This window comes from Pinus tabuliformis, chromosome 3_1 (assembly GCF_031772625.1).
Source record: "Pinus tabuliformis cultivar Carrire ecotype Pingquan chromosome 3_1, CPIR1, whole genome shotgun sequence".
Classification (NCBI taxonomy): domain Eukaryota; kingdom Viridiplantae; phylum Streptophyta; class Pinopsida; order Pinales; family Pinaceae; genus Pinus; species Pinus tabuliformis.
In genome coordinates this window covers 960,635,095-960,779,273 of record NC_142301.1, presented here as the reverse complement: position 1 = coordinate 960,779,273, position 144,179 = coordinate 960,635,095, and the positions used below count along the sequence as shown (strand labels likewise).

General features: G+C 36.0%; 1 long non-coding RNA gene across 4 annotated transcripts; it reads right to left on the bottom strand.

Moving 5' to 3' along the window:
- Positions 1–67,922: 67,922 nt before the first annotated feature.
- LOC149191002 (uncharacterized) lies at positions 67,923–68,697 on the bottom strand. Of its 4 annotated transcripts, none has more exons than XR_016256561.1 (3): positions 68,588–68,697; positions 68,190–68,451; positions 67,923–68,107 (listed from the first exon to the last, which is right to left on the bottom strand). It is a non-coding gene; the product is annotated as an uncharacterized LOC149191002 (long non-coding RNA). The 4 variants fall into 4 exon arrangements; XR_016256565.1 differs by having other exon boundaries at positions 68,190–68,322; positions 68,588–68,681; XR_016256564.1 differs by having other exon boundaries at positions 68,190–68,436; positions 68,588–68,641.
- Between the last annotated feature and the right edge of the window lie 75,482 nt (positions 68,698–144,179).

The window sequence follows — 144,179 nt, the reverse complement described above, 5'->3', positions numbered from 1 at the left end:
GCTACCATGATGCAATACAATGATTCACCAACATTGGGCACCAAACAAATGAATTGGACCACGGATGTTATGTATGATGACAATCATCCACGATAAACTATGATTATTAGCCACTCTGACAACCCTCATTTATGGTCACTCATTGAACATGCTCATGAAATCTGAGATCACTGGACATGGTTAACATGCTTTGGTTAACACAATCTAGTATGGTGTGAGGGTCTTGCCTACAATGCCAGCTTTCTAACACCCTTTACAACAACATTGCTTCACGAAAGGCATTTGACATTGCTTCATAATTTTGCCTTTGTATATGAGAAAGAAAATAAATGTTACTTCTCCCTTATCCAATATAATTCTCTTAATTACAAATTGAACAATGTATCATGACATTGCCTTTCTCTCTTTGTGTGAACTTGCTCAATTAGCATCTAGATACCTTGTGAGATAAAACTCAATGTATGTATTGTATTTGGTATTGTGTCAATTATTCATTTTTTATGTCTTAATATTGTGTTAATGGCCTTCCAATGCATGGTCAATCTTGAATTAAAATTTTGACATGGAAAATCCCAATTTTGCAATTTTGGCAATCAAAGGCACAGTGCAGGGACAACATGTATCCATCTTGGAGGACAGTGGGGCAACCCAAAATTTTATTAATGCACAGTTGGTGGAGTGTAGAGGCATTCATAGATTGATATATATCCTGAACAACATGGGCGAGAGAGGATGCCCATGCTTCACCTCAGTTATCTTCTTGATTGTTGGTTCGATATGTTGAGGATATGGTTGATGGGACAAATGTTGAGGATATGGTTGATGGTTTGATATTGAAGTCAAAATCGTCCATTAATCCTAAACCATAAGCAAGAAAAGGTGGAAAGTATCTAACAAATATGGTTAGAGTACACATCAAAATCCCCATCCTTGAATGAAATGGTGGTTTACAAAGGGCTCATGAGAGAATATGGGATGGAGGGTAGATTGGCATGGTCAGGAAATGAGAGAAGGGTTTTATCTACTAAAGGAATATGGGATGGAGGTTATGTCTAAGTTCAGGGAAGATTTTAGCTTTTTTGACAAGGAGGGAGCTGGATGTATCACAACAAAGGAGCTCGGGACATTAATTCATTCTTTGGGTCGAAACCCCAATGTATATTGGAAGTGGTCCAAATGTTTTATATTCAATAATCCAATCTCGAATACAATCAACCACAAAAGAGTAGTTATAATCTTCCTGTAAATGCAACATATTAAATACATGATTCCAAAATGATTTTTCTAAGGAGAATCAAAGAAATAGATGAGTCTGGCTATCCATCGCCTACATACATAGTAAGCAACAACCAGGTGCACTCTGTCCTTTACAACACATTGTCCCATGCCAAGATGAATCCAGAAAGATACATTTACTGATATTCTTAAGCAGAGAGAAAATATGAAGCCAATATATAGAGATTCTCTGAAGGATTGCTCAAACTAGAGTCAACTTGCCTCCTAGGGAGAGCCACCTCTATGCCCATGATAAAAGTTTATAGTGGATTTTCTCTATAAGTCAACTCCAATACTTAATTTCATAACAATTAGGTTGGAGCATAAATCTAAGATTTTCAAAATCTACATCCAATGTAGTGGAGATAACACCAAAAATATGATAAATCTCGAGTACCAATCCATCATCTAGGTAAGAAGAAAATATATGAGATGTATTATTATTCATAAGGAGTGCAGAGACAGATCAAAAGAGGTTAATCTACCAAATAGTAACACATCATCGACAAATATCAAAGGAGTAAGTGTGACTTGTCTACCTACAAAATTACATTTAATCCATCTACTTCCACACATGCAACCAAGATTACTGCCCTTGTGAATTTTGTGACTAATTCTTCCACAATCCAATATTTTATCCTCAATGTCTTCTTCTCGCAAAAGTTGTCATAGATACTTTAAAGTGGGGATATTGTCTACTAACAAATATTCTGTAATTTGCATCCACTATCCTTGTAGAAATTATGGTGTAGAGTTGCAACTACTTATGAAGTTTTAATCAAAATCACAAGACACAAGCCTACTCTATTGCTCTCTCGAAGTTAATTCACAATTTAGAACAAAAATTTCATACATTGCAATAAGAAATAACACACATGCACACATAATTTTTCCCGAGGAAAGAAATATGCTAAAAAACCCAATCTTTGCTTGCATTAATATGATGAATACAAATGTATTGCAATTTATTTGCTCAACTGAGCACAAACTGCAAGTGAATAACCAGTCTCTCGTCTCACTGAGAAACTATAACCCAGATTTAGTAAATTTCTACCTCTGTTTGAGCACATATTTCCTTGCGCAATTCCTTGAGAAATAAGGCCCCTATTATTTAGGAATTTTTACAAAATGGATTGTGAAATTCCCAAGGTTGATCATGTGACTACATGCAACACCTGTACACTCAAGGATAGTCTACAATTGATGTTACATTGCCTTGGAATCTCCACCATAGTTGGGTAACTCGAATTCTCCTTGCACTAGCTATTTTGGATTGATTGATCAATTAACTAGATGATCACTGAGTTTGACTAAAGTCCCACTGCACAATTGGCCTTCCACTAGTAAGGGATCTGAAATGTTCCATGATAAATGCTTATTCTTGGGGCTTGGTTTTCAAGGCAAAGTCCAACATTCACTCTAGACTAACTATGATCATCAATAACCACTTGGTGAATGCTAGTAGTCAACCAGTAAACCAACCACACAAGAATTTGAAACCGAATAGGTCAAAATGAAGATTAAGTATGTTAACGCAAGAGTTCAATAAGAACTTGAATTTTGTTACTCGTGACTACTAGGGAGATATTTGCATTAAAGGAAATCATAACACAAGAAACAACACAACAAAGTATAAGTGCTCTGAATGATGGTGTTTCCAAATATGTAAGTGAAGGACTCGGAAATTTATAGTGATCATGGGAATGATACATCTCGAACACAACATGATGATGTTTTTGGGGAGGGACATATCATTGTGGAGGGATGGATTTAGTTTCTAAAAGTGTCTCAACTCAATCTACCCATTTGGATGGATTGTTTATCTCAGATACATTGAGATTGGTTAAATTCATCTTATCAGGTTCATCAGGGTAGGAGAGGGAGGCGAAATAGAGATGGGAAGCTTAACAGTCATCCACAAGGAAAATATATGCCTGCATGTAAAGGTAAAGGGAATGCTAGGGGGGTAATTTGATTCAAAGAAAGGGTGAATTATGCTTCCCTGAATGGACATCATAAGACTATGTTTAAGATTCACCATTCTGAAGCTGCGAGAAGACTAGAGTTTAAGCACAAGAGAGAAGGTAAACATATTGTGGGTTATGAAGAGGGCCAAGAAGGCCCTTTCTGGTTCTTCCACTTTTAGATTGGAGACACAAGATTTAAGAGTGTTTATAAGGTAGCAGTAAAGATGAGATGGATTGTCAAGAATATGCTGGCAGGGGTGTTGTTGGACTGTCATAGTGGAAAAAATGATCTAATGGATAAAATGAATGTCTACTAAAAAATAAAATTTCAATGTTGAGGAGCAAATTGGGAGGGGTAGCTGATGGTTCCCTAAGCTAGTTCAAGTGCTTGCAATGGATTAAAGATCAAATTCTGCTGCAAATTCTCACGAGGAATATGATTATGCAATAACTGCACCTGGAAATTTTGAAGTCAAAGTCTAGGACTCATTACAAAGAAGCGGTTCAAACAATCACCACTAAGTTTTGAATGGGATCTAAAATTTGACTTTCTCAAAATTGAATGAAGTTGGAACCACTCTGAAACAACCTGAAACAATTAATGTTAATATTAAAAATTTAAGTAAAAGTTGACATTATCCTTATCTTTCCTTTTCAAAAAGGAAAGATAAGGAGAATGTCAACTTTTACTTTAACTTTAAAAATTAAATATTACCATTAATTACTAGGGTTAGGTTTTGTAGGGCCCTCAAGTTAAGATTTTTTTTTTCCTTTTAAGTATTTTTTATTAAAAAATTATTATTTGGTGGTCATTAGCTATGTTGCACTACATTCTTCAGAATTGGTCAGTTTATTAGAGAACTAGTGACTTTGGTGTTTTAAGGTTAGTTCAATACAAGACCAACCTTAGCCAATCTGAACCACCAAACTAGACTAGTACAACTCTAAAACCATTGGGACCAACCAATTCCACTAGTTCTAGGCTAGGTCCAATAATATTTTTCCCTTCTCATCTTCCTCTGAAGTCATTTTGTTGGATCCTTTCAGGAATGGTGATTTGGAAAGTGCCATAAATTTTCAAATTATTGTGAGCACCTAAGATCATAAGTAGTTAATCCTTGGCAAACATAAATTTCCAAGGACCTAGTACAGACATCCCAAAACATATTTAGTGAGGATGTGCATGCAAGCAACCATTACAGACCTCCCAAGATACTTAGTGAGGATGTGTATGACCAAAAACCATAAAAGAAATTATCCACCCTCAAAAACCCTACCAAAAACATTGAAGTGTGGTGAAAAACAAATTGCTGGTAGGCTATTAATGCTACCAACAATCATTCCCTCTCCAATTTCATAAGAAGCTCCTACTCAAGCTTCCTCCTCCACTATGGTTATAGCAAGTTGTTGCAACTGTGTGAGCTACAAGAAATTAAAATTGCCTTCAAATCTCCACCAATCTTAGGGAACTTGAATTTTCTTCATGCCCCAACTATTTTGGGTTGATTGATGATGTAACTAGATGATCACCGAGTTTGACTGAAGTCCCACTGCTTAAATGACCTTCCACTAGTTCCTCCAAAACTTAGAACTAGTTTAACTGACAATAACCTGAGATAATTGACCTTTATTTCTACAAATTAGCAATCACATATGCAGAATTGAACTCTAACTCCTCCAACTCAAATTTATTCATTAAACTAGGTCACACAAGCCATGTCACACAAGTTAACATCATCCAAGTTGACTGTTGATTTGGAAATTCAATTTTTTTCAATTTAATCAAGGAAAAATCAAATTGAGAATTTCTTGTTGCATTTTTCAACATATAGTTCATTGGAATGTATTACTTTCACTATGAACTTAGCATAGTTCACATGTTAAGTTGATAAGGTTTTGGGTTGATGTGGTTCTATGTGTTGTGTACATAAATAACAGGTGTCCATCTCTTGCTATTAGAAACAAGACTCCCTATGAAATGTGGTACGGGCACATTCTTTCGATGAGGCATCTCAGGGTTTTTGGTTCCTCCTATTATGCCTTCATACCTAAGGAACAGATAAAAAAACTCAGTGCAAGGAGTCACAAATATATCTTCTTTGGGTACTTATACCTCCAAAGCATACCATCTCTATGATGAAGTAATAAGAAGTTTATAATATCTAGAGATGTGATGTTTCTTGAGTCTTCCAAGATTGACAATGTCGTTGAGTGGCAGCTTAATCATTTGGATATATTCGAACATGCAAAGTATTTTCAAGAATTTGATAGTGAGATTCCACATCTCCTTCTCTTAGCTATATAATTTCTATGAAGAGCCTTGAAGAAATAAGGTTGAAGGAAATTCCTTCACCTGCTTTGTGAGGAAAGATGTAAGAGACTACTGGTAGCAGGTAGCCAAATCTGACAAGCAGTGAGGGTATATGCAAGATACAAAGCAAGGATTAATGCAAAGGAGTGTACTAACTACATACATATCATCAAACATCTTTCATCCCACCTAGGATGCCTTGCATTGTGCCTGATTAGTCATAAGATCATGTTGGTCACAACCTTTGTAGCTTAAATAAACAAGTGGCAATACTCTTCATCTTCTAAGCCATGTAATAAACAAGTGAAAGGGAGCAAGACACGTAGAGGAAACACATGGAATGACTTTCAGTTCTTGAAACTATGAATGTCATTGAAGATAGAATGATACGACAATGATAAGCAAACTTTTAAGCTACATTAAGAGGTGTATTTCAAAAGATGTGCTTTGTTTTCCATACCTAGCCTCCAAAGGGTTATGCATCAAATGGAGTCTTCATGCTGTCCAGATATTCTATCTTACCTTGGGTTTCTTGGTCTGCTTATTTTTCTCCTCATCTCCTTGAGAGTCATCTATCATGTCATCTTTCTTCGTAGCCCGTGAGAGACATAATTCTGTAATTTCAACAGGCAGTGAATTTTGCGGGATGAGGCCCTCAAAGGACACATCTATGTAATTTCAAGATGCAAGGCAGACTGAGTAGTCAAGGGACAAAACTACACAGTTTTTGGAGACAGCGAGTTCCGGCTAAGGGAAGGACACTGGAGGAAATCACTGCGCATTTTTGAATGGTAAGGGAGGTTGGGATTTCTATGCATTGCATGGTTCAAACAAGCAATGGAAAAGCTTGAGGGTTACATATGTGAAGTGCATAGTTCAGGAAAGTTGGATGAGGCTAGGTTGCTAAGGAAACTCTGAAATTTAGCTAAGTGTGGGATCAATGGAAATTATGTGAATAGTGATAAAACTTAACTATGATCACACGCTTGAAAACTTATCGATACAACATAGACCATGCAGAACATATAACACATACTTCACTTAATGAAACAACCTTTATGACAACTTACGGCAAGTGCGGCTCCAATTATATACTTTGGGAGGATAAAGGTGACACTTGTGTAAGAGTTTGTGAAATGAGTGTTAAACATGTCTATGTGGTGACAACCCATTCTCATAAATATTTCCCCTTGAAGAAAAACAAACCTCCCTTTGCATGTCAAGAGATTACCCCCATGCCCAAAGATGACACATTCTATGTAAAGATAAAAGCATGAACAACTCTTAATGTAGAAAAGGGGAGCTCGAGATCATCAACTTACCAATAAGTGACTAAGAAGTGATCGATCACAATATCCATAGTAGGCTTTGAAATTTAAGTGTAGGCCAAAATTTTGGAGGGTGTTGCAGCCTCTACAATAGAGGCTTCACCTTCTTGCTAGCTTCTTTTTCAACTAGTGTCTTGAATTCTATGAACTCAAAGGATATCTCATCTTTATTCCACGTGAATAATATCCAACACTTCCGTGAGAAGTCATCAATAAAAGTGACAAAATATTTGTGTCTGATAGTGTAGTTTGTCGAGAAAGGTCCATAAACATCATAGTGGATCCTTTCTGGGACTGCATGTGCTTTGTTGTCCTGATCATGGAATGTGGATTTTATGTACTTCTGCAATGTACATTCTTTGCATATATCCTACTGCTTAAGTGCTCCTTTAGAGAGGTGAGTGGTTATTTGTTCTATAATATTCGAGGTACCATGATACAAATGACCAAGTAATTTGTGCCAAAGTTCATCGACATCGTAACCTTCACTTTCTCCACCTTAGTGCTTAATGTAGCACAGTCTTCCACATATAGCTTATACAAGTTCTTCACACGAACCCCGATCTGCTTCACCTGCCCCATGGCTATGTGTCTCAGGAATGCTTTTCCTTTCTTGAATATCACTTCACAACCATGGTAAACCAACCACTCGGTGAAAGCTAGTAGACAGACCCCTAATCCTTTACCTTTACCTTTTTTGACTATTGCCTCATATTGAAATTTTGAAGACAAAATATTTATTTTCTCTTAAAAACTTGTCTTAAAGTCCCCCTCCATGTAGTAGTGTCGAATGCAACAATAGACAAGTTTTCTATAATCGTATCAGCATATATGAAAGGGATAGAAGAGGAATTGATGTCCGAGAAATCTTGTCAATAAAACTTGTCACATTCTTCTTAGTCGACTAACCCCAAAAAACAAACAACCCAACAAATCATTATCTTTATATAAGATAACGTGAATGGTAAGTAAAATAACAACATCGGTATAGGCGCAAGACAATAGTTGTCTACAAGCTGGTCGACTTAGGGTGCACTGTCACAGTCAATTTTATAGTTGTTAGATAATATCATCTTAAATTGATATGTTTATGTCTTAATTGTTAATTTTATTAAATAGGTTTGATCTAAAGTGGTCGTTGTCTTAAATATAAAGTTTTTTCTTAAAATATTTTTGTCTCAAAACTGATTTTGTCTTAAATATAAAGTTTTGTCTTAAAATAATTTTGTCTTAAATTATTTTTGTCTTAAATTGTTTTTGTCTTAAAATAATTTTGTCTTAAACTATTTTTGTCTTAAATATAAAGTTTTGTCTTCAAATTTTTGTCTCAAACTACGTTTGTCTTAAATATAAAGTTTTGTCTCCAAATATTTTTGTCTTAAATATAAAGTTTTGTCTTAAAATATTTTTGTCTCAAACTGCTTTTGTCTTAAAACATTTTTGTTTTAAACTGTTTTTATCTTAAATATAAAGTTTTGTCTTAAAATATTTTTGTCTCAAACTATTTTTGTCTTAAAGTTTATATTTAAGACAATTCAATTGATATTCGATTTTAATGTAAAATAACTAAAGTAAAAAATGATTTTTTAAGACAAAAGAGTTCTTTTGTCTTAAAAAAATGTCTTAAAAGTGCCCTTGGTGTAGTAGTGTGGAAAAGTACATTTTCTTCTAACATGTACTTCCTCTTCAGGAACATGAGATTCCCATCGCAAATTTGAAGCATGTGGAATGGATCTATGAGAAGGTCTTTCCAAATTTATTTTCTGCATTTCACGAACCTGAGAGGATGTACAGGTCTCTTTGTCATAAAATACTTTAAAATTTAATTTCCAACTAATTATAAATGAAAAAAAATGAAAGAGAATCAAATGCATTCAAATTTTACATTTGTGTCTTGATGTGGATCAGGGTTATGAGATGGTTTCTCTTGGCTTTTAACTTTAGTGGATGGAACATTTTGGGATGTAGTTTCTATGCCTCTATTCAAATGATTTGTTTCCTCTTTCAAAAAAAAAAAATACGTTATAAAACTAAATGTCCAACAAAGAAAGATTCAAAAATGGAAAATAAATCAAATACATTGAACATATACATTAGTTTTGCAATTTGATGTTTTTGATTCCAATTCTCCAAACTAATGAGATGAAATCATGATTTCTCCATAAAAGGTTACAAAATATAATGTCCAAGCAACTGTAATGAAAAAATGAAAAAAACATCAAATGCACTCAACATTAACATTTGTTTGGCAATGTGGATGAACGTTATGAGATGGTTCCTCTTTTCTTCTAACATCAGTAGATGGAACATCTAAGAAGTTAATTTGTATGCCTCTATTGAAATGAGTTGTGTCATGTTTGAAGAACATAAAATACACCATAAAATTCAATGTCCAACCAACTAGAAATTTAAAAAATTAAAAGCAAATAAAAAACAATGTAAATTTCCATTAGTCTTGCAATTTGATCATTGAGGAGAATGCACAGGAAGGTTATGACATGCTTCATCTTCACTTATTCGATTAGTAGATGGAACACTTTGGGAATTAATTTCTAGACCTCTATCAAAACTATTTTTATCCTATTCAAGAAAATAAAATAGCTTATAAGTTTAGTAAACAAAACTTTGTAAATAGAGGAATGTAATAAAACAACCACTATTGCAGCAAAAATCAAAATATCATTGTGTTACCTCCATTGTTCCACACGAAATGCTATCAAGGTTGACTGATTCTCTTGGTGGGACCACATTACTTTGACAAGCGAGATTGAAAGATCCGACGTTTTGAGCAACTGGCTCCAAATTATCAAACAAATGCTCAATTAAACTATCATCCAAATCATCACACAAAATGTCATCATTACCTCCTCCATGGATGTTTTGCAACCTTTAACCATAAAAACATGCAATTGGACACATAGAAGGGTTAGGGTGGACACTTGTATCCACGTTATCGATATGATGTTCTTCCCAATTGCAATATGTTTCCCAAATAGTATGAACATTTTTAGGAGAGCATCGAACAATAAGATTATGCTGACGAGGAGCATATTCTGATAATGAACTATCAACATGAAATGTTCTTTCCATTATATCATCCATAGTACGATACTTATGAGGAATTATAAAATCATTTTCAAGAGTGGCTTCACTTGTTCTTCTATGATATGTAGCTCTCCTATGCTCATTTATGGCATCCTTATTTTGTTGATACCGTAAACAACGACTTTCATTAGACCTCTCACGTGATTCTGGTGACAAATTTTGTTTTCTTGTATGCTTGCTTGTGCCTTCAAATGACATGTCTACAATGAATAATAAAATATTCATTATGGAATCATAAACATGGAACATAGCAAATATCTAATATAAACAAACACAAAAGAATGAAAAAGGCACAAGTTTTTTTTTGGAAATCGTAAAAAAACATAAAAGGTGTATATGTTATTTTTTCCAACCATATAAACTTATCAAAATGTATAAGGATTTTTCCAAATGGCTAAAAACAAAAATGAATTTTTCAAAATGGCTAAAAACAGAAATGAATTCTTCCAAATGGCTTAAACAAAAAAGTCTAAATTTCCATGTATCATATTAGAATCAAAACAAAACCCATACTATTGGGACACAATACTCTAAGAATGATATGACTTGGAAGTATATCTAAAAATTTGGAACTATATACTATCAAAATATAAATGAAAATATTAAAATGTACATAAAGATATAACATTGTTTGAGAATCAATGACAAAAACCAATACAAATAACATGTATAACATAACTCATAGCAATTATAATTATACAAACAAAGAAAAATGCATAACATCGAGACACATTTACATGTAATTAAGAAAACTTTAGGGGAAACAATATGAAATATTTTACATCATAAAGATCGATACAAGCATAATTTTAAAGTATTACCATAAAGACCCATAGTATGTATAGAGACAAAAATGGAAATATTTTCCACAACCATAGAGAGTATATAAAATGGAAATATTTATAAGAACTCCTAAGAATACTAATATCCTAAGAATCCATATCCATATCCAATGGTGGAATCTCATCAACAGAATCCATACGAGCAATTGAAAAAATTAACTCCATACTTAATAAAATCATTGCAATCCTCCAGCATTGGGTACCAAAACCTAGACATCTATTCAGTAGTTGAATTATTAATATCTATTGGAAAACAGACGCCAATCATCATGTCATATAATAGGAAAGGAACTTCACTGCAGTTGCACATAAGAATGAGACCATGGACTGTTCAAAATGGAAGATAACTAGGACATTTGTTATTTATATCTGCAGAAATTCCTTACAAAAACTTCCATTTGAAACTCCAATCATCTTCAAAGTAGTCAATTCTTCATTCAACGCACGGTTGACCAAATTGGAAATGATCTAATTCTTCAATTGACCATACAGAAGTGGATCCATCATTGACAAGGCATATCAACTGATCCATGTATATTGCTAATGACATACACCGTATGTCAGTGATTGGAACAAATGAAAAACCCCATTCATTTTTTATTACATCAAACCAGTAGATTGTATACCCATACTGAGGATAATCTTCATACTCCTTATCGAGATACATCCAAAACAATTTAATTTTATAAAACATTCCATTCTTAGGGGGTGAAGTGCCACCAAATGGAACAACAACCCTTTTCCATACCTTATCAAGACTACTGCAAACATAAAATTTAGACTGCATTCTATCATACATATGTTTTAGAACAACCCAGTCATATTTTCTATTGCTTACATTTTCCAATAATGAAAAGAATCCCCACTCTCCAATTCGTATTGGCCCTATGTTTTTAAAGGCCTTTGTAAATGGATTCATTACAAAATAGTTGAGTGTATGGGAGCATTCTGTTGGTAAGGATAAAACCACCATTGGTCCAATAGTAGACTCTACTTTGTATCTTGAATCTATGAATCACAAATGAAATTGAGATATGTGCCCATTTTGATTAAGGTATTCAGGAGAAAAATAATTGTCTTCACTATTGAGGAAAGGAACCATAAATCCAAATTCGTTCGTAGAGACATGCTTGGAACGTAACAAGAAAGAAGGGTTTTGCAAAACATTCTTCCATTTCTTACAAACAATGCTAAACTTTATCACAACTGATAAAGGCAGCTAGAGGAAGACAAGTTCAAGAATTTCGAATGGAAGACAACTCCAAATAGATGGATCCATGATCAAACAATGAAATCACCTAATAGAAGAAAAAAAACACATTTGATATCAACAAAACAATTTAATGTTGAATAAAATTAAAAGTAACATACATACATAATTTACCATTTACACATACATAAACTTCACATATACACATTGTATAAAATCAAATGAGCGACCATAACATTATTACAACACCGAACACAATTCAACAATTTTTTAAGCCTAATCTCTATAATCCAAGATTCTTAATGTTAGTAAACTTATAATTATGCTTATAGTAAGGTCTATGTTAATGTTGATGCTATAATGTTTCTACAAATATATTTATAAAATAAAATCAGAACAACTCATTAGCTAGGTTTTCATCAAGGACAACACCTAATTCACAATGCCAACAAAAAAATTCCTAGAAAACACAATTTTATCTTTTTGTTGGACTATACAATTTTCCATTGTGTTAAGGATAAAAAATGTTAAACCTAAACAAAAAAATTTAGTATAATGTATCCAGAAATATCGAATTAAAATGATATTATTAAAACAATATATTGGTAATATCATAAGATAATCCTTGTAATGGACTGCATTAACATCACAACTTAATCATTGTAATGGACTACATTAATATCTACATGATTATGATTGTGTGGTATATTGAGGTTAAATTAATAAATATTAGGAAATTTAAATAATAAAAAATGTAGTCTATTTTAAGTTTGTGAGATTTTTCAACAGAATTTTATATATTTATAATTTTTTTTAATTATTTGAATTTATTAATATGTATTAAGATAGTGTTTCTTATTTAATAATGTAATTTTTAATCATACAGTAATCATAATAATTATAATTTAAATGTTCTTAATCATTAAGAAAATGTGTTTCTAAAACAAATAAGTCTTTATGTCTTTATTGTTTTAAAAAAATAATGATATATAGGTTGATCTTAATCTTAAAATTGAATTATTATCTTTATTTTATGTATTTATAAATATTTTTAATGGGTTGTCTAAAACCTAGATGTTTTGGAATTTTTGGTTGGAATTTGACAATTTTTTGTTGACTCAATCATAATGAATCCAAAAATATCAAATTAAAATTATATTATTAAATTTCTAAAACAACACATTCTTATATATATATTTTTTTCATATTTAAAATTAATCTAAAATCATTTTACTTATTTATTAATAAAACAATAGATTGTTAATATCATAAGATAATCCTTGTAATGGACTGCATTAATATCACAACTTAATCATTGTAATGGACTACATTAATATCTACATGATTATGATTATGTGGTATATGGAGGTTAAATTAATAAATATTAGGAAATTTAAACAATAGAAAATGCAGTTTCTTTTATGTTTGTGAGATTTTTCAACATAAATTTATATATTTATATATTTTTTTAATTATTTGAATTTCTTAATATTTATTAAGATATCATTTCTTATTTAATAATGTAATTTTTAATGTTCTAACCATTAAGAAAATGTGTTTCTAAAGCAATTAAGTCTATATGTCTTCATTGTTTTAAGAAAATAATGATATATAAGTATATTTTTTTGGTTGGAATTTCACATTTTTTTGTTGATTCAATCTTAATTTTTATTGTTTAAAATGGTTTTTTGAGCTAATTGAGAAGAGTTTACAACTAAAATTTACCTGTAATTCCAAACGATCTTTGCCAAATTAAAAACAATAGAAAATCTAACAACACATGAATTTAAAGATATTTTAAGTAAGGTATTTAAAGTTTATTTAAAAAAAAAAATGAAAATAATTTTTCTATTTAATTAATCTATTCTTATACATATTTTTATTATGCAATGTTTTTTTTGTAATTATAATTTTTGCAACCATTTAAAAAAAAGGTTACACTAAGATATTTAATATAATTTTTTATAATATAATTTTATAAAATCTATATCTTAGTTTGCTAACATATTATAATATGTATGTAATATAATGAGAAAAGTTTTTTCAATATTCTGTTATATAATTATATAATTATATAATTCTATTTCTTTCAAAAAAAAAAAAAAAATGTTTAAACAATTCTCAATAACATATTAAATACATTTAATTATTTATATTAATACATTCCATGTAAACACATATACATTATCCAAACTCGTATAGTATTAATAACAACCAATTACATTTAAAACCCATATTACACATATACATTATCCAAATTCCTATTATATTAATAACAACCAATTACATTTAAAACCCATATTTGTTTATTAGTGAATGAATTTTTTATTAAGCAATACACATGTAAATATCCATAATTACACCTCACATGGTTTTATTCAATCCAACAAATTTTCCTCCCTCAGGCAACCACACACTCGTAAGATTTGACATTATGAATTAGCACCCAACTTGGATTTCCTTGTACATGTGATTATGATAATCTGGTATATGGAGGTTAAATTAATAAATATTAGGAAATTTAAGTAATAAAAAATGTAGTGTGTTTTAAGTTTGTGAAATTTTTCAACATAATTTTATATATTTATAAATGTTTTTAATTATTTGAATTTCCTAATATTTATTAAGATATTGTTTCTTATTTAATAATTATAATTTAAATGTTCTTAATCATTAAGAAAATGTGTTTCTAAAACAATTAAGTCTATATGTATTCATTGTTTTAAAAAAATAATGATATATAGGCTGATCTTAATCTTAAAACTAAATTATTATTTTTATTTTATATATTTTTAATGGATTGTCTAAAATCTAGATGTTTTGGAAGTTTTGGTGGACAATTTTTATAAATATTGAATTAAAATTATATTATTAAATTTCTAAAACAACACATTCTTATATATTAATTTTTTTCATATTTAAAATTAATCTAAAATCATTTAACTATTTATTAATAAAACAATAGATTCTTAATATCATAAGATAATCCGTATAATGTACTACCTGAATATCACAACTTATTATTAATCTATTCTTGTGTATATCATAACATAAGTTTGTTTTGATGCAATTATATTGATTTATGTTAATCTATGTTAATGTTATGAAGATACAATTTTAGCTATGATTTTGTGGAATATCTCTCTAAGCAAATTATGTATCCATAATTTTTTTTTTACTTTGGTCAGAGGTAAATTAATAATTTGAAATAACTGAATTTATATGAAATTATAACAGAACAAAATTTAGTAAAACAATCGGTTCACATTCCAAATATGTGCTACCACATAATTGTCTTGCTATTTTAATCCAAATAAAACCTAAAATTAATTAATTATGAGTTATTTGAGAACACATCACCATTTAACATCGTTATGCTACCAAACTTACAAACTTCTTAATTAATTCTCAGTTATTTGAGAACACATCGCCATTTAACGTCATTATTTGGCTAAGCGCTACCAAACTTACAACCTTATAAGGTCAAGATCAGATATCATTCATGCTATTAAGGACCAATGACTCTTACTTCAAATTCTACCTGCCAATATGATTGAATATAACATTTTACCTTATTAATTCCTACCATTCAAAGTTTTCCAACAAAAGATAACACTGTATAATTAACCGATTGGAAGTTGTATAATTACCTATAAACAAAAATGGCTTGCATTAATAATACTGAAGCGAAGATTTTTTTTTATTAGCACACAAATATTTCTTGTTCGTAGTGATCGTGATTCTGCATATCATTGTCACAGATATAATGACGTCTTCTTGTTGTGTTGGGCTCCAACCTACACTAAATTATAGAATTTAGGATTTTTTTAATTCTTTTCCGAATATTCCATGTTTTCTTATTTTTCCATGTAATGATATATGTGAGAAAAACCGAAACATAAAATGATAATGATTCATCAATCCGAACAATACTGTGGCTCAATGGAGAAACAGTAAATCTATGAATCCAAACACTGCAGGTGAGGCATAAAATACACCCCTCTCAGCTCGTCGTGGCCTAAATTCCATAGATTAGACAATCGAAAAAGCCGATGCACTTTTCCCTTGTGGAGTACATTTGAAATTCCCAACCACATATTGTTTGGAAGAGGTCAAGAAGCCCCACCACAGGAACAAATTCCTGGAAAGAAAAATGCTATTTGTGCTTTCGCTTGAGAATAAACCAATATGTCAAAAAAATAATAACCCAAATTTGGCCAGGTAAAGGATAATATTGCATTGCAGGGCACATATAGGAAGAACGGAAGCGGCAGAAGGAAGTGGAAGCAGCGTAAGACAATGGAGGGCTATACTTAATAGGTGGCCAAAGAAATGATTGAAATATTTTTTATGTCATTTTTTAAATGATTTATAAGACAAATAATATTCCCAATCTCGTCAGTTAATATTGATAAGGTCTTTACTCATTTGTATAGCTCGCTAAGCATGTTCCAATAGGTGTGTTGATGTATGCGAATTCCTTCCTTTTGTTATTATTTTTTTTTCCACGTTGATGTAATATGATATTTTATGGCTAGGGTTTAGATCTTTGTTAGGAACTAGGGTATGCGGTTATGGGAATGACCACCTGCCTTCCGACGTGGCATTCTGCTCTCATTTTCTGCTCCCATTTGCATTTTTTCGCTCAAAAGGGTGAGCTCTGCAACTAAACTGGTTGCTCACAGGTTTATTCATGGTTCCGGTTCTCTCGTTCCTACAGCTGATTTTTCATTGTAAAGGAAGAAATCGGGAAAATGATGCCTAGCTAAACACCCTAGGGCGGAGGGCAAGTCCAGGACAACAGTGATCCAACTTGCCACCAGACATGGTTAAGGGGAAAAGGATAAGAGATATTAGCAAGTAATTTTCGAACCCTTTTGCATTCACGGGATGTAAGGTTCCTCTAGACATGGTTAAGGGGAAAAGGATAAGAGATATTAACAAGTAATTTTCGACCCCTTTTACATTCACGGGATGTATGGTTCCTCTTTAATTCTTTTTTCTGTTATTTTCCATAGGTCGTTGTATTGGGTAGGTCGTCGTTGTCTAGCTCCTACGGCTGATTTTTCATTCAAGGGAAGAAACCAGGCAAACGATGCCTAGCTAAACGGCTTAGGGCGGAGGGCAAGTCCAGGACAACAGTGATCCAGCTTGCCGCCAGGCATTGTCAAGCGGGAAAGGATAAGAGATATTAACAAGTAATTTTTAACCCCTTTTCCATTCACCGGATGTAAGGTTCCTCTTTAAAAAAAAAATTGTCCTTGTATTGGGTAGGCCGCTGTCTCTCGTTCCTACGGCTGATTTTTCATTGAAGGGAAGAAACCGAGCAAATGATGCCTAGCTAAACACCTTTATGGCGGAAGGAACATCGACAACAATGATCCAATATTGTCAAGAGTGAAAGCATGAGAAAGATATTCAAGTAATTTTTTTCAAATTGAAATATTCTAATGGCTATAACAACAAAGAAAATTAATATAACAACAAAGAAAATTAATACATATATTCAAAAAAGCTCACGATAAATGAATTTTATTTCTTGCTTTTACCATTACCATTTTCTATCAAAAGGGTTCCTCGAATGCATTTTGAAGTAAACCCTAAAAAACACTAGGTAAAGAAAAAGAAGGCTATGAAAGATTGTGCACCTTTCTTAGCAAATAGAAGCTCAGAGAAGCCCCTTCAAATCTTCCAATAATCCTTCAACAATTCCAACAATCCAAACACTAAGGAATGCATGCATCCATGAAGCACTTCTTTGGTTATAATAGATGGAACGATGATGAATAAGAGGTACAATAAATATTTAATCACAATTTGAAACGCTCAAGTTGCTCCTTTACTACTCCACGTTACAATCCTAGATGGAGTGGGGGAGTTATTATTAAGAACATGAAAGGGTGAAATTGATGGACAAGTTAATGCAACTAACAACCCCTGTTTTTTGGAGTTATTATCAAGAGAAGAGTGAGATTGATAGACAAGCTAATGAAACTACCAATGGTTGTTATTTGGAATTGGCCACACCTTAAGAAACAGTTTAAAACGGATGATCATCTTATTTGGAAATACATCTTTCCACTACTATGACAAGTGTATGTGTAAGGTGTGTCATACATTTTGTAGTTTTACCATTATGGTTAATCGTGATGTCAATTAACAAATGGCATGTTGAATTTTTAATGAAGCTTTGTGAAAAAATAATTTGAACAAGCTTTAATCATGCTATTTAGATATGCAGCAAAGTTAGTGTTGTGAATCCAATCCATTGATATTGTGACGACTACGAGAATACATTGGCATCTTTAAATTTAGACCGTGCGACGAATTTTTTAATTAGTAAAATGATTAAAATACCCAATTCTAATAAAAAAACACTTAGTGTAATTAAAAATTTTAATCTATACAACTTAAAAATTATTTAAATTATTTCAATAATAAATATTATCATTTTTTATTTTTATATATAATATATAAATAAATATATTTTATAAACTATATATAATATATACATCCTTCCCATTAATTTTTTTACCTAAAATGTGGATTGAGATTTTTCCCAACAAATCCCCAATCCAAATTTTTTTACCTAAGATATGGGGTGAGATTTTGCCCAACAAATCCCCAATCCAACGTCTTCAGTAACACAACAAACTACACGCATGCTGAACGGTATGCTCTTGTTCTGCTTCCATTCGTGGAAGAAGAAAAGTAATATTGCTAACAGAAACACTTCACTTGCTTTTATGATTTCGAATATGACTTTTCTTATTCGAGGACAAATAATTTGAACAGCTTTATTGCAATAACTATCTACATACTTTTTATATTTGATATCTTTGAGCTGATATTGATTGCTGATTCTCCGAATATTCGGGAATCGCGCGATCAATTATTTAACCCCGCCCGTCTATCCAATTCCCAAATATTTTAGGAATAAAGATGCACATTTGATATACTCTAATGTTGAAACTAACTAGTAAGTAGCGGAACAATATATAAGCATTGCCAAGGTGTCAGAGTTGCCCTGCATCAAAATTGCTGAGAGAGAATCTAATGTCTGTGCACGGATCTTCCTGTAAGGAAACAAATAGTTTCATCCGATCACCTTTCTATCTTCTACTGCAATCTGCACAAACCCTGCTATGATCACTCTTTCGTTCCACAAATATATATATATGTATCGTAAATAGAAATCTACGGGATACAACATATACGGAAATTAAGTCTCCACTGTAACAAAGATTCAACAAACTGATCAAGTTGTTGATAAAGAGATTACCTCCCTTCCAATCCTCCAGAGAGTTTGATTTGCAGATCCCATGGACACTCCGTCCCACCTGCAATCAAAACGAATCCAGGCATCGCCTATGTAAGGCTTACAAGATGCACCTGAACATGTCCGGTGGGTATCCCATGGGCATATTCCGAGTAAGGTTGATGGCCACTATGCTCGAAATGTAAGAGTAAACCGGGGCAAATAAGTAATATAACGAGACCAAGAACAGATGCATCACGCATGGACAATCCCGCGACAATGTGATTAATGGCAAACATCCGCAAAGCGGTCGATTTGACTGCACAATATACTTTATAATTTTGCCGTTTAGTTTGAAAATCAAATAATACGAAATTTGTACTCATTAGTGAGGGGCAACACAGGCAGAAAATGTGTGTCACACTAGAATATTCGCATCTTAAAAGCATATTGGGCCGCCTCGATATGTCGCGCTCTATCCCCGACCCTCGTTGGTGATTGGATAATCTAGTTGTTTTTAGAATTTTGGGATGTTTATGAGATGAGTTTTTATGTTTTAATTTTTTTTAAATTAGGTAAAAATTTATTAATATCATAGGTAATTTTTTCACAATAGAAGTGCCCTACAATTTTTCACCCTGCTAAATTTATATATACAATAAAAACCCAGTTTGAATAACTCTAATCAATATTTCACTTTAAATTTTTAAGTCCTGCTCCAAAAATTTCAAAAAATCATGCTAAATACAACTCAATGGATAATCACCTCTTTGGGCAAGTGCTTTTCAACGAGCTGGCATTTCCCCAACGTGTAGGGCCCCATTTCTCCCTGACAGAGATCAGAGGCACACAGCTCTTGAACACAACACACAAACACTGAACACAAAAACATGCTTCCATTCATCGATTAACAGGTATATATACAAGCTGGAGAAGTTTCTGGAGATCAATTCAGGCGGTGGCTTCCTGGAGAAGCTTGCCTATTTTCAACGATTTCTAGAATCAGCATTTAAATCGTTGTTGAACATTGGTAGCGGGTAGTTGGAATTACTTAGTTTCTTCCAACACTCCCCCTTAATTCCAACTACATATAATAAACAAGACACTATACTCTTAATTGTCATGCCCGTTGGTCTAAGTCTCAGCTAGGCTTACAACATAATTTGGATTTTCTACAATGTACAACTTATTTCTACACATTTCAAATTTAGCCTTTCCAAGAGGCTTGGTGAATATGTCAGCCACATTTTCATTTGTATTACAATATGATAAGTCAATTTCTTTTGATTGCAATTTTTCTCTTACAAAATGATGTTGTGTCTCAATGTGTTTTGTCCTTACATGATATATAGGATTGTTTGCCAATTTGATAGTGCTTTGATTGTCACATCTGATTATTGTAGGTGCTTGATGTGTTTCTCCAACATCTTCAAGTATCCTCCTAAGCCATATTGCTTCACAGGTTGCACTGCATAATGCTTTATACTTAGCTTCAATGGATGACAATGAAACAATTGGTTGTTTCTTACTGTTCCATGATATTGGTCCTAAACCAATATTGAACACGTATACAGTAGTAGATTTCCTATCATCTGGATTTCCTGCTTAGTCGGAATCAGAATAACTTGTCAATTCAACATCAAATTCATCAGTATACATAATACCAAAATTAAGTGTTTCTTTCAAATATCGAAGGACTTTCTTTGCTGCTTTCCAATGGCTTTCACAAGGCTTAGCCATGAACTGATTGAGTATGCTGACAGCATATGCTATATCTGGCCTGGTAGTGGTGAGATAGTTCAGACTTCCCCCCAGTTGATGGTACATAGTTCCATTCACCTCTTTGGTTCCATCATCACTGCACAATTTGACATTCTGTTCTAAAGGAGTAGATGTTTCCTTGCATTCAATCATATTGAATCTTTTATGGATTTCCCTTGTATATTTTCTTTGTGTGATCAGTGTCTTACCAGGTTCCCTCCAAACTTCAAGACCTAAACAATAATGTAATTCACCAAGATCCTTCATCTCAAATACATGTGACAAGTGATTTTTAATTTTTTCAATCAACTTGCATGCATTTCCTGTTATGATTAGATCATCAACATATACAGATATTAAAGTAACATTCTTGCCTTCATCTTCCTTGATGTATAAGTTAGGATCATTCTTACTTCTCATAAAAGAAAGAATCAATTTTCACATACCATGATCTTGGTGCTTGTTTCAAGCCATATAAAGCTTTCTTTAACCTACAAACCAAATGCTCCTGTCCTTGTTTTACAAATCCTTCAGGCTGAACTAAATAATCTTCTTCTTTTAACTCACCATTCAAAAATGCAGATTTGACATCTAATTGATGCATTTTCCAATTATATTTTGCAGCTAATGCAATCATGATTCTAATTGTGTTCAACTTAGCTACATGTGCAAAAGTATCTTCATAATAAATTCCCTCCTTTTGTGAATATCCTTTTGCAACCAAGCTAGCTTTATGTTTATCAATACTTCCATCAGCATTAAATTTAGATTTATAAAGCCATTTGCATCCTATGGGAACTTTGTTTTTAGGCAGTCCTGTTAATGACCATGTGTCATTCTTCATTATAGAGTTATATTCTTCATTCATTGCATATCTCTATTCTTCATATTCTTTAGCTTCATCGTAGCTTGAAGGTTCTACAACACTCATAACCTGAGACATTAATGCATAATCTTTATACTTTACAGGTACCTGACTTTGACGTGATGACCTTCTTGGAGTTTTACTACTTTCATCTTTCTTTTTGCTTTGCAGAGTCCCCTCTCCTCTTCTTGGAGTATCATGACTGCTTGATGCTCCTTGCTCTTCAACTTGTATCTGTTCCTATGCTTGTTCCTGTTCTTGTTCAACACATGTATCTATTTTGACATAATCATCAATATAATGCCATACACTAGTATTATTTATTTTATCACCTTTATTTGCATTCTCATGAAACACCACATCCCTACTTGCAAGCAGTCTATGAGTACTGAGATCAAACAACTTGTATGCTTTCTGTTTATCACAATAACCAATAAATATGCACTTAATTGATTTTGCATCAAGTTTTCTTCTTTCATCTTTAGGAATATGAGCATATGCCTTGCAACCAAAAACTCTTAAATGACTCACTTTTGGTTTGTACCAATAAAATGCTTCAAAAGGTGTTTTAAGCTCTAAACTTTTGGTTGGACTCCTATTTTTCAAATAAACAGCAGTATTAATGGCTTCAGCCCAAAAAATATTAGAGATATTTTTTCCTTGAAGCATACTTCGTGCACATTCAACTAGTGTTCTGTTTTTCCTCTCAGCAACTCCATTTTGCTGAGGTGTATGTGGCACTGTGAATTGTTCCAGAATCCCATTGCTTTTACAATATTGATTAAATTCTCTTGATTTGAATTCTCCCCCTTGATCAGATCTTAGAATTTTGATGTAATTACCAGTTTGTTTTTCTACCATATTCTTAAATTCTTTAAACTACTCAAAAACATCACTCTTCTTTCTTATGAAATAAACGCATGTATACCTAGATCTATCATCCACAAAAATAAGAAAATACCATGCTCCACCAATAGATCTAGTTTGCATAGGTCCACATACATCAATATGGATTAATTCAAGTATTTCCCTTTGCCTTTTTTCTTTATGGATAGGAAATTCCTCCCTATGTTGCTTGCCAAGTACACATGCTTCACATTTAACATGATCATTCTTCAAGACAGGAAGCCCTTCAACCATAGTGTTCTTTTGAAGTAGCATTAAATCTTTGTGATTTAGATGTCCATACCTTTGATGCCATAAATCTACTGTTGATATTGTTGTAGATGCCAAAGCTTGATGAATTTTCCTGGTCACATCCAGCTTATACAAGCCTCCAACTCTGGTTCCCGTGGCAATAACCTTGTACTTAGCTTGAATGTCTTTCACTACACACTGTGATTTAACAAATTCCACCTTCAAATCTTGGTTAGTAATAGTAGAAACAGAAATTAAATTCTTTTTTATATTAGGAACATACATCACATTATGGATCTGTTTCTCTTGTCCATTAGGCAAATTCACACATATTACTCCATAAACTTGAACTTTAAGTGATCTGTTATCTCCTAGGCAAACATATGTTCCTTCAATATTTTCACGATATTCATCAAACCACTCCTTATTACAAGACATATGTAGTGATGCACCAGAATCAATGAACCAAGCATTCTTATCATCAGTTTCCACAAACAATGCAGCATCAGAAACAAACAATTTAAGATTTTTAAATCCATCACTGATTGAAGTATCTTTGTACACAAAATTTCCATTATGCCTTCTGTTTCTTTTCCTAGAATCATTATATTTCCTTTTATAACAATCTTTAGAATGATGCCCAAGTTTGCCACAATAATAACACTCAACATTTCTCTTTGGAAATTTAGACTGTGTCATACCTTTTTGTTTTTCTTGAAACTTGCCTCCTTTGTTCTTGTCCCATGGCTTGCCTTTGTATGGATATTTTTTCTTGGCCACCAATGCCAATTATGAACTGCTAGAGCCCAAATTAAAGCTCTTCATCCTCTCCTCCTCTTATAGAAGAATTCTTGTCAATTCATCAAATGAAGGGGGTTTCTCTCTAGCTGCAAGACTTGAAACAAAAATTTGATAATCTTGTACTAAGCCATTTAATATGATGGTGACTAAGTCAGTATTAGACACCTTTTCACTAATATCTCCTAACATATCACTTAAATCTTTGACACAAGATATAAATTTCTTATACTTTCATTTGCTTCTATTTTTAGAGATAAAAGCTTAGTCTTCAAAAATAAGATTCGGTTTGTATTTGTTGTTTCATACAAACCCTTCAATGTATCCCATGTTTCTTTTGATGTCTTGCAATCTCTGATGTGGGGAATAATGTTGTCCTTTATGGACATACGCAACAACACCTTTGCTTTTGTCTCCCTTCCCTCCCAATCTGGAATAGAACCTGCAACAGTGGGTTTGGGCTCATCCCCACTCACAATGGACCACAAACTATTTCCTTCTAAAATAGTCATTAACTTGAACTTCCAATTCACATAATTTTCTCCATCTAGTTTGGTAGATTCATTCATATAAGTATCAAGCAATAAATTTTCCATAATAGAAAAAAAACTTTATCCAATCACCAAAATGCCACCAAATCCAAATGCACCAAATTTCACTAAATCTTAGAAAACTTTTCACCACATTACTAAATACCTTATTACTCCATTATAATCTTCTCATTAAAAATAAGCATCCCCTTTCTAAATTTAGTCTCAACTCTTGAAATAAAGCAAATCAATTTTCCCATTTGAACCCCTTTAAAAATATCATAATATTTTCTAAATTGTGTCTTTTATATTCAATGCAGAATTGAGTGAAGAAGAGGTTTCAATATTTGGATAGGTCTTCTCCTTCATACCTTCGAAGGTTTCTTTTCTACACACAACTTACCATGGATCTGCAACCACACGAACTCAGCAACACTGGTCTGACTCTTCCACACGGGTCTTCAAACCTTTTAGCAATAATCATTCACAGCACCACAGACAGTGTCTCCACACAAACATATGCCAAGCTCGGCCTCCTTATGCGCATAGCTTTCCACCTCTGGTTGTGACTGCCACTCGTACATTAAGATGTACACCTCATGAACTTCGGGAGAGTCCAACAAACACAAGAAGCTTTCAGCATCTTCCCCTGAAAATTACCACTTCCAAACCCCTGCATTCAAAACAAGTCTGGCTGCAGGCACTCGTACATTACAATATTTATTTCTTGCTCAAATATTTGCATAGTAGTCGACGGCAAAAAAAACAGGAACAAGAAATCCCTCAAAAGAATCCACAGAAGGCCTTACTAAAAATGAAACGTTTAGCGGATAAACAGCTCACAGTACGCAGCTCACTGCTCTTCTGCAACACACAGCAATATCTCACCTCCTTATACACACCACCGAGCCTCACACAGCTCTCGACCTCACACCCGCTCTGATACCATGACAGAGATCAGAGGCACACAGCTCTTGAACACAACACACAAACACTGAACACCAAAACATGCTTCCATTCATCGATTAACAGGTATATATACATGCTGGAGAAGTTTCTGGAGATCAATTCAGGCACTGGCTTCCTGGAGAAGCTTACCTATTTTCAACAATTTCTAGAATCAACATTTACATCACTATTGAACATTGGTAGCGAGTAGTTGGAATTACTTAGTTTCTTCCAACACTGTCGGCTCTCGATCGAGTGGGTTCTTCCTAGGCAGGTAGGTTGCCGACCCACGCTTCTTTAATCCATTCCCACCCGCCGATCCCTTCGACCCCGCGTCGCCGCTGATTTAATAATGATAATGCGATTCGAAAAGTAATCTTTCCAGTTTTGTGTGAATAATGATAATGCAAGTCTAAAAGTAAATTATCATTTTTATTTAATTTTTATTAATCTCAGCAAATTCTGGAAAGATTACCATCTAAACATAAATTTCAACAAATCTCACGTGAATAATATGATTTGAGTGTTGAGTTGTTGGCTTGATTCGCTCACTCTTTTCGAGTGGTTGTCGTTCTCCTGCGGCGACTATCACTTACCAGCTATAGCACTACTCCACTCTAATCCACATTCATAATTGTAGTGTTGAAATAACTGGCGGGTGGTAGAACGATTTGTATAAAGTAGGTTGACAATTAGAGGGGTAGAACAATTGGTAAAAAGAAGGTCAAAGGACATCTCTCACCAATTGAACTTAAAAAAACAACTGAAAACATTTCATTGGTATGCAGGGGTCCAATATTGCAGATGGGTTCCCACTATCATATTCCTCGTATTGGACTGTACTCGCGGACATAAAAAAAAACAACTGAAAACACTTCGTTGGTATGCAGGGGTCCAATATTACAGATGGACTCCACTATCACATTCCTTGTACTGGACTAGGACTCACAGCCATTGAAAAAGAACAAGTGAAAACACTTCGTTGGTATGCAGGGGTCCAATATTGCAGATGGGCTCCCACTGTCATATTCCTCATACTCGACTAGGACTACGGCCATAAAAATAAATAAAAAGGCTGAAAACACCTCGTTGGTATGCAGGGGTTCAATATTGCAGATGGGCTCCCACTGTCATATTCCTCGTACTCGACTAGGACTCGCGGCCATTTGTCAACAACTGAGACAGAGAAATAGACAACACAACCAGAATCCCTAGACTACGACTCACGACTATTTGTGAGCAACTGAGACAGAGAAATGGACAACACAACTGGAATCAAAATCAAAGTGGGAGGACGTTCGTCCATGCATAACCTGGAAAACGACACCCATCCAATACACACCAATTTCGATAGAAATATAGACAATGAAGACAGAATGGCCGTGACAGGTTGACCGTTAACCACAACATCTTTAGCCAAGAGGCGCCCCTATTTCAGAAGAGGGGTTAAAAAAGTTACACTACAATATTAAATGGAGGGCTGGAAGATATACCATTCTCTAAAAGGTGGATTGGAATATAGAATATTATTTTGTAATAAGTTGATGAGATTAACTTGAATCCTAAGTTCTGACGTAATGTTTTTCTTCGTCATTTTGTGTATGGACTTATCAGAAGGTGTCACGATTTTCCGTTTATAATGACACTATATTTTGTCTGCCCACCCCTTCCACTCCGTGAGACTACGTTACACTTTTTTATTTCAGTTTCATATTTATTTGCCCCTATTCAGTCGAAGTTCAAATGATTTATTTTCCATGTTCAAATGAATCGTCACAGCTTCAATGAAAATTTCCTGCAGGGTGGTATAGAACAAAGAGAGAATGAATCCCATGCGAGGTGGTGAAAACTTGTATTTCAAGAAAGGGAATTTTAACCTATATAGGGGAGGGTTGCCATTACCTGTGCACCCTCCCCGCCACGTCGAAAAACCACGTGACAATGTGCATGGAGCCGGTACGACACCTGTCCACCATGGAGCTCCGCGTGTTGGGCATCATGTCACACCATAAAACTTTCACTCCGTGCCATTTCCTCCGTTTGTTTGGGGTCATTGTTGCGATGTTCCAGTTTCCCTTTGTCTTTCTACTTGGGGCCAGTTGTTGGGTGAAGCCCCCTGCCGAAGATGGTGTGGGTCGGCCCCAAAACCTGTGCGCTTCATCCTGTATTCATGTGTTGTTGCAAGAATTTTTTCGATTGATAGGATTTGTGGACCTGAGCGCTTCGTCTGGTATGCAGGTGCTGGTGCAAATGTTTGTTGGAGGTTTAGGGTTTGTGGTTGGAACATCGCTTCTGCTTTCCTTGTGGTTTTCCACCTGGATTTCTTGGTCGTTCTAGACTGTCGGTTGTTTAGGGTTTCTCTCGTGGTGGTCATATTCGGTCATTTTGTTGTTTGGGGAGGAGTCGGTTACAGTTTTACTGAGCTCGAGGTAACTTGAGAATTTGTTGTTAATTCGTTGTTTTGTGCGGGTGTTTTTGGTGGTTTTCTATTGTCTAATGGCTTTTTCTTCTCATTACAGGTGTGGAAAAGGTCATTGCAGGTGTGGAGAAGGTCTGGCGAGCTTCGGGAAAGGTGGGGAAGGTCGGCAACCATCCATGGCCTGTATCCGGTAGGATTTTAATCCTACCAGTAATTTCTCTGTGTTTTTCAACACAAGCAACTCTATTTGGATATTTTGTAAACTTTCTATGGCATTTTTTTGAGGGTTTAGGGTTTTTGTGGATATTTTTATGCTATTTGTTGTTGAGGGTTTAGGGTTTTTGTGGAAATTTCACTGTTTTGTTGTTACTTTCGTTGTCCCATGATATCGTCGATCGTCCCGTGCCATCCTCGGCAAAGGGCTTCACCCAACAACTGGCCCCGAGCAGAAAGACAAAGGGAAAATGGAACATCGCAGCAATGACCCCAAACAAACCCTCGAAACCCTCTTGTCTTTTGGTATGACTTAATTTCTGATATGTCTGATAGATTCCTTGTTTTTGTTGTTATTTTCACCTCGTGCCATCCTTGGTCGTCCTGTGCCATCCTCGGTGGAGGGCTTCGCCCAAAAACTAGCCAGGACAACAATTCCCTCTCCTCTTGGCCCGCAATTCTGCTCTCCTCTTGGCATCAAGGAGAGAGCACAAGCTTATATGAATTAAGAGTGTTAATTACTGTGTAAATGGTCAACAAGTTGATTTACGCTCCTAGGCCATGATGAGATATCCTCTCTGCATCTCAAATTCCTTAATTTTACTTAATTGTTCCCCAGTGTTTCTCCGTATTTCTAGAACAATGCATCCATTACTTCTCTGAAATGGTGTTTAAGTAGACTCTTTGTCACTGCTCTCAATTGACTTGCATAACGTTTCCCTTAGACTTCCCTTTTAAAAGTTGATCCTCTCATGGCATCCATCACCTGCCTTCACCTCGTCCGTGAAAGCTTTTGTCAGGAACTTCACTCTTTGTATTTGAAATGAGGCCTCTCTCGCTATTTCACTGCTCACCTATCCAATAGTTTCATCTTGCAATTTTCTTAAATTCAATTTAAAAATAATTTTCAGGTTCCAACCACTCTGAATGACCGCAATCCACTTCTCTTTAAAGTTTGAGATCAATGGATTTCATTATTAAGCCATTGCACTTTTGTCGAAAGTCGTTAGATTGACTAATTTGAGTATATTTACAGTTAAGCAAATTTGGGGTTATTTTGGTTGGGCTGAAAATAACAAATTCTTTAATGGCCATATGTATGGGGCTGTATAAGTCTACCATTGCAGTTATTTAACTATGAGCATATATAGCTTCCCTGCATTTATATCTATGAACAAATTAGTTATTTGTTGTTAACCCTTAATTATCGAAAGTGGCAATTACTTTGAAAGGGGAGGCAGTTGAATGACTTGGACATTATTTAGACTGGCAAGCATATTTTATGTTCTTATTTGTTGATGCTTGTCTGGCCTGTTGAAACTGCAAGTTAAGCCTTGCATGTATGTTATGCTGATGGACATGATTATTTTTCCAAAATTTATGATTCATTAGAAGCTGGAAATTACTGCTTAGTTCTGTGAGAAAGAAGCTTATGATGGATATTGTCTCATACTTGTCTTAAATGGGAAGAGATGGGAAAATTAAAGCAGAAATACCAATATTTATTTTATTTTCAATACTCATTCTTGTACCATAAGCACAGATGTTCATGGAAAGGGATCTTGAGGACGATGATAAATTATTTTGGCTTGGCACCATTCAGTTCTTTCACAGATGGGTGAAATTTCATTTGCCCCACCCATGAATGGTTGCGGTTGTGTTTGCTTGCGAATGAAGGATATCCATAGTCCTTTTCTGCTGACGTTTGACTTGCATTAGAGTACTTTGGTAATTGAGTACGAGCTTCCACAGGTGTGGTTGCTCATTGTCAAGGCCTCATTGACCAACTTTATAAAATTTTACTTGGAAAACACTCAATTGTTATTAGTACATTATTTGTTATTTTTAGTTAAGTTTTCTCTATTCTAGTGCTATGTACCTTCAGAAGTATATGGGAATGGAGTGTCGAATATGTTATTTTATTGTAAGAATGAGATGTTGGAACTATCTTTCTAATGGCTTGTTATGTGTTACATTTAATAAGGTTGTGTCCATGTAACAGCAGTTGCGAGTTATGCTTGTTGACTCATGAATCAACTCTAACTCAGACCAACATCAAAGCAATTTTCTTTTTTTGAAGGAATGCTGCAGATATAGTTGGTCATTGTCAAGGCCTCATTGACCACCTTTATCAGATTTTACTTGGAAAATGGTCATAAATGTTATTGGTACATTATTCGTTATTTTGAGTAAAGTTTTCTCTTTTCTAGTGGTGTATATCTTTAGAAGTATATGGGAATGGTGTATTGAATCTATTATTTTATTGTTATGGCATGTTATGTGTTGCATTTCATAAGGTTGTGTCCATGACTCCATCTAACAGGAATTGTGAGTGAATCATGAATCAACTCTGATTCAGATCAACATTAAAGCAATTTTCTTTTTTGGAGTGAATGTTGCATATGCAACGCTGTCAAAATTGACCAACAACTTATTTTCCAGTGCTCTATTCCTGCTCTAATTCAAACCTCGATTATTAACATGGAAATTCCCTGTCTCAACACTTTAAGCCTTAGATCGAATATCCTAAGCACTGCATCCACCTAGGATTAAGAATAATTTTGAAAGGGAAGGCAGTTGACTCACTTGGACATTATTTGGACTCGCAAGCATAGTTTTTTGTTCTTATTTGTTGATGCTTGTCTGGCCTGTTGAAACTGCAAGTTAAGCCTTGCATGTATGTTATGCTGATAGACATGATTATTTTTTCAAAATTTATGATTCATTAGAAGCTGGAAATTACTGCTTAGTTCTGTGAGAAAGAAGCTTATGATGGATATTGTCTCATACTTGTCTTAAATGGGAAGAGATGGGAAAATTAAAGCAGAAATACCAATATTTATTTTATGTTTTCAATACTCATTCTTGTACCGTAAGCACAGATGTTCATGGAAAGGGATCTTGAGGACGATGATAAATTATTTTGGCTTCGCACCATTCAGTTCTTTCACAAATGGGTGAAATTTCATTTGCCCCACCCATGAATGGTTGTGGTTGTGTTTGCTTGCGAATGAAGGATATCCATAGTCCTTTTCTGCTGACGTTTGACTTGCATTAGAGTATTTTGGTAATTGAGTACGAGCTTCCACAGGTGTGGTTGCTCATTGTCAAGGCCTCATTGACCAACTTTATAAAATTTTACTTGGAAAACACTCAATTGTTATTAGTACATTATTTGTTATTTTTAGTTAAGTTTTCTCTATTCTAGTGCTATGTACCTTCAGAAGTATATGGGAATGGAGTGTTAAATCTGTTATTTTATTGTAAGAATGAGATGTTGGAACTATCTCTCTAATGGCTTGTTATGTGTTACATTTAATAAGGTTGTGTCCATGTAATAGCAGTTGCGAGTTATGCTTGCTGAGTCATGAATCAACTCTAACTCAGATCAACATCAAAGCAATTTTCTTTTTTTGAAGGAATGTTTCAGATATAGTTGGTCATTGCCAAGGCCTCAATGACCACCTTTATAAGATTTTACTTGGAAAGCGGTCATAAATGTTATTGGTACATTATTCGTTATTTTGAGTAAAGTTTGCTCTTTTCTAGTGATGTATATCTTTAGAAGTATATGGGAATGGTGTATTGAATCTGTTATTTTATTGTTATGGCCTGTTATGTGTTGCATTTCATAAGTTTGTGTCCATGACTCCATCTAACAGGAATTGTGAGTGAATCATGAATCAACTCTGATTCAGATCAACATCAAAGCAATTTTCTTTTTTGGATTGAATGTTGCATATGAAACGCTGTCAAAATTGACCAACAACTTATTTTCTAGTGCTCTATTCCTGCTCTCATTCAAACCTCGATTATTAACATTGAAATTCCCTGTCTCAACACTTTAAGCCTTAGATTGAATATCCCAAGGACTGCATCCACCTAGGATTAAGAATAATTTAGAAACTCTAGGCCACAATGACCCAGGATTAAGAATAATTTAGAAACATCGCAGCAATGACCCCAAACAAATGGAGGAAATGGCACGGACACAAAATTTTATGTGATTACATGATGCCCAACACGTGGACCTCCACGGTAGACAGGTGTCGTACCAGATTCATGCGCTTTGACACACAGAATAACTTATAGAAATAGTTTTATCATAATTAATATTTTAGAGAAAGACATATTCCATTGAAAAATTCTTTTCAACACACAGTTAGGTTGCCACAAGAAATCACTACTAGGTTGTAAGCCAAAAATTTTCTGTGACAAGAAAAAGATACAATCGAGTGTTGTAAGCCAAAATGTTTTTGTGACAAGAAAAAGATACAATCTAGTGTTGTAAGCCAAAATGTTTTTGTGACAAGAAAAAGATACAATCTAGTGTTGTAAGCCAAAATGTTTCTATGCCAAGAAAAAGATACAATCCATCCAAAATCCACATCATAATGTGGTTAGAACCAAAAACATATGACACCCCTATTCTTTATGGCCTTGAGAATCTTGAGTGCCAAAACTCCTCGAGTTACCTTCTTGAGCCAGGTAGATTGGCCTACCAGTCAAGGGCTGATTAGGAAATGGTTGATTGCTGCCATATGATTGATTCCAATTTGTAGCTTCCAACCATGGAGGTACTGAGTACCCATACCTCACATTTGCACTACTTAGCCCTGCATTAAGTGGAGGTGTGTAATGAGCATACAGAGAATTGACACCAACTCTGGTAGGAACAAGGCAAGTGGGTAAACCCTCAGTTTGATAGTGGGGCACTTGAATGTTTATGAGATCTTAGAATAATGGTGTATTATCTGCAATGGAGTCCAATGAGTTTGAAATAATCCTAGTTTCATCAGCTATTCTTGTATCGTTGATCATCCCTTGTTCCTTTTCAAGCATTTTTTGTGCCTTTAGTTTTTCCTTTTCCTGTCTTTCCATTTGCTTTTGTTGGTCCTTAACTTGCCTTGCTTTATCTCTTTCAATCCTTTCATCTACTCGACATTGTGCTGCAACAATCCTTGCTTCCTTCTTCTCCTTGACTAGATCATTCTTTTTCTATTTTAATTCTTGCATTTCAGATTTCTTTTTTTCAGACTCAACTAACAGGTTTATATAGTCCTCTGAGGTGAGTAACTGTGAGCTTCGGCCCAGACGAAGACTACCCGGTGCACCTTGCTTTTCTTTTATTGATACTCTCTCTACTGGTAGCTTTAGGAACCGTCCAAGTGTCTTTTCCACCCCTCCCACCTGCATGTCATTACTTGGTACTTCCATTTCAGTATCTGTTGGAACTGATTGAAGTATATCATTATCTTCATTTGATGTCTCATTATGTGCTTCATCTTCTTCCATTGATCTATTGTCCACAAAAAAATGAACAATTTCACTGTTCAATTCTACTGGTTGTGAGGGAATGTTCATGCTTTGTTCATTGGTTGCTAAGACACTATGTGCATTCATATTAATCATTGCTTTTGCTAGCCATGAAGGTGGGGTTACTTGGCTTGGCAATGTCAATTGGCCATTGTCAACTGCATGTTCAACAATGTCATTAACAATATTAGCAACAAGAACTTCATGTTCTTGACTTGGTGGAACAATCTCCATGTTACTGTGAATTTGTTCATCTTATATTGTGTTTCACATACAGTTTCATCATCTTTAGTTAGGCCCCTATACTACTAGTGTAACCCCTTATTGTTATTAGTACAACCCACTTATTATATTGATGTACCCATGTAGTGCCCATATTGTTACTTTTGTGCCCCATAGAAGCCCACTATTGTTATTATTGTTCCCTTACATTATTATTGTTATGTCGGCTCTGATTATGTTATGACCCCTTAGACTCCTATATATAGAAAGGAGGTATTTTCATTTGTATCATCCAAGAATTGTTCATTTATGTAATGTAAAGGAGGTTGCCCCCTCGAAGAGGCTGAATTCTAAGGCGTTGATCTATCTTTTCTTGAGCTGGTTTCATAACATTTGGTATCAGAGCTTTGGATTTTAGGGTTTCGCTGCTCCAAACAGGTCATCGTGGCATTTTCGCTATAACTTTTTTCTGTGACGTTTCAGAAGTCGCAAAAAAAAACCCATTTGGGAAAAACTCACGCTGAATCTTGGGTCCAAATTTTAGAGCTTTTCGCGCGATATTTGCGGAGATATGATCTGAGGAAGTTGGTCCTTTTGCAGACTCCTGAATTACATTCAAAACAGGTGACCTGGGGAAAATCGTCATAACTTTCTCTCTGGGGATCGGATTGAAATTTTATAAGAAGGTATAGAAAGAGGACGGACTGTAGTTTCTTCTGTGTGTGTTTCATATTCAAAGGTTGAAACAGTGACTCGTGGCATGTCGTACAAGTTCGCTCTACTGAACCAGTCTAAAAGCAAGTCACTGTGGGAGATTTCACATAACTCTTCCTTGGAGAATCCAATTTGGATCAGACTGGTGGCATTGGAAAAAGGACACAGAGGGCTACTACAGGTAGTAATTTCAGAACTTAAATATCTGAAAGTACAGAGTTATAATCGTTTCAAGATCGAGGTCCTAAAATCAAGAAAAAGCAAGATGAGGAAGTTTGATGGCAAGGATCCGGTAAATTGGATATTTCAAATGGAGCAATATTTTGATCTACATGGTGTACCACTGTTACAAAAGGTATGTATTGCATCTTCATATTTAGAACCGGATCAATTTTTATGGTATAAAGGGCTTTTTTCTCGTAAACAACTTGTTACGTGGTCAATTCTCACAGAGGAAATGATAGCACATTATGAGGATACAAAGAGCAACACCTTCTTTAGAGCAACACCACAACAATTGGAAAGAGTAAAAAGGCTTTGTGACATATTTGAAAGTAAAATTATGGCAACAAGGAAGTCTACCCCTCACAACTATAAATATGGACGTGTTGTTTCTCCTAGCCTTCCACAACCTACAAGGGTTACACCACAACAATTGGAAGAAAAAAGAGAAAAAGGGCTTTGTTACAATTGTGATAGCAAATGCACTAAAGGTCATAAGTGTGCTGAGAAGAAATTATTTTACATAGAGTATGAAGAGGAGGAAGAAAAGGATCAAGAAACATCAAAAGAAGAGGATATATGCTAGGACCCGACCCCAGAGAAAGAAGAAATGTATCAGAACATATCTTGTAAACTAGTGGCAAGAATGACCACTCCTCAAACTCTCAAGATAGAAGGACATATCAAGAAGGAAAAGGTGCAAGAAGTGAAAGATCACATCAAGAAAGAAGAAATGAATCCAACCATATCTTGTAATTCACTGGTCAGAATTACCACTCCTCAAACTATCAAGATAGAAGGACATATCAAGAAGAAAAATGTTCAAGAAGTGAAAGATCACATCGAGCGTCAAGAAATGAATCCGACCATATCTTGTAAAGGATTGGAAGAAATTACCACGCCTCAAACTCTAAAGATAGAAGGACATATCAAGAAGAAAAAGGTTCAAGCAGTGAAAGATCACATCAAGCATCAACAACAAGTTCTCCAACTTTTAAAGGATAACGCCACTTCGGTGCAAAATCAAATGAAACAACAGGTAGATCAACATCATAGTAAAAAATGTTTTGATGTAGGCGATTGGGTATTTTTACTGCTACATCTAAAGCAAGCTATTTATGCGAAGGAAATGTTGGCAATACTACATGCACTTAAAAAATGGCGACCTTACCGAATGGGAAGACTCTTCAAGGATGAGGATGTGGAAGCATTGTTTTGTGCTATTTCTATTATCCAACCAGATTGGATAAACGAAGCAAGGGATGAATGGAAGAAGGACAAAGAAGTATGGCCACTTATTCAAAAGTTGCAAAAGATCCCAATTCAAACAATATTGCCAAAAATTGAAGAGGAAGGAAAAAACATATTGGAACCTGGAGTAGTCACAAAAACAAGAACCCGACAGCTACGAAATCAATCAATTTCAGAGTATCTCATCAAGTGGAAGAACCTACCTGCTGAAGATTCCACATGGGAGGACAAGAATTTTATACATAAGCATCAAGAACTACTCAAGCGTTGAGGACAACGCTTTTTGAAGAAGAGGGGCATGTTAGGCCCCTATACTACTAGTGTAACCCCTTATTGTTATTAGTACAACCCACTTATTATATTGATGTACCCATGTAGTGACCATATTGTTACTCTTGTGCCCCATAGAAGCCCACTATTGTTATTATTGTGCCCTTACATTATTATTGTTATGTCGGCTCTGATTATGTTATGACCCCTTAGACTCCTATATATAGAAAGGAGGTATTTTCATTTGTATCATCCAAGAATTGTTCATTTATGTAATGTAAATGAGGTTGCCCCCTCGAAGAGGCTGAATTCTAAGGCGTTGATCTATCTTTTCTATCTTTTCTTGAGCTGGTTTCATAACATCTTCAGCATATAAGTGTTCTTGAGACAGGGAAATCATATTACCAGCGGCAACAACATCATCTTGGTCTTCTACTTCTTGCACTTCAACACATGTTTGGGCATTCCCTTCTTCCTGACCATCTACATGAAGTGCTTGGCTACAACCAGTATCATGCATAAGAGCATCATAGTTCAGTGGCCAGATTCCTATCCTCCTAAAGCCAGCCTTGATATTTGATGGTATCAAAGCCCTTTTAAAAGCTTTACTTGCAAGCTCTGCTAGCTCAAACCTTTTCACCTCAACCCTTGGATTCTTTGCCATCCATGCAGCACGCTCCGACCTGAAATAGTTCTTGAAAGGGCCAAACACACTAACATCAAGGGGTTGCAGTTTGTGAGTGGTATGAGCTGGCAATGTCAATAGGTTGATGCCTAAATTGTTTTCTTCCTCAATTGTTTGTACAACCATGTGGCTCCCATGGCCATCTAATATCAAAAGGTGTCTATTATTAGGTGAGACGCCACCTAGTACCAATGCAGCAAAGTGAAAAAGCCAACTTAGAAATAGTTCTTTAGTCATCCATGCATGAGGATGTGTAGCCATGCATGGGGATTTGCAGCCATGCATGCACCTGGTTCACAGTTCTGTATATAGTTTTCCAGTTGATTTTTACCTTTGAATAGATAAAATCCTGGGATTGAAGTACCAATTGCATTGACACAACATAAAATAGTTATCCACTCCCTGCTCTTGGAAAAAATATTTGGCACATTTCGGATCCCTCTCTTGGCAATTACCCGCATGCCACAATTCCTCCCTACTTGTAAACCTGTTTCATCACAGTTCCATATATGGTTTGCTCCATAAGGATGTTTATCATAAGCACTAGAAAGTGTGCCATATAACTTTTGCACAACTGTAAGGTGCAAATTTAATGCTCTATCTCTGTCAAGGCCCTCAGCAGTATGCAATACAAGTTCTGGATGCCTTTTTTTAAACCCAAACCACCATGATTTACCAGGAAACCCATCTTTGAATGGGTTTAGCCTCCCTTGACAGATTTGAGAAATTGTTGATTTGAGTTTTATCAACTCTAGCCCATGTCCCAGTTAGGCAATCTTTTTACACCACTCAACCACCTCGACCTCCTCCTCCTCAGTCATAACTGTAAGAGGCCCTCTATGTTTTGTATGAGTCTATCCATTTATCCAATAATGTATTGATGAGGGAGGAATACCATGTTTTTTTGCGAATGCCCGAACTGAGTATCCATTAAACTCTATGCCGTCAATTGCAACTAACATTTGTTCTTTTGTCCATCCTCTTATAGCACTGATCTTTTTAGTTGAGCTTGCCCCTTGGACTGTTGTTGATGGTGGTTCTGTGGCTGATGGTGTGTTAACATTAGCTGCTGTCGCATGGTGGTCCTCAACAATGCTCCCTGGTGCATTGTTGGCATTGACATCAGCTGGCCTGTCATCATCAGACGATGTGCATCACAGTTGTGCACCCCTTCTCACTCTCCTACCACTTCTCCTTGTACGAGCAGAGTAACTTCCTTTTTCCATAGATGCAACAACGTGTAAAATTATTGCATGCATTTAGACATTAGAATATTTGTAAATTATACTTTATTACTTCTGCAAGAATACTTTTCCTTTATTACAGGAAATTATCAACATGTATGTTATAGGAAATCGAATTGCATTATTTCGTAGTCTCTCATTAAAAATTACTTCGTAGTCTCTCAATTGCCTGCCTGTTCATCGGTTTAGCAACTTTAATATGGATTCAAGTAGGATTCTATGACAGTTGTTTCAAATACCATTTTCCATTTTTTTTGTTGTTTGGCATTGCCAAAAATGTCTCAGTACTACAACTTCTCCATTGCAGTCCATGGCCACCATTTCAAGCATAATTCTATGTTGGGAACAACTTGCAGCTGTGATTAGCCTTGTGGTATCTCAATTGCCTGCCTATTCATTAGTTAGCAACTTTTATATGGATTGAAGTACGATTCTATGATAGTTGTTTCAAATATCATTTTCCAATTTTTTTGCTTTTTGGCATTGCCAAAAATGTCTCAGTACTGCAACTTCTCCATTGCAGTCCATGGCCACCATTCCAGGCATAAATTCTATGTTGGGAACAACTTGCAGCTGTGATCAGCCTTGTGGTCTCTCAATTGCCTGCCTGTTCATCAATTTAGCAACTTTTATATGACCAATCACACAACTATGAAATTATACATCCAATTTCAAAAGATTCTCTTTCTCAAGTTGTTGCAGTTTGGATATGGGAGCACCAAAAGTGATAAATCATATTAATATTCCACATCAATATGAATTCACATTTTCTTGCCTTCGATTTAATGAAAATCCTCTTTCCGCATGGAACTTATCGAACATTTCAATATTCTGGAGTTACTCTGAATATTTAGTTTTTTTTCGTTCACACTGGATTTTTCCATGTATTCATCCATTTTCATAATGAGAATAAATGTTTAACTTTCATAGGGAAATGTCAAAAATTTTCAAATGTCATTCCAAGTAAATCCATAATTCATCAATTTAGCAACTTTTATATGGATTCAAGTAAGATTCTATGATAGTTGTTTCAAAATCCATAGTTCATCAATTTAGCAACTTTTATATGGATTCAAGTAGGATTCTATGATAGTTGTTTCAAATATCATTTTCCATTTTTTTTGCTATTTGGCATTGTAAAAAATGTCTCAATACTACAACTTCTCATGGATTTTCAAAATTTTTCTTCGTTTTCCTGAAATAAGCAGTCAAAATTCACCTCCTAGGGCCACCTGCAAAAATTAGTTTTCACATTGATGGATTTACATTTTAATATTTTCTCTAGGTTTTGGATAACACTCACAACCTCAAATGTCTAATATTAGTTATCTCACCAAGATGGGAGAATATTCCCACAAAAAATGAAGGATGTAAGAATGGAATACCATATCAAGGTGTCCATGAAATACATGAATAACCAGGACCCATGATCACACCACAGAAATTTTGTTACTTTGATTAAGTAAAACATGCCACTTGCATGGAATATTTTTAATCTTCAATTTTGTGTTCATTGGAGAGACCATAGGTTTGATTTGGAAATAGTATTTGAAGAGGAAATTTGCAAGCAACAATCTCAAGGAAGAATAAAAAGAAGCAATGCCAAAATCTCAAAAGGGATGAAAACCAGGATAACTGTCAAGTAGTTTATCAATGTTTTGTTTTCCTCCTTTGACCATCTCAAAGCATGATTCCTTTGAGCCCATATCTCACTATAAAACACAACAAAGATAATGGTCCATGCCAATACCACAATGATTTTTGATACCATAATCATTCAAGTTAGTGAAGTCTCTTTTGACGCTAAACTGTATTATATTCCAGCATCAAGCAATGACTACCAAAAACATAGGCTTACCTATGTAATGAAGGCACTAAAGAGCCCTGTTGATGTGTATCTAGTTTATGATAAATTATAATCAAGATTGTTTTCTCTTGTTCTCACCATTCTTGCCGCATGGTCATTAAATAAAATTTTGAATTTATTTTTGCTACAGTAGCATGGAACTCTTTTGAACCGCGTCCCTATTATCTTCAATAAAACCAAGAAAAACCTCCCTCGAAATATTTAGTTACTCTGAATATTTAGTATGGCCAAACAGATCATGTAAGAACTCTGATAAATGAAAACAATGAAAACAGAAATGTAAGAACAATGACTTTCAATGGCGCTTTGTGAAACCATCCATGTATCCTTCTAGCAGTTATAACCAGACAGATCATGTAAGAAATATGATAAATGAAAACAATGAAAACAGAATTGTAAGAAGAATGAGTTGTAATTCATATAACTAACCTGGGTATATTGGCAACTGTTTTGTGATGTTGTCTTCAAGTTTGATTAATGGTTTGAAAGCATAAGATGCAACTTCAACAGTGGGTGGACTTCTTTTATAGTTTTGGGAACTTGAATTTAATTAGTGGACATGGATGCACATGGATTGCAATGGCTTCATTTTGAGTGTGTGGTCTGGATTTAATTTGATGTGATCTAATGGTTGGGAATTGGTTATTTCTTGATCCATGTGCTTTGATCTATTTTAATGAGAAATAGAGTGAGTTGGGTGTCATTTATTGCAATTATTGGGTCTAGGTGTCACTTATTGCACAAAGTGGGTTTAAATGTTATTGGGTTGGGTGTCATTTATTGAACATAGGGTGTTTAGTTGTTGAACAACATAGCATTTATGGCTTACATACATTCCCTTTTGTTATGTGCAGGTAGGCATATTTATTTGGGATGTAAAGCTACAGTTCTGATGATTGGGGGTTGAAGTGACTGCTGCTTTCTACTTCTGGAATAGACCATTTTGGAAGCCCTTATGGTTTTAGCTGTTTTCTAGTTGGGTCAATATGGTTTGCATTCTTAACTAGTAAAATACTATTTATGGACAATTGTGGGCCCAGTCAATGTATGGGGAAATTTTGGACATAAATTAATACCTATTTATACTTACTGTTATTTATTTTTGTTTAAATATTGGTTTCAAAAGTCTCAATTTATGGTAGTTTGGTGGGACCAGTTCTATATCAATTATTGGTCCCTGCACAACATTAGGAATCTCTCCCCTAAGGTTAAAGATATTTTATGGGACAGACTACTTCATCATCTAATTTCTGCATTCAGTTCTTTACAATTAAATTAGTATCTTTACTGTACCCAACAAGAGTTGATCTTTGAGTGGATACACACACCAACATAAGGGTACACACATTCCTTCTTCATAACATAGTTCTTGAATTTCATCTCTTCAAAGACAGTAAATGGATCACCTCCAAATGCATTTCAAGCACCCTCATTATCACACTAGGGATGTAATTCTATTTTAGGATCACAAAACACCTAGAAAAGTGGTGGTGTCTAAGAATTTCATTGTTAGATCTCACTAGTCAGGAGCACAAGTGGAGTCTTTGGGGCTTTAAATAAGCTATATTCCACATGAATACCATGGGAAAAACTATGGGTTCTCATAAATGTACAGCGCGAATATTGTTCGTAACTTGACCAAGCCAAGTTTATACGAACCACGCTAATAATCACCCCCTTAAATTTGGTTTGGAGAGATTAACGTGGTCCAAATCATTCATCAACCATCACACCTAAGATACTACATTCGCCCACTCAAGCTAGGATACTAGCACACCTACCACCCTGGGATGTATCTAGCCACAAATTGATAAGTACATGTGTCACTATGCTACATGTCTTCATGACTTCTTGTGCCACTGCCCTAATCAAAGACTTAAAGCCTTACAACAATCATGTGCTCCTATGCAACATGTATGCCTTAATAACACGTCTTACAACTAACTGGGGAAATACACCCGCCTTGGACCAAAACCCTTAGGGTGTTCACACACCACTGGTGTTATCACACCACTGTGGCTCTCATCACATGTTAGCTCCGTCACTATCCTCAATCACCATTGACTCTATCTCTATTTTTGGCTCTCATCACATGTTGGCTCCTTCACTATCATCAAACACCATTGAATCCATCTCCATTTTCTCATCCATTTGACCACTCTCTCGCTACATCTCTAGCTTTGCTAATCCATACATTAACTTGACCTTTCTTATTAGGCTAGCTGAGCTTTGATATTCACCACACTATGATAACAATTGTTAGGATAATGAAACTGAGAGAAGTGATTGTGTCAAAAGACACCGTCATCTGGATCTCATCGGTCACCAAAATTAACCTGGAATATTTCAACATTTAAAGAGGCTATATTCCACATAAATACCATGGGTTCTCATAAAGATGGAGCCAAAAAAACATTGGAAATTTGATCGATTCGAGTTTCCCCAAACTACCCTAACACTCCATTTATCTAATTTCACTCATCATTTCATTGTTTACCAACCTAGATCCATCTTAAATATGGATCTACTAATCATCGAGAGAGATCAAGTCCAAAGTAAAAATGGGTCTAAGATGGTACTCTTGCATTCCATAATGTACTTCCTCAAGCCTTTAAATAGGCTTCATCATAACAAATACCATGGGAAAAAACATGGGTTGTTAAAACCTCCACCCAACAACCACCAACAGTAAATTATTTATTTTATTTTATTTTTATTTGACTAATTCAAAATGTTTATGTTTACATTAAAACATCTCTTCCATACCTGAATGGAGAGTGTTTGTCAACACAATCACATTTCATAATTAATATTTAATTGGTAATCATCATATATTGACCAACAATAAGTTTCACGAACAAAGAGAAATTGAGGATTTTGTGGGTTGTGGTTACTAGTCTATGGTAGCATCAAACATGTGTTCTAGTCTCAGATGATGCTCAAAGGCTATGGTAGCATCAGGCATGTGTTCTAGTCTCAAACTATGCTAAGAGGCTAAGGAGCACTGAATCTCCAAAACCTAGAAAATGATTCACAAAATAAGCTTGAGAAGCACCTTAATTAAATTAATTTTTCATAATTAATTTATTTCCCAAGTCTAATGTAGGAAAAGTGGTAAATTAAAGTTAATTAATTAAGGATGTTCAAGGTTTATCTATATACTTCTATTGATGAAGTCTAATTGATCTTAGCCATTGATGGATATTAAATCATGGTCGTTGAGACTCCCACAACAGATCATAAAAGCAATTTGAAGGGCTTGGAGATAACATAAATGTGATTGAGTTGTGAGAGGCACATTGAGCTACCCAGTTTGTAGTCTTCAACAAGGGTGTAGTTCGAGCTAGAGGGAGAGCATCAGAGAGAGAGAGAGAGAGTAGCAAAAATTCTGGGAGTAGGATTCGATAGATTTTCCTAGTGATTTTGGAGTGTCGTAGTGGCAGAAAAAGGCTGGTCAAATACATATGCAGAGGAGGTCATACAATTAGTGTGAATTACCATAAATCCCAGTGCGAGTTGCCAGAAGAGCCACAAATCAGTAGCTGGAGGCTGAATCTATTTCTGAAAGGCGAGCGAGTGGTTTCCACTAAGAGAGATATGCATCAAGATTCACTTTGAGCGAATTTCTAAGCAATGTGAGTTATCCAGAGCAAGCAAATCAAGTTCTAGGTTGCAATGCGAGTAGCTAGTGTGGGGTTCGAGCGGGCCATAGGAGGTCGAGTTTATTAGCATAGGATATATCAGATCTCCATATTATTTTTCCAGTATATTTTCCATAGGATAGCTAGCTAAGCATCTAGTTGTAATAGTTTTCCCTTTGATGTTTTCTCGGGACATTTAGTCCAAAATTTTTGGTGTCCACTTTTATTGTACATGCATCTATTTATCATTTCCTGCTTTTATATTCTAAAATGTATTTTTATTGTGAAGAATGCAATAGTGATTTATTTATCATTTACTGTAAATAAATAAATTGTTAATAAGTTACAAAAATAAACTCCACTTAATGCATTGAAGGAAATTTCACATGGTACCAGAGCATTAAAGATCATATCAGAAGCTTAAAAGTGAAATAAAGTGAGATTGTGGAGTTTCCAAGGGATATCTAAAGGACTTTCTCTAGATATCTGTAGGCCAACCAGCTATTTTGAATTGTTGGATAGGAAAATCGATTTCCAGAACTAGAGAGGAGTAAAACTTTGATTTTTCCGTAGCAGTAATAGCAGGTAATGGATTTTCCAGAAAGAGGGTTCTGGTGAGTAGAACTGTTGATTCGCTCAGTAGATCTAGAAGCAATGGTTTGTAGCAAGGGTTTTCAGTTGTGATTTTGGGCAGTGTAGGAAGAGAAAAGCATAGAGAAGCATGATTCCCAGTTTATTTCTCAGAGGGTCTCCAATTTTCCAGTGTAGGAAGGAGGTCATGATTTCTAATAGTAGAAGGTCATAGAAAACTTGTTAGTCCAGCCAGTATGAGATTTAGGATTAGCAGTATGTGTGCCAAATTCTGGAGAAGGGCTTCTAAAAGGTAGAGCGACTTACCTAGTGAAGTAGCAAGAAGTGCAAATTCTGGAAAGGACATCAGAGGAAAGTGTAAGAGTAGATGTGTGCATCTCTAGAGGAAGTGCGAGTAAAAGAGAGAAGGTTGAGTTTTCAGAAGGAGAAGGATATTTCCAACATACAATTCTCTAATTTATTTGAGTTTCATAGAGAAGGCCACAATAGGACTCATAGATCAGGACAGACTTGACGTAGCCTGTAATTTTGGCATCTAGAAAGCTAGAATGCAAGCATGGCTTGCAGGAGTCTGTGATAAATGTCATGGTAGAACGAGAAGATCCACAATATTTCATAACCTTTAAGAAAGATATGGTCATTACTAAGAGGATGGTCTTATATAGGGTTTGAGATCACAGTTTCCCACATATTACAGATAAGAATACAACAAAGGACATATGGGATGTTGTCATAAAGTTGTACAAAAATCCATCCGAGAATTGGAAAATGATTCTCAAGGAGAATTTGAGGACAGTTAAAATGCATAAGGGTAAGCATGTTATGTTCTACCTGCTCAGGATGCAAGGAATCAAGGACAAACTTGCAGCTATAGGAGAGAAACTAGCAAACATTGAGCTAGTGTGCACGACTCTCAATGGGTTCTCCAAGGAATGGCATACTTTCGTGCAAGTCATTTATGGGTGACACACACTTCCAAGTTGGGAGCGCCTATGGAATGAATTCACTCAAGATTAGCTAAAGATTAGTTTAATAGAAGGTACTATTAGCAGAAGTAGTAAGGGACGAAAGGATGGAAAATGGAGAGGAGAACACAACCCTTGTAGGTAAAGGGAAGGCGAAGAAGGTTCCCACTTAGGGACAAAACTCAAAAGGAGGAGAGAAAAATAAGGACTTCTTGAAGGTTAAATTCCTCTGATGTGGTGAATTTGGTCTCTAGGTCAGTCAGTGTCCCAAAAAGAAGGAAAAGAAGGGGCAAAAATGGATAAGAACTTCAGCAAAGATCGATGAGTTGACCTCTATATTGGAGGAATTCACATTGATAGCAGCAATACCTTAAGATGGAGGAGGAACATGATGCTTCAGATGGCTAGTAGGGGCAAGGTCCACAGGTGAGTAGCAGGAAGTATAGATCAAATCTAGCTGTTTTTCACATGGATTAGTACCTTTTCTACGGGGTCCCATAGTACAAGGTTGGAAGAGGGTCGAAATGTCATCAAGCCACATTCATATATTGAGGGGAAATTGTAGAGCTAGTTGTAGTGAGATGCATGAGCAAGAGTAGCAGAGCTAGTTGGGCCCATTCAGTTTCTTAGTAGATAATGAAAATCTAGTTGTAGTCATAGGTTTCAAGGGACCGTTGTAGTGATACACTAAAATGAGATTGATTAAGCTACAGTTAGTAACAGGGGGATCAGAGTATGCATAGTGGTTGATGGACAATCCTCACAAGTTCACCTCTTCACAGTGATTTCCAATGACAGGGAGTTAAATCAGTTAAGACGTGAATAAAGGAGGTATAACAGAAGTTAGACATCAACATCATTTAGCAGTCCATCTACAACATGTTCCCACAAAGCAACAGGTTGCATATATACTCACAAAAGCTCAAGGGAGAGATAAGTTCATCTACTTCAGAGAACATATGGGTGTAGTAAAGAACACCTTCCTTGCTAAGAGGGAGAGTTAGTTAATGGTAGCATTAGACATGTGTTCTACTATAAAATGATGCTAAGAGGCTAAGGAACAATGGATCTCCAAAACACCGAAAAGGTTCTATGAGATAAGCTTCAAAAACACCTTAATTAAACGAATTTTCCATAATTAAATTATTTCATCAGTTTAACATAGGAAAAGCGGTAAATCAATGTTAATTAGTTAAGGATGTTTGCAATTTCTCTAAAGACTTTTATTGATGAATTCTAATTGATCTTAGCCATTGATGGAGATTAAATCATGGTCGTTGAGACTCCAAAGAGATATTATAAGAGTAGGCCAAAGGGCTTGGAGATAACATCAGTGTGATCGAGTTGTGAAAGGCAGATCGAGCTACCTAATTTGCAATATTCAATAAGGGCATAGTTCAAGCTAGAGGGAGAGCATTTAAGAGAGGGGGAAGCAAATAATTTGGAAGCAAGATTCCAAAGAGTTTCCTAGAGATTTTCCAGTGTCAAGAGTGGCTAGGAAAAGGGAGACCAAATACATATGCAAAGGAGGTCGTACAAGTAGTGCAAATTACTAGAAACCCCAGCGTGAGTTACAAAAGAACCATAAATCAATAGCTAGAGGTTTTGAACCAGTTTCCAGGTATTGTGAGTTATACAAAGCCAACAGTGTGAGTTCCAGGTTGCAGTGCGAGTAGACAGTGTGTGGTTCAAGCAAGCCGGTGGAGGCTGAACTTATTGGAGTGTATTTTCCATAGTATAGCTAGTTAGGCATCTAGTTGCAATAATTTCGAAAATGCTACATAGTAAAATAAATTCTCATTTGTTGCATTGGTTTTCCCTTACAGGTTTTTTTGGGGACGTTTAGTTCAAAAATTTTGGTGTCTACTTTTATTATGTGTGTATCTATTTCTCACTTATTAATTTTATATTCCACAAAGTGTTTTTATTCTAAAGAATGCTTCAGTGATTTATTCATTATTTTCCATAGACAAATAAACTGGTAATAATTTAGAATACTAAAATCTAGTTGATGCATTCAAGGAAATTTCATAGTGTTTTGCGATCTACGAAAAGATGCCCTTATTGGAGCCATGAAGGAGGTGGTGGATGAGAATGTCGTAGGTTATCTATTAGAATTTTTGGAGGGTTTTCTCGTCATCGTTGGAATCACAAGTTTGAGTTGTGAACTCTCCTACAATATAGGTTCCACGAGGGTTTTTCATCGTATTCAATTCATATATGTAGTAAAAATCCTAGTTTAAATTAAAAAATGAAGATTTGACCAAAAAAATCACGAGATTCCATCAAAAATATCCAAAAAAACTCATAATTAGATAACGCTCGAAGCCTTCCACTGTTTTCGACCAACACCTTGCAATGAGAACAACAATCATAAGTTGCTAAAAAAATCCCAAGCCTAGGCAGAGGCCTAGGGAGGCCAGATATTCGACCAATCTAGTTGAATCTCTAATTTGATGTTCAACAAGGATGTTATTTTCAACGTTCATACATTGCTTTTTGTTAGTGGGTTATTTAAACACGGTTTATGTTTACAATCAGTTGATGTAATTAGTTAGTTCTAGATTGGAGGTATAAGGATGTTTATGTAGAAATTTTCTTGTACTCCTATCTTTTCATGCCACTTAACAAAATAAGGCCTCCCCACTATTGATCAGGGCCTGGAGATGTAGTACAAATTGGACGAACTCCATAATAAAATCTTTGTGTCATGATATTTTGTGATGATGTCTCTTTGTCTTCATTTTTCATGCTTATGATTTTATGGTTTTTAAGCACTGTAACTCACATCAACTCCAATGCATTTATAAGCGAAAAAATCTTGGATCATTCCATCAAACCAACCAACCAAAGATTTTTAACTTAAATGGCATGTTCCAAGACCAAATATGTCATAACCAACATCGTTATGTATGAGGTTGGATAGAAAAAATGGTGTAGGACTACATCTCATATACAGATATCTGGCCCATGTGGAGGCTGCGATTCCAGGAAAGTGAATCATTTCGCAACCCAATAGATAATATACCTTCTAATTTTAATTTGAGAATGTATTCCTTCCAAATCTCAGCATAGTTATATCCATGTAGAGTATAATTGGACAATATCCATATTGCTTTGGATTTGGGATATGTAATATACACCCCTTCAGTGAAGATGTTGAATTATCACATTTGGAAGAATATTGACATCCATAACGCCATAAATTGGGTCGATCCTGATTTTTATAAACTTAACTAGGCCAGTCATGCAACCGAAATTTTCAAAGATCCACCTCTTCATCTTCAAAAAAACCCTCCAAATATATGATCATGTCAATTTACCTCCATGACTCGCTTTTAGCCATTCATGTAGAGATAAGTTTTTGAAGTATTTACCATATACAAACTTCTGCCATATGCCATCTTCTGTAATGGCATGCCAACAAATTTTTTCAAGTGTCTAGCCAAAAATATCCGTGTTTTTTAGGCCCAATCCACCCCACACCTTCTGCCTTAAGATTTCATCCAATCACACCAAATTATACTTATGACCCTCCTTTGCACCAAACCATAGGAAATTTGTGATAATGATGTCTATATGATTTATGATAACCTTTGGAAGAAAATATAAATGCATCCAATAAACAAATATATAATGGAGAACTAATTGAGCAAGTATCAACCTGCCTCCCAAAGGAAATTATCTATAAGACCTGTAGATAATCTATCTTCAAACTTTTTTAATTAACCATTGTCAATCTGTGATGACATTTCTATTTGGTTTCATTCGGAATCCGAGTTATGTGAAACCATCCTCCAAAGGGGATGACTCCACCAAAAATTTATCAACAATTTCCACAATAATCCTCATCTCGGAGGATGAGTGGATGAGAAAAGACTTCAAGGAGTCATAAATAAACTAGAGGTGTCTCCAAACAATGAAATAATGTAGAAAATTTGTGCCCATTATTTTGAGGATACTTTTCCATTTTCCTTGGAAAATTCTTCAACAAATATAAGGTGAGCTATCGATACCTTTTTGGTGATTTGCAAGCCCTGGAACAATCCATCGGTCTTCACCAATGATCTATACACCTACTAAGCCCATCAATGACTAATAGAAATAACATAAGAGAGAGAGAGAGAGCATCCCTGTTGAAGACCCATGAGAGCCCAAAAAAAACCAGATGGAATGCCATTTATCAAGACCACATAATTGACCGAGGAGACACACACCATTATCCACTCAATGACCCCTATGGAAAGTCCATTCTTGTGCAAAATCACGTTCAAAAAGTATTGATCCACAGAGTCATATGCACGATGAAGGTCCATTTTTAAAAGAACAATAATATTTTCCCTTGTCTTAATATAGTGAATAGTCTCTCGTGCAATGCAAAAAACATCTTGGAACTATCGATGCTTAAGCAAACTAAATTGTTCTAGTGAAATAAAAGCAAAGAGAAATACTGGATGTATTCTAATGATGCAATGTGATGCTACTCTTCACATAAACCTTATTCTTGATACAACTTTCCATTTCGCCTTCTCAAAGCCTTTACTTCTGGAATGAATCTTCATATCCAACATCAAGTGATTAGTGCGAAGACTTTCACAATTGATTAACGATATTATGGAGTGAAAATTTCTTGTAGCTAAAAATAATGATAATGTTCATTGCTTTTTATTTAAAATTTCTTTAAATATATAAAAATAAAAATCTCAATTTCCATATATCAATTATATTTCAATTTATATTACAAACCTTATCATAATTAAATGAAAAAATATTTTTACAATTAACATCCACATATGAGAAATATATACCAAAAAAATATTCAAAATTTAAAAAAAATAATTAAACACTAATTATAAATAAAATATTTCAATTTTCATTCTAATTTATATATTATTATACATTTGAAATATTTAATTAACTTTTTACCAATATAAAATTCAAGCCTAAAATAAATAATTCTACATATATTTTAACATAAATCATTACTAAAATATCTAAAATCTAAATAATTCTAAATATAATTCAACATAATACAATTACAAGATGCTTTTACTTTTTATAACTCGGCATCAATATAAGAGAAATATGTACTAAATAGGTATTAATTATTAAATATGTATTTATTCATTTATCCACCGTCTTAAAAACATAGTAAATTTATTTAAAATCAAATTCTTTTAAAAAAAACCTTTTTTAAATCATCATAAATTTAGGTTAAAAAAGATCATCATAAATTTACTAAAAAATCAAATTCATTTTAAATTAATTCAACTTCAAAAAGTTCAATTCCTGTTCAAGCATCATAAACCTTAAATTGAAATCAAACTAAGCTATAACTCAATATAAATGATTACGCTCATAATGTACCTTTAAAGCATAGAATTGTGCCAACATGAGCAAGAACGTTACATTAAAGTAACAATTCCTTTTGAGTAGTCCTTTGTTTTTACCTCGAAAACTGAAAACATCAATTAGCAACTCCACTACGACGAAAATCACAGTTATATGGCCATTGCTTTTTCATGTTAAATTTTTTTGTTCGGATAAAAGTGTCTAATTTATATATCAATTATTTTATTTACAATAATTAGCAACTCCACTACGATGAAAATCACAGTTATATGGCCCTTGCTTTTTCATGTTAAATTTTTTTGTTCGGATAAAAGTGTCTAATTTATATGTCAATTATTTTATTTACTATTTGAAATATTGAAGAATGGATATCCAAAAATAAAAAAGGGTCTTGAAAAGACCAAGTGATTATCCTATCTTCAACCATATAAATTACTGCAAAATTTACTATCCATGATTCACGGAAACATGTCTATATCCTAAAAATTTCTTAAAGAGTTTTTTATGGCAGTTGGAAAAATAACACAATAATGAAAATAGATCAACAACATTGAAAAGTCACACTTTTCTATGGACTCAAGATAATCGTGGTTTTTCAAAGCTCGTGGCCTTTGCCACACCATATTGCAACTTCAATTCGACCTAGTTGCTCATTCATTGTCCTGAAATGCAATTTTTGTTCATTTAACACTAATAAAATTTCATTTTTTACATCGTCCTTATTCAACAACACTCATCTAAGTAAATTTTTGAGATTCTAATACAAGTCAATGGTGTGCAAGAACTTATTTTGGTGCCCTAGAATATGACTTAAATTTATCACACAACCTTACATAATCGCCCTGACTTCACAAAGATAATGGTTGTAACATTATCTTCCACCTCCTTGGACTTTTCCAAGCTAATGGGAGGTGTTACTTTTAACTAATCCAACTTCCATGGTTGATCCAAGTGGATATCGGTGGCCACCTGCATATTTCACTTGGACCCCCAACACTAGTTTTTTTTTAGTTTCCTTAATTGTAGCATAATTTACTATTTTTAGTAGTTTTTCGGGTCCTAAACTTTTAGAGCCGTTTTGAGGCCCTAAACAAGATTTTTTTGGGAAACTTGGCAAACCCATAGGCAATAAGAAGGTTCCATAGTCGAAAATTGTTGTTCTCAGAAAGATCTTCTAAAACATGAATTTTATGAATCAAACATAGATCATACGCCAAATTTACGACCCTAGGAAGTTGATGTACCAATTAACCTCAACAAGGCCCACAAACATTTGGTGATTCATCTCCTAGGGTTAGTTTTTTGGATGTTTAAGGTTTTACATTATTTCTCTATAATAAAAAGGCCTTCGAGCCTCGTTGTAACACAGTTTAGAAGGCATGTATCTTTCACATATCTTCTCATAGATAAGCTACCATGGTCTAAGCTAGTCTATTCCCATTTTCCATATAAATAGTTTGAGTGTTTATTATTAATGAATTAAATTTCATTTTTAGCTATAGCTCCATGTTTCTATTTAAGTCTGTATTTCGTTTCATTCCTTCATAAATCTGGATCAGTGGTATCAGGGACTGTTCTTTATTTGTTTTTATGTGCATGTCCCCAACGAGGTCATGGTATAAGGAGTTAATACTTGAACTGGTTAAACCCTTGCAAGGAAGACCTCACCGACCATGATGACCACCCATGACAGAAGTAAAGAAAGAAGAGGGAGCATGAGATCCTTTCAAAATATTGCTTGAAGATGCCCTCGAGTGACAAAGTAACAAGATGATGGATACATTTTCCCAAATCCTTCGGTGGTTATAAATGGATGTATTAGCGGACAAAGAATCTTCATCTGGCTGCCACCTTGCAGGTGCCACTCTCATTAAGGTACAAGTTAACTTTGACATTCCTATATTTGAAGGACAAATAGATGCATATGTCGTACATAAATGGTTAAATTTGTTGGAAGGATATTTTTCGGTTCATGTTTTTAGCAATAGGGAAAATATTTCATTTTCACTCCTCAAATTCGTACTATAAGAATGAACCCTCATTATTTTCAACCGCACCCATTTAGAATTATTTCTCAGACACTATCAGGGAACAATATTACCCTATCAAGAGATATGAAGATAAGTACATAAAATGGACCACACTATGGTAGGGAAGGGACCAAGATGTGCCAGAATTCACAAATATTTTTCATGGCCTTCACACAAAGTTGGGTAATGATTCTAAGTGGCATCTGGTACTTAAGTACTGTAGTTGTCTACACAAATACATCCAAGATGAGATGGAGTACAAGCCAAGAAAATCATGTTTACATACGGGTATGAGCCAAGAAAAGCACCTTGGAGTGGACTAGATGTGCTAAATTAGCACCCCGATTCTGCGAGCCTTTTCAGATTTTAGCTCGAATTGGGCCAGTGGCGTACCAGCTTTCTTTACCCAGTGATATTCATGTACAGAATGTCTTTCTTGTTTCTTTACTTAAGAAATACATTTATGATGCTAAACACATAATAAACTAGCAGGACATTCATTTGAGTCAGAAAGGTTGAAACCCTAAAAAATAACCTATCATATATATATATATATATATGTTGGAAATAATACTGAGAGGGGGGGGGTGAATCAGTATTATCACATCAATAAAACTTTTTCATTTCCATATTCAGATTCATATATGCTACTTCCACAACTTCTTATGATTCAGTTAGTTGATCCTTAATGAGTGCATTAGAACATTATCAACCATATTAACAGTAAACAGGTGCAGTAAAATACAACAGATCATCACACATAAGCCACACACATGAACACCATGATATAAGGTGGAAACCCAATGTGGGAGAAAACCACCTGCTGCAAGTCATCTCAATCTTCTTCTTAATAAGAAAATCCTTTTACAATGCTTTTGTACTGGTGCAGTCTTATACCAGTACGTAGGCTTCTACCTGCAGAGAGCTAGAACTCCCATAGATCTTGTACTAGCCGATCCATTTACTAGTACGCAGGCTGCTACCTGCTACAATGCTCTTGTACTAGCTAAGATACTAGTACGTAGGCGCCAGCCTACAATCTTCTTTCCTCCGGGTACCACGTTTCATACATTTTCAGACTGGATACACCTGAAGCACAATACATAATCTGAAAGGCCACGTTTCATCCAATTTTCATACTGGACCCTTTAATATCATTGAAGCACATAATCAATCAATCTTTTGAATCACCCAATCACCAGATCAATACACTTTACAAGGATAGTATGTATGTCAGCAATCAGATCTAGTCCATCAGATCATATAAGGATAAGCCATTATGAACATAACCAAATCAATCACTTCTTAGAATGCTGCAAGTGTCCGCAGCTGCACAAACTTCTTCTTGGCAAATCAAGTATAGAATTACCCAAGCATCAGATCAATATACATGACAGTTATCACCCGATCTAGTCAACAGAGGCTGATATCAAGACCCAAACAGAGGATTTACTTACTGCTGCGCACACGGAGGCTAAACATTATTACTACACAGGAAACACTTAATATTGCGCACCCAGAACCCTTTAGTAAACAGCAGAGGCAGCTAGAGCATAGTTAAGAAATGAATGCAGCTTTGTTAAAGGAAACTTCTGTCTTATGCATGTCTGCGGCTGCACAGTTTCCTTCTCGGAGAATATCTGCACTTACTGCTACGGGTTGCCCATTTCAAGCCTGCGATCCTTCGCTCTGATCTCTAATCTGCGTGCTTTCTCCTCGATTTAGATTTTGCAATCGCTCCACTCAAGAAATCCGATCTATACCTCCTTAAGATCTTCAATCCTTTTTCGATGCATTGCCAAAGGATCTCTTTTCTTCTTATATAGTCACGCTTTTGATAAAACCATGAGTCGAAAGCAGAGGATCCGAAATCCTGGGGCTCGCTTGCTTTGACCGATCTCTTAAGGAATGATTTAAGTGATAAAAATAGCGGGAAAACAATGAAAACAGTCCAAACAACAAAAGGCAGACTTTAAACTTAATGCACCCATAACAATAATATATCGGGTCCGCTCCTTATCGCTATATAACATCGTCTATTGCCGATGGCCAATCCGATGGATCGGATGCGACATGGCCATTAACCATGCTTTATATATATGTCGGGTCCGCTCCTTATCGCTATATAACATCGTCTATTGCCGATGGCCGATCCGATGGATCGGATGCGATACGGCAATTAACCTTGCTTTATAAATATATCGGGTCCGCTCCTTTCATCGCTATCGGCGATTAGATGTGGGAAGCCTTTGAAAAATGGGCAATTACCGCGGATGCGATATTAATATATGATGCCTTTAATCCCTCCATCGGGTCCGCCACCTCTTATCGCAATCGGAGGATTGGGGTGGGCGACCCTTTATGCATTGCGATATACTGCGTACACGATATTATTATAAACCACATTTGATATGCCATCGGGTCCATATGTTATCGCAATCGGAGGATTGGGGTGGGTGACCCTTTATGCATTGCGATATACTGCGGATGCGATATTATTATAAACCAAAAACAATATGCCATTGGGTCCATTGTAATCGAAGGTTTCAATGGTGTTACATACCCGAACCCCCGATGCACATATATGCCGAAATATATGTATTAACACATATAACTGTGTTTATCCGCCGAAGGGAGGAAATGCATACATGCTATTGTTTATTATATAATACATATATATATGGGTTTGATCGCCCGAGCAACTCCTGATAGAGTTAAAAGATGCATATATGGCCTCATGACTCCCGATAATGACTAAGCATGCATCCAAGGGTTATATAAGCCCGATTCCTCCCGATAAGCTCTTTATTTATGAGAATGTGCCTCTATTGCTCCGATAAGCTCCCAATGGCTCAATGGCTCCCGATAACTGCTTCTGTTCTCCTGATGGCTCTGTCTGCACTCCCGATAATTTTGTCTGTTGCTCTCGATGGCTCCCGATGGCTCCCGATGGCTCCCGATTAGCTCCCGATATGCTCTTCTGGCTTGGTAGTGTCTTCCAAAGACCTCCTTGCATATGAGAGTGCCTTTCTTACTCCGATAGGCTCCCGATAGCTGAGTATGCTCCTCTTCTTTGGCATATATATGTGACATATACATATATATGGCTCCTCTTCTCTCCTCTTGGCTCCTCTTGCTCTATCTGTGCCTCTTTGCTTATGGCTTGGCTTTCCTGATGAATCTGCTCTACATCCCATGTATTATGGCCCATCTGATATCTCTTCTATAGTTCTTCTATGAGTGGGTTGCCATCAAGTACAACACATGCATCATAATGCCAACAATCTCCCCCTTTGGACTTAATGGCAACAACAAAAAATCACTCTCCCCCTTTGACATCAAGGCCAAAGCGCGGATCAAGACATACTCTTTCGTTGATATACATTCGACTGTCCATACTCCCCCTGAGTATCTGCTGAAGTCTCTGGATGAGCTCCCCCTTTGTATGTGCCAGGGTGTACCAATCTGACCATGCTCTTTCTGAGAACATGCTGAAATCTCTGCTCTGCTGAATATGTTTGTTCATGCTCCCTCTGACTGTAGGCAAGGTCTGCAAAAAGATGTTCTTACAAGAAGAACATGACTCTATCATGAATGACCTTTCTATCACCAAGGATTCATACATACATCTATCTCCCAACCAAGTGGGGATCATCAGAAAATTACATATGACAACCAAGTTCATTACATGTTTATCCCAGGCATAGTGGGGAAACCAAGATAGGCCATTACATGACCTTGACACCATAAAAGAGATACCACAAAAGAGATACATGACATAGAGACGAAATATCTAGAACAATACTTATGAAAGTCGCAAATAACTGATAGCAGCAGCATCTGTCAAACACTTTTCAGATCAGCAACCATGATCTCGTTCTATTCTCCTTCTGCACCTGTTTTAACCAAAACAGCTTGTGTACACGAACCAACAGCTTCTAAGGTAATGCCAACAATGCATTATTAGAAGTTAATCTGCTCCCCCTGAACCTGTGTCAGATGGTCTCTGTCAGACCCATATCAGACTCTTCTCACCCAGAGTCTGGCCCACTGATTTTATTCAAACCAACATATATACGACTGTCTCTGCAAAAATCGGCGTATGTACATGGATCCTTCCTCAGGCAACTCGCGTACACCCATTTTCAGATCAGCGACCTAAAACGTCCTGTAAAGTATAAGTCATCAACCTATAACAAGGTATGTCTGCATCAATTCATCCCTTTGAACAGAATTCTGCATATGTCATATAGAGTCATTCCCATTATATCATTTGTGAAGCCACCATAACCATTTTATCAACATCAAGATCTACATGATCCTTGCATCATGATCTTTATGAATATGACGACAGCAACATATGAGAGACTCATCATCAAGTAATGAAATTCTGTATTCAAGCTTTGTACTTCTCCTTATCCTGATGAAGATCACCATGGAAGCACCATATATGCATCATCAAAGAATCAACCATAAATCTGATCTGAGCATCTACTATGTAACCCCAAGACTCATATGAGATGGACAACTCATAGCAAGATATATATATATATAAGCATCATCACCAAGGACTATTAACCATAATGCCAACAATGCATTATTAAAGGCATATGCTCCCCCTCATCTTTTTACTGTTAGATCTGATCATGCATAAATCAACAATAAGCATCAAGACATCATCATCATCAAGTTAAGATCAAAACACCTCTAAACATCTTACAAGAATCAAAACTATTTCCACACATCCTCAGCAGACTGTAATTATTAATCCATTAGAGAAAATAATGGACTCAATCATATCATATCCTTTTTCTGAGCCTGTCCCCACTGCTTTTCCTCAGACTGACATATACGTGACTTTGCAATGTCTAATTCGCGTATATACGCGACTTCCCTTTAAGAAACTTGCGTATGAGATTCAGGACACTGAAGTTTTACACTTTCAGCTCCCCCTGAGTCTGTTATGTATGTGTTGTGTTGTGTCTCAGTACATTGTGTTGTGCCACATCTTTTTGACTGTACTTCCTTCTTCTTCCATATCTTCAAGTGTCATGATGTTTTCTCCTTTTGGTGTGATGTTCGTCCTTTGTTCCTGCATTCCTTTGCTATATGTCCAAGCTTGTTACATGCATAACATCTTACATGTTTCATATTCCTCCTGTAGCAATCAGCAGCTTTGTTACCAAACATATTGCAGGAAAAACAATATCCATTAAAGTACCTGGAATGTGATGATCTTGAACCATTCTTCTTCTACATCTAGCTGCAACATGTCCAAGATTATGACATTCATAAAATTCAATATTATTCATCTGAGTAAATGGCCGACTATTACTTCCATAATTAGGAGTAAAAGATTTTCTTTGAAGAATCTCTTTCCTTGATTGTTGATGGGGTTGACCTCTCATCTCTCTTATCTCCTTGTTGATCATTTTAGATTTCTCTTTAGAGTTCCTTGCCTCATCTTGTGAACTAGATTCACCTTCAACAGATTCATGAAAATTAAGACCAGTCTTGATAGCAGGAGACCTTTGACAACTAAGAATATCATCCAAGGCTTTAGTACTATCTTGAAATCGTAACAGTTTATCCTTTTCTTCTAATTTACCTTTCAAGATATTTACCTCAACTTGAAGTTGTTCTTCCTTTTCTAGAAATTGCTTCTTCATGTCTTTTTCAGCTTTCCTTCCTTCTTCCAACTGATGCCTTAGTTTGAGAATCTCCTTTTCTTGTTCTTCATTCAGATCCTGCTGCATTTGACGAATTCTTAAGGCACATTCCAGCTGAGATTTTAAGCTGATAACTTCGTTTACCTGTTTTTCAATAGCTTGGAGTAGATCTTTATTCTTCTTCTTTGATTCTTCAAGATATTCCTTTAGTGAGCAGATCGTGGCTTCAAGACTTTCATAGTAACTGGATCTATCTCTGGGTTTCTTGATGGTTGTGATTCTTTCATTGACTTCATCTCTTAGAGATGTTACTTCATCCTACAACTTTTGATATTTGTCCTTGAATAACTTCCTTACCTTGTTTCCTTCCTCTAGTTGGGCTTTTAGTTTGGTAGCTTCTTCTTTGAAGTCACATTCCCTTTTGCTCAATAGATCTTGTTGATCTCTGATTTTATCTGAAAGCCTTTTAAATTTTGCCTCTACTTGATATCTTTCTTGTTCACCCATAAGAGCAAATTCAGTTGTTTCGCTATCACTTTCATCTTTTCCAAATGGATAAATAGTTGGAGCATCAGAGGATAGCAAATTCTACCTGATAGTTCATCTTCATTCTGAAATGATTATGAATCTGATTCTGAATCTGAAGAGCTTCTTACACCTAATCCACAATCGATTCTCCCACTGTCATAGTTCTTCTGAGATGTCTTCTTCTTCTTAGGTGCTTTCTTCTTAAGCTTCTTTCCCATAGTTACACGAATCTCCTTCAGGTGATCAAGCTTCTACCAAAGGACCTGCTCTGATTCCAATTGTTGGAAATAATACTGAGAGGGGGGGTGAATCAGTATTATCACATCAATAAAACTTTTTCATTTCCATATTCAGATTCATATATGCTACTTCCACAACTTCTTATGATTCAGTTAGTTGATCCTTAATGAGTGCATTAGAACATTATCAACCATATTAACAGTAATCAGGTGCAGTAAAATACAACAGATCATCACACATTAGCCACATGCATGAACACCATGATATAAGGTGGAAACCCAATGTGGGAGAAAACCACCTGCTGCAAGTCATCTCAATCTTCTTCTTAATAAGAAAATCCTTTCACAATATTTCTGTACTGGTGCAGTCTTATACCAGTACGCAGGCTTCTACCTGCAGAGAGCTAGAACTCCCATAGATCTTGTAGTAGCCGATCCATTTACTAGTACGCAAGTTGCTACCTGTTACAATGCTCTTTTACTAGCTAAGATACTAGTACGTAGGCGCCAGCCTACAATCTTCTTTCCTCCGGGTACCACGTTTCATACATTTTCAGACTGGATACACATGAAGTACAATACATAATTTGAAAGGCCACGTTTCATCCAATTTTCATACTGGACCCTTTAATATCATTGAAGCACATAATCAATCAATCTTTTGAATCACCCAATCACCAGATCAATACACTTTACAAGGATAGTATGTATGTCAGCGATCAGATCTAGTCCATCAAATCATATAAGGATAATCCATTATGAACATAACCAAATCAATCACTTCTTAGAAGGCTGCAAGTGTCCGCAGCTGCACAAACTTCTTCTTGGCAAATCAAGTATAGAATTACCCAAGCATCAGATCAATATACATGACAGTCATCACCCGATCTAGTCAACAGAGGCTGATATCAAGACCCAAACAGAGGATTTACTTACTTCGCGCATACGGAGGCTAAAAATTATTACTACACAGGAAACACTTAATATTGCGCACCCAGAACCCTTTAGTAAACAGCAGAGGCGGCTAGAGCATAGTTAAGAAATGAATGCAGCTTTGTTAAAGGAAACTTCTATCTTATGCGTGTCTGCGGCTGCACAGTTTCCTTCTCAGAGAATATCTGCACTTACTGCTACGGGTTGCCCATTTCAAGCCTGCGATCCTTCGCTCTGATCTCTAATCTGCGCGCTTTCTCCTCGATTTAGATTCTGCAATCGCTCCACTCAAGAAATCCGATCTATACCTCCTTAAGATCTTCAATCCTTTTTCGATGCATTGCCAAAGGATCTCTTTTCTTCTTATATAGTCACGCTTTTGATAAAACCATGAGTCGAAACCAGAGGATCCGAAATCCTGGGGCTCGCTTGCTTTGACCGATCTCTTAAGGAATGATTTAAGTGATAAAAATAGCGGGAAAATGATGAAAACGGTCCAAACAACAAAAGGCAGACTTTAAACTTAATGCACCCATAACAATAATATATCGGGTCCGCTCCTTATCGCTGTATAACATCGTCTATTGCCGATGGCCGATCCGATGGATCGGATGCGACATGGCCATTAACCATGCTTTATATATATGTCGGGTCCGCTCCTTATCTCCATATAACATCGTCTATTGCCGATGGCCGATCCGATGGATCGGATGCGACATAGCCATTAACCATGCTTTATATATATGTCGGGTCCGCTCCTAATCGCCATATAACATCGTCTATTTCCGATGGCCGATCCGATGGATCAGATGCGATACGGCAATTAACATTGCTTTATAAATATATCGGGTCCGCTCCTTTCATTGCTATCGGCGATTAAATGTGGGAAGCCTTTGAAAAATGGGCGATTACCGCGGATGCGATATTAATATATGATGCCTTTAATCCCTCCATCGAGTTCGCCACCTCTTATCGCAATCGGAGGATTGGGGTGGGGGACCCTTTATGCATTGTGATATATTGCGTACGCGATATTATTATAAACCACATTTGATATGCCATCGGGTCCATATGTTATCGCAATCGGAGGATTGGGGTGGGCGACGCTTTATGCATTGCGATATATTGCGGATGCAATATTATTGTAAACCAAAAACGATATGCCATCAGGTCCATTGCAATCGGAGGTTTCAATGGTGTTACATACCCGAACCCCCGATGCGCATATATGCCAAAATATATGTATTAACACATATAACTGTGTTTATCTGCCGAAAGGGGGAAATGTATACATGCTATTTTTTATTATATAATACATATATATATGGGTTTTGATCGCCCGAACAACTCCCGATAGAGTTAAAACATGCATATATGGCCTGATGACTCCCGATAATGATTAAGCATGCATCCAAGGGTTATATAAGCCCGATTCCTCCCGATAAGCTCTTTATATATGAGAATGTGCCTCTATTGCTCCGATAAGCTCCCAATGGCTCAATGGCTCCCGATAACTGCTTTTGTTCTCCCGATGGCTCTGTCTGTGCTCCCGATAATTCTGTTTGTTGCTCTCGATGGCTCCTGATGGCTCCCGATAAGCTCCTTATATGCTCTTCTGGCTTGGTAGTGTCTTCCAAAGACCTCCTTGCATATGAGAGTGCCTTTCTTACTCCGATAGGCTCCCGATAGCTGAGTATGCTCCTCTTCTTTGGCATATATATGTGACATATACATATATATGGCTCCTCTTGTCTCCTCTTGGCTCCTCTTGCTTTATCTGTGCCTCTTTGCTTATGGCTTGGCTTTCCTTATGAATCTGCTCTACATCCCATGTATTATGGCCCATCTGATATCTCTTCTATAGTTCTTCTATGAGTGGGTTGCCATCAAGTACAACACATGCATCATAATGCCAACAATATATATATATATATATATATATATATATATATATATATATAATATATGTTTTTACAGTTAAATGAATTTTGATTTCATGCTTTGACTAATATATATATATATATATATATATATATATATATATATATATTTTTAAATATTGACATTCAGGTCGAACTGGAAGGAGAATTCCTAGTAGAGCCAATGGGTATACTCGATCGGAGAGAAGTAATGCTGCAGAGATGAGTTATCACCCAAGTTAAAATTCAGTGGTAGCACTTTGTGCCTGAAGAAGCCACTTGAAAAGATGAAAGAACCATGAGGGAGATTTACCCACAGTTATTTCGCATAGAGGAACATCGTGATGATGCTCAATCTTGAGGGGGTGATGTGATGTCCCCCATAAATGTGAATATTATTTACTGCATTTTAAACAAACTAAAATTGATTTAAGTTTATATGAATAGAACCATAAATGTGAATATTATTTACTGCATTTTAAACAAACTAAAATTGATTTAAGTTTATATAAATAGAAATTTTGTTTTAATTGTTAAAAGAAATGGAGTGTTGGAATTTTGGAAAGTAAATGAATTGATTTAATTTCATGAGAGGGTATCTGTCAAAAGGGTGATGGATGAAATTCTTAAGAAACAGTTAGGTTGGGCAGTTACCCAACCCTAACTACTCCTATGAAAGATTTATCCCAAAAGATCAAGAGGATGAGGGCATCTGCGATTAGGGAGAAAGGAGGAGGGAGTAGAAGAACACCTAAAAAAAGGGAAGAAAGGATTGTGATGTAAGGACAGACAGGAAAGCGGTAGTTAAGTATGGTCATTACCAGATATCTACTGTTGTTCAAGACTGAAATTCTTGAAGAGAAACCCAGGAACGGGTAGCTCAGGGGGAGACAGAGGGCGTTGTAGTGCGAGTCTCAAGGTTGGGAGGAAAGTTAAGATTAAAATTTTATATTCAGTTCAGCTAGCCAGATAAGTGCAATCTGGAAAACCTTGATTAGCTTTTAGCAGGTTATTTTGTCATTAATGTTAGATTGGGTATGCCCATTTTTTAATCTAGATAAGTAAATGGATATTATCTATAGATTATAGTAATTCTATGCATGTTTACATTGGTTAGATCTAAATGAAGATTCTATCTGATAACGAACCTTAAGGTGTAATTCTATTATAAATGAGATAAAACTCAGAACTAAGTAAATAAATTTGAACTAATTAAACTAGTAAAGAACGAAATTTCAGGTAAGTAATATCATAAGTCTCAACCAAGACTCTTTTAGTAATAAAACCTAAAAACAGAGGACCCGTGCATAGACAAATTTAGATTAACATCATTTACATTATTCACAGAAGAAAGAGATAAATGGCCTCATCCTATTGACTTCAGAGAACCCATTGACAAGTATAGGAAGAAAAGGGCACAGCCCTGTCTTAGATCAAGAAAAGTCCCAAGATTGGGGAAATTGATAAACGATTCCTGAAATTTATTATAACGGTAGGAAGTTGCATGATAACAACAAGAACCTTGACTATACGACTTCATAGTTACTTTTACTAGTGGAAAAGAAAACTAGAATCTTGTTCTAACTTAATTAGAGAAGAAAACAAGTAGTGAGACATAAAATCTTTACCACAATTTTCGTGAGGAAATTTATATAATTTAAAGTGCAATCATTTGAGGAAAAACACTGCAGAACCTCCATGAGGGTTCTATTAAATAATCAGTAGATACAATGGTAGAAACTCGAAGTCCTTTCTCCGAAAAAAACGGCTGGTAAACACACAATCATGCAAGTAATATAGAGAAGCAGTAGACCCTTAAGTCTTTTAAAATGAAAGATACGATATACAAAAGAAAACAGAGACCCTTAGGTCAAAATTCTAACAAAAAATGAACATTGTCTCAGGATAGCTAGAGACCCGAAGTCTTGTTACATAAAAATGTATGATATTCAAGATTTAGAAACCCCTGAGTCGAGCCTAGAAGAGTGTTTCAACTCTCAGAAAGTGCCATAGACCGTGAGTCATAATTAAATAGAAACAAGGACCAAAGATTTCGGAAAATGCACTTTCATCTTTCTCATATTTAAAATTTCAGTTCTCATACCCGCTGAAATGCGTAAGGAGAATTTGGAGAGTCAACAGTTGGAGCCAAGCCACCAGGTCCTAAAGCTGTAAACCCTATCAACACAATTGATTAGGATAACTATCATTCGAAAGTGAAAAACAATTACACCGAAAATAAAAGCTTTACACAAATATTTCTTACCCGGACTGACGAAGAACCCCTTAGGCATTCCTTTGACAATGCATATAGCCATAGCAGTAAGCTGTTGACAAGCGAAGGCATTTAGAATATTGGGAGGCCTCACCAAAGCAATACTGCATACAAATTAATAGAAGTTAAGGGCCAGTTTGTACTCGCAGTGAAGACCTTCATTCAAGAACTGGAGCCGAACCATTCAACCAGGAGAAAATGCAACAGGAAAGCCCTTTCCGAGCCCGTCCAGGGCATAAAGTCGCAAGCAACAACCACCATCGTCTGATGCGCAACAACAATGAGAGCCCTTGATGGGGCACATTCAACCAAGCAGCAAGGAGCCAGCTATCCACTGCAGAGAAGTCTCCAGAGGGAGCAACTCCTTTTTCCTAGGCAAGTGGCCATCCTTCATGTAGGCAAGTGGCCATCCTTCATGTAAGCCCACCTTAAAGGAGTGGTACCATCGCGCAACAGATCAAACCAGTTTAATAAATGATAAATGTATTTGACTGTAATATAGGGAGCCTTATGAAAGGTTTAAGGTAAAGTTCAAATGACACTCTCAGTTATGTAATGAATGTGAAAATATTTAAACAAATGCCTTGTACCCAAATATTTATATGTACAATGTATATAAATCTGCATGCCTAGAGAGTTTCTAATTTAAATCTATATTGCAATAATTCATTAATTATGCTTTTAATAATGAAATGTTGATTATATTATATGGTAAAAGAATTTTTTTACATGGGTTCATGACATTCATTTTTTTAATTAAAATAGAAATTATTTTTCTTTTTCTATTTAGAACATATTTTTTATTTTAAAAGTGTATAATAGAAAAACAAATTTATACATTTTCTAAATGATTTAAATGTCCATAAATTAATAATAATAATAAAATATAACAATGACTCAATTAAAAAAATAATAATAAATAAATAAAATAATTCAATTCAATTTGTCATATTCTAAATATGTTTTTATTAATAAAATTGGGTACATTGAGGATTGGTGTTATAGGAGTTACGTGCATTACTGAGTCCGCAAGGAAGAGAGAAGGTAGCTGAGACTGCAAGGAAGAGCTTTAAATAGAAATATTTGTTACGAATTATTATATAAATTGTTCAAACATATATTCAAGAAAAATATACACTTTTAAAAAACATTTTTTCTTAATTAAATTAATTATTTTTTATAATTTTTATGTTAATTATTTTATATATATATATATATATAATTGTTAAAAAAAATGAAGATTAACTTTTTAAAAATATTTTTGACATTTAAATTAATTATTTTGAAGAAATGAAAACTCTTTGTAATATCAAGAATTAATTCGAATATCAAGAGTTAGTTGGCTCGTGGATTCCAAAGCACCAGTAGGGTTTATTATTTAAGAACGGAAGAAACGATAATTTAACATTTTAGAAATTTTAATTAAGTAAAATACATTTAACATTTTTCTTTTCACTTGGACATTTGTTGCCGTATCATTTCCATATTAATCATTATTCTTTATTTTAATTTCAGTTTATAAGTAATTGCATTGGTATTTAGTGGTTTACTCTCACATTATTTATAATATTACTCAAAACAATATTAAAAAAAAACTTTTTAGAAGATTATTTTTTATATACATTTTAATGTATTTTTTGCATAAGATTTGATATATTTTTATGATTATGTAAAATTAATTATTTTAAAGCTGTGAATATTTTCAAAATAAAAAATATAATAGAAACTTTAAATATATTAATTTTCAATCAATTTTTTTGTTTCAAATAATTTCATGTTCACACATATCATATCAATCAAATAAACTAGATACACACAATTAATATATGCAAATAAACAATAATATGCCACCACATAATTTTCGTTTTCAAAAATATTTTTCCCAAGAAAAAAAATAAAAAATAAACACGAGAAAGAAAAGCCAGACAATACGATCGGACAAACCTAGACAAAATTTAGATCGATCACTGGCTTTGTACAAGTCTCCCTCCAATATGTCCCCATGTTTTACAAATCCCTACTACAACAGCACGAAGTCAGAAGGCACTCGGATTCTTATGGTTCAAGAACAACAAGAACCGCCACATATTATGATGACTTCAAAATATTAGCGTTGCAGCTCGTCACGCTTTTCGCAGCATCAGTCAAAATTGGTGGCATGCACAAACGGCGCACAATACGTCATCACTCGTTTACGGTTCTAACCTCGACTGACTTTCAATTGGTACGTCTACCGTCACAAATAGTCATTTCGTATGCCCCGAATGCTCTTTGTGAGGTCCAAGCGATGCGCTCTTTATCTTATTTTATTAAGGCTCGCGGAAAACCCGGATAATGAGCCTTAGAAATATAATATTATAGTTAAATTTGAAACAAATAATTATGTGACCTTAAAAAAATGAAAATAACGGGAGTTCTTTTAATATAAATAAGTTCTATTAAATTAAAATAATAAATGTATTTTAACATTAAGTTTAATTAGTTTTATCGTTTTGTAATTATGAGGAATCACTCTCATATTCCGGTGGCAAATGGGTACTTGTGGGTGCTACTACTGTACCTTTATTTCAGTAAATAGGATCATGATCTACGGGTTGAACTTTGGATCTTTTCAGATAATCACCAATTATGACTTAGGGGTTGAATTTTGGATCTTTCCCTTCGATTACCAATTAAACTGTGCCTTTTTGTCACATTAAGTTTAAGTTTAATTTTTATTCACCAATTATGACTTAGGGGTTGAATTTTGGATCTTTCCCTTCGATTACCAATTAAACTGTGCCTTTTTGTCACATTAAGTTTAAGTTTAATTTTTATTTTTATTTTTAATTTTGCAGATTCTAGGTAATTTTTACATTATTTTTATTAAATATTTAATAAAAATTTATTAAATTACAAATTTAAATTATTTAATTTATATTTAAATATATGAAATAAATTGTAATACTAAATTCTTTTATTATTAAAAAAATTGATTTAGAATTTCATGTTTTATATATTAACAAGAATACTAATTTCAAATAAAATTATAATATAGGTAATTTTTATTATTTTTTAATTTTAGCAAATTTGAGAAGTATGATAACTATTTACTAACAATTTAACATATATGATTGTTCTAGTTTTATAAACAATTATATATATATAGACACACACCCTATCACCTATAGGGATTTGAACTAGTGACTTGTCACAAAAAATGCCTTAAGAATGCACTCATTCACAATCAATAGAAAGCCTCATAAGCAACCATCATATAATTATTAAAAATCTAAAATATAAAATAAAATTTGGCTTATTTAATATAATAAAAAAAAAAGATTTTACCTTTTCCTTTAACCCAAAAAAATAGATAACGATCCAAGTCTTAGAAACAAAATCCTCCCCTACACATCATTAGTTTCTAAGTAGTAACGATTTTCTTAAATAACACTAACATATCAAAATACATCACTAGAATCTAAGTAGTATAGATTTTCTTAAATAACAATAACATATCAAAATACATTCTTTATAATAGATTTGTTAAAAAAAAACAAAAAACAAAAAAATTATTTTAATCAAACTTAATATACATTTAAAAATAAATGAAACTAAATAAATATGCCTAAACTAAATAGTTAGGTTTTAGAATTTCATCTATGGACTTTCGGTTTTAGAATTTCAACTAAATAAAAAGCGGATGGACTTTTCCTTTCAAATATGCAATATAAATGATGATAAGCATTAACCCAATCATTATCGAAATATAAAATTATTTTAATCTTTTAAATATTAAAATATCAAATTAAATATGGAAAAAAATAAAATAAAATTATTATTATTATTTTCGAATTATGTAAGAAGTGAAGTCTCAAGCTTCTTTTCGATGATCTAACTTGCATCCAATACAGTAAAAGTAAATAAAAACCACCCAATCCATAAATGGCAGGCTAAATACTAACATACACAAACCGGAGGACGGTTTTACATGTGACTCCCAAATTTATGATATTATTTCAAATTTCCCACACTATTCTCCATAAAATTTAACCTTTGCAGTATCCTTCTATTAAAAAAAGTTTAAATTTGCAACAACGCTTTGCTATTCGATATTAAATGCGAGAGAAGAGGGCCGCGGAGAGTTACAAAGCGCGACAAAATCATCGATACCGTCGCCTGTCACCCAAACGATAGCCATGTTGGCCAAAAATCCCCAGTCCAACGTCTGCAATAACACAGCAAACTACACTTATTCTAGACTGTATGCTCTTCTTCTGCTTCCATTGCTAAGAGAAATAATAATTCACCTGCTTTATGATTTGAACAGCTTTACTGCAGTAATATCGCATACTTCTCACATTTGATATATGATAATGTTGAAACTTTTAAGTAGCGCAACAATTATAAGTTTATAACCACTGCCAAAGTGTCAGAGTTGCCCTGCAACAAAAATTGCTGAGAGAGAATTTAGTGTCTCTGCACGGATCTTCTTGTCAGGAAACTAATAGCTTCATCCAATCACCTTTCTATCTTCTACTACAATCTGCATAGGCCCTGCTATGATGATCACTGTTTCGTTCCATAAACATGTATAATATAAATATACATCCTAAACAAAAATCTATCGGCTACAACATATACGGAAATCAAGTCTCCACTGTAAAAAAATTCAACAAACTGATAAAGCAGATGATAAAGAGATTACCTCCCTTGGAATCCACCAGAGAGTTTGATCGGCAGGTCCCATGGAGGCTCCGCCCCACCTGCAATCAGAACGAATCCAGGCATCGCTTATATAGGGCTTACCAGAGCTGCCTGAACATGTGCGGTGGGTATCCCATGGGCATCCCTTGGGCATATTCCGAGTAAGGCTGAGGGCTATTATGGTCAGATTGTAACACGGGGGCAGAAAAGTAATGTAACAAGAACAGATGCGTCGTGCATCTACTACCCTGCGACAGTATGATTAACAGAAAACTTCAGGAAAGCGATCGATTTGACCACACAACATACTTCATAGTCTGAATATTAAATAATACGAAAACTATACCGCATAACATGTGCCTCCGACCTAGAATATTCGCATCTTAAAAGCATCTTGGCCGTCTATATGTCGTCAGGCTCGTGGTCCAGCCCGAACCTCGCCCATTTGCCTTACCTGTAGGGCCCCATTTCTACTGGCGAGGAACTTTCAACGGGCTTGCATTTCCCCGCCCTGTAGGGCCCCATTTCTACTGGCGAGGAACTTTCAACGGGCTTGTATTTCCCCGCCCTGTAGGGCCCCATTTCTGCCGGCTTTCGGCCGAGTGGGTTGTTCTTTGCCAGATAGGTTGCCGGCCCACGCATTTTTAATCCGTTCCAGGCCGCCGACTCCTTCGACCGTGCCCGGGTTCGACCCTTCGAACTTCGGAGAATGGCCATTTGAATTGTCTGTACTTTTTAAAAACCCGTCGTTAAGTATCATAAGAAATCTGTATGTAATTTTAGCATATTTTAAAGTGAGATTGGTTGAACTTGTTTATATTTTTGGGAAATTTTGTAGGTAGAAATTTTGGGAATAATGGTTACAGTTTTCAAGCTTCAAAATTTTAAACATAATTCTGCTCAAATTTCTTAAAAAAAAAACCATATCAAATCATATTCCTGCTTCGAGGCCAATTATGACCTCCCTAGACACGCCTTTTAAATTGCACTGATCTTTCCAACTTTGTGAATAATAATATTACGACTCGAAAAGTAAGGTATCACTTCGCAAAATTATGGCGTTGTCGCCTTTTAAATTGCACTATCTTTCCAACTTTGTGTAGAATGATATTGCGAGTCAAAAAGTAAGGTATCGCTTTTAAATTTTTATTAATCACAGCAACTAGATTCCAACAGAGATCATGCAAATAAAACGATTTTAGTGCAGAGTACTTGGCTGTCTCTTCTTGAGTGGTTGTCGTTTTCCTGCGGCGAAACGATTTTGAGTGCCGACTACTTCGCTCACTCTTCTCGAGTGGTTGTCGTTTTCCTATGGTGACTCCCACTTACCGACTAGAAGCACTACACCGTTCGGACCCACCTTCGCAATCGGAGCGATGAGGCAACTCGAGAACACTTGAGGGTCCAATCCACCTGCGCAGGATTGTACCTCGACTAAGAGCCGCGCCCATTCTTGAGCAACCGAGACAGAGACATAGACAACAGCTACGAAATCAAAGTGGGAGGTAACATAGAGAACGGCACGGATCCAATACGCACAAATTTCAACAGATATATAGACTACGGAGACGGAATGGCCATGGGAGGTTGACAGTTATTAGTCCCTGCTGCCGTAGTGGACTATACTAATCTAAATGAGGCAATAGCGTTATTATTGCTGCCGTAGTGGACTATAGTAATCCAAATGAGGCAATAGCGTTATTATTGGTATCGTTAATGTAGGTTTTTAATTTTATTTCATGAAATAAATGTTGCTCAGCAGGAATGATTTTCAGGACCAATAACATATTTTGATAGTCTTATTTAGCCTCTTCCTAAGGCAGAGAGGCTATATGCTTCATGTTTCCTTATATAATTTCGGTTTAATTAAATATTTTTTTTTTTTAGTATTTCTAAATAAACTGAAATAGAGACTAATGCTAACATTAGTTAGCTAGCATTAAATGTTTGGGATAATATTTCGGTTAATGTTTGGATGTGTGTCATGACCAAGCTAGTATCATGGCATACTGTAGCATGAGCATGCTAGTACCGCAGCCACGTACCCAAAATCTGCATGTAATCTGACACAACCACTGCAGCCACGTACCCAATATCCGCATGTAATTTGACATAACCGCCTCCTTCAGCCCCTCCTTGGCAACCATTTCATAGCTTCACGAGCATGAAAATTTAAAATTTACCTGCATAAAAATTTGCTAGAATTTGAGTATATTAGATTGCAATAATTTTGCACCAAAATTTGCTGCATGAAAATTTACCACAGTGGATTTATAGAGGTAGCATATTATCAATTCTATTATTAGAGAGGTAGCGTATTATCAATTCTTTTTCTGAATGAAATTTACCACAGTGGATTTACAGAGGTAGCATATTATCAACTCTATAATTCTATTATTAGAGAGGTAGCATATTATCAATTCTTTGGTAATAAGTTGCAAATCAGAATAGCAACATCTATTTCAAGTAAATAAAGTAAACAACCAAATATTTCAAGTAAAGCATCTATTTGAAGTAAATAACCAGGGAAGTAAACAACCAAGTATTTCAAATAAATAACGAGGCAAGTAAACAGCCAAGTAAATAACTAGCTTTTTCTATTTCAACAACTCTTATGCATCTATTCATTTATTTCAGCGACTCTTATGCATCTATTTCAACAACTCTTATGCATCTTATTCCAACTAAATAACTAGCAGTTGAACACTTATGCATCTATTTCAACTAAATAACTAGCAACTCTTATGCATCTATTCATCTATTTCAACTTTTCTATTTCAACGACTTTTATGCATTTATTTCAACAACTCTTATGCATCTTATTCAAACTAAATAACTAGCAGTTGAACACTTATGCATTTATTTCAACTAAATAACTAGCAAGTAAATAACCAGCTTTTTCTATTTCAAGTAGATACGTTGAACACTTATGCATCTATTTCAGCTAAACACCCCGTGAAATAACTAGCAAGTAAATAACCAGTTTTTTCTAGTTCAAGTATTTTAATAACCAGCTTTTTCTATTTCAAGTATTTTTTCTAGTTCAAGTATTTTAATAACTAGCTTTTTCTATTTCAAGTATTTCAAATAGATAGGCTGAACACGTATGCATCTATTTCAGTTAAATACCTAGCGAAATAACTAGCAAGTAAATAACCAATTTTTTTCTATTTCAAGTATTTTAATAGCCATTGTTTTCTATTTCAAGTATTCTAATAATAATTAGCAAGTAAATAACTAGTTTTTTTTTTATTTGAAGTATTTTAATAACCAGTGTTTTCTATTTCAAGTATTTTAATAACCAACGTTTTCTATTTCAAGTAGATAAGCAGAACACTTATGCATCTGCATCTATTTCAGCTAAATACCAAGAGAAATAACTAGCAAGTAAATAACAAATTTTTCTATTTTAAATAGGGGAGAGATGTCTAATGTTGTGCAGAGACCAGTAATTGATATAGTACTTGTCCCACTAAACCACCAGAAATTCATACTTTTACAACCAATATTTAAACAAAGATAAATAACATTAAGTATAAATAAGTCTTACTTTATGTCCAAAATTTCCCAATATTGATTGGGCCCACAACTGTCCATAAATAGTATCTTAATACTTAAGAGTGCAAACCATATTGACCCAACTAGAAAACAGATAAAACCATAAATGCTTCCAAAATGGTCTATTCCAGAAGTACAAAGTAGCAGTCACTTCAACCCCCACTCATCAGAACTAAAGCTTTGTATCCCAAATAAATATCCATACCTGCACATAATAAAAGGGAATGTATGTCAGCCATAACTGTTGTGTTGTTCAACAACTAAACCCCCTATGTTCAATAAATGACACCCAACCCAATAACATTTAAACCCACTTTGTTCAATAAATGACACCCAACCCAATAACTGCAATAAATGACACCCAACTCATTTTATTTCTCATTAAAACAAATCAAAGCACATGGATCAACAAATAACAAATTCCCAACCATTAGATCACATCAAATTAAATCCAGACCACACATTCAAAATGAAGCCATTGCAATCCATGTCCACCAATTAAATTCAAGTGCCAAAAACTATAAAAGAAGTTCAACCACTGTTGAAGTTGCATGTTATGCTTTCAAACTATTCAGCAACCTTGAAGACAAAACATCACAAAACAGTTGCCAGTATATCCAGGTTAGTTATATCAATTACAACACATTTTTCTTACAGTTCTGTTTTCATTTATCAGAGTTCTTACAGTTTCAGTTCTTACAGATTCAGTTTCACTTTCATGAAAATCAACACACAACCTACAGTTCTATTTCACAATTCACCTTCTTACAGATTCAGTTTCACTTTCATGAAAATAAACACACAGCCTACAGTTCTATTTCACAATTCACCTATTTCTATTTCTATGTTCAGACTTATAGACGTATTGATGTGCCCGACAAGATTTTATTTGCTTGGTGTGCTCGGCAAGAAAATATAGACATCATGCAAAAATATGTAGGAACATGATGATCAACTCAATTGAAATTTGATGGACTAATTCTGTGAGCTACTATCCAAAGATAGATAGGTTAGAAGACTTGTGAATAACGGATTCCTGCCACAATTTAATGCAGTGCTTCAGTAACATCGACTCTGTTCAAACGACCTGTTGTTATATCCTATGTTACTATAACCTGCAGTTACATTCTCTGTTCCTAAAACCTAGAGTTACCAGGGTTTAAGTTAGTGAGTGAAATTCATTAACAGGTAGGTTAATACTGAAATCTACTTTAACATGACCTGTGAACAGGAACCAGAAATGCAACCCATGGACCATCATTTTACAAAAGACTGCAGTTACCGCCATCATCTCAGCTCTCAATTCCACTTAAAAGTCTACCATATGCTAACCCCCAATTAATGGGTCAAAATGTTTCGTTACAGCCGCCATGAGAACTAATGCCTAAGAGAGATTATTTGAAAAGCATAATCAAATGACTACTACTTAGCGAGATCCCATAAATATGTCGATCAGGAAAATAAAATTGAAGTTACCAGGCAAATCCCGAGGCTCGTTTCTGTAACCGAAAACCTTGTATGAGGCCAGCAATAAACATCATCAAGACTAATGGTAGCATAAACAAGAAGCAGTGGAAGGGCCCTATTGGAAGGTTGTTGTACACAAGGGGAAACCTATCAGAATGAAGGACCACAAAGAAGGCACAACCAGCCTCAAACTATTGCAAATATGGCAAACTGCACCCTCATTACTCCTATTCACTTTATCTAATTTGATATATGAGGTCAATAATTACTCAAAACTTTACAAATTGATAATATGCTTTCCTTATTTAAGAAAAAGGCATGGCCTCTCTTATATATGTAGACAAGATGCAAATAAGAGTTGTAGTTGAAATGAATGTTTACATGATTAGAAAATTCAACCGTAAGTGACATGAGGAAAAGAATTGTTATGGTGGCAAACTTGTGATCAAGAGTGCTTCAGGGGGTCTTGAGTTGGAGCCTTGGTCAAATTAAATAACATGCTTGGTTTGGCCAATGATAACTCCTTGATAGTCAAAGATCCATTTCTGGAGAAGTGCATCCTTACAGAAAACAACAAAACAACAAAACAATATTTTAAGTAGTCAAACTGAACAAGAGCTCTGTTGGGAAATGCATAACAAAACCAACCAATATAGTCATGGTATTTTAAGTGTAAAGACAAGTTATCAAAACAACAATCACTGATAATTTTGAAGACATACAACAAAATGATTCTGTATATTTGATTTTTCAAGGATACTAACATACATGTTGATAATTTCCTGTAATCAAGCAGAAGTATTTTTGCCTTGTATGAAAGCATAATTTACAAATATTCTAATGTCTAAATGCGTGCAATAATTTTACAGGTTCTTGCATCTATGGCAAAAGGTAGTAATGCTGCTCGTACAAGGAGAAGTGGCGGGAGAGTGACAAGGGGTGTGCAGCTGCGATGCACATTGTCTGATGAGTACAAGACAGCTGATCTGTCAATGTCAACAATGCCCCAAGGAACATTGTTGAGGATGACCATATGACGGTAGCTGATGTTAACACACCATCAGCCACAGAACCACCGTTAACAACAGTCTAAGGGGCAAGTTCAACTAAAAATATTAGTGCTATAAGAGGATGGAAAAAAGAACAAATGTTAGTTGCAATTGACAACATAGAGTTTAATGGATACTCAGTTCGAGCATCTGCAAAAAACATGGTATTCCTCCCTCATCAATACATTATTGGATAAATGGACTAACTCATACAAAACGTAGAGGGCCTCTTAAAGTTTTGACTGAGGAGGAGGAGGCCGAGGTGGTTGAGTGGTGTAAAGAGATGGCCCAATTGGGACATGGGCTAGAGTTGATACAACTCAAATCCACAGTTGCTCAAATCTGTCAAGGGAGGCCAAACCCATTGAAAGATGGGTTTCCTAGTAAATCATGGTGGTTTTGGTTTAAGAAAAGGCATCCAGAACTTGTATTGCGTACTGCTGAGGGCCTTGTCAGAGACAGAGCACTAAATTTGCACCCTGCAGTTGTGCAAAAGTTCTATGACACACTTTCTAGTGCTTACGATAAACATTCTTATGGAGCAGACCATATATGGAACTGTGATAAAATGGGTTTACAGGAAGGGAGAAATTGTGGCATGCGGGTAATTGCCAAGAGAGGGAGTTGAAATGTGCCAAAGCTTTTGCCTAAGAGTAGGGAGTGGATAACTATTTTATGTTGTGTCAATGCAATTGGTACCTCAATCCTGGGATTTTATCTATTCAGAGGTAAAAATCAACTGAAAATCTATATACAGAACTGTGAACCAAGTGCATGCATGGCTGCACATCCCCATGCATGGATGACTAAAGAACTGTTTTTAAGTTGGATTTTTCACTTTGCTGCATCGGTACCAAGTGGCGTCTCGCCTAATAACAGAGACCTATTGATATTAGATGGCCATGGGAGCCACATGGCTGTACAAACAATTGAGGAAGCAAACAATTTAGGCATCGATCTGTTGACATTTCCCGCTCATACCCCTCACAGACTGCAACCCCTTGATGTTAGTGTGTTTGGCCCTTTTAAGAACTATTTCACGTTGGAGTGAGCTGCATGGATGGCAAAGAATCTAGGGGTTGAGGTGAAAAGGTTCGAGCTAGCAGAGCTTGGAAGTAAAGCTTTTAAAAGGGCTTTGACACCATCAAATATCAAGGCTGGCTTTAGGAGGATAGGAATCTGGCCACTGAACTATGATGCTCTTATGCATGATAGTGGTTGTAGCCAAGCATTTCATGTGGATGGTCAGGAAGAAGGGAATGCCAAAACAGGTATTGAAGTGCAAGAAGTAGATGACCAAGATGATGTTGTTGCAGCTGGTAATATGATTTCCCTCTCTCAAGGACACTTATATGATGAAGCTGATGAAACTATATGTGAAACACAATATAACCATGAACAAATTCGCAGTAACATGGAGAACGTTCCACCAACTCAAGAACATGAAACCCCTGTTGCTGATATTGTTAATGACATTGTTGAACATGCAGTTGACAATGACCAATTGACATTGCCAAGCCAAGTAACCCCACCTTCATGGCTAGCAGAAGCAATGATTAATATGAATGCACATAGTGTCTCAGCAACCAATGAACAAAGCATGAACATGCCCTCACAACCTGTAGAATTGAATAATGAAACTGTTCATTTTTTGTGGACAATAGATCAATGGAAGAAGATGAAGCACATAATGAGGCATCAAATGAAGATAATGATATAGTTCAATCAGTTCTGATACTGAAAGGGAAGTACCAAGCAATGACATGCAGGTGGGAGGGGTGGAGTAGACACTTGGCTGGTTCCTAAAGCTACCAGTAGAGAGAGTATCAATGAAAAAAAAGCAACATGCACCGGGTAGTCTTCGTCTGGGCCAAAGCTCATAGTTACTCACCTCAGAGGACTATATAAACCTATTAGTTGAGTCTGAAATAAAAAGAAATTTGAAATGCAAGAATTAAAATAGAAAAAGAAGGATCTAGTCAAGGAGAAGAAGGCAGCAAGGATTGTTGCAGCGCAACGTCGAGCAGATGAAAGGATTGAAAGAGATAAAGCAAGGCAAGTTAAGGACCAACAAAAACAAATGGCAAGACAAGAAAAGGAAAAAAGAAAGGCACAACAAATGCTTGAAAAGGAACAAGGGATGATCAATATGGTTGACAATGATACAAGAATAGCTGATGAAACCAGGATTATTTCAAACTCATTGGACTCCATTGTAGATAATACACCATTATTCCAAGATCTCATAAACATTCAAGTGCCTCACTATCAAACTGAGGGTTTACCCACTTGCCTTATTCCTACCAGAGTTGGTGTCAATTCTATGTATGCTCATTACACACCTCCACTTAATGCAGGGGTTAGTAGTGCAAATGTGAGGTATGGGTACTCAATACCTCCATTGTTGGAAGCTGCAAATTGGACTCAATCATATGGAAACAATCAACCATTTCCTAATCAACCCTTGACAGGTAGGCCAACCTACCTGGCTCAAGAAGGTAACTCGGGGAGTTTTGGCACTCAAGATTCTCATGGCCATAAAGAATAGGGGTGTCATATGTTTTTGGTTGTAACCACTTTATGATGTCGATTTTGGATGGATTATATCTTTTTCTTGCCACATAAACATTTTGGCTTACAACCTAGGTTGTTTTATTTCATAATGTGTGTGACATTGTAGCCAAAATCCATTTTAGAAGGAACATCTATAGTCTATTATAATGTAGAAATCTTACAAGATTTTCAGGGTCATAAAGAATAGGGGTGTCATATGTTTTTTGTTGTAACCACATTATGATGTGGATTTTGGATGGATTGTGTCTTTTTCTTGTCACAGAAACATTTTGGCTTACAACCTAGGTTGTTTTATTGCTTTGAAACGCTAACAACATTATGGTTCTATGCATTCACTACATTGAAAAGCCAACAACAGCTTGGTTGGTTGTAAAGCAGTTTTTTTGCGAGCTAACCACAAATGTTTATAAAAAATTGATTAATAACATTAAAAGACAATTTATTACAGTGGAAGAAATGCTTTAACCTAGGTTGTTTTATTGCTTTGAAACGCTAACAACATTATGGTTCTATGCATTCACTACATTGAAAAGCCAACAACAGCTTGGTTGGTTGTAAAGCAGTTTTGTTTGCGAGCTAAGCACAAATGTTTATAAAAAATTGATTAATAACATTGAAAGACTATTTATTACAGTGGAAGAAATATAGTTTGTCCTGGTTAAAAATCTAAACAAGGATCAAGTCCTGACCTGCCTATCTATTGCAGTGGTGAGAGAAAAAGGGAAAATAGCAGGGACCGAATGAGAGGAAAGTTTTGCAGATAAGGAAGAGGAGGTTTCTTTGCATAATACATCAAAAGCCATAGGATAACTAATAGAGCTATGACTAAAATAAATGCAAGCATCGATTGAAAATGAATTTGAAAAGGAAGAGGAAGGACATGGCATAATAAATTCACCTTCTAGAGCTAAGAGAATGAGAGGGAGGATATATGGATGTGATCCTTCATACACCTGGATAGTGTGATGGTCCATTGCAACAACATCAAGGGAAACTGAAAAGGAAGCTAGGGGTGACTCGTACATCAGAATAGTGTTATTTGTCAAGCTAGGACTGGTTATTAGTAGTAAGATACTAAGATATTTGCAGAAGCTAAGGAAGCACGCTATGTCATAGAGAAAAGTTTGAACTTGAAGGTTTAGAAACCATTTTTTGGCTTTGCATTTGATAATAATCTCTTCATCCAGTAAATACAATCCAAGGGACACCATCTTGCAAAATAAGGTGGTGGCTGAAGGTCTGGATCAAGTTTTCACATAGATCCCCTAAAAGCATGATTTCAAAATATGGAATAGGGATGATGTTTTGGCCATACAGGTGACAGAGAATGACAAAGGTGAAGTCGAAGAGTATTACAGTTCTTGAGTTGTTGTGAGATGGCTATCAATCAATACGAACAGTCACAATACATGAAGAAATGGAAAAAACAAGTAAATATTTTTGTCTGTAGTGTTTGTGAACTTAGTCAGAGTGTCAGAGTTGGAAATGTACTTAGCACTGCAGGTAAAAATATAATTATTTGGAAACAATTAACATCTTCTATCTTTAACAAAAGGGAAGATTCAATAAACCAGCTCAAGGATATTAATTTTCAGACCACTATAAGAAGTTTTTCAACTTTGAAAGAATAACCTAGATCTAAGTAAGCTTACATACAAGCACATACTTCTGTAAAATATCTTAACTCTCAAGCACATCCATCTTCTATTGAATACAGAAAGAAGTTAATACACAACAATAGCTCAAAACCAAAACTCACTAACCAACACAGTGGCACACCCTACATATCCTTTCTCAGATAATAGAAAAAGGTAAAATAATGTCTCTAAACACATGCAATAAGAACTTGGTTTCACTGTGTCAAACCCTAACCCTACTTAGAACACCTAGTACACCCTAGCTCCTTGGATAACTACATCAGGCAAATCTGCTGGTGCCTCCTATAGAACTAATCTCTCATCCAGAAATAGACAACTCCAATAAAATCACCTTGGACAGCCTAAGGATGTACGCTATTTGAAAAACGGACCATGCATGCACCCTCAAAACTGAACTAAACTTAAAGCCAAACTGAACAATAACAAAAGACAAACTAGAATTGCTAAATCTGAACAACCTGCAGAATGGAATTAACTGAAGGTGGAAACACTGGAAAGATACTAAGATTAGCATATGCATGTTAACACAAGTATGCACCCTCTACACTCCTACATAATTGCACCTCCCTTACACTACATATTAGTAATGTGCCATCTCTATGTAAGGATTGTTGCACAAAACCCAAGACAAACATTTAAAGCATCTCATTGCTATATGAATCTGCAGCATTGTTATGCCATCCAGACAAGAATATTGTCTACGCAACAAATAAGAACTTTTAAGAAGGCAGCCAATTGCCCTTATCTCACAATGTTCAACCCAAAAAGAACAGTAAGGAAATGGTTAAGAAACCAGTGCACTTTCCAACAATAAATTTCTTCATTATGCTCAGTCCATTGTTGAGTATAAAACAACAGCAATAGCATCAACAACAAATTTTGAGAAACTGAAAAGGAAGCTAGGGGTGACTAAGTTCATTCACATCCACAAGCCTCTCTTCAAGACGATGGTGTGGAAGGAAAAGTAAATGTTAGCAACCCTCAACTGAAAGTGAAACAATAAATGTTAGCAACCTTCAAACTTCTGCATGTTGTCTGGGCTAGGATAAACTTTATTCAAATATTCATTATGAAACAAATGAGCTTTGATCCTAGCATATGAGCCATTATATACTTTGTTCCACTCTTTACAAAATCTTTTACAGATCACCCCCAGGGAAAAGCCTTCCTCTCACAACAATATTTTGCATTGTGGAGATCTTGGATCAAAAAGCATGTGTTTCCCAGTTTCTCTAGTGGTTAGGTCAGAAATACAAAATGAAGCCACAGTAGGAACAAAAAATTCAAATCTCCACTCAAAATAAGAAGGCAGCCAATTGCCCTTATCTCACAATGTTCAACCCAAAAAGAACAGTAAGGAAATGGTTAAGAAACCAGTACACTTTCCAACAATAAATTTCTTCATTATGCTCAGTCCATTGTTGAGTATAAAACAGCAGCAATAGCATCAACAACAAATTTTGAGAAACCACCTCCTTCAAAATGCTACTAGATGAGGGAAAATTCAGAGAAATGAAGGGAAGAGAGACCCTTGAATAATCCCCAGGTTTTATAAAAACCTCGCAAAAAGATGACCCTCAGAAGATATGACGAGAATGATAGGGAAAATGAAACCCTAGGTTTGGGGGATCATAGGAAACAAAAAGGCATCACTGAAGGAGTATGAAGACTCAAACTCCATGGAAAATGGTGATAACCCTGAAAAAATTGAAAACCTCTGGAGGTAGAAGAAAAATGACCAGAGGTCGAAACCCTAACTGTATAAAATACTCTGTTTCCACCTGTCAGGCTAGGGTTTGAGGAACCTGCAAGGAGCCAGAATAAAAACCACTAACCTACAAAACCCTAAACCCCCAAAACAAAACCCCTAACCTACAAAACCCAAAACCTGCCTGAAACTCCAAGTGCAAAGTTAACAAAAATTCCAATAAACAAGGTGAGGTGTTGAAAAACACATCAGAAATGGCTGGTACGATTTACATCAGAAATGACTGGTAGGATTAAAATCCTACCGGATAGAAGCCATGTCCAAGTCCAGAGCTCACCACACCTTCGCCAGACCTTCTCCAGAGCTCGCCACACCTGCAACAAGTTGGAAATTAGCAAATGGAGAAACAAAAAAACAAAAAAAACCAAACAAAAACCAAAAAAACCTGCAATTACTTGTAAATGCAACCTTCGACCTCGAACTGGCTGAAATTGGTACTGGCTCCTCCCCAAACAACAAATAGCGCGAATTAAACAACCACCAAGGAAACCCTAAACCACCGACGGTCCAGAATGAACAACAATTGCAGGCGGAAAACCACAAGAACAACAAAAACCCTGTTCCAACCATGGATGCGTGCAAGCAAACAATGGCAGACATCAGCTCAACCATGGTGGATGAAGCGCGCAGGTAATGGAGCCGTCTTGTGCCATCGTCGGCGGAGGGCTTCGCCCAAACACCGGACCCGAACAGAAAAACAAGAGGCAAACCACACATCGCGGCAAACAGGCGGAAACAACCGGGCGGAAGGTCGGCAAACGAGTTTTGAACCCTTGACACGCTGCACAACACGTGGCAGTCCACGTCAGACACGTGTCGTACAAGGTCATGTGTTGTTCACGTGGGTGTAGGCGAGGTGGAGGGGAGGGCGCACAGGTAATGGCGTCCCTCCCCTAGATAATCAACTTTTTTTTATTTTCTATTTGAAATATTTATTTTCTATTTCAATTATTTCAAATAGATAACCAGCTTGAAAATATTTCATGTGAATAAATAGACAAGAAAATAGCAACAAGGCATGTGAAATTTACCTAGAAGCCATATTTCCAGCAGCTGTTAAAGGGGAGGCATCAAAGGCATCAAACAAAAGCAAGAGGGGGAGGCATCAAAGCAAAGCAACAAGAAAGTGTAGTTTACTGAAAAGCCATATTTCCAATGGGCTGCTAAAGCGGAGGCATCAAAGCAAAGCAAAAGAAGATGCTCAGAACTTGTATATTTAATCATTTATCCCTACATAAACCAAATATTTACTATTTACTATTACTATCACTATCTACAAAATGATTATGCTATTTACTATTTATTATCTGCAAAATGCTTGTGCTTTTTTCTTAGTAAAAGAAAATATATATTTACTATTTCTAAGTAGAAATGCAAAAGACAAGCTTATTATTGAAGTCGCCAAACAAAATAAAAATACTCCTCCTCGAGCTGCCCTCTCCTGCAAGAATACCAAGACATTTTTGAAAATCCTCTAGTGCCCCTTCAACTCCTGCAAGAGTACCAAAATGCTTTTGAATATTGATAGTTGGGATGGCTAGTATTGTAATATGGTTTAGAGATTATAGAAACCAATCCACACCATGTTGTTCATGGCGAAGGGCTTTGGGCCGCATTTTAGCAAACTTTTGTTGTTCATGACGAAGGGCTATGGGCCACTTTTCAGCAAACCTGCACATGGTTTGAATCCATTAAGTAGAGCCAATATCAATAATAAAAAACACAGAGAAACATGCATTGTATGCTTACCATCTCTGATGGGTATTGCTACACTCTGTTCCAAAACCCATAACAGAGCTAAAATATGAAAAATACAACCCAAAAAAGGGGCAGATAGCGTCCTTTTAGACATTTTGCACCAAAATCGTCAAACTTTCAAAACTAATCAAAAGGGAAATCTCGTTTTCAACCAAAATCCGAGCCAAGATCATTACAATTTCAGAACTACTCAAAAGGGAAAATCATCTCTAATTGATATTACCGCACTGTGTTCCAGAACCCATAGCACTGCTAAAAAAAATGAAAAATAAAATCTAAGAAACGGAAGGTTCTCATGCTCTTTTTCCCACCACTTCAAAAACCATCCCTCACAGGGAGATAGATCTTTAGTTCGAAAGCCAACATACCTCGTCATTACGTCTTGTTGCAGGCACGGATCTTTAGTTTGAAAGCCAACATACCTCGTCATTACCTCTTGCCACAGGCACATGCACTGCATGCATCCAACATGATAGTTGTATACGGGAAGCCATTTTCATATATAAGGGAACTTATTTTTCATATAACGGAAGTTATTTTCATATATTTTATAGTTATTTTAAGTTTTATATAAATAAAAAATATTTGTTTTGATTATTTTAAAATCTATTTAAAATATTAATATTTGTAAAAAGATAAGTAATGCTGGTCCAAATTCCTAAATCCAAATGGTTTGAGAAAATATTTGTGTAAGTGAAACATTCCTAAATCCAAATGGTTTCAGAAAAGATTTGTGTAAGTGATATATTTGGCTTTTTCCTTAACTATTAATTCTAGTTTGGTTTTAGTAGAGTTAAGTGATAAGGATGCTTTTGCTTGATTTTATTAATTTTCTGATTCCACATGTTTTCAGAAAAATATCTCCTTAACCATTATGGCTATGTGAAGCTATTTTAATTAGTTACATTTTTCGCTAACCAATACTTTTAGGAGAATCTGCTAATATCCAATCATCAGAAAATCTGGCAACTCCAAAGAAAGAGCTATATCCAATCATCAGAAAATCTGGCAACTCCAAAGAAAGAGCTTGAAGTGTTTTCTTTGTTGCTAGTTATTACTCTGTCTTAGCCCCTACTTTATACTATGATGCCTATGTATTTTCCTCAGCATATCTAGGTCTAGATAAACCACTTTGATTGGTGGTGCTTAAACTAGCACTAATGTTGTTGCTTCTGCTCTAGCTACCTCTACCACTTATGGATTAATTGGATCTTAACAAGGTAATGACCCCGAACAGGTTCTCCTGGTTCAAGGTAAGTCGCTGAAGCTTCATCTTCAACTAGCTACTGAACATCCAGGTCTAAGTGTCAAGCTTTCCATGCACTTAGCCACCGGTATTGTTGCCTTAGCTGACAGTATTGTTGCCTTGCTCTAGCCTTACGAGACAATCTTTGTCTAAGCACCAAGTTCCCAGGGAAAGGCTTAAAAAAGACAAGATTATTACCTGCGTGGAACTAGACTAGCAGAAAGTCTATCTACTGTTTTTCTTTAGCACCAAACAGTGCTTCCCTACTGTTTCCCCACTCAAGGTAGGGACTACTCAAGGTAGGGACTAGCTGCCATGTAGCCTCCCTTGTTTAAATCTTTACGCCGAGACTGTCATTGAGAATTTTAGTTTTATATTAACCAACAAAACCATATAACTTGTGGTTGATGGACTTAAAGAGCGTAATGCCCCTATGTTCTAGGAATTATTGTTTTAATAGTAGGATTATTATTAAAAATGGCATGAAAGTCATGATTTACTTGGTTGGAAAATTATGACCATGTAATTATTTGATTTGAATAGACATTTATACCATTGAAAAATTGACTTGGAAAAGAACAAATGATTTAATGAGGTTATTACTCCAATTCTTGATCCAAGGTGGATGGATAGGATGGATATAAAACTTTCTTAAATCACTCCAAAAAAACCTTTGGAGAGAAGTTAGGTGATTGGCTAGATGGGGAGAGAAAAAACTAGCAGGAAACAACATTGAAAATGGTGAATAAAGCACCGTATTGGAAAATATTGACTTTAAAGAAAGAAAACAGAATCATTTAAAAAAAAAATTTCCTAGGCCGTGGGGATTGGTAGCACCCAGAAAAGTCTCAATGTTGTTATAGAAAGTCTGCTAAGGAAAGTAATGCATAACAATACCTTTATGATAAAGGGTGTTAGTTCTAAGGAAAAGGTCTACTAGGGAAAGTAATGCATAAAAATACCTTTACGAGAAAGGTTATTAGTTATAGGGAAAAGAAAGACCTCACCACGAGGGAAAACCAGAGAAAAAGGTTCATGGTTAAGAGGAAAATTGTTCTTTCCAACTTATTTCTATAGGGAAAAGAAAGATCTCAACACAAGGGAAAACCAGAAGAAAAAGTTCATGGTTGGGAGGCAAATCGTTCTTTCCCTAGTTATTTCTACAATTGCTATTGTAAGAATTATTAGATCTGAATATTTATTTCAATTCCAAAAATGATACACACTAGGATGTATTTGATTTAACTTGACGTTGTGATGTATGTGAGATTGAAATTGATTTGTTAGTTGTAGTACATACTAGTTTAGTTATTTTCGAGTAAAGAAATAGTTACCGATAATTTAGAGAAATATGTTACAAGCTGAGAATATAGAAGGATTAAAATTTATAGTACATAAATGTGAGTAAAACAGTTGATCCTGTTAGGAAATTTTGTAAGATTTCGGATGCACACATGGAAATGTATTTAGTAATAGCTAGACTTTGAATGTTGTATTAAATGTGAGCAATATGAATGAAATTTTGGTGTTCTAACTATATTTTCGTATGCTTAAAAAAATTATTTGCTTAAAAAGAAATGATACTCTGGTATACCAACTGTATTTTAGCATGTAGTAAGAATAATATTCAATATTGGAAGACAATCTTGTCGTATATGGTGATTTAACATATGTAAATAATTCGAGGGACCTGACCGAGGTGGTAGTAGCCTAGTTGAAAAAATAACGAAGGTTTACACCGATATAATGACCATTCATCCTTAGGGAGGGTCAAAAGTTTCTCTCAACCTTTTTGGTGTGAGAAATCCAAAATCAAATAAAAGAGAAACTATGAAAAAATCGACATGGGTGAAACCCACCCAGAGCGGTTATTGAAACGTGACCGATAAGCTATAGAACACACATAAGAAAACAAGGTAGAGTTGTAACTCTACATAGAGAGGCCTAATCCAAGTTCAGTGTTGTAATATAATATATCTTGTGCTTTTCAAGTCAGACTCCTAATTGCATTACGCATTTATCAAAGAAAGAAGAAGAAGACAATATCAACATAGTAACCCATTTATTACAGTAAGATAGACAATTTATGCACCAGTTAAAACATAAATATTTTAGAGAAATTAATACATTTGTGAACCAAAAGGAGTAGAGACATTCACAATGGGTAGACATGCATTCACATAATCTAAGGTGATTCAGTTACATGAATTATTCAAATTACAACCTGTGTATAGGATGCAGTCCATAGGCCACTTAAACAAAGAAAGAAACAACCCATATTACACAATACGCATTAAAATGTTACCAGGTGGTAACTGCGATAAAAAGAAATCATTGTGTTGTTGATAAACCATGATGAAGAAGGGATAAGGTCGAGGTGAACTCTAACCCCTATAACAGAAAATAAATTGTGTTACGCCATGGGGAAGAGCACCTGTGATGTGCTCCTATTAACATCACTCACTCGGCCACTGTAACACTTAGCACCCAAGTTAAGGTGGGAAAACCAACTTGGAGGCTTAAGCGAGTGTTAATCACCACACCAGTGCTAGCTAGAGGGAACCACCGAAGTTTAGGAGAGGGTGTTGGCACCTCGAATGTCACAACTACGGGTATGAGAAACTCGCAATGAAAACTGACTATAATAGAATAATTGCCAATGAAATATAAGGTGAAAAGGAGAAGAGGAACTCAACTTAATTTCAGTTAGGTATAGAGCTGGTAACTGGTATGGCTGTAACACAGTCTGCCTAGAATTTTTCCTCCAATGGCAGCCCTACCACAACATAAACACATTCGAGCTTAACATGGAAATGCAAAGACTTACTAACCTCAACATAAAGTTTAGATTCACTTCCTCGGTGTAAACATAGACTATAGAGAAGATATTGGAGAAAATAAACTACTCAGTGAATTGAGGGAGTGTTTAATGAGTTATTTACTTGAGGGTATCACAAAGGATACCTTCCAGAAGTTGAGATCATTGCCAAAGAAGTTGCATGCTACGCTTTGTACATGGTCAATGAGATAGAGATGTTCGCAAATTCACCTTGACTACCTTCTGTTAAGTCAGAGACACAGAATGCACCCTGGAAAACAACAAAAAACAGTCATGCTCAAAATAACCAATAAAAAGAAAATTCAAGAAAAAATAAACTACTCAATGAATTGAGGGAGTGTTTAACGAGTCATTTACTTGAGGGTAGCACAAAGGCTACCTTCCAAAAGTTGAGATCATTGCCAAAGAAGTTGCATGCTACACTTTGTACGTGGTCAAGGAGATAGAGATGTTTGCAGATTCACCTTGACTACCTTCTGTGAACCCGGAGACGTAGAATGCACCCTGGAAAACAACAAAAAAAGGTCATGCTCAAAATAACTAGTAAAAAGAAAATTCAAGAAAACTGGTTCTGTAACCTAGATAAGGAACAAAGAGTACCAGGCAAGATCATGTAGTGAAATTCAACTCATGTAAAAGGAATAAAAAAAATTACCTATTATTCTAATGAACTCACTATATAAATGGGCGAAAATAAGGACTGGGGAACCAGTTGAGTTTGAATCAGATTAAGCTTAATCACCTGTAGAAGGAATTTAGTTTGCACCCAGTTAAGTCGAAACAAAGAGTGAAAGAGGGTTGGAGAAAAGGCAATGTAAACCTAGAAATTTGAAGACCGAGTCGCCTTCACTACTATAACACCAAAAAGGAAATCATAGAAAATTTAGGGAACCAGGCATATGGCAACGAAGCCAAGTAAATGTGCAAACTCAAAGCTAGAAGGAACAAAGTAGGAAACTAAGTTTATCTAGAAACCCTCATACCATGTGAGGGGACCGTAGGCCAAGGGTATTCTAAGTTGTCGAATGGCAAAGTGATAGGAACCCACTCTCTCTACTTAAATTTCCTGAGAAGATACCCATCGAGCAAAGATAATTAACAAACAGGGGAAAAAAAGAGTATAACCTCATGGTGATTGGAACCCTTTGTAGAGAAGAAAGACAAAAGAAGAAGGGAAACAAACTGTACCTATGAACATAAGAAAATGCATTAAGGTAAGGAGAATACCCCCTATCACACCATTGTAACCCTATAAGGAAACTCGCATTAACCAGCAGGGGTTTTCCTTGAATCGAACCAGCAGAGAATGAATGACCTTTAACCATTTCACCATACCTGGGCTTAGCACTATTGTTTCATGGAGAAACTAGAGCAAGCTAGCGAAGAGTTGAATGACTATGGTGGTGGTCATGGCAGAGGCCACCTTGCAACAGTTCGTCGCCTTAGACTGGATGAGAGCATTACCAATAAAATGAGGAATAGTGGAGCACAAAGTCAGTTAGGATTGTGAGGGTGTAGCACTCCATCGTTGATTGAAATCAATATGATCATAACCCTTGATTCAAGACCAGTACTTGAGGTTCCAGACAGACTGAGGAGGAGCGTAGGAAATCACATTAGAAGGGAATCATGGAAATCCCTGGTTGGGCTTTAGTTCCCAATGCGTCACACTTGGTGTATTGTCATGAAATCCAAACTTTATCAGTGAATGCAAGGAGGGTGCATGGTAGGTGATTCAACAGTTCAAAGGTACAACAGGATGAAAGAATTAAACAATGCAAATAAAAGTGGTCATAAAAGTGGTCATTAAGATATGGCTCATGTACACTTAATAGATTTATTTATATATTAAACCATGGTATATCCTCTGACAACTCAATGCGCTAAAGTCATCACACAAGGTGATATTACATAGCCAATACTTTGGCTATGGAAATAATATAGTTATGCCCAAGGTCTAGTTCATAACCTAACATTAATACAAATTATTAAGACATGGTGAGTAATCTAGATATGGGTAAAGTGGGTGAAAGACCAAAGGCAAGGGATAAGAGAATTTAATTTATTATTGAAGTTGATGTGTATGTATATATATATATATATATATATATATATATATATATATATATATATATATATATATTTGTTGTATGGAACCTTAAAGTTGATGTATATATAAAAAAAATGTTACATGGAACTTGGGAGTTCGTTACAAGAGGTATGAGAGCCTAGTTACTACACTAGGGTTAAGAGAAACAGAAACACCATAGCTGTAAAAAAAAATTGATAATGAAGGTAAATGTCTCATACTCATGAAAAATGGGTTGTTATGGTGAATTGAAGTTAGCCACAGTGAATGATGGCGGAGTCGCCCCCATCTATTACCAGAGGGGATGGTTATATGTAGAATTGGTGGAAGGTAGTACCCCAATGTTCGCTTATTTTGTGGATATAGTAAGCAATCTACAATAGGTATTAGCACAACTCTGAAATAGTAATGAGTGGTTAATAAAAGCTAGTGAGGAACAAGAGAAATTGATTAGAGAATAGACTGAGAAATCTAGTCACAAGAGTGTAGAGCCTGAAGGGTCGAAACGGAAACTAGCCGGGACAATGCCATACAAATCTCAAAGTGATGAGGAATCTGATAAAACATATTCTAAATCCAATAAGGATAAGAGAAAGAGGGAATTATAGGGGGAATTTCGAAAGATAAAACCTCCTACCTTTGTGTTGTAGTGGCTACAAAACCCTCCAAAATTTTGGCTTGCATTCAATTTCGGAGCCTTCCTTGAGTTTTTCCTTGATGTTTGCAAGCACTTGGGCTCATCCCGTGAGCCCATATTGAGTCTTTGCACCCTCCTTGCTTGATCATTCATCAAACTCTTTTTGCATGTTGGTCACAATGTCATGCTGGCAATCATGTTCTGGTCATGCACAAGGTCTGCCTTTGTGTGTACAAGTTGTGTCTCTCATGTAAACATTTTTTGCACTCGCACATGATGTTTTATGCACTGTCGTGCAAGCGTCGTTGTGGTTGCTCAAATATCTATCACAAGTGTCGCGCTTGTCGCTCACACCGTCGGTCAGTCGCACTGAGTGTATGTTGTCTTGATGGTTTAAGGTGTCTTGTCGTCAAGTTATGTTGAGTGTGTGTTCACAAGTTCATGCATTTACGAAGTCACTCATTCACACAATTGGTCATTTGGTTGAAACTCTGTCAACTGGACCATCCTCCAACAGTGGCACATCCACTGAGCTACATTGCACAGTTTCAGCTCTCAGTGATTATGTATTGCTGCCCAGAATTGCGCAGAGCTTGAGGCTGCCTCCCAGGAAGTTTGCACTGCGCAATCCTGCAATTGACTTAACCGACTATCACCCAGAACAACGTAGAAGTTTCCCAGCAATCCATTTCAATCTACACTACCCACAAACACATTAACCGAGCCTCCAACAGGTCAAGAGGAGAGTTTGATCGGGAAGTGACCCCAAGCCACACTCCTTCGAAAAATTGCACAGAAGCTGCAAATCATGCTTGCTTCTCTGACTGAAGAAATGACATAGCCATGCTAGAAAGACACCTTGTGTCTGCCACTGCACTGCCCTAAAAAATTACGCAGTTTTTCCAGCCTGTCACCCTGTTAGTCGACCTGCTATTCACCCAGAAAACTATGCAGTTTTCATGAGCAGTCCCCCAACTGCCCAACATCCCACTCAGCTCAAAAACTATGCAAGGATTTCCAGTAGGCCAGCCTCTCATCATTGCGCAATTTTTGCCAGCAACCTCCTGCAGTCCACTGCCAGCTCCCCAGAAAAGTTGCGCAATTTTTCCAACCAGCCTGCTACCAGCTCCCCCGAGAAATTGCACAGTTTTCATTGTTAGTCTCCCTCTACTACCTGCACTATCTCCCTCAAAACATTGCACATATCTGCCCTCCAACCGAGCCAGATACCATGGATAGTCACTGCTGATCCGGATTTCCCATCTCAGCCTCCTAGTGACCTCTGCGCAGTTTTCATGAACAGTGCCCGGAGCCCACATCCCATATTGAAATCTACCTTGCATAGTTTCATAGCATTTTCCTCTCTCCCGGTCACCTACATCTGAAAAAGAACGACAATGCATCATGGTATACTAGGATATTTTTGGATTTGATGTCGTCTCATCATGAGTGATTGCAGATACAGGTATATGGATGAGACATGACACGACGACGAATGGGATGAATAAGTAGCGAAAGCGAGGAGATTGTTTTGTAAACAGACAAACAAGGAGTGCATGGGAGGAGATTTGTTCGTGAACGAAGGAACACATGGAGCATGCCAAAGTACAAGCGAAGTAGCAATGTACACATGCAACATCAAGAGAACACCAAGACCATCGAAGATTTCACATACCTTTCCATGTGGAGGTGAAGCTATGATACACCAAGAGGACATTCATCACTCATCAACACTGCAGCTCGACATGCACACCACCAGAAGCATGGACACACCAGCTCTGTCATGTCGAGTCATGTCATGAGTCATCTCAACCACATCACTACTATGGGCCACCCTATTCTAATCAATGTAATGTAACATGGAAGTTCAAGAGACCCACATGTAAATTTGAAGAGTCATGTAAGTCAGACATTCATGTGGGAACTCGAACAGTCACAAGGGCCAATTTTACCCTTGGCTATAAATACCCCTCATTTGTACATGCCAAAGACTTTTCACCTTGGCTCCTCCCACATAGCCTTGAGAGTCTGTAATCTTTTCTTTGAGGAGCGAGCAATGGCTGCAACACCCTGATATCAGGGTTGGTGATATAATGGTGTACTAAATTATGTGTCTTGGAACTTTCTCTTAATTCAAAAGTCTTTTAACAGGCCAACACATTTTCACACATGTATTTTATTCGTTTGTAAGACTATTCTTTGGACGCTTGTAATTCATGTTGCTTTAACCTGTATTAAGACAGTTGAACTATTTTGGTTATTTTAGTACATATGCTATTGGAATTGTGTTGTATCGGTTGTTAACAATGTCTTATATGTGTGGGCTATCCCACCGACACTCGATAGATTCATTTTTCAAACTTGTTATAATGCCCGTCGCACTCGTGTGGACTATTTCGCTTGGTGCTATACATGCTATCTGTTCACCTTAAGTTTGTGATTGCCGCATCCATGTGGACTACTCCATTGGAAGTTGTGCATGTCCTGTTGTGTTGTGTGTCTCTATCAGAGTTGGGACTATTCCCTTTCAACCCGAGACTCACTTCCACCTTCTACCTCTACAGTGAAAGAACTTTGACACAAGTGGCACTAAGCACTCACTAGGTACACAAACCTTGTTGTTCAAAGCCAAAGTAAACCACTCTCACGTGCTGACAAGCAAGAACTAAGGCATATCTTTGAGATAATGGCAACCGGGCCATCATACTGGATGGGACTCCTACACCAAATGGTGTGAGGTCTAGTTGGGACTTCATACCAGGGAGATCCCCTGAATGTTGGCGGGTCCGGCACCATCAACATTTTTGGTGCTAGATGGAGGGCCATATGACAAGCTAAGTCCTCACAATTTATTTTGAATCTCTGCATACTTATCATGACTAAACACAAAATTTCTCTTTTGGAGTGTATGTCTTATGGAAATGACTTTGAAATCTCGAAAGAGCTCTGGAATAACTTGTCACGTAAAACATAGGATGGTGGAAGCCAAGTAGCCTTGGTTAGACACATGGTTGGCATTGTAGGCTCCTGTGAAAGGCATGAAATCTTGAAGATCACATGACCTGCGCAATGTTCACATACACGCTTTGAGGGAACCCACTGCATTGGTGTGCCACGCTGCCCGAAAAATATATTCACTCTCTTCCTCATCTGGTCATAGAGATATATTGTGCTTTCAATCATTTTGACTTTAAAGCACTCAATAAAGAAATTATGAAATTAAGGAGAGCACCTGATGAATCCATTGAGCAATTTAACACACACTTTTGAAATCTTGCATACTGATTTCCTGAAGATGAGATTGATTGGGAATTTCTCGATGGAAGATTTAAGTAAATTCTTTACGTATCCAAAAATCCGCAATTCTTAGAATCATTCAAACCCCTCCCAGCATACCTCAGTGTTAGAGTTGCCAAATCTAATATGGATGAGGTCATTGTCACAAGTGATTGTCCGTCCTCTTCTCATCAAATAGCTCTAGCTCCATAGTGTGAGGTGGGAGAAGGTGCGCTCACATCTATTGAACGGTCACATGCTCCCACCCCACCTGCTCTCAATGTCTATGCAGATTTGGCTTTCACGCCTGCTGGTTGTCATTTTGATTCGTTCCCTCAACCTTCATCCTCATGTTCCATTGATCCTCTGAGTTGTATTGTCTTGTGTTCTTCCATTCCAGACTCCACACTTGTTGTGAATGAGGATAAAATTGTTGACGGAGTTGGTGTTGTGCAGCCAACCTACGCTATCGTTCATGATGAGTGTGTGAGGGAATCTAAAGAAGAACCTGCGATGAAGGATGATTCCCTTCCATCTGTGCCTCATCCTCTCTATTATGACATCCCTTGTGATTCTATCACTGTTGATTTACACTGTGAAAACTCATTTCCGGATGTTTCTACTTCTGATCATTCACACGACACACAAGATTTCAGTCTGTCATTACACCGCCGAGAGGACACATCTTCCTCTCAAAATCCATCCCATTTTTTATCTATCATTTCTGAAAGCACAGAGGGTGAACATCCTTGCTTCTCATCTACCCCTCTACACGATTCATCAAATCATGAGGATGCCAACGAACATCCCGAATTTTATGATCGTGGTTGTCGTGATCTCTGTACTTCTTCATTTGGTCACGATGTTGATTCACTCGTCGTTAATCTGTCTAAGCCAGTGGTATCCAATGATCTACCTATTAACGGAGTGGAAACCCCATAGGCTGTCGAGGCAATTCAGCCTGGGCTGATGGTTATGTCAGGCCCTAGCTGTCTTGAGGTTTGTTCCACTTCTGATTAAAAGAAATTTGAAACACCCAAGGCTCCTCATCACTCTCTTCTTCGCATTGAAGATCAACCAAACACCCAAAGTTTGCTTCCTCCACTCAAATCACATGATCCCATTACTCAAGCTTTGGAGGAATCTTACACAACGAGAGATCTTGAAAAGCATAAGTTGTTGGTCAGAGTCCAAAGAGTGTGTATGTTTATTGTTTGCACACAGTGCATCACAACACAATGGTACATCTACAGAATGTTTCTTTTGTACATTCACTTTTTTCTATTCTATGGATGTTTTAGAACCCATAGCATGTTGGTCTTCGCTGATCTATCTTTATTGTTGATTGATTTACATGCATATCTTTCTTGTTAACCATGCCTTCACCAACATTGGCCAGCTAATGCGCCGACGACTACATTGGAAATATCACTTCACGTGAGTAGGCCCATGCACTGTTTAGCGTGAAGTAGGAGTAGTCTTTTCTTGTTGCTTTTCTTTGATTTCTGTTTTTCATGTTTATTTTCTTGCTTACTTGGTTTGGTTTGCTTGCTTTCTTTATTTGCTTTTGCTTTATTACTGCTTATTGTTTTTCTTTTTCACTTTGCTTACTATTTTTGTTTTGTTTTGTTTTTCTTGTTTAGTATCCTGCTATTTTTGGTTTTGTAAATAAGTTTTTCTATTTATTGAGTTCTTGATTTTGAATGAGTATGTGGCTGAAATCTAAAGAGTCTTGTAACACTGCAGCACTTGCCCAATTATGTGTTTGTCTTCTCTGTGATTGGTTGTAACCTTCGGCTTATGAAGCCTTGACGAAAAATACGATCCATCTGCAAGGGAATCTTGGGTCCAACCATGAACATGTGTCCACACTAGGAAACCCCATGCCTGCACTCATCCTTCTGCTCTGTGTGTTCAAGCTCATCCAACTAGTAGAAATGGAGAAGCGGAAAATCTAAATGAGCAAACCTATGTCAGAGGTCTTACATGCTTCTCTGAAAGAATAACCTCTTCGACTCTCAATAAGTCGGGATCCCTCTTCTGCCCCAAAAATAAATAATTTCCTATGCACACTCCTCTTTTAAAAAATATAAACGCGAAATAAGAGAAAGGCTTCCTGCACAAAGAGGTGAAGCATGCAACTCCACCAGGGCACTGACCAGGCTTGCTGGAAGTGGAGCAATGCATGTGTTCCTGCGTGACTCCATCGGGGTACTGTCCAAGCCTGCTGGCAGCAAAGCAACACTAGAGATGAAAACTTATACTCTGAAATTTTTAAACTCGTGAGCCAAACTACCCTTCCCAATTTCGAAACATTGTGATCAAGATGAAACTTGTTGTTGTGTTTGAATGAGTTGGCAAAAGGAGATCCATGTATATCCATGGGGTAAGTGGGGAAGTTGAAGTAACCTGCACAACGATTCAATACTCCCTAAAAGACCAAGGCCCTGTGCTGACAATGGACCAAAACAGAGAATTTGGAGTTCAACTAGTGTGTCGCCAAGTGTTGTAGCGGCTGCAACACCCTCCAAAATTTTTCCCTACATTCAATTTCAGAGCCTTCCTTGGGTTTTTCCTTGATGTTTGCAAGCACATGGGCTCATCCCGTGAACCCATGTTGATTTTCACCCTCCTCGCTTGACCATTCATCGAACATCTTTTTGCATGTTGGTCACAATGTCATGCTTGTAGTCATGTTCTAGCCATGCACAAGGTGTGCCTTCATGTGTACAAGTTGTGTCCACCATGCAAACATCTGTCCCACTCACACATGAAGTTGTATGCACTATCACGCAAGAATCGTCGTGGTCATTCAATGATTTATCACAACTGTTGCGCTTGTCGCTCACACTGTCGGTTAGTCACGCTGAGTGTATGTTGTCTTAATGGTTCGAGGTGTCTTGTCATCAAGTCATGTTGAGTGTGTTTTTGCAAGGTCATGCATGTACGAAGTGACTCATTCACACACTTGGTCATTTTCTTGAAACTCTGTCAGTCGAACCATCCTCCAACAGTCGTACATCCACTGAGATTCATTACGCAATTTCAACTCTCAGTGATTATGTACTAGTGCCCAAAATTGCGTAGAGCTTGAGGCTGCCTCCCAGGTAGACTGCACTGTGCAATCCTAGAATCGACTCGACCGACTATCACCCAGAATAGCGCAAAAGTTTCCCAGCAATCCATTTCAATCTACGTTTTCCGCAAGCACATCAATCGAGCCTTGAGCTGGTCTACCAGAGAGTTTGATCGGGAAGTGACCCTGGGCCTCACTCTTCCAAAAACTTGTGAAGAAGCTGTAAAGAATTCCTGCTTTGCTGACTGAAGAAACTGCGCAAACATGCCGGATAGACACCCTATGTCGGCCACTACACTGCTCTCAGAACTGCATACTTTTTCTAGACTATCACCCAGTCAACCGACCTATTGCTCGCACAGAAAACTGTGCAATTTTCATGCGCAGTCCCCCAACTGCCCAACATTTTGCTTAGCTTAGAAATTACATGAGGATTTCCAATAGGCCAGACTCCCAACATTATGCATTTTTTGCTAAGATCCCGCTGCCAACTCCAAGAAAAATTACGCAATTTTTCCAAGGAGCCTCCCGCAGCCTCTCTCCCTCTACTGCCTGCACTGTCTCCCTCAAAAAATTGTTCATATCTTCCCTCTAGGCGAGCCAAATCCTGTAGACAGACATTGTTGATCTGGATTGCCCATCTCAGCCTCCCGGTGACCTCTGCACAATTTTCATGAACATTGCCTGGAGCCCGCATCCCAGCTTGAAATCTGCCTTGCGTAGTTTCAAAGCCTTGTCCTCCCTCCCAATCACCTGCATCTGAAAGCAAACGACAAAGCATCATGGTAGACTAGGATTTTTTTGGATTTGATGTCGTCTCGTCATGAGTGATTGCAGATACATTTAGATGGATGAGAGATGACGCGACGATGAATGGGATGAACAAGGCTCACATGCAAGGAGATTGTTTTGCAAATGGACGAACAAGGAATGCATGCGAGGAGATTCTGTCATGAATGAACAAAAACATGGAGCATGCCAAAGTATAAGCGAAGGAGCAACATGCACATGCAACATCAAGTGAACAACAAGACCATGGAAGACTCTACACACCTTGTTATGCAAAGGTGAATCTATGATGCACCAAGAGGACATCCATCACCCAGCAGCACTACAGCTCAACATGCACACCACCACCAACATGAACACACCAGCTTTATCATGTCAAGTCATGTCATGAGTAATCTCAACCACATCACTAATATGGGCCACACTATTGTAATCAATGTAATGTAACGTGAAATTCCAAGAGACCCACATGTAAATATGAAGAGTTATGTAAGTCAAATAGTCACGAGGGAAGTCGAATAGTCATAAGGGCCAATTTTTCCCTTGGCTATAATTACCCCTCATTTTTACATGCAAAATAATTTTCACCTTGGCTCCTCCCACATAGTCTTGAGAGTCTGTAATCTTTTCTTTGAGGAGTGAGCAGTGGCTCCAACGTCCCGCTATCAGGGTTAATAAGCCAACATGTTTTCACACATGTATTGTATTCATTTGTAAGACTATTCTTTGGAGACTTGTAATGCATGTTTCTTTAACCTGTATTAAGACAGTTGAACTATTTCGATTGTTTTAGTATATATGCTATTGGAAATGTGTTGTACCAGTTGTTAATGTTGTCTCGCTCGTGTGGGCTATCCCATCAGAAACTCGACAAATTCATTCTTGTAAACTTGTTATAACGCTTGTTGCACTCTTGTGGGCTATTCCACAAGGTGTTGTATGTGCTATCTATTCGCCTTGTGTTTGTGACTACCGCATCTGTGTGGAATACTCCGTCGGAAGCTGCACATGTCCTATTGTGTTGTGTGTCTCTAGAAGAGTTCGGACTATTCCCTTTTAGCCTGAGACTCACTTCCACCCTCTCCCTCTGCAGTGAAAGAACTTTGATAAAAGTGGCACTAAGCACTCACTAGGCACGCGAACCTCGTAGTTCGAAGAAAAATTAGACCACTTTCATGTGCTGAAAACAAGAACTAAGGCATATCTTTGAGATAATGGCAACCGAGCAATCATATCAGATGGGACTCCTACACCAAACAATGTTAGGTCTAGTTGGGACTTCATACACAGGAGATCACCTAAATGTTGGCATGTCCAGCACTGTCAACACTTTGATAAGGAAAGGGAGGAGGATGTGGAGCCTTGACTCTTGAATATGGTCAAGTAAGTTCAAGTGTATGAATATGAAAGAAACCTAAAAGAAAGATTGTGTGTTTATTAGTTACAAGGAAAAGCCACCCTATGGTGGGAGGAGAAGAAAAATACAAAGTGCAGAGATTTTTGAATTGTTTACCAGCAATGTATAAGGAAAGAATTGAATTTGATAATTAAAGAACTATGGATGAAGTAGTTAGGAAGGTCAGACTTTTCTACCAACATTTCAAAAATTAGACTAAAGGTTCCAGGCCATGGAAGAACACAGATAAAAAAAAATGAGGATGAATGTGAGATGGCGGAATCCTGCTTATGAAAATTTTTGGGAATGATCACCAGCAGAAAAAAATTAACAAAGGAGATCAAAGTCAACTGACACAATCATACACGGGATCAAAAACCATGGAATTGAATAGAAAAAAGGGAACGGGAGGTAAATAAAGAGAGCCACTAAAATTTTGGGGTTGTGGCGAACCACATTTGTTGCGGGATTTCCCACATAACCCTAGATCAATCTAGAATGTTCAAGTGGCACATGAGGCATCTACAATGAATGATGTGGCCAGAAACATCTCGAGGATTAGCGTGGCATTGGAGGACTGCCAGGAAGAACATCAATCTACAATGATTGACATCGAAGGTACTATTCAAAACCAACCCGTGTCTGTTTTAATAGACCTTGGGGCTAGTTTAAGCTATATTAGTCCTTAGATTGTGGAAAAGTGTAAGTTAAAATCAGAAAAATTTCAAAATTCTTGGCTGGTACAACTAGCCACTGGTACCAAATGGAAGGTGACCCATGGGTTAAAACAATGTATAGTGGATCTAAATGGGTATTCTACAGAAATAAAATTAAACATCCTTCCCTTAGGGTCGTATGATATATTAGTTGGTATGGATTGGTTGGAACAACAAAAAGTTGTTATAATTGTTTAGAAAAGACTGTAAGTTGTATTAACTCACAGGGGAAGTCATTCTTGATAAGAGGAAAACCAAAACCAGTCTCTATCAGACAAGTAACTGCATTACAGTTGAAAAGAACAACAAGGAAAGGATGTCAAGTTTATATGGTTCATGTGGAAAAAGATGAACAAAAAATAGAAACTGAAAGGTTAGACCATTTACCTGTAATAAGAGAATTTTGGGATGTGTTTCCTAAAGAAATTCCCAAGTTACCCCCTCATAGAGACATAGATTTATCGATTGACTTAGTGCCAGGTGCTACACCTGTATCCAGGGCCCCGTACCAAATGAGTACCCCATAACTATTAGAATTGAAGATGCAGCTACAAGAGTTGTTAGATAAGGGTTACATCAGACTGAGTGTGTCACCGTGGGGAGCCCTGGTACTGTTTGTCAAGAAAAAGGATGGAACTTTTGGAATTAACCATAAAAGTCAGATATCCCTTACGTCAAATTGACGATTTTTTTACCAGGTGAGGGGGGCAACTGTTTTTTCAAATATTGATTTGCGAACTAGTTATCATCAGTTACGCATAAGAGACGAGGATATACATAAGACAACTTTTAGAACACGGTATGGTCATTATGAATTTGTGGTGCTACCTTTCGGTCTCACCAATGCACCAATGACCTTCATGTGTCTCATGAATAGCATGCTCCATCAGTACCTTGACTGATTTGTATTAGTTTTCATTGATGACATCTTAGTGTACTAGAAAAATTAAGAAGAACACTAAGAGCATCTCAGATTGGTGTTGCTATTAGGTCCCTATACTACTAGTGTAACCCCTTATTGTTATTATTGCAACCCCCTTATTATTTTTTTGTTCCAATGTAGTCCCCATATTTTTATTATTATGCCCCATAGAATCCCACTATTGTTATTGTTGTGCCCTTACATTATTATTGTTATGTCGGCTCTAATTACATTATGACCCCTTAGACTCCTATATATAGAAAGGAGATCTTGTCATTTGTATCATCCAAGAATTGCTCATTTGTGTAATATAAAGGAGGTTGCCCCCTCGAAGAGTTTGATTTCTAAGCTGTTGATCTATCTTTTCTATCCTTTTGTGAGCTGGTTTCATAACATTTGGTATCAGAGCTTTGGTTTCTAGGGTTTCACTGCTCCAAACAGGTCTTCGTGGCATTTGCACTATAATTTTTTTTTGCAACGTTTCAGAAGATAAAAAAAGAAAACCCATTTGAGATGAAATCGTCCTAAACCTTAGGTATGAATTTTAGATCTTGTCTCATGATCTAAGGAAGTTGGGGTTTTTGAAAGCTCCAGAATTCCATCTCAAACAGGTCATCGTGGAAGATTCGCTATAATTTGGTTTCTATGAAGTCTTAGATTCTGAAATTAAAACCCATTTGATCCAAAATATTGGTGAAGCTTGGGCGCGAATTTCAGATTTTTCTTCGCTATATTTTTGGAGATATGGTCTAAGGCATTTAGGGTTTTGGCAGGCTCTCGAATTACATCCCAAACAGGCGACCTTGGAAAACTCGCCATAACTCTCTCTCAGAGAATCTAATTCAAATATCGTAAGAAGTGATAGAAAGAAGACGGATTGTAGTTTTTTGGGTATCAGTTTTAGAAATTGAGGTCGAAACCATGACCCGTGTCATGTCGTACAATTTTGATCTACTGAACTAGTCTATAATTAGGTCATTGCGGGAGATTGGGCATAACTCTTTCTTCAAGAATCTAATTTCAAGAAGACTTGTTGGGTTAGAAAGAGGACTCAGAGGGCTATCATAAGACGATATTTCATAACTTAAAGATCCTCAATTACAGAGTTACAGTCATTTGAATATTGGGCTCTTCAAATCAACAAAAAACAATATGAGGAATTTTGATGGCAAAGATCCGGTAAATTGGATACTACAGATGGAGCAATATTTTTATCTACATGAGGTGCAAATGTCATGAAAGATATGTATTGCATCTTTATATTTAGAACCGAATCAATCTTTATGGTATAAAGGGCTTTGTTCTCGTAAACCACTTGTCATGTGTTCAATTTTCATGAAGGAAATGATAGCACATTATGAGGATACAAAGAGAAACACCCTCTTTAGCCAATTGATAAATATCAAACAAAAGGGTTCAATGGCATAGCACATTGAGGAATTTCAAAAAAAGAATATAACGGTAAATGATATTCAAGAGAAGTAGAGGATTGATGTCTTCATAGGGACTTTAAAAGATAACATCCAACATGAGGTTCACCTTTGGGAACTTGATTCATTGGAGAAGACATACAGGTTGGCAAGAAAGGTGGAAAGAAAAATTATGGCAACAAGTCTACCACTCACAACTATAAAGATGGAAGTTTTTTTTCACGTAGTCTTCCACAACATACAAGGTTGACACCACAACAATTGGAAGAAAAAAGAGAAAAAGGGCTTTGTTACAGTTGTGATAACAAATACACTAAAGGTCATAAGTGTGCGAAGAAGAAATTATTTTACATATATTGTGAAGAGGAGGAAGAAAAGGATAAAGAAACGTCAAAAGAAGAGGATATACACCAGGATCTAAACCTAGATAAAGAACAAATGAATCCGACCATATCTTGTACTGCATTGGAAGGAATTACCACTCCTCAAACTCTCAAGATAGAAGGACATATCAATAAGAAAAAGGTTCAAGTAGTGAAATATCAGGAAGAAAAGGATCAAGAAACATCAAAAGAAAAGGATACTCACCAGGAACCAACCCGAGAGAAAGAAGAAATGAATCCGACCATATCTTGTAATGCATTGGCCGGAATTACCACTCCTCAAACTATAAAGATAGAAGGACATATCAAGAAGAGAAAGGTAATAGTGTTGATTGATTCAGATAGTACCCATAATTTTATTCATTGTAAGATAGCCAAGGAATTGAATTGCTTCCTATATCCAGCACTAAAGTGTCAAGTGATGGTTGCAAGTGGAGAAACCATAAATTTCTTTAGAAAGTTCCATAATATCAAGCTATCCATGGGAGAATATGTATTGAATAGCCCAATTCTTTCCATTCCAATGAGTGGTGTTGATGTTGTACTAGGAGTCCAACGACTACAATCCTTGGGTAGAATAGCTTTTAAATTTCAAGAATGTTTCATAAAATTTTCTTTGGCAGGAAAAGAAGTTGAATTAAGGGGTATCACACGGAAACTGGGAAAGACAATCAGCTCTAACAGAATAAAAAAGCTTCTAAAGATAGAAAAACGAGGCATACTTTCACAATTATGTTCGCTAGAGGTTCCCACATCAAAATCATATATTTCTCCAGATCTCCAAAAAGTCTTGGACAATCATTCCAAGGTATTTGAGACTCCCAAAGGCCTCCCACCTATTTTTTATCATGATAATGCTATTCATTTTCCAAGAAGTGTTCCTCCAAACATCATGCCTTACAAATATCCCTTTGCACAAAAGACTGAAATTGAACGTATGGTTACAAAAATGCTAGAGGCTGGTATAATTCAACCTAGTCAAAGTTTTATCTCTGCTCCAGTAGTATTGGTGCACAATAAGGATGGATCATCGAGCATGTGTCTATATTATAGAGAGCTCAAGAAGCTCACTATTAAAGATAAATTTCCCATTCCTCTCATGAATGAATTACTGGATGAATTGCATGGAGAAATTTACTTCCGCAAGTTGGAATTTCATGCAGGATATCATCAAATCAGAATGAAGATTGAAGACATTCTGAAAACAACATTTAGAACTCATGAGGGTCATTATGAATATTTGGTCATGCCTTTTGGCCTTACCAATGCACCTTCTACATTCCAAGGTTTGATGAATTCCATTTTCAAACCCTTCCTTAGAAAATTTGTGTTAGTATTTTTTGATGATATACTAATCTACAACGAGTCTTGGAAGGATCATGTTCAACATGTTGATAGAATGCTCAAACTATTGGACGAGAAACAATTATATGAAAAAACCTCCAAATGTTTCTTTGGAGTACAAGAGGTGGAATACTTGGGTCATATTGTATCTCATGAAGGTGTTAAGGTAGACCCTCAACAACAACAAGTTCTCCAACTCTTAAAGGATGACCTCATTTTGGCACAGAATTGAATGAAACAATAAGCAGATCAACATCGCAGTGAAAGAAGTTTTGATATAGGCAACTGGGTATTTTTACGAATATGACCATACAAGCAAATGTCCCTCAAGCAAGCTAAGAAGGATAATAAATTATCATCAAAGTACTATGGTCCTTACCAGGTTCTGCAAAATATTGGTACTATGGCATACAAATTGGAGCTTCCTGCATCTTCTCGAGTGCCCCCAGTTTTCCATGTTTCATGCTTAAAGAATTTTATAAGTGACAAGCTCCCAGTTCAAACAATATTGTCGGAACTTGACGAGGAAGAAAAAATCATATTGGAACCTGACACAGTCACAGAAACAAGTACCCGACAGCTACAAAATCAATCAATTTCAGAGTAGATCATCAAGTGGAAGAACTTACCCATTGAAGATTCCAAATGGGAGGATGAGAATTTTATACAGAAGCATCCAAAACTACTCAAGCATTGAGGACAACACTTTTTGAAGGAGAGGGGCATGTTATGTCCCTATACTACTAGTGTAACCCTTTATTGTTATTAGTGCAACCTCCTTATTATACTGTTATACCCATGTAGTCCCGATATTGTTATTATTGTGCCCCATAGAAGCCCACTATTGTTATTGGTGTGCTCTTACATTATTAATTTTATGTCGGCTTTGATAACATTATGACCCCTTAGTCTCCTATATATAGAAAGGAGGTCTTGTCATTTGTATCATCCAAGAATTTTTCATTTGTGTAATGTAAAGGAGGTTTCCCCCTCAAAGAGGATGATTTCTAAGGCATTGATCTATCTTTTCTATCTTTCTATGAGTTGGTTTCTTAACAGTTGCAAACTAAAAGGGAGCATCAACTTTATGCAAAGAGCAGTAAGTGTGAATTCTACCACCCCAAAATCTAGTAGTTAGGACATATTATCTCCAAAGAATGATTGCCAGTAGATCCAGAGAAAGTTAGTCATTATGAATTGGTTAACACCAAAAGATGTATCAGCAGTCCACTCCTTTATGAGTACTACTCAGGTTTTATGGAGGGATTTTCAAAATTAGCCTACCCCATTACCTCCCTACAAAAGAAAGGAGTAAAGTTTGAATGGACAAACAAGTGTGAGGAGAGTTTCAACAAACTGAAACAGATGCTAACAACAACTCCTATTCTCAAGATAGCATACCCAAATAAGGAGTTTATAGTGTGCACAGATGCTTTTTTAGAAGGATTGGGGGGTGTGCTACTATAGGACAATGTTGTCATAGCCTATGAGTCAAGAAAACTAAAAAAACATGAACAAAATTATGTTGTCTATGACTTGGAACTAGTTGCAGTAATCCATGCCTTAAAAATGTGGAGGCATTATTTACTAGGAAAGAAGTTTGTTTTAGTAACTGACCATATCAGCTTAAATTATTTCTTTAGTCATCCTAATCTAAATGCAAGATAGGCAAGATGGTTAGCATTCCTGAGTGAATTTGAAATTGAAATAAAGCACATTAAGGGAAAGGAAAACAAAATTGTTGATGCACTAAGTAGGCATGCTCATTCTTTGATAGCAAGTGTAGGAAGCAGTGTAAAGACATATTTTGAAGCACAAGTGCAACTAGCGGTGCAACAAGACCCTAGATATCAAGAAAAGTAATTGAAAATGCAGCAGGAAGGAATTTTGGGGTATGCTTTAAACTCAAAAGGTTTAATTACTTATCAGGATAGGTTGTATATTCCTAATGTAGCAATACTGAAACAAATGATTATGAATGAATACCACAAGAGACCATATGTTGGTCATCTAGGATACTAGAAAATGATAACAGCCTTAAGAAAATAATTTTTTTGGCTGGGTATGAAGAAAGAGGTAGCAGATTATCTAGCCAAATGCCTCAATTTCCAAAAACTAAAAATGGAGCACCAGCATCCAACAGGATTACTGAATCTACTACCATACCAGAATGGAAGTGGGAGGTGATCTCCATGGATTTCATAACAGGGTTACCAAAGACCAAGTATCAACATGACTCCATTATGGTAGTAGTCGATACATTGACTAAAGTAGCGCACTTTGTACCAGTACAGTCCACTTTTGGGACTGCACAAATTGCTAATATCTTCATGAAGGACATTTTTAGACTTCATGGCATCCCAAAAGTGATAGTTTCTGATAGAGATGTGAAATTTACCTCCAACTTTTGGAAGGCCTTGTTCGGGGGTTTGGGAACTAAGTTGAACTTTAGTACTGCATACCATCCCCAAAAAGATGGGAAAACTGAAAGGACTAATCATATTTTGGAGGATATGCTCTAGATGTATGTAATGGATATGCCCACAAAGTGGGAAGATTTTTTGCATCTAGCTAAGTTTGCCTATAACAACAACTATCAAAAATCTATTAAAATGAGCCCCTTTGAAGCCTTATATGGAAGGAAATGCCATACACCACTTAGTTGGAGCCAACCTGAGGATAGGTTGATTCTTGGACCAGATGTTTTGCAGGAAATAGAGCATCCAGTGCAGAAAATTTAATAGAATATTAAAATAGCCCAAGGGCGACAAAAAAGATATGTGGACAAAAAGAGGACACACAAAGAGTTCAAATTTGGAGAGCATGTATATCTGAGGGTTAAGCCTCGGAAAATTACTCTCAGAACTGGCGGGTGTGCTAAATTAGCACCATGATTCTGCGGGCCATTTGAAATTCTGGATCGAGTGGGTCCAGTAACATACCAGTTGGCTCTACCCGAATATGTTAAAGTTCATAATGTATTTCATGTATCATTACTAAAAAAATATGTTCATGATCCTTCTCATATAGTTGACTGGAATGTGTTACAGGTGGAACCCGAAGGAGACTTTCTACCAAAGCCACTTTTTACCTTGGAGCGGAAAGATATTGTGCGTCGTAATTTAGTTGTATCTCGGCTGAAAGTGCAGTGGAGGAAATTTAGTCCTGAGGAGGCTATGTGAGAACTAGAATATAACATGAAAGAAATGTATCTAGTTTTGTTTCACAAAGAAATGGATGAGTAATAAACACTAGGGACAATGTTCTTTTCTTTTGGGGGGGAAGAAGTAATGCCCCTGTGTTCTAGGAACTATTGTTTTAGTAGTTGGATTATTGTTAGAAATGGCATGAAAGTGAGGATTTACCTTGTTGGAAAAACTATGACAATGTAATTATTTGATTTGAATAAACAATTATATCATTTAAGAATTAACTTGGAAAAGAACAAATGATTTAATGAGGTCATTATTCCAATTCCTGATCCAAGGTGGATGGATAGGATGGAGATAAAACTTTCCCAAATCACTCCAAAAAAACCCTTGGAGTGAAGTTAGGTGATTGACTAGATGGGGATAGAAAAATCTAGGAAAATCACCTAGTGTGGGGGAAACAACACTGAAAAGGTCAAATAAAACACCTTAGTGGAAAACAAAAGCTTTAAAGGAACAAAAAATAATCCTTAAAAAAAAAAGGAAAATCCTAGGGTATAGGGATTGGAAGCACCTAGAAAAGACGTGAGATCTTTATAGAAAGCCTGCTAGAGAAAGTAAGGCATAAAAATGCCTTTACCAAAACAGCAGAGGTTGTTGGTTTTGGGGAAAAGAAAGATCTCAGCATGGGGGAGAACCAGAGGAAGAGGTTCATGGTTCGGAGACAAATCTTTCTTTCCAAGTTATTCTACAGCTACTGTAAGAATTATTAGATCGGAATCTTAATTTCAATTCCATAAATGATACTCACTATGATGTATTTGATTTAAATTGATGTTATGTTGTATGTGAAATTTATTTGGTAGTTGTAGTACCTACTGGTTTAGTTATTTTCAAGAAAATAAATAGTTACTGACAATTTTGAGAAATATGTTACAAGATGAGAATATAGAAGGATTAAAGTTTATAGTACTGAAATGTGATAAAAATAGCTAATCTTGTTAGGAAATTTTGTAAGATTTCGGATGCACTCATAGAAATGTATTTTAGTAATAGCTAGACTGTGAATGTTGTTTTAAAGCTGAGCAATATGAATGAAACTTTGGTCTACTACCTGTATTTTCACATGCAACCATAAGAAATATTTTCTTAAAAAGAAATGATACTCTAGTCTACCAACTGTATTTTAGTGTGCATTAAGAAGAATGTTCAATATTGGAAGACAATCCTATCATATACGGTTATTTAAGATATGCAAGTAATTTGAGGGACCTGGCCGAGGTGGTAGGAACCTAGTTGAAAAAATAACGAAACAAGTTTACACCAATATAATGACCATTCATCCTTAGGGAGGGTCAAAAGTTTCTCTCACCCTTTTTGGTGTGAGAAATCCAAAATCAAATAAAAGAGAAACTATGAAAAATTTGACATGGGTGGAACCCACCCAGAGCAGTTATTGAAACATAACCCATAAGTTATAGAACACACATAAGAAAACAAGGTAGATTTTTAACTCTACATAGCGAGGTCTGATCATGGTTTAGCACTATAATATAATATACCCTGTGATGTTTGAGTCAGACTCATAATTTCATTATGGTATAAATTCGAATAACCGGAGGAAAAATTGTAAAAAAAAAAGGGAAGACAATATCAGCATAGTAACCCATTTATTATAGTAAGATAGACAATTTATGCACCAGTTAAAAACATAACAGTAGATTTCAAAGAAATTAATACATTTGTGAACCAAAAGGAGTAGAGGCATTCACCATGGGTAGACACGCATTCACATAATATAAGGTGATTCACATATAGGAATTATTCGAATTACATCATGTGTATAGGATGTAGTCCATAGGCCACTTAAACAAAAAAGGAAACAACCCATATTACAGAGTACACATTTAAATTTTACTGAGTGGTAACTGCGATAAAAAGATATCACTTTGTTGCCAATACACCATGGTAAAGAAGGGATAAGGTCGAGGTGAACTCTGACCCCTATAACATAAAAGAAATTGTGTCACGTCGTGGAGAAGAGCAACCGTGACATGCTCCTACTAGCAAAACTCACTCGGCCACTATAGCCCCTAACACCCGAGTTAAGGTGGGAAAACCAACCTGGAGGCTCGAGGGAGTGTTAATCACCACATTGGTGCCAGCCTGAGCGAACGACCAAAGTTTAGGAGAGGGTGTTGGCACCTACAATGTCATAACCAAGGGTATGAGAAATGCATAACGAAAAGTTACCATAATAGAATAATTACCAACAAAATAAAAGGTGAAAAGGAAAAGAGGAACTCAACATAATGCCGGTCAGGTATAGCGCTGGTAACCAGTATGGTTGTAACACATACTACCTAGCATCATTCCTCCAATGAAAACCCTACCACAGCATAAACATATTCGAGCTGAACAGGGAAATGCAAAGACTTGCTAACCTCAACGTAAAGTTTAGATCCACTTCCTTTGTGTAAACATAGATTACATATAAGAAATTAGAGAAAATAAACTACTCAATGAATTGAGGGAGCATTTAACAAGTTATTTACCCGAGGGTAGAAGGAAGGTTGCCTTCCAAAAGTTGAGATCGTTGCAAAATAAGCTACATGCTACGCCCTGTACGCGGACGAGGAGGTAGCAATGTTAGCGGATTCACCTTGAGTACCTTCTGTGAAGCTGGAGACATAAAATGCATCCTGGAAAACATAAAAAAATAGTCATGCTCAAAATAACTAGTAAAAAGTAAATTCAAGAAAACTGGTTATGTAACCCAGATAAGGAACAAAGAGTACCAGGCAGGATCATGTAGTGAAATGCAACTTGTGTAAAAGGAATTGAAAACATTACCTGCTATTACAATGAACTCACTCTATAAATGTGTGAAAATAAGGACTGGGGAACCGATTGAGTTTGAACCAAATCCGACTTAACCACCTTAAGAAAGAATTTAGTTTGCACCCGATTAAGTTGAAATAGGGAGTGGAAGAGGGTTGGCGAAATGGCGATGTAAACATGGAAATTTGAAGATCGAATCGCCTCCGCTCCTATAACACCAGCAATAAAATCATAGGAAATTTAGTGAACCGGGTGTATGGTATTGAAGCCAAGTAAATGTGCAAACTCAAATCCAGAAGGAACAAGTAGGAAACCGAGTTTACCTGGAAACCCTCATACCATGTGAGGGGGCCATAGGTTAAGCGTCTTCTAAGTTGTTGAATGGCGGAGCGATAGGCACCCACTCTCTCTACTCGAATTTCCTGAGAAGATAGCCATCAAGGAAAAACAATTAACAAACAAGAAAAAAAGAAAGTATAGCCTTAGGGTGACTGGAACCCTCTGTAGAGCAGAAAGGAAAAATAAGAATGGAAACGAATTGTACCTATCAAGGTAAGAAAAATTATTAAGGTAAGACGATTACCGCATCTCTCGTGATTCTAACCCTTCAAGGAAACTCGCATTAACCAACATACATTTTCCCTAGATAGAACTAGCAAAGAATGAATGACCTTTAACCATTTCACCATACTTTGGTGTAGCATTGTTATTTCGTGGAGAAACTGGAGCGAGCCAATGAAGAGTTAAATGGCTACGGTGGTGGTCATCCCAGAGGTCACCTTGTAGAAATTCGGTGGCTTGGCTTGGACGAGAGCATTATCGAGAAAACGAGGAATAGTGGAGCGTAGAGTCAGTTAGGGTTGTGGGGGCGTAACACTCCACTATTGATTGAAATCAATACGATCATAACCCTCAATTAAATACCAGTACTCGAGGTGCCAAACAAACCGAGGAGGAGCGCAGGAAACCACATAGGAAGGGCGTCGTGGAGATATTTGGTTGGGCTTCAATTCCCAATGTGTCACGCTTGGCGTATTGTCATGAAATCCAAACTTTAGCAGTGAATGCAAGGGGGGTGCACAGTAGGTGAAGTAACGCTTCAGAGGTACAACAGGATGAATGAATTAAACAGTGCTAATAAAGTGGTCATTAAGAAATGGTCCATCTCCACTTAATATATTTACTTATATATTAAACCATGATATATCCTCTAACACCTCAATGCGCTAAAGTCATCACATAGGGCGAGATTAGATAGGCCAATGCCTTGGCTATGGAAAGAATATAGTTATGCCCAAGGTATAGCTCATAAACTAACATTAATAAACACTATTAAGACATGATGAGTAATCCAGATATGGGTAAAGTGGGTGAAAGACCAAAGGAAATTGATAAGAGAATTTAGTGAATTATTGAAGTTGATATATATATATGTGGGGGGAACCTGGGGGTTTGTTACAAAGAGAGGGGTTAAGATGTTGTCGAGATAGGTGTATATGAGAATTAAGTTTCATGTAAAATGTTATTATCCATAATAAATTTGGTAAACATAAATTTTAATAATATTATTATAGATTTATTTTGACTAAGTATTTAGCAAGCATGTAGAGAGATTAAATCTTTTAAGGTGAAATCCAATTTTATACTTTAAAACAAAAATAAATATTTGCATCTTGATAGATTTGATTCTACTTTATATTTATTGCTTGATAGATTTGTGGTTGATATGTATCTCTAAATTTTTTATTGTTTAAATTACATTTTCTAATGTATAAATGGATTTAATGCCTTGAAAATCCCTTTGGGCATTTGGAATGTGTAACCTATAGAGCTCAATCTTACAATTCCAACAAATTTTTGTTAAATTTAATAGAAAAATGAAAAAAAAAATTAACTAACTAAAATGTAAAATAGCTAGATTATTGGAAATGTTTTAACAATAAGAATTTACATTTTTTAATTGCTTTAAATAATATATACAAAGATAAGTTTTATAAACCATATATGATATATACTTAGTTCACATTGAAATCTTTTATTTAACATGAGAAGTTTGAAATGTGTTTATTATTATTGATATTTTAAATGCATATTTAATTTATTATTCTCCCTCCCTTTTTGTCTTTATATATATATATATATATTAGAATTGATATTGAAATAATTTATTTAAGTTGGATATTAAAATATTTTTGAAAAACTATAAGAATTATACATTTTTAACATTCAAAGGAGAAAAAATAATATTTTTATTCTTATTTTTAATTACTTTATTTCTAATTTTTTTATAAAATTATGTTTATATGTATATTGAAATATTTTATTTATAGCTTAGGGTGAGAGTGAAAGCTTTTTACATCCCTTTCATACTAACTAAGATACTTAAAACTAATCAAACATGTAAATTCATTATTATTCTCAATTACAGTAGACTTCATATTTTTATTTTGAAGGAGACCGTGTATTTTTATTTAGAGTTTATTTTATTTTTATTTTAAAGGCACATGTACCAATCTAGGTTAAACACCAAAAGAATTACACCTCCCTCGGTTGTAAAATGTGTTGAGCTAATCTTCTCACGTGAAAACCACTTCTAAAATGCAAAGCATGAGAAAATGTTTGCATTTTACAAAGTATAAATGGATTTAATGCTTTTAAAATCCCCTTGGGTACTTGGATTATGTAATGTACACAGTGTAAACTTGCAATTCAATGAAATCTTTGTTGGATTTTAGACAAAATTAACCAAAAGAATATAGATGAAAGGGCCTAAAATGTAAAATAGTGAATTTATTTGAAATTTTTAACATTAAGATTTTTTTGTTTTTTTCAATTGCTTTATATAATGTATACATATATTTATCATTTTTATTTTAACTATATATAATATATACATAGTTGACAATGAAATCTTTTATTTAACTTGTACAATGAATTAATATTCTATTTATAAAGGTCATGGTACACACTTTAATGTTATTTAGTATATAGTAGCCTTATAAATTGAATAGTTGGTAAATGTTTATAAGCATCAAAACAATTACTCTCATAATACATCTAACATTTCCAATATTAAATAAAATAAAACGAAAACCTTATTTTAAATTATTATTAGTTAAAAAAAATAATATATGAGTTAATCATATACATTTAAACAAACTTTGTTCCAATAATATGGGTTTATATCATGGTTTACTAATATAATATGCCAAAAAAAACCCAAGTCATTAATCGTTAACTCACCATTTTATTACATCTAGAAGATGCCAATTTTGCATATAATTATGTTTGAGTGGAAAATTTTTAAAACTTAATCATAATATTTAACCGAAGGCTTCTCTATATTGACCCCAGGTGGATGTACCGAAGGTTTCTCTATATTGACCCCACGTGGAGGTACCGCCGTTAACTTTAATTCTCTAATATATTTTTTCATTTATCAACGACGTAGATTGAATGTGCTTGGAATATCTTTCGTCTGATACATTGATCGACGACAGCGGTGGAGGGGAGCACGAAGTGTTCAATCGTGCTTGGTGTTGCTTCGTGTTGGAGTTAGAGTGTTGAATTATCTTTCTATACTGTCATTAATGGGGAGTCTAACAATTTCCACCCAATGCAAGTTAGGTGTGTTTCGAACTCAAGACTTTTGGTTCTGATACCTCTTGTTGGAATCATGATTGCCGTTACACCAAAACTCAGCAGGTGTTAGTAAACAGACACATCTCTATAGTTAAGCACATACCACTAAACGCTCGGCTTCATTTGCACTAAGTAATTTTAATTTCCCTCTCGTTTGTTTACTATCTAACAATGTTTAGATTAATGGTTGTTATTTCGGTGTAATTTTGGTGTGAAGGCTCTGATAAAAGCGCTCTCTATCGTGGCCCAAATTCTTTTCTCACAAATATGGCGATAGGATTTCTGTATTGCTATACAGCTCGTATAAATGGATCTTTTCGATCATACAATAACCATGGTGAGAGGTCTTTATTTTGGTTTCTGATATTGACTAGAGAAGTGGCAGCACCGCGAGATAATGGCTTCCTCTCTTTGGTTGATCGTAGACTGATCAGGACTGATGGAGAAACAGTGGCATAAAAGAGAAAAAACAACAACCATGGATAGGAGATTCAATAATGAAAAAGAAATAGGGATGCTTCACTGGCAAACTTACTGAGGAAAAACCATCTAAACACTTCTATGTTCCATGAAATTATGTATGATTGTTCCATTGCTTTTCAATTTGCGTAATCCCGTAGTAGCAGAAATCTATGTCTTCAGGGACAATTTTTTTTGAATAATACAATGTACTATACTTTTTTATTTAACATGAGTATTAAACACCGCATTTGCTTACTTTTCTTTGTATGCTTTGTAAGTAGTTGTATTATATTTATGGATAATATGGTCTGCAATTGCAATAGTATACATCAAGAGATCAGACTTATGTTTGGATAATCCGTTCCAGAAAATATTTTATTGCTTCCTGGTTAGCGCTATGTGGGAATATTAACGACTATGAGTTTCCCTTTTACTATAAATTTTTTATAATGCCTAATTTTTAATATACAAAACTGTTTATTAAAAGCCTTTTTTATTAATGAGTTTCCCTTTCACTCTAAATTTTTTTATGATGCCTAATTTTTAATACAATTTTTTAATTATTAAGAGCCCTTCCATGTAATATTTACATTGGAATCTCATATTTTCTTGGATATGCAAATTTTAATACTTTTCCAATGCTTCACCACTTAATTCTTTTGCTATGTCCATTTATTTATACGTTGGAACAAAAATAACAAGAAAATACATAATTTAATTATGGGTGTGTTTTTAAAATTCCAAGGTAGAGGCTTACCTAATTCAAGATTTATTTGTTTACTGTGAAACAAGCCCACCTTACTGTTGTGCATTTAATAAAACATAAATTGGCAGTATCGAATTAAGTTGATGAAAGAAATCGTCGCCTCTGGAATTTGTCATCCTTGCTTTGAACTTAAACCTCTCTCAGCCTTGAACGTGGCCCGTGAAACATGGTCGGTCCTATGAAACGTCCCAGTTCACATTATCGTCCATCGGTGTTCGTTGCAAGTTACATGAGTGGGATTAAAAATTTAAAATGATTAAATGAGTTAAGGATCGTCCATGTGGATAAATGAGACGTATTAGATGCCTTCATTGTTATAACAATTGAGGATAGTGATCCTTCAGATGTGGTAAATGAGATTCTTTAAGGTTTATAATGGGTGTGATATTTTCAGGTTTATAATGGGTTTTATACTTTCAGGGTTACAATGAGCATGGGATACTTGCAGTGCTGCTAGCGTTCATGTGCGTGATAAATGCGATGGCTTCAAGTTTACACTGGGTTAGATGTTTTCATCTATTTATAATTAGTGACTGAGGATCACCATATTGTGAGATGCCTTTATTGTTTAAATGGTTGTGGGATATATTCTGTTTATAATGTGGTTGTGGGATATATTCTGTTTATAATGGATCAGTATAGTTATATGATAAGTGAGATATTTTTTCGGGGGTAACTTTTACTTGTTTTAAGTTTGGACTATGTTGGGTGGGTTTTATTATTATTAAAAAACTGGATTGTAATTGTGAGATGGTTGTTTATAATGGATCAGTATAGTGATATGATAATTAACTTTTAATTGTTTTCAGCTTGGACTATGTTGAGTGGTTGTATTATTATTATTATTGTTGTTGTTGTTGTTATTATTATTATTATTATTAAATTGAATTGTAATTTTTTATAATTTAAATCATATTTTTTACTATATTGGGTGGGTGTATTTTAATTTGATAAATTATAATAAGTAAAAAAAATTATAATTTAATTCAAATTACAATACACTAAAAAAATTTACTAATAGAAAAAGAGGATGAGTTAATTGTAATTTTTTTAATTTAAATTTTATTTTTGAATATATAAATAAATTTAGTAATTTTGAAATATATGTATTAAGTAAATTAAACCATTGATATTTCTGACTTTAAATCATCGTTTACATATATGAAGTAAAACTGCCCAAAATATATATTAAAAAGGTAAAACAAAACATCTAACTAATATAATACACTGAAACAAAAACATAAATTAAATATAACAAATCTTGAGAGGATTTGTGAGACATAAATTGTAATGTTATAATATATATCTAATATTTTATATAATCTAAATTTATATAATATTGTATTTAACATATACATTATTTATATATACATGTTTACTTTTTGCAATATATTATGCTTGTTATTGGTATATTTTACTGTTTTTATATATAACTAATTTAAATTTATAAGAAAATTTATAATATATATATATGACAATTTCTTAAAACCTCTAATGTTTTAGAAACAATTTAACAATATGTTTTATTAAGGAACTCTTAATTTAATAATATAATAATATGACAATTTCTTAAAACCTGATGTTTTAGAAACAACTTAAAACTATGTTTTATTAAGGAACTCTTAATTTAATAATATAATAATAACAATATAATTGTTAATCTTATAGACAAGCCAAATACCATATCAATGTATGAGAGCCCTATGATACATACATAATCTTGGAAATAATTTCGAAGTGGGAGAAATGAATAGTCACTAGATAAATCTATAATTTCTTATAAAATATAAAATGAATAGCCACTTCCTTTTATATATACAATTTTTAGAAAATAAGATAATAATCAAAGTATTAAGTTATTTCTCAATTTGACAATTTTTAGCAAATAACATAATCCCCAGAGTATTGATTTATTGATTTATTCCTAAATTTGACATGATATCAAAGTTAAACATTTTCCAACAGCACAACTTTTGGTTCTTCACTCATACTATGTTATGCCATGCAAATCTCTTGGTTGTCAATTATCATTCATTAGGTTTGTAATATAATCCATTAAGTTTATAATATAAGTTCTTTGGGTTTATTAATCTGAGGGTTCATATTCCTAGGGTTTAATATAATTTCCTTGGGTTTATAATCATGGTCAACCATGGTCCAACATCACATTGTGATAAATATTCTTCCAATATGAAAATCAACCATGTTCAACCATCATCAACCATGGTCATTCATGGTCAACCATTGTAAACCATGGTTAAATGTTACATTTTGACAAAGATTGTCTCAATATGAAAATAAATCATTGTCAATTATGGTCAATCATGGTCAAGTATGGTTAATCATGGCCAATATGAAAATCAAACATGGTCAATTATGGTCAACCATGGTCCAATGTCACATTGTGACAAAGATTGTCTCAATGTGAAAATCAACCATGGTCAACCATCATCAACCAAAGTCAAACATGATTAATTATTTTCAACTATGGTCAACTATAGTCCAACATCACATTGTGACAAATGTTGTCTTAGTTTGAAAATCAACCATGGTCAACCATTGTCAATTATGGTCAATGATCATTGATAACCATGGTCACATTATGAAAAAGATTGTTTGATTGTTCAACGTCACATTGTGTCAACCATGACCAACCATGTTCCAACGTCGCATTGTGAAAAAGATTCTCATTGTGAAAATCAACCATGGTCCAACATCGCATTATGACAAAGATTCTCTCAATGTGAAAATCAATCATGGTCAACCATGCTCCAATGTTGCATTGTGACAAACATTGTCTCACTATGAAAATCAACCATGCTCATTCATGCTTAATCACGGTCAACCATTGTCCAATGTTGCATTGTGACAACGACTGTCTCAATATGAAAATCAACCCTGGTCAACCATAATATGAATAATATCAATCCTTACGATTTATAATATCAATACCATGGGATTATTAATATAAGGGTTCATATCCCTAGAGTATAATATTATTGATAGGTTTATATTATTAATTATTGGGTTTAATATAGATACCTTGGGTTTATAATCCATTGGGTTTATATTATAAATTCCTTGGGTTTATAATATTAATCATGGGGTTTATATTCCTATGTTTAATATTCAACCATGGTCCAACGTCACATTGTGATAAATATTGTCTCAATATGAAAATCAATCATGGTTAACCATGGTCAACCATCACATTGTGACAAATATTGTCTCAATATGAAAATCAATCATGGTCAACCATATTTGTTTTAGGGTTTATAATATTTATCTAAGGGTTTATATGTCTTTTTTTTATAATATTAAACCTTTGGGTTTTTGGGTGTTTAGTATTAATCTCTTGCATTTATCAGTGCCTCGGGTTTATAATATCAATCATTGGGGTTTATTAATGTAAGGGTTCATATTCCTAGGGTATAATATTATTCAAAGTCTTTATAGTTAACCATAGTCTTTAACATAAATATTTTGGGTTTATAATATAAATTCCTTGGGCTTATAATATTAATCATAGGGTTTATATTCCTAGGGTTTAATATTAAGTTAAGGGTTTGCAATATTAATTCATTAGGTTTATTAATTTTAGGGTTTATATTCTTAGGGTTTAATATTCATCCTAGGTTTTGATGTTATTCCCTTGGGTTTTTAATATTAATCCCTTGGGTTGGGATTGTGACACATATTATCTCAATATGGATGTTGGACACCTAATCCTCTATGGGCTAGTAGGAAGCCCAATAGACAAACGAAGTCCAAGAGACCTTGGGATGTGGAACCCAATGGTCAAACCAAGTGCTATAAATGTATATGTTTTATTAATAAAAAATGTACTCTCATGTTTTATCTTTCATACTCTTTCTGCCATGTGTGTGTTTAACATGGTATCAGAGCAGCGGACGATCTCCTGCCCTGCTCCAGTATGAGCCACTTGTTTATGTGAGCTTGTTGTTTTGTGGCCTTCCTTACATGTCAGTCCTGCAGCCAGATTTTGGGAGGAAGCTGGAACTCGCCCAGGTATCGTTGAACATAAATTCAAGTTAAAGAGCATAAATAAATTAATATTTTGGGTCAGTAGTGGCTGTTGGCAGTGGTGAGACAGAGAATGCCTGAAGGCTAAACAGTTTGTGGGTTCAACGAAACAGAGGTAATCAGTAAATCAGTTTACCTTTAGAATTTTGAACATGCTAGGAGCTCAATATACTCTTCTGAATCACAGAACTTGAATGGTAAAAACTGTGCCTCATTTACTTTACTAATGGAAAGAACTATTAAAAACTGTGCATTGAATAGCGTGTATCCTCCACCTCCATTACCTGCACACCTGGTTTGAGCTGCCTTGAATGGTGCTGGCCTAGTCTTCATTACCTGTAACGTTCCCTGACTACCTAATGCACCTGACAACCTAAACATTGAAGGTTGGCCGTTGCATCCATTTATGCTTGAGCGTTTCACTTTCCTGACTACCTAATGCGCCTGACAAGCTGAAACATTGAAGGTTGGCCATTGCATCCATTTATGCTTGAGAGTTTCACAGTCTACATGAAAAACTGAGTGCGATGAACAAACTCACGACCTTCACTATGGTGGCGCTGCCCAGACTTGCACATGAATGCTGTGTTTATTTGGCCAAGCATGTTTGTCTTTAGATGTTCATGAATCTATTGTAATGGCGTTTACAACTCATTCTAATCCCCAGTTCGGCTAATGACATTTGTTACCACAATATTTTACCTGAATCCAATCCACCTTGCTATTTTCCAGTAGCCAAAACCGTCATAAAAATTTCCCTCGCAACCGCTCGGTGCCATGCCATTTCTCACCCTCACGTTCCACTATGTTGCGTTCTCCTCTTATCTTCAAAAGCCAGTCATCTTCCACCTGTTTTTTTATCTCCTCCTTTTTCACACCTGGAAGTTCTACCATGAAAATTTGTGCTTCGGGTGTCTCCTTCCAGTCAGCCAAAATGTTGTTCAGTGATAGGGATGTATGATCATCCCCGCCTCTCCTTGGGGAATTAATGGTAGCTTGAAATAGTTGATCCCTCATGTCTGAAGGAAATGCATCCAATGCATTATTATGGCCACAATCAAAGCTTTGAACTTATAATCTACTGCCCACGGTCGAAACAATTTTTCTCTTCGTAGGTCGCGGTAAAAGGTTAGGAGTTGGGCCCTGCTTTCTTTATAAAAGGGTTCCTAAATTTGGCTGAGTGGTAAATTTGGCTGAGTATTGATGTCCAGCCGAAAAGTTTGGATTAGAATGTCACAACAAATCTGACATGCACATAATCAATGAACGCCTTCATTCCTCAACTATATCACAGAGTGCAGTTAACCCAGATACCATTTCGACTAGTTTTGATGATTTAGGAAGGATGCCCACAAATTTTCAATCGCTTTTGGATGGCGCAGAAGGATCCGAAGCCTTCTTTGGATCTCAATCTGTAAAATGCAGGTAAAGCCTTTTATATTCACTGAGGAGAAGCCTACTGGTTCAAGCAAGAAGAAAAGGAAGCCTTTTATATTGATGAAGGAAAAGCCTACTGGATGAAGCAAGAAGGAAAGGAAGCCATCTTTGGATCTCAATCTGTAAAACACATGTAGAGGGAAAATTTTCTTCATATTTCATCTTGCTCATTCTTTTTTTGTTTCCTCTGCATTGGAGTATAAATTTGCAGTCACCATTTCAAAGTAATAATGGTGATACTGTGATATAGTCCAGAATCCTAAAGTGCCACACAGTATTTGGGAGATTCAATTATTTTATGTCAGTGACAGTTCTTTAATTTCACATTTATATACTACATGTATACATGTAACACAAAAAAAAACCTTGGCTCATATGTTGAGTGATATGTTTTGAAAGATATGTTGAGTGATATGTACAAGAGTCACAGTTATAGGAGCGGTTCTAAGTTTGAACAAATTTATGCCATTCAAAGAGTGAAGTTAGAAAATAAAAATAATAAAAAAACGATTTTCCAGTGGGAACACATATTGTTATTTTGGCATTTTTGTTTGCAGCAGGTGCTGAGATATAAAAGTTTTCAATAAGAACCAATCTGCATTATCTAGTTTGTTGGCTCCTTGCAAATTTTGGGAAAGAAAGAATTATAGTGTTGAATGGATACTTAAGTTGCTTCCTAGTATGCTTCAAGGCATTGCAGAAGGCTTAAAGTTTGTATACTTGTAGTATTTTCAATTAACATAATTTTGTGGCACTTGTGTGTCATGCGAAATACAAGCAACTTGTAGATTTGGAGGTCAAAGGGATACAAACACAATCTACATATATATGCACTGATTCCTTGTTACTTCGACTGTTGCATAAGAGTTTGGTGGGCTGTATAAAGGAAATGATTGTTTTGACAATTAAAAGTAGTCTTTTGTGGGAGGAAAGTTTAGTCAGTTGTATTGTCAGAACATAGTGATGGTCATGAGTAAAATCTTATTTTTATCTAATGGATTGTAATTGGTGCTTGCTGGTTTCACACCGATCATTTGCTGCACATTTATAAAGGATATTGCTGCATACTGTGAGTGGGTATTACTTTTCTGCATTGAGTAGTAGTTGTGATCAGTTTTGAAGGTGTAATTCCAACATTGAAAAAAAAATGGCCAGAATCAATGAAGTATTAGAGTTCCTTAAAACTCTGATAGTGTCTACTACTCATGATACATTAAAAATCAGTAAAGTTTCTCTCACAGACATTCAGGTCTCTCTACAAAATGTACAAGAGAAAATTGATTTTTTGCAGCTCGAATCTCAGCTACAGCAAGAATAATTAAAACAAAGGAGTCATTCTGAACCTGTTTCTGTTCAAAAGATTGAAACAGACTCCCATAAAGCAGCAGCTGTACACGCAGATGCAGAAGTTCAATTTACACTTCCCAAGCCCATCATCAGACCTTGGGAACAGCTTGTCCATAACAAGCACAAAACTGGTCTTGGATATGACAAGGACGTGTCCTTTCATATTCCAGACTACTCCAAACCAATTCAGTTTCAAAGTTTTGGATTTCTTCATGATAGTTCACCTCCAGCTGTTCCATATTCTGCTCCTCTTCCACAGCAACAACAACAGATTGTGAAATGCCAACACTGTGACTGACTTGGCCATCTGAAAGATCATTGTTTCTATCTTCATCCAAGTAAGCACTGTCATAAAACCAGTCATTTTTCAAGCAGATGCTTCAGAAACAAACCTCCTGCAAGAACAAAGATTCATCTTGGATGGATCACTTCTTGGCAATGGGCATCAACAGCCAAGAAGATATTCCAGTCACATGTTAGAACTTTTTCTAGAGTATTGAACAGTCTTGCAGTTGATTTTTCTCCATCATCTCACCTTGTATCTGACAAGGGAGGAAATGATGGTCATCTACAAGCTTCAAAGCCACATCAAGCGAGCCTGAGCCACAACCTATCACACTAGTTTCAGAGTTGTAGCCAAACAAAAAGATGCCCCTGAGCATGCCTTCAGTTGGTAATCTGGGACACTTCCTCTAGCGGAAGACTTCAGCTTCTTGCCAGTTTCGGAAGAATTCCAAGAATAGAGTTGGGGACACTTCCTCTAGCAGAAGACTTCATCTTCTTTCCGAACTTGGAAGAGTTCCAGGAATTGCATTAAGCATTCCAGAGTTGTTCGTCATCCTTAAACCATCACAGGTTGAGACTTCCCTTTTTAGGTTGAAGTTCTCCCTTTTATGTGGGGTGAGACCTCCCTTTCATGGTTGAAGGTTTCCCTCTTCAAAACAATAGGAGCACTTCCTCTAGCAGAAGACTTCAGCTTCTTGCCAATTTTGGAAGAGTTCTAGGAATTGCACTAAGCATTCCAGTGTTGGTGGTCATCCTTAAACCACCGCCCTTTATACCAATATTTCAAAGAGCACATTCAGCCTAGTGTTGCCATGCATTTTTGCACGTTTTGTATTACAACTCTCTTCTTGGACTCATACATAACCCTTCAGATTAAGGGGGGAATGTTGGACACTAATCCTCTATGGGTTAGTGTGGAAGCCCAATAGACAAACGAAGTCCAAGAGACCTTGGGATGTGGAACCCAACGGTCAAACCATGTACTATAAATGTATATGTTTTTTTAATAAAAAATGTACTCTCATGTTTTATCTTTCATACTCTTTCTGACATGTGTGCGTTTAACAATGGAAATCAATCCTGGTCCAAAATCGTATTGTGATGAAGATTGTCTCAATATGAAAATCAATCATGGTCAACCATGGTCCAACGTCACATTATGACAAAGATTTTGTCAATATGAAAATCAACCATTGTCAACAATGGTCAACCATGTTTATTTTAGGGTTTATAATATTTATCATATGGTTTATATACCTTGGGTTTATAATATTAGGCCCTTAGGTTTAATAGTATTCGTTGGGTTTTTAGCATTAATCCCTTGTGTTTATTAGTGTCGTGGATTTATAATATCAAACCCTTAGGTTTATTAATCTAAGGGTTCATATTCCTAGGGTTTAATATCAACCATGGTCAACCGTGTTAATTTTAGGGTTTATAATATTTCTCTTAGGGTTTACATACCTTGGGTTTATAATATTAATCCATTGTGTTTAATATTATTCTGTTAGGGTTATAATCCCCTGGGTTTTTAGTATTAATCAATTGGGTTTATAATATTTATCCCTTGGGTTTAATATTATCCCCTTAGGTTCATAAACCCTTGGGGTTTTAGTATTAATCCCTTGGGTTTATTGTGGCAAAGATTGTCTCGATATGAAAATAAACCATGGTTAACCATGGTCAAATGTCTCATTGTCCCAAATATTATTTCGATATGTAAATCAACCATGGTCATCCATCATCGACCATGGTCCAACATCGCATTGTGATAAGGATTGTCACAATATGAAAATCAACCATGGTCAACCATGTTGATTTTAGTGTTTATAATATTTATATTAGGGTTGATATGCCTTGGGTGTATAATATTTGTCCCTTGGGTTTAATATTATTCCCTTGGGTTCCTAATCCCTCAGGGTTTTAGTATTAATTCATTGGGTTTATTATTCACTTGCATTTATAATATTGATCTCTTGGATTTATTATTCCCTTGGGCTTATAATATCAATCATTGTTAATCATGGCCAACCATGGTCAGCCATGGTCAATCATGGTCAACCATGGTCAGCCATGGTCAACCATGGTTGAATGTCACATTGTGACAAAAGTTGCCTCCATATGAAAATCAAGGACAATCATGGTCAACCGTCGCATTGCGAAAAATATTGTCTAGATATGAAAATCAATCATGGTCAATGATGGTCCAATGCAATGTTGCACTAATTGTTATCAGGATAATATCGGCGCAAGGAAAAAATTGGAAAAAATCGTAATAATTGGGAAAAAATCAGTAATAATCGGGAAAAAATCGTTCGGTACAAAAATATTCGTTTTTTTTCAATTTTTTTAATATCTAAACCATCTACAACATAAAATAAATACATTGACACATAAATATGATAAAAGAACTAATATATAAGATGTTTAATATCATTTCTAGTGCTAAAATCACACATAACAGTGAATCATGTCCTGAATAGTAAGTCCTGACTCCTGAGTCCCAACTCAACCTCAAAATATCAACAAAAGATATAATAATGTATCTCATATCATGAGTCATAATGTCATATACAATGAAATGAACCAAATAACTAAAGTCTAATACTACTGATTTCCTTTGCCCCTCTAGATGTAGATGTCAGTGGAGTTGGTAGGCCACAGTAGACTATGGAGTTTGTTGTGCTCTAGAAGCTGAAGAACTAGGAGTTACAAGAGGTAGACCACGTCCTCTACATGTGACAGGAGTAGCTTGGGTCACCTCCTCCTCCTCGATAAAAATAAAAAAAATTAAAAAATTAAAATAAATAAATAAATAAAATTCACGATTTTTTCGAAAAAATCGAGCAAAAAAAAAAACTCCAAGTACTAAGCGCGATTTTATCTTTTTGTTGAAAATATCGCGATTATACGATAATATTGTGATAATATCGTAATTTTAACAACACTGGTCCAATGTCACATTCTGACAAAGATTATCTCGATATGAAAATCAACCATGGTCAACCATGGTCTAACATCACATTGTGGCAAATAATGTCTCGATATGAAAATCAAACATGGTCAACCATGGTCTAACGTCGTATTCTGGAAAATATTGTCTCGATATGTAAATCAACCATGGTCAACCATGGTCTAATGTCGCATTGTCTTAACAATTGTCTCAATATGAAAATAAACCATGGTCAACCATATGTTTATAGCATTTATCTTAAGGTTTATACACCTTGGGTTTATAATATTTGTCCCTTGGGTTTAATACTATCCACTTGGGTTCATAATCCCTTGGGGTTTTAGTATGAATACCTTGGGTTTATTATTCCCTTAGATTTATAATATTAAACCCTTGGGTTTATAATACCAGTCATTGTCAATCATGGTCAATCATAGCCAGTCACAGTCAATCATGGTCGAGTATCGCATTATGACAAAAAATGTCTCCATATGAAAATCATAGAAAATCATGGTCAATCATAGTCAGCCATGGTTGGTCATGGTCAACCATGTTTTATAGAATGAAACATGGTCAACCATGGTCAATCTTGGTCAACCATGGTCGAATGTTGAATTGTGATAAATATTGTCTCGATATGAAAATCAATCATGGTCAACCATGGTCCAATGTCGCATTGTGACAAAGATTATCTCAATATGTAAATTGTCCATTGTCTTGAATGTCAAATTGTGAGAAAAATTGTATCAATATAAAAATCAACCAAGGTTTCCATCGTCAAACGTCACATTGTGACAAATATTGCCTCAATATGAAAATCAACCATGGTCTAATGTTTCATTTTGACAAAGACTGTCTCGGTATGTAAATCAAACATGGTATAATGTCACATTGTGATAAAGATTGTCTCGATAAGAAAATCAACCATAGTCAACCATGGGCTAATGTCGCATGTGACAAAGATTGTTTCAATATGTAAATAAACCATGGTCAACCATGGTCTAACGTCACATTGTGATAAGAATTGTTTCAATATGAAAATCAACCATGGTCAACCATGTATTTATGATATTGATCTTAGGGTTTATATACCTTGGGTTTTTAAGATTAGTCCCTTGGGTTTTAGTATTAATCCCTTGGGTTTATAATATCCATCACTTTTGTTTATTATTCCCTTGGGTTTATAATATCAGTCATGCTTAATCATGGTCAATCATAGCCAGTCATGGTCAAATGTTGCATTTTGACAAAGAATGCCTCGATATGAAAATAAATGATGGTCCAACATTGCTTTATGACAAAGATTGTATCGATATGTAAATCAACCATAGTCAACCATGGTCCAATGTCACATTGTCATAAGGATTGTATCAATATGGAAATCAACCATGTTCAAGCATGTTTATTTTAGTAATTATAATATTTATCTTAGGGTTTATATACCTTGGGTTTATAATATTTGTCCCCTGGGTTCATAATCCCTTGGAGTTTTAGTATTAATCCCTTGGTTTTATTATTCCCTTGGGTTTATAATATCAATCCCTTGGGTTTAATATTCCCTTTGCTTTATAATATTGATCATGGACAACGATGTTGAACGATAGCCAACCATTGTCAAATGTCACATTGTGACAAAGATTGTCTCAATATAGAAATCAACCATGGTCAACCATAGTGCAATGTTGCATTATAACAAAGATTGTCTCGATGTGAAGACCAATTATGGTCAATCATGGGCAACCATGATCCAATGTCACATTGTGACAAGGATTGTCTCAATATGGAAATTAACCATGCTCAACCATATTTATTTTAGTGTTTATAATATTTATCTTAGGGTTTATATACCTTGGGTTTATAATTTTTATCCCTTGGGTTTATAATATCAATCACTTGGGTTTATTGATCTAAGGGTTCTTATTCGTAGGGTTTAATTTTATTCCCTTAGGTTTACAGTCCTTTGGTTTTTTAGTATTGATTTATAGGGTTTATTATTCCCTTTCGTTTATAATATCAACCATGGTCAACTATGGCCAACCATGGTCAATCATGGTCTACCATGTTTTAATATTAATCCCTATGGTTTATTAATCTAAGGGTTGATATTCCTAGGGTTTAATTTTATTCCCTTAGGTTTATAGTCCTTTGGGTTTTTAGTATTGGTCCCTAGCGTTTATAATATCAACCATGGTCAACCATGGTAAACCATTGTCTACCATGGTAAAACATTGTCTACCATGTTTTAATATTAATCCCATTCTCTCAAAATGAAAATCAACCATTGTCAACCCTATTTATTTGATGGTTTATAATATTTTTCTTAGGGTTTATAATATTAATCCTTAGGGTTTAATATTATTCCCTTGGGTTAATAATTCCTTGGTTTTTTAGTATTAATCTCTTGGGTTAATATTATTGTCTTTAGTTCATAATCCCAAGGGATTAATACTATAAATCCAAGGGAATATAAACCCTAGGGTTTTTAGTAATAATCTCTTGGGTTTATTTTCCCTTGGGTTAATATTATTCCCTTGGGTTTATTAATCTAAGGGTTCATATTTATATTACATAATTTCAAATTAAATAATAAATAAATAACATTTAATATTAAATAATAATTATTATAAAGAAATAATTATTATTAATTATAATGATAATAATAATATTTTTATTACAATAGTGTTTTTTGGTAGATAGAAACGATAGATACAAATGGTATATTTATCAATGCTAGATTCAAATGAAGCCTTCCGCTTATATCAACCATATTATTACTTTTAATGTGATTGTGCTAGTAATAATAACAAAAATACAGATTTCAAATATAATTATAATTTAATTATTTTTCTGATTTTTTATTATTTTAATAATTTAAGATATATAACAATAAAAAATTATATTTATCCACATTACCATTTAATTTAAGTGATTGCTCTAATTTTATCAACTATTATATAATTATTAAAAAATAAATAAAAAGAAACGAAGACTAAACTAAATACTTAAGTTTATAAACTCACATGCATAAATTAAATACTTAAGTTTTATAATTTCAGCAAAATACAAAGCTCATAGACATTTCTTTTGAAATATGCAACACTGATGATGTTAAACATTAACCCAATCATTCTCAATATATATGATTCTTTTAATCTTTTAAATAATCAAATGAATTATTTAAAAAATATTATTATTTCCGATTTATTTAAATATTTAATTATCAAGCTTCTTTTCGATGACCTAACTTGCATCCAATACAATAAAAGTAAACTAAAACCACAATACAATAAAAGTAGACCTAAACCACAACCCACCCATAAGAGCAGGCTAAATACTATCTTACACCAACGGGAAGACGGTTTTATATTCAGATGCGTATGAACTTTCACAAATTTACCATACTATTCTCCATATAACGTAACCTTTGTATTATCCTTCTACTAAAAAAGTTGAAATTTGCAACATCCCGTTTCCTATTCCATATTAAATGCGACAGAAGAGGCCCGCGAAGAGTTACAAAGCGCAACCAAATCATCGATAGGATCGCCTGTCATCCAAACGATACCCATGTTGGCCAAGAAATCCTCAGTCCAACGTCTTCAATAACACAGCAAACTACACGTATGCTAAACTATATGCTCTTCTTCTATTTCCATTCCTGCAAGAAGAAAAATAATATTACTAACAGAAACAATTCACTTGCTATATGATTTCGAATAAATAATTTGAACAGGGTTAGTGCAGTAACTATCACATACTTCTCGCATTTGATATACGATAATATTGAAACTGGTAAGTAGCGGAACAATATATAACCACTGCCAATGTGTCAGAGTTGCCCTGCATCAAAAATTGCTGAGAGAGAATTTAGTGTCTTTGCACGGATCTTCCTGTCAGGAAACTAATAGCTTCATCCGATAGCCTTTCTATCTTCTGCTACAATCTGCACAGGCCCCGCTATCATCACTCCTGTTCCACAAACATGTATAATATAATATACATTCTAAACAGAAATCTATGGGCTACAACACATATGGAAATTAAGTCTCCACTTTAACAAATATTCAACAAACTGATAAAGCAGATGATAAAGAGATTACCTCCCTTGGAATCCTCCACAGAGTTTGATCGGCAGGTCCCGTGGAGACTCCGTCCCACCTGCAATCAGAACGAAACCACACATCGCGTATATAGGGCTTACCAGAGCTGCCTGAACATGTCCGGTGGATATCCCATGGGCATCCATTGGGCATATTCCGAGTAAGGCATCCATTGGGCATATTCCGAGTAAGGTTGAGGGCTATCACGCTCAGATTGTAACACGGGGGCAAATAAGTAATGTAATAAGAACAGATGCATTGTGCATCTACTACCACGCGACAATGTGATTTAAGGGCAAACATCAGGAAAGCGGTCGATTTGACCACACAATATACTTCCCAATTTTGCGGTTTAGTTCGAAAATTAAATAATATACCGCATTAGTGAGGAACGACATAGAGGCATAACGTGTGCCTCCGACGTAGAATATTCGCACCATAAAAGCATCTTGGGCAGTAGCGTCGTCCATTCCGATCCTCGCCGATTTGAGGAATAATTTAGAAAGTAGGTAATTACTATTTCTATAAAGCTAGTGTAGGAACGGTAGTGGGGATTGTGTCTGTGTTTTTTATTTCAATCAGTTTCTAATTTTATGCTATAACATGTTTGATTATATAACAAGATTTTATAGAAAAATAAGTAATGTTTGACTATATAACACGATTTTATAAAAACATAAGTAATTGTTCTTCATGAATATAACTGGTAACAAATTAATTCAAATTTCGTGCTGTAACATGTTTTTATATAATAAATGTTGTTCGTATTTTAGTAAATATTATTGGTAAATATAACAGGTACAATGACCCACATTTTAAAAAAATGGGGAGAACAGAAAGAAAATAAATAATCACCACTTTTGATAAGTATCCTTGAACGGGCTTGCATTCATTACCTGTATGGGCCCATTACTACCGACACGTAACTCTCAATGGGCTTGGACTTCCTCAACCTGTAGTGTCATGCCCCCTCACCTGCGGTAGTCTTTCAACCGCTTATAGTGAGGTGCAGCACTATTAACCATTTTCTTTTCACCAATACTTACGATTGTAGACTATGCCTAACATTCCATACTTAGTCTTATTTTCGTTACCAAGTATTATTAATGTGTTCCTTTATACAAGTGAAAGCCCATAACATTCACATAACAACATTATACAAGAGAAATGCACAACAATATAAAGAGATGGGCAACTCCCTGCAATATGAGTCTGCCCGAATCAATATATTTAATCTTTTTTTACAAGTACAAGTTAAATTTTGGGAAACTCCAAATTTACACTTAGCCAATTTTCAAACTTCGGCAAACTCGGTTGCCCAGCTCGTCGGCGCCTCCGCACAGTCGTTGCACAACTCACCAACCCTTCGTTCACCTCGTCGCACGATCGTGTTGTTTGCCCAACTTGGGCACATCTCGTCGTAACCAAGTCGGCACACACGGGCGCCTCCGCATGAGTCGCACCTTCGTTCACAATCTCAACACTTCACCGTTTGCTCCGTTTCGTCGTGCACGGCGCGCCATACCCGGGTCGCCCGTCTGCACGTCTACCCGTTCACCCAAATTCATTCACCTGAGTCGCCACACGCCTTCACCCGAGTCACCACACGACTTGACCCGGTTCACCCGAATGACCTCACTCGGGTAGCCACACGACTTCGCCTAGGTCGCCTGAACGACCTCACCCGGGTCACCCCATGACCTCGCCCGGGTCCCCCGAACGACCTCGCCCGAGTTCTGCCTAAACGACCTGCCTAAAAGACCTTCCTGAACGACTGTCCGAACGACTTTCTCGAATGACTGTCCGAACGATTTTCCCGAACGACTTTCCCGAACGACTGTCCGAACGACTTTCCCGAACGACTGTTCGAACGATTTTCCCTAACAACTGTCCGAACGATTTTCTCGAACGCCTGTCCGAACGACTTTCCCAAATGACTGTCCAAACGACTTTTCTGAACAAGTTTACACCCGAGTTCCGCCCGTCGTGCGGGCTCATTCATGCATTGTAGAACTCCTTATTCGAACTCGTGTTGATCGAATGATGATCGTTTGCCTCCAAACGACCTCTAATATATACGTGCGGGTGGTGGGTTGTGTCACCCGGCCGACCCACACCAAACGCTCAAGCCGACTCGTTCAACATGTGTTGTTTCGCCCAAGAGGATGGTCGACCCGCTCAACTCATGGGACCGCCCCCTCAACTCGCCCAACACCTTATAAACTCGTTTCTTGGCTTGTTTTGTTTCATATTTTGCACGCACTTTGCACGGTGGAGTTGCCTTGCCCGTCGCACGAACCGCAGGTCCTAACATGTAGGGCCCCTTTTCTGCCGGCGCTCCTGTCGAATTGGTGGTTCCTTGGTAGGTAGGTTGCCAACCCACACATTTTTAATTTGTTTTTCGTTGTTGATACTTTTCACTGTGGCTTAGTTTTCATTTTTTCAATTTTAGAGTATGGTAAATTTTAGTGGCTAATATTAGAAGGTGCGCTAATTTTGTATGATTTTTCCTAAAAAAATATCCCCAATTTACGTTTTTTACAAGAACCATATTTTACAATATAAAATTATTTTACCTTAAAAGTATGCGATATTATATAAAGTATATATAAAATAATTATAAATTTGGATAATTTTACAAATACATTAATAAACATTTTATAATTCGTATATTAAGGCTTAGTGAAATTCACTAATATTTTTAAACTTCAAAATAATTTTCCACCTTTAAAATTTTCCCATTTTAAAAAATAGCCATTTAAATTATAATTTTTTAAAATCGTTTTAAAGTATATTTTCCCATTTTAAAAAATAGCCATTTAAATTGTGTTTTTTTGGTTTTAAAAAATAGCCATTTAAATTGTGTTTTTTTGGTTTTAAATCTTTTTAAGTATCTTAAAAAAAAATCTATAAAATATGCACATATTTTAAATTCCAGCAATCTTTCCAACTTTGAATAATAATGATTTTTGCGAGTCGAAAGCTAAGGTGTCACTTTTAAATATTTATTAATTACGGCAACTACATTCCAACAAGGATCATGCGAATAAAACGATTTGACTTGGCTCACTCTTCTCCCGTGCTTGTCGTTTTCCTACGGCGAAACGATCTCAGTGCCCAGTACTGGCTCACTCTTCTCGGAGTGGAGAAGAGTGGTGGTCGTTGTCCTACGGTCACTCCCAGTACCGGCCAGAAGCACTACACCGCTCGGACCCACCTTCGTAATCGTAGTGATGGGGCAACTCGAAAACACTTCGATGCTTTCGAGGGGTCCTGTGACGCCCTCGAGTCTCGGGCAGGCGTGCACGATGGACGGGCGCCCTCGTGCACGACGGCGGGCGCGCTTCTGCACGACGGGCGGTGGACGAACCGGGCGGGCGCGCTTCTGCACGACGGGCGGTGGACAACCTAGGCGGGCGCACTTCTGCACGACGGACGCGGGCGGGCACAGTTCTGCACGCGGCCTGGCACAGTTCTGCACGACGGACGCGGGCGGGCATAGTTCTGCACGACGGGCGCGGGCGGGCACAGTTCTGCATGCGGGCGGGCACAGTTCTGCACGGCGAGCCCGGGCGGGCAAACTGCGATTACAATGCGACGAACTGCAAGACAGTGCGATGAAAGTATATGGCGGAGACACTTAGGCCAGAATGTGGCCAAGTGTCAAGCGTATATATTAGCACATAAAACATATGTTGTGAGGGCTTATACGCATGTATGAAGTAACATGAAAAAAAATAAGCGAATAACAAAAGGAATAAAATATAATATAACCTTTGATACGTGGCCTTATATGCATAATGGGGATTGGCCGTGGGTAATATACCCCTTACGACATATGAAGGGCGTATGGAACGAATGGAGGCCGACATAACTTTATATATGTCATGGGGCGTATGTATGATATTATGGAAGCCATTACGCATTAAAATATGATATAAAATATACATGTATGGGCTTATATGTAAAATGGAGTGGACGGCCATGAAACATATGGAGAGAACGTGTATATCGATGATGAATGGATAAAGTGGAGCCGACGTGTTAAAGATGCATTCGTGGGCATGTATGGTGAGATAAAGGGGTCGGCCTTAAGGCTAGACACCCTTTCATAATCCCACGTTGGAGGCATATAAATAACACATGATGAGACTTCATTTAGGCCATCGAACTTCTCTCAACTCTCCTTCGCATAAGAGACAAGGGAAGTGCGAAGGTTCACATAGGTGATGCGCATTCCTCATGCACATAAGGTGAAGAAGGTCTTCGCATATTTCAGCTTGACTTGTGTGATGTATGATCTCGGTTGAGGACAATTCTAAGGTCTCGGTTGAGGACGATTTTAAAGTCACGGTTGAGGAGGTTTGGATACACGGTCGAGTGCAGAATTGGGTGAATGTTTTGGTAACCCGGGTGGGTACCCGTTCATATGCAAAGGTGCATGATTGGTGTATGTAAAAGGTTTCTTATACCTTGTTGTAATATTGTAAAGAAAGATTCTAAGTGTTGGCCGAGGACTTTGCCCGGCACACTTGTACATTGATGTATTATTGACGGTTCATAATATATTGATTATTTGGGCGGACTCATTCGGGAGTTGCCCCTCCCATTCTACATTGTTGTTGGCAATTGTTATTCGGTTTTAATTGCACATAAATGTTAAAGAATGGTTTATGTTGAATTATGAAGATTAATGCTTTCACATGGTTATAAGATAACGGTTAAAGCATGGTATTCTTGGTTAAGGCGTAGTCCATATGTGCAAGTATTAACGAAAAGAACGTACACGGTGGTGCCGCACCCCGCCGGGCACGAGAAAAAAATGTTACCGTAGACTTGGGGGCGTGACAGGTGGTATCAGAGCAAAGGTTGCTCGTGGCAGTTGATATGGTATTGAAGCTGCTACACACCTTTACCGAAGTAAAGGTGGTATCAGAGCCCGGTCGGAGCTGGTGAGCAAGGTTGCTCGTGACAGTGGACAGGTGAAGATAAGGTATGGAGAACAACCGAGGTCTTGTAACCTTGAAGATTTGTGGCAAAGATGTTCAAGCGTTGGCAAACTCAGGTGGCTCATATAACCTTATATCGGCACGGTTAATAGAAGAAGTGGGGCTGATATCTACTATGGAGAACTGGGAGATAACCTCGTGGAACTTGGCAGTAGGCATGATACGAGATGTACCTGTACAGTTGGAAAGATGTAGGGGTCAGCTGGACTTCGTGGTGATAAATACAGATGGCATTGATGTGATGCTTGGACGAGAAGGACTTCTTCAAATCAGTCAGGCAATAGATGAGGTTGCAGACCAGGAAGAGGAAGTCATGGTGACCGAAGATGTTGAAGACTTAACTATGATGGAGGTTAGACTTGAAGGTGATCAAGCTAAGCCCGAATCATGCAGCTCATGGACATGGACCGACGAAGATACTCATATGGAAGGACCATGTGATGATGAGGATATGATGGAGGCCGAACTTGAGTTTAATCAAGTTGAACCAAGGTCATACAGGTGGACAACATGGATGGACACTCACATGGAAGAACCACATGATGATGAGGACCCGATGGAGGCAGAACTTGAAGGTGATCAAGTTGAACCAGGATCGTGCAGCTTATCGACATGGATGGGTGAGGTCACTCACATGGAGGAGCCTCATATTGATAAAGTAAGTATGGATACTTGTGTTTCATTTGGACATTTGGTAGATGGATCATGTATAGAAGAGGGCAAGATCAGCTTGCCTAAGCATGGAGACATCTTACTATGGATGACTATGCTGGAGCCTTGTATGAGGAAGCAAGGGTTGTTACCTGCTGAAGGACTTGTTGAGGGTGCTTGCTACCTTGAGATGGAAGGTACAAGACCCCCAGACAAGGGTGGAACCTGATGAACATTATGGATGAATTGGGTCATGCTTTAGCCACATGGCTAAGTGCCCGGCATGACTCATGGACAGATTGAAGGGCACACCTTTGGGTGGACTTCTCATGGCCGAGACCAAGAGATAGTCTTGATGGACACCTTGGTGGAGGAGCTGTGATGGAAGGGACTCGTGATGATGATGCTTAGATGGACTTCTCATGGCCAAGACCAAGAGATAGTCTTGGGGGACCTTTGGTGGAGGAGCTCATGATGACATGAGATCGTTGTGACTTTTGGGACATCATACATGGTGGACTTAGAGGTTTGATGCATTGAGGAACTGAGGTCAAGTGACTTTGATGTAGTATGGGATGCATACTTCCAAGATACATGTATGGGCATGACTTGGAAGGGTGACTTGATGTGGAGGATCGATGAGACACTTTGAGGTGATGGGGTCACGATGATGATGATGATGCCTTGGTAGCTGTACTTGGGCATGAGTGGAGCCAAGACTCAACTACTTTACGCACATGATGATGTTGGGATAGATGTGGCAGACTTAGCACATTGACACCAACACTTCGTGGACAGCATGTTGCAGATGAGATGGATGGAGTTTTCATGGACCTGAGCATGGAGATGAGTGTTGACACGTGACCGGGATGTGTAGCACTTATACATGGGCAGTTTGCACATGGCGATGACTTGATGGAGACGAGCCTTATATATGTGGCAGTGATGGTTGCCTTATATGGAGGGGTCTACATTATGGTCGATGCTAGTCTTGGTGAAGAGTCACTAAGATGATGTGTTGTCGGGACGACAACGTTTTCGGGTGGAGGAGAGTGTGGCGCCCTCGAGTCTCGGGCAGGCGTGCACGATGGGCGGGCGCCCTCGTGCACGACGGCGGGCGCGCTTCTGCACGACGGGCGGTGGACGAACCGGGCGGGCGCGCTTCTGCACGACGGGCGGTGGACAACCTAGGCGGGCGCACTTCTGCACGACGGACGCGGGCGGGCACAGTTCTGCAAGCGGGCGGGCACAGTTCTGCACGCGGGCGGGCACAGTTCTGCACGACGGGCGCGGCCGGGCACAGTTCTGCACGTGGGCGGGCACAGTTCTGCACGCGGGCGGGCACAGTTCTGCACAGCGAGCCCGTGCGGGCGCAGTTCTGCACGGCGGGCGAACTGCGGTTACAATGCGACGAACTGCAGGACGGTGCGACGAAAGTATATGGCGGAGACACTTAGGCCAGAATGTGGCCAAGTGTCAAGCGTATATATTAGCACATAAAACATATGTTGTGAGGGCTTATACGCATGTATGAAGTAACATGAAAAAAATAAGCGAATAATAAAAGGAATAAAATATAATATAACCTTTTATACGTGGCCTTATATGCATAATGGGGATTGGCCGTGGGTAATATACCCCTTACGACATATGAAGGGTGTATGGAACGAATGGAGGCCGACATAACTTTATATATGTCATGGGGCGTATGTATGATATTATGGAAGCCATTACGCATTAAAATATGATATAAAATATACATGTATGGGCTTATATGTAAAATGGAGTGGACGACCATGAAACATATGGAGAGAACGTGTATATCGATGATGAATGGATAAAGTGGAGCCGATGTGTTAAAGATGCATTCGTGGGCATGTATGGTGAGATAAAGGGGTCGGCCTTAAGGCTAGACACCCTTTCATAATCCCACGTTGGAGGCATATAAATAACACATGATGAGACTTCATTTAGGCCATCGAACTTTGCTCAACGCTCCTTCGCATAAGAGACAAGGGAAGTGCGAAGGTTCACATAGGTGATGCGCATTCCTCATGCGCATAAGGTGAAGAAGGTCTTCGCATATTTCAGCTTGACTTGTGTGATGTATGATCTCGGTTGAGGACAATTCTAAGGTCTTGGTTGAGGACGATTTTAAAGTCATGGTTGAGGAGGTTTGGATACACGGTCGAGTGCAGAATTGGGTGAATGTTTTGGTAACCCGGGTGGGTACCCATTCATATGCAAAGGTGCATGATTGGTGTATGTAAAAGGTTTCTTATACCTTGTTGTAATATTGTAAAGAAAGATTCTAAGTGTTGGCCGAGGACTTTGCCCGGCACACTTGTACATTGATGTATTATTGACGGTTCATAATATATTGATTATTTGGGCGGACTCATTCGGGAGTTGCCCCTCCCATTCTACATTGTTGTTGGCAATTGTTATTCGGTTTTAATTGCACATAAATGTTAAAGAATGGTTTATGTTGAATTATGAAGATTAATGCTTTCACATGGTTATAAGATAACGGTTAAAGCATGGTATTCTTGGTTAAGGCGTAGTCCATATGTGCAAGTATTAACGAAAAGAACGTACACGGTGGTGCCGCACCCCGCCGGGCACGGAAAAAAAAAGTTACCGTAGACTTGGGGGCGTGACAGGTCCAATCCACGTGCACAAGATTGTAGGCAACTAATATATATATGGAGTTATAGATTCATTAATGAGTGAGAAGTATAGGTTGTTTATTTGATTTATTTAAATAGGCGATTAATATATATCTATGCAGTTATAGTTTTATTAATCAGAGAGGTTGTATATATTATTCATTTAATTGTATGAAATAAATTATTATTAGTTGTATATCTAGAAAGCTAGAATGCAACTTTTACTGGATGAGTATGGCTTGCCAGAGTTTGTGATAAATGTCATGGTAGAACAAGCAAATCCACAATATTGGACAACCCTCAAGAAGGAGATGGACAATACTAAGAGGATGGTCTGAGATAGAGTTCGAGATCATAGTGTCCCACATATTGTCAACAATAATACAACAAAGGACATATGGGATCATGTCATAAAGTTGTACAAAAATCCATTCGAGAATCGGAAAATGATTCTTAAGGAGAATTTGAGGAAAGTTAAAATGCATAAGGGTGAGGATGTTAGTTCCTACCTCCCCGGGATGCAGGGAATCAAGGACAAACTTGCAACTATAGGAGAGAAACTAGCAAACATTGAGCTAGTGCGCACGACTCTCAATGGGTTCTCCAAGAAATGGCATACTTTCATCCAAGTCATTTATGGGTGACACACACTTCTAGGTTGGGAGTGCCTATGGAATGAATTCATTCAGGAGGAGCTAAAGATTAGTTTAATAGAAGGTATTATTAGCAATAGTAGTAAGGGACGAAAGGATGGAAAAGGAAGAGGAGAACGTAACCCTTGTAGGTAAAAGGAAGGCGAAGAAGGGTCCCACTTAGGGACAAAACTAAAAAGGGGGAGAGAAAAATAAGAAGGACTTCTCAAAGGTCAAATTCCTCTGATGTGGTCAATTTGGTCTCTAGGTCACTCAGTTTCCCAAGAGGAACAAGGAAAAGCAGGGGCAAAAACAGATAAAAATTTTGGCAGAGATCGACAAGTTAACCTCTAGATTGGAGGAATTCACATTGATAGTAGCAATACCTTAAGATGGAGGAGGAGCATGATGCTTTAGATGGCCAGTAGGGGCAAGGTCCATAGGTGAGCAACATGAAGTCTAGATCAAATCTAGTTGTTTTTCACATGGATCAATACCTTTGCTACGAGGGCCCATAGTACAAAGTAGCAGGAGGTTCGAAATGTCATCAAGGTAGAGTCATATATTGAGGGGAATGTAGAGCTAGTTGTAGTTAGATGCATGAGCAAGAGTAGCAGAGCTAATTGGGACCATTCAAGTGCTCAGTAGACAGTGCAAAGCTAGTTGTAGTCATAGGACTCAAGGGACTGTTGTAGTGACACAATGAATTGACATTGATTAAGCTACAATTAGTAGTAGGGGTATTAGAGTATGTCTAGTGGTTGACAGACAGTCCTCCTTAGTTCACCTCTTCATAGTAATTTCCAGTGATAGGGAGTTAAATTAGTTAAGATGTGAAGAAAGGAGGTATAATAGAAGTTAGACATCAACATCATTTAGCAGTCCATCTGCAACATGTTCCCACAGAGCAACAAGTTGCATATATACTCACAAAAGCTTAAGGGAGAGCTAAACTCATCTACTTCAGAGAACATATGGGTGTAGTAAAGAACACCTTCCTCGCTAAGAGGGAGAGTTAGCTAATGGTAACTAGTATAAAATGATGCTAAGAGGATAACGAACATTGGATCTCCAATACCCAGAAAAGGTTCTACGAGATAAGTTTCAAAAACACCTTAATTAAATTAATTTTCCATAATTAAATTATTTCCTAAGTTTAACTTAGGAAAAGTGGTAAATTAATGTTACTTAGTTAAGGATGTTTGAGATTTCTCTAGAGACTTCTATTGATGAAATCTCATTGATCTTATCCATTTATGGAGATGAAATCATGGTCGTTGAGACTCTAACGAGAGATTATAAGAGTAGGTCAAAGGGCTTGAAGATAACATTAATGTGATCGAGTTGTGAAAGGCAGATTAAGCTACCTAATTTGTAGTATTCAACAAGGGCGTAGTTAGAGCTAGAGGGAGAGCATTGAAGAGAGGGAGAAGCAAATAATTTGGAAGTAGTATTCCAGAGAGTTTCCCAGAGATTTTGCAATGTTAAGAATGGCAGGAAAAGGGAGGCCAAATACATATCCAAAGGAGGTCGTACAAGTAGTGAAAATTACCAGAAACCCCAGTGTGAGTTGCAAAAGAGCCACAAATCAACAACTAGAGGTTTTGAACCAGTTTCTAGGTAGTGCGAGTTATCCAAAACCAACAGTGTGAGTTCAAGGTTATAGTGCGAGTAAACAGTGTGTGGTTCAAGCAAGACAGAGGAGGCCGAGATTATTGGCAAAGGAGATTTGGGATCTCCATATTATTTTTTAAGTTTATTTTCTAGAGTATAGCTAGTTAGGCATCCAGTTGCAATAATTTCCAAATTGCTGCATAATAAAATAAACTCTCATTTGTTGCACTGGTTTTCCCTTATGGGTTTTTCTGGGGATGTTTAGTTCAAAAATTTTGGTGTCTATTTTTGTTATGTGTGCATCAATTTCTCAGTTCTTAATTTTATATTCCACAACGTATTTTTATTCTAAAGAATGCATTAGTGATTTATTCATTATTTTGCATAAACAAATAAACTGCTAATGATTTAGAATAATAAGCTCTAGTTGATGCATTCAAGGAAATTTCATAGTGTTCTGTGATCTATGAAAAGATGCCCTAATTGGAGCCATGAAGGAGGTGGTGGATGCGAATGTCGTAGGTTATCTATTAGAAAATTTGGAGAGTTTTCTAGTCTTCGCTGGAATCACAAGTTTGAGTTGTGAACTCTATTACAATATAGGTCCCATGAGGTTTTTTAGGGTGTTGAATTCATATATGCAGTAAAATTCCTAGTTTAAATAAAAAAAATGAAGATTTGACCAAAAAAATCATGAGATTCTAGCAAAAATCTCCAAAAATTATAATAACGCTCAAAGCCTTCCACTATTTCTGACCAACACCTTGCAATGAGAAGTTAGAACACCAATCATAAGTTGTTAAAAGAATCCCAAGCCCAAGCAGAGGCCTAGGGAGGCTAGATAGTCGACCAATCTAGTTGAATATCTAATTTAATGTTCAACAGGGGTGTGATTTTCGACTTTCATATGTTGCTTTTTGTTAGTGGGTTATTTCAACATGATTTATGTTTACAATCAGTTGATGTAATTAGTTAGATTGTCATATTCCCAATTCTTTTGAAATCTATTGGATATACTCTCTTTTTTCAAGAGAGAAAAATCAAACATGTTATATTAAGTAAAGTCCATGTTTACATATAACTGATACAAACCACTAGAATACTTGGATTTCCAACATATTCGAGAGATCATATAACAATCTTAATTTGACAGCAAAATCTAAAAAAACTATTGCAACATATGGCTCTATATCCCATAAATCCTTCTAAAATACCATAAACCTTTTATAGTGATTACAACCAATACAAAAAATATGAAGAAACTGTCTGCATAAAAAAAGTCCCAAAATGGAAAAATCGACATAGCCTTTACACAAGAAGATAACAGACTAGTGGAAAGGAGTTTGTGTCATGTGTGTCACCCCAGACATAAACCATATATTGGGCTGACCCAATTGGCATAGAGAGCCCCATTTTTACAAATCATATGTGCATTTATTGTGGTCTCTCTATACATGAGTGACGTATATGATGTGAAATATTTTTTAGAGCTCTTGGATCTTGCGTAGTTATTTTCCCATGAGAGGAGGTGAGAAATATGTTATTTTGTTTATCTAGTAAATTGTGACCCATGAGTCACCAAAATATGTGAAGAGAATCGATCCCAAGCCATTTGACGTGATATAGAGTACCCCATAAGGAAAATATATTTTCCCTGTTGTTCGATCTAATTCCACCATTCTAGGAGAAGTGATGTTAGATCTCTAGGGATATAACAATATAAACTCCACAACCACTTACCAATTTTTGAGTTGCCCTGTCGAAAAATCCATGTGGATATAAAGTAGGATAAATAATGGGTGAAATCCTTCAAATCTTTTTTAGTTGTGGTTTTTGTGCATATTCTTTATAGAAATCACATATTCAGCCAATGTCAAAAGGAATGCATTCGAGAATTGTTGTATTTATCCCCTGCTAGATGCCCCAATGTATGAAAGTAAAGATTTGTCCAAACTATATTGTGTTATCCACATTCTAAAGCATTCCTCATTAGAACGAAAGTAACAATGCCCAAAAATCTTTAAATTCTATAAGACTTGAACCTAGATAGTCATGGAGAATGGGAATAAGATAAATATATGTGTAATGATATCCAAAGAGACTAGACATAAGGGGCACCTCCCAAAGCCTTGGATACCCTATTTACAAAGATTGTCCCATGTGAGCACCTGATTCCATCAAACAAACCAGCCAAAGAGTTTTAACTTAAATGACATCTTCCAAGACCAAATATGTCATAACCAACATCTTTATGTATGAAGTTGGATAGAAGAAATGATGTAGGACTACATCTCATGTATAGATATCTGACCCATGTGGAGGCTGCCAACCCAGAAAAGTGAATCATCTCGCAACCCAATAGATATACCTACTAATTTTAATTTGAGAATGTATTCTTTCCAAATCTCTTCGTAGTTATATCCATGTAGAGTATAATTGTATAACATGAAGATGTTGAATTATCACATTTAGAAGAATATTGACATCCATAACGCCATAAATTGGGTCGATCCCGATTTTTATAGACTTAACTAGGCTAGTCATCCAACTGATATTTTCAAATATCCACCTCTTAATCTTAAAAAAAACTCCAAATATATGATCATGTGAATTTACTATGTGAGAGAAAAAAAACTAGAATAGGGAATTTTATTGCGTCATAAAAAAATCTTAAATTGGACATTTCATTGTGTTATAAAATAGAGTTGAAAATGGGATTTTTGATGTAGTTAAAAAGGAGCAGCAACTCTTTTTTTGTATATAAATTTCTCTCTAAATTTGGATGAATGTATGCTCTATTTTGTTTTTTATTTTTTATTTTTAATCTCAGTCTTCCTCTATTTTCATCTTTTTTATCCTTTGCTATTTTCATTTTTATCCTTTGCCACTTTTATTAGTGAATCCCAACATATGCAGAAAGTTTTGAATACCTCAATGCAACAAAAACAATTTCTATGTGATTCTAACCCAAGAGTGTTTGGAGTATATGCAACTTTCAAAAACATTTTATTTATATAAAATATAGTTACAAAATTTTGTCATATTGGTTTGAAGAAATAGAAAAATTGACCATTAGATTTTCTCATTAATACATCAAAATTGCTTCAATAGGATTGAGATACTTTTAACAACTCACACTCCATTTTAGGGTACAATTGGAGATACCTTAAACCATTTTAAAACCTAAAAGGATTGTTTCCATCCATCTATTACATATAGGAAGAACTCGTGATTTATTTGAAATGGAAACAAAATTGATGGAATTATAAGTGAAAAAGTAAACCAGTTCATTCTATTGATGTAGAGTTTGCCCCGTTATATACATCTCGAAGCCTCCATTCGTAGAATTTTATTGGGTTTTCCAATCTTTATTTTATAAGTTTATGGATTTTTCATGAAGATGCTCAATTGCGTATGAAGATATTGTTATCATAAAATAGTTTATAAAAAAATAAAATATACATAAAAATAATTATGTCATCTTTCCCCGTTAATTAATGGTATGTTGTGGAATATTAGGTAGGTTTCATTTGAAGTTCAAGTTGTTTATTTGCGTGAAAATATATGAATTTTTGTTTATCTAAATTTATATAACATTATATAGAGAAATAATAACCTATTTAACAATAAAAAAGGTTGCAAAATAAAGAATAAAGAGAGAAAAAGTAGTGTACCTAGAGGCAATGAAAATAGAGCAAATCTCTTAATATTTTTAAAAAATAACTTATTTTAGTTTAGATAAGAGGTGTATTAACTTATTTTAGTTTAGATAAGATAAGAGGTGTATTAACTTATTTTAGTTTAGATAAGAGGTGTATTTGCCGAAAAAAAAATCAGTCTTGAATCTAGGTAATTGATTTTTTTTTACTTGAGAGTAGGGTTTTAACAACGTAATTATCCATTCTTAGCAAACAACCATTTTTAAAAAATGACGTACATTTTTTAAGCCATATTTTACAAGTGAAATTCTTGCACCTTAATTCATTGTCTGGAGCCTATTATGATGACATAGCCTGAGCAATAACTTGACTTGTAATATACATATGGAATCGGGATTCACTTGTGTATTTATCACGACCTCATAACACCACCAACGTTCAAAATTGAACTTAGCCCAACCCTTACTCAGGCTTCTCGCCCATCCAAGAATGGCTAAAAAAAGTAGCCTTCAAAACTAATTTAAAATATCAAAATCACTCTCAAATCATGAAGGTTACATTAAATTTCTATATTTAAGAAGAAAGTAAATATTTTTAATAACCCACCAATATTTTTTTTTAAGTTGCTCAAATTGGATCTTATTTCTGTATTAACCATAATTAATAGGAGGGAAATAATTCCTCGTGTTTCTTTCCTGCTAATATCAAACATTTGTTCTTAATGCAATTATATCTATCGAGCTACCATTAATAGTAGGGTACATGTGAACACCATAAGCATAGACCTTAAATGTACAAAGGGGTTGACATTGTGCAAAGGTATGACAATATGATGCGGGGTTAATGAAATTGTGATATTTATTAATGCAGTTTTGGGTAACAAACATTAAATCTTCTACAATTGGATGGAAAATGTTAAGAGACATGAAAAATGCCAATAAACCTGTGCATCCTGGCTTAGAAGTTGCTTTGTAGTGAATTCTAGCAAGTAGATTAGTGAAAATGGTAGTTGCAATAGTATTACGGAAAGCGTGATATACTTCTGCATTCTTTTATTTTGACTCAAATATTCGAATTGATTTCCCATCATGATTTAATGGTCGAGAAGGATAAAAATAACCAAAAAGGTAAAATAGGAAGTCTCTAGGTATTTTCCATTCCGTAGAAATATTTGGGGTTATTTGTTTTCAGGATCAATAGTGGACGAACAAAGAGAGGGATTCAAACCCTCAATATGGATGATCCGTACTATATTTCTATACAAATGGACCAATCGGATCCACTCTATCTGGAGATCTAATGGACAGAAGTAGTTAACTGATCTTCAACCTATTTACCAAGCTCTTTTGACTAAGAAATCCGATTTTCTTCTACGATACATATCAAATTAATCTTATTTTCAAACCATATGTGTTGTCTCATATAATAAACTAGGTTGCACTGTATACTAGATTGTGAAACACACACATATCCAAAATGTCATTGTGATCTGCCACCTTTGTTCTTCTTTTAACGATCATACTTTGTCACAAGAATAATATGGCTGGAAAATTGATACCTCAAGTTAGCTCTATTACACCTGGAATAGGGAAGCGAAGTGCATTGAATACCTATTCAACAACTTCATGTGTTCTCTCGTTCCTCCCAAATTATCATCGGGTGCTCTTTCCTTGCATCCATTTTATCCATTTTCATTTAAATTGCAGCCCATCATCCATAGAGGGAAAGTTATTATTTGATGCTACACTGTCAAGGTATTCTTCGTTATCCTCCTCATATCTTCATTTGCATTTGGGTTTTTAGTCTGTGGATTCTTTAATGTAACACTCCTTGAAGTAATGATAGGTTAGAACCTTCGTGGTTGTCTTGAATGTTAAAAAAGAAATCAACAAAGTGATGGATAACCTTCAAGAAATATTTAGTCAAATCCTATGGTATCTTACTGAGGTCGAATTTTGTCAACCTCAAATTTTCCTTGTCACATTTAAGTTGGGTTGCAAATTCCACTATGATGAATGTTTTGATTTCTTTCACATGCTGAAAAATCTCCACTTACATTGTTGTTTGTTCCTTGTTCTAAGTAACATGTATTATGCATATTATTTGGCTTCTAATGAACAACCCGAATAAATGAAACTTATCTATTATTCCATGAATTATTTTTTGGTATTTTCATATGCTAATATTATTTCATTTCTTGATTAAATGCCAAAACTATATTGGTATGATTTTCTACCAGTATGATCCCTTATAACATATTGGCAATGTGCTACTGCAATAGTAATGTTCAACCCAATTGATGATGAAGTCTCATGTTGTTGTTCTAGCCTGTGCATGTGTTCTCACGGATAAGGGGTC